The sequence below is a fragment of the Ranitomeya imitator genome, chromosome 2, assembly GCF_032444005.1.
Source record: "Ranitomeya imitator isolate aRanImi1 chromosome 2, aRanImi1.pri, whole genome shotgun sequence".
NCBI classification, from domain to species: domain Eukaryota; kingdom Metazoa; phylum Chordata; class Amphibia; order Anura; family Dendrobatidae; genus Ranitomeya; species Ranitomeya imitator.
In genome coordinates, this window is record NC_091283.1 from 390,887,576 (window position 1) to 391,004,447 (window position 116,872).

The 116,872-nt window shown below is 44.2% G+C and overlaps 1 protein-coding gene across 1 annotated transcript; it reads left to right on the plus strand.

Moving 5' to 3' along the window:
• The first annotated feature begins 33,642 nt into the window (after nucleotides 1-33,642).
• Nucleotides 33,643-85,275, plus strand: LOC138666990 (zinc finger protein 665-like). Its single transcript, XM_069755199.1, has 11 exons — nucleotides 33,643-33,735; nucleotides 36,856-37,005; nucleotides 37,135-37,314; nucleotides 37,398-37,521; nucleotides 37,605-37,699; nucleotides 49,987-50,136; nucleotides 50,271-50,450; nucleotides 50,532-50,655; nucleotides 50,739-50,836; nucleotides 52,694-52,784; nucleotides 80,929-85,275. The coding sequence occupies exons 2-11, from the start codon at nucleotides 36,928-36,930 to the stop codon at nucleotides 82,530-82,532; spliced, it is 2,724 nt and encodes a 907-aa protein (XP_069611300.1). The 5' UTR covers nucleotides 33,643-33,735; nucleotides 36,856-36,927; the 3' UTR covers nucleotides 82,533-85,275.
• Nucleotides 85,276-116,872: the final 31,597 nt, after the last annotated feature.

Consider the following 116,872-nt stretch of genomic DNA (forward strand, 5'->3'; position numbering starts at 1 on the left):
CTGTCCAGTGAATCGTAACAGTCTTGAAGTTGTATGTATTCAAAATTAATACGTATCTTATGAGGACAATCACCTAGGATAGTAGAAAGGGATAAGGGCGTGCAAAATGGAGCTACTTGGTGTATACGTAAAGACCTCTTTTTGGAGCCGGCTAGGAATGAATTTGCAAAGCGTCAGGTGGAAACTTGGAGTGACCAGTTACAGGCATTCATGGGCCCCTCTGATCAACCAAAACACCTCACACCCTTTGTGTACATATAGTTTTCAGTGTCTGATTGACGCTCTATGATACTAAAATAATATTCAGCGCCACAATGTTCCAATTACATGGAAAAGAGGATGCTGTCACCAAGCAAATATCTTATGCAACTCAGACCCAAAGTATTGACTGCGGAACAAATCCAGGATCATTGCCTGGGCTGATGCTAGATATCGACGACTGCAATCAGATAAACTTTTGGACAGGATATAATATTATGAACCGCAGGGGTCAGTATTGGGACCTGTTCTCTTCAACATATTCATTAATGATCTGGTAGAAGGTTTACACAGTAAAATATCGATATTTGCAGATGATACAAAACTATGTAAAGCAGTTAATACAAGAGAAGATAGTATTCTGCTACAGATGGATCTGGATAAGTTGGAAACTTGGGCTGAAAGGTGGCAGATGAGGTTTAACAATGATAAATGTAAGGTTATACACATGGGAAGAGGGAATCAATATCACCCTTACACACTGAACGGGAAACCACTGGGTAAATCTGACAGGGAGAAGGACTTGGGGATCCTAGTTAATGATAAACTTACCTGGAGCAGCCAGTGCCAGGCAGCAGCTGCCAAGGCAAACAGGATCATGGGGTGCATTAAAAGAGGTCTGGATACACATGATGAGAGCATTATACTGCCTCTGTACAAATCCCTAGTTAGACCGCACATGGAGTACTGTGTCCAGTTTTGGGCACCGGTGCTCAGGAAGGATATAATGGAACTAGAGAGAGTACAAAGGAGGGCAACAAAATTAATAAAGGGGATGGGAGAACTACAATACCCAGATAGATTAGCGAAATTAGGATTATTTAGTCTAGAAAAAAGACGACTGAGGGGCGATCTAATAACCATGTATAAGTATATAAGGGGACAATACAAATATCTCGCTGAGGATCTGTTTATACCAAGGAAGGTGACGGGCACAAGGGGGCATTCTTTACGTCTGGAGGAGAGGTTTTTCCACCAACATAGAAGAGGATTCTTTACTGTTAGGGCAGTGAGAATCTGGAATTGCTTGCCTGAGGAGGTGGTGATGGCGAACTCAGTCGAGGGGTTCAAGAGAGGCCTGGATGTCTTCCTGGAGCAGAACAATATTGTATCATACAATTATTAGGTTCTGTAGAAGGACGTAGATCTGGGTATTTATTATGATGGAATATAGGCTGAACTGGATGGACAAATGTCTTTTTTCGGCCTTACTAACTATGTTACTATGTTACTATGCTGGACTCTTGAATGACTTGATTGCCAAAGAAAATGACTAATGTTGAATTTTAACCCAAAAAGAGGAAGGCATATACGCTTGGATGAATTCCAGCAGGTATACAGTAGCAGCCTAGTTAGAATTGTCATCTTAAGAACATTGACTCTGCCAAACTTGGAGATTTGGTTCCAAGAGTCAAAATCCAACTCCATCCGGGAGAAAAACAATTGAAAGTTGAAAGAGAATAGCCTCGAGATCGGAGGGAGCATCAGTGCGCAGATAGTTTATATTGTTACTTGAGGGTCACTTAAATGAGAATTTGGACTTCAGAGTGCTCTCTAATTGTTGGTGCAGAAAGATATTTATTGCTTCAGATTTGTCAATGTTTATCTTGACATGTGACTGTCAAATATCGCAGCCAGGGAGGCCACCCATGCTGTTACCTTTGGAGCAAATGGCTCTCTGCTGCCCCCATTGCCCAGGCAATTATGCGATTTACTGATGACTGACGGAGGAGGCTGCATGCTGTTTCCACTAATAGGCTGGTTATCGGGAAACTAACAGTGAGCGAATAGTGTGTGTATATACACTTCAAATTCCCACTTGTGGGATGTGTATATACCCCCAGTATGGTTACAGCTAGCTCCACGATAACCCCAGACTACTCGCTGCCACCACCAGTCATGTTTTATACAGGCTGACTATAAGCCTTGTTTTGGTTCTGGTAGCTTATGGCTTAGGGGTGCGAGTTACAGAACAAAAGGAACAGAAGTATTAAATTGTACACTTGTCAAAAATATAAAGGGAACACTAAAATTCCACATCCTAGAGATCACTAAATGAAATATTCCAGTTGTAAATCTTTATTCATTACATAGTGGAATGTGTTGAGAACAATAAAATCTAAAAATGATCAACAAAAATCACAACTAATATCCCACGGAGGTCTGGAGTTGGAATGATGCTCAAAATCAAAGTGTAAAATGAAGGTACAGGCTGATCTAACTTCAGTGGAAATGCCTCAAGACAAGGAAATGATGCACAGTCCCGTCATGTAGCGCGGTGAGTAGTCACGTAGCTGTGCTCTGCTTGTGAGCAGCGCATGACGTCCCTGCCATGTGCTGCTTACAAGCATAAAGTTGCTGGCAACAGAGCAGGACGCTGCGAGGGAGCGCCGCGAAGGTAAGTGTAATGGTTTTTTTTAAGTTTTCTGATGGGGCCATGCATACCAGGATGGAGATGGGGCCATATCAGGACTGGGGTTGGGGACCAATCATACCAAGATACTAATATTAGAGAGAAATATTCATTACCCTCCACGCCCATGGGCGTGAAATGCCGTGAATTTTAATTTCTCTTTAGCAGCAGGCACAGGAGTTAGCTGCAGCCACAGTCTCCAACTTCCTTTGACCCGCTACACCACTGATGCCGCTCTCCCACCTCCCCACCACAGCCAGAGCCGGTACATCTGGACTATAAGACACCCCCCCCTCCCCCCCATTTTCCTAATTTTTGGAGGAAAAAAGTGTCTTGCAGTCCGATAAATATGGTATATTACAAGGTCTTGTCCTACTGCAAAAGAGAGAAAGGACGTGGGGTAGAGGAGGGTTGAAAACATTTTTGGCGTCCAAAAACCGAATCATGAGGAGAGTTTTATATAAGTGTGCATAATTAATGATGTCTTAAATGTTTACCATTAAGGGTAAGTTCACACAGGGCGTTTTTGCTGTGTTTTTTATGCTAATGTTCAGCTGCTTTTTACAATACCAGCAAAGCCTATGAGATTTCAAAAATCTCATGCACACACATTGGCTTTTTGTGTGATCAGTATTTTGTGCTTTGCTGCGGTTTTTGGACACAGAGCATATGTCACTTCTTTCAGCAATTTTGCTCCGTTTTTTCACCCATTGACTTGAATGGGTGTTGAAAAAAACGCAGCAAAAAACGCAGGTATCATTATTTGCTGCGTTTTTGCTGCTGAAAATCCAAGGACATTAGCATGGACAAAGAGTAAAAAAAAATGCATTAAAAAAACACAACAAATACACAACAAAAAACGCACCTAAACCTGCGTTTTTGACACGGCTTTTTTCTGCCAAAATGATCAGGTTTTGCTGCAGAAAAAAAGCAGCAAAAACGCCCAGTGTGAACTTACCCTTAATTGTGGTGGCTGTATCGATATAATTATGTAATTTTCTATGTCAGGTGAGCATACTGTATCTAGTAGTAAAGACTAGTGATGAGTGAGTATACTCGTTGCTCGTGTTTTCCCGAGCACGCTCGGGTGGTCTCCAAGTATTTGTTAGTGCTCGGAGATTTAGTTTTCATCGCGGCAGCTGAATGATTTACAGCTACTAGCCAGGCTGAGTGCATGTGGGGGTTGCTGGGGAATCCCCACATGCAATCAAGCAGGCTAGTAGCTGTAAATTATTCAGCTGCCGAGATGAAAATAAATCTCCGAGCAGTCATAAATACTCAGAGGTCACCCGAGCGTGCTAGGGAAAACCCAAGCAACGAGTACAGTCGCTCATCACTAGTAAAGACTCAAGGAACAGCAAGGGCCATACTGTTTTGATAACAAATGGCACTCTAAGGGAACACAACACTGGTGCATGGTCGGACCGGGGAACGTTTCCAATGCTAGTATGTGAAAGCCAGGGCAGGGCACTGTGCTGAAGAAAAATAACATAGTAACATAGTTAGTAAGGCCGAAAAAAGACATTTGTCCATCCAGTTCAGCCTATATTCCATCATAATAAATCCCCAGATCTACGTCCTTCTACACAACCTAATAATTGTATGATACAATATTGTTCTGCTCCAGGAAGACATCCAGGCCTCTCTTGAACCCCTCGACTGAGTTCGCCATCACCACCTCCTCAGGCAAGCAATTCCAGATTCTCACTGCCCTAACAGTAAAGAATCCTCTTCTATGTTGGTGGAAAAACCTTCTCTCCTCCAGACGCAAAGAATGCCCCCTTGTGCCCGTCACCTTCCTTGGTATAAACAGATCCTCAGCGAGATATTTGTATTGTCCCCTCATATACTTATACATGGTTATTAGATCGCCCCTCAGTCGTCTTTTTTCTAGACTAAATAATCCTAATTTCGCTAATCTATCTGGGTATTGTAGTTCTCCCATCCCCTTTATTAATTTTGTTGCCCTCCTTTGTACTCTCTCTAGTTCCATTATATCCTTCCTGAGCACCGGTGCCCAAAACTGGACACAGTACTCCATGTGCGGTCTAACTAGGGATTTGTACAGAGGCAGTATAATGCTCTCATCATGTGTATCCAGACCTCTTTTAATGCACCCCATGATCCTGTTTGCCTTGGCAGCTGCTGCCTGGCACTGGCTGCTCCAGGTAAGTTTATCATTAACTAGGATCCCCAAGTCCTTCTCCCTGTCAGATTTACCCAGTGGTTTCCCGTTCAGTGTGTAATGGTGATATTGATTCCGTCTTCCCATGTGTATAACCTTACATTTATCATTGTTAAACCTCATCTGCCACCTTTCAGCCCAAGTTTCCAACTTATCCAGATCCATCTGTAGCAGAATACTATCTTCTCTTGTATTAACTGCTTTACATAGTTTTGCATCATCTGCAAATATCGATATTTTACTGTGTAAACCTTCTACCAGATCATTAATGAATATGTTGAAGAGAACAGGTCCCAATACCGACCCCTGCGGTACCCCACTGGTCACAGTGACCCAGCTAGAGACTATACCATTTATAACCACCCTCTGCTTTCTATCACTAAGCCAGTTACTAACCCATTTACACACATTTTCCCCCAGACCCAGCATTCTCATTTTGTGTACCAACCTCTTGTGCGGCACGGTATCAAACGCTTTGGAAAAATCGAGATATACCACATCCAATGACTCACCGTGGTCCAGCCTATAGCTTACCTCTTCATAAAAACTGATTAGATTGGTTTGACAGGAGCGATTTCTCATAAACCCATGCTGATATGGAGTTACACAGTTATTCTCATTGAGATAATCCAGAATAACATCCCTCAGAAACCCTTCAAATATTTTACCAACAATAGAGGTTAGACTTACTGGCCTATAATTTCCAGGTTCACTTTTAGAGCCCTTTTTGAATATTGGCACCACATTTGCTATGCGCCAGTCCTGCGGAACAGACCCTGTCGCTATAGAGTCCCTAAAAATAAGAAATAATGGTTCATCTATTACATTACTTAGTTCTCTTAGTACTCGTGGGTGTATGCCATCCGGACCCGGAGATTTATCTATTTTAATCTTATTTAGCCGGTTTCGCACCTCTTCTTGGGTTAGATTGGTGACCCTTAATATAGGGTTTTCATTGTTTCTTGGGATTTCACCTAGCATTTCATTTTCCACCGTGAATACCGTGGAGAAGAAGGTGTTTAATATGTTAGCTTTTTCCTCGTCATCTACAACCATTCTTTCCTCACTATTTTTTAAGGGGCCTACATTTTCAGTTTTTATTCTTTTACTATTGATATAGTTGAAGAACAGTTTGGGATTAGTTTTACTCTCCTTAGCAATGTGCTTCTCTGTTTCCTTTTTGGCAGCTTTAATTAGTTTTTTAGATAAAGTATTTTTCTCCCTATAGTTTTTTAGAGCTTCAATTGTGCCATCCTGCTTTAGTAGTGGAAATGCTTTCTTTTTACTGTTAATTGCCTGTCTTACTTCTTTGTTTAGCCACATTGGGTTTTTCCTATTTCTAGTCCTTTTATTCCCACAAGGTATAAACCGCTTACACTGCCTATTTAGGATGTTCTTAAACATTTCCCATTTATTATCTGTATTCTTATTTCTGAGGATATTGTCCCAGTCTACCAGATTAAGGGCATCTCTAAGCTGGTCAAACTTTGCTTTCCTAAAGTTCAGTGTTTTTGTGACTCCCTGACAAGTCCCCCTAGTGAAAGACAGGTGAAACTGTACAATATTGTGGTCGCTATTTCCTAGATGCCCGACCACCTGCAGATTTGTTATTCTGTCAGGTCTATTAGATAGTATTAGGTCTAAAAGTGTTGCTCCTCTGGTTGGATTCTGCACCAATTGTGAAAGATAATTTTTCTTGGTTATTAGCAGAAACCTGTTGCCTTTATGGGTTTCTGTTTCCCAGTTAATATCCGGGTAGTTAAAGTCCCCCATAACCAGGACCTCATTATGGGTTGCAGCTTCATCTATCTGCTTTAGAAGTAGACTTTCCATGGTTTCTGTTATATTTGGGGGTTTGTAACAGACCCCAATGAGAATTTTGTTACCATTTTTCCCTCCATGAATTTCGACCCATATGGACTCGACATCCTCATTTCCTTCACTAATATCCTCCCTTAAAGTGGACTTTAGACAAGACTTTACATAGAGACAAACCCCTCCTCCTCTCCGATTTTTACGATCCTTTCTAAACAGACTGTAACCCTGTAAGTTAACTGCCCAGTCATAGCTTTCATCTAACCATGTCTCGGTTATTCCCACTATGTCAAAGTTGCCTGTAGATATTTCTGCTTCTAGTTCTTCCATCTTGTTTGTCAGGCTTCTGGCGTTTGCGAGCATGCAGTTTAGAGGATTTTGTTTTGTTCTAATCTCCTCGCTGTGGATTGTTTTAGAAATGTTCTTACCTCCCTTCTGAGTATGTTTTCCTGGGTCTTCTTTGTTCAAGTCTAATGTTTTTCTTCCCGTTAGGAAGAAATATAGAATATATATGGACAGTTAGGTCCATATATATTTGGACAGACAACATTTTTCTAATTTTGGATATAGACATTACCACAATGAATTTTAAACTAAACAATTCAGATGCAGTTGAAGTTCAGACTTTCAGCTTTCATTTGAGGGTATCCACATTAAAATTGGTTGAAGGGTTTAGGAGTTTCAGCTCCTTAACATGTGCAACCCTGTTTTTAAAGGGACCAAAAGTAATTGGACAGTTTAAATAATTGTAAATAAAATGTTCATTTCTAGTACTTGGTTGAAAACCCTTTGTTGGCAATGACTGCCTGAAGTCTTGAACTCATGGACATCACCAGACGCTGTGTTTCCTCCTTTTTGATGCTCTGCCAGGCTTTCACTGCAGTGGTTTTCAGTTGCTGTTTGCTTGTGGGCCTTTCTGTCTGAAGTTTAGTCTTTAATAAGTCAAATGCATGCTCAATTGGGTTCAGATCAGGTAGCTGACTTCACCATTCAAGAATATTCCACTTCTTTGCTTTAATAAACTCCTGGGTTGCTTTGGCTTTATGTTTTGGGTCATTGTCCATCTGTAGTATGAAACGACGACCAATCAGTTTGGCTGCATTTGGCTGGATCTGAGCACACAGTATGGCTCTGAATACCTCAGAATTCATTTGGCTGCTTCTGTCCTGTGTCCCATCATCAATAAATACTAGTGACCAAGTGTCACTGGCAGCCATGCATGCCCAAGCCACCGCCGTGTTTTACAGATGATGTGGTATGCTTTGGATCATGAGCCGTACCACGCCTTCGCCATACTTTTCTCTTTCCATCATTCTGGTAGAGGTTGATCTTGGTTTCATCTGTCCAAATGTTCTTCCAGAACTGTGTTGGCCTTTTTAGATGTTTTTTAGCAAAGTCCAGTCTAGCCTTTTTATTCTTGATGCTTATGAGTGGCTTGCACCATGCAGTTAACCCTCTGTATTTACTTTCATGCAGTCCTCTCTTCATGGTAGATTTGGATATTGATACGCCGACCTCCTGGAGAGTGTTGTTCACTTGGTTGGCTGTTGTGAAGGGGTTTCTCTTCACCATAGAGATTATTCTGCGATCATCCACCATTGTTGTCTTACGTGGGTGCCCAGGTCTTTATGCATTGATGAGTTCACCAGTGCTTTCTTTCTTTCTCAGGATGGACCAAACTGTAGATTTTGCCACTCCGAATATTGTAGCAATTTCTTGGATGGGTTTTTTCTGTTTTCGCAGCTTAAGGATGGCTTGTTTCCCCTGCATGGAGAGCACCTTTGTCTGCATGTTTATTTCACAGCAAAACCTTCCAAATGCAAGCACCACACCTCAAATCAACTCCAGGCCTTTTATCTTCTTAATTAAGAATGACATAATGAAGGGATTGCCCACACCTGTCCATGAAATAGCCTTGGAGTCAATTGTCCAATTACTTTTGGTCTCTTTAAAAACAGGGTGGCACATGTTAAGGAGCTGAAACTCCTAAACCCTTCATCCAATTTTAATGTGGATACCCTCAAATGAAAGCTGAAAGTCTGAACTTCAACTGCATCTGAATTGTTTTGTTTAAAATTCATTGTGGTAATGTCTATAACCAAAATTAGAAAAATGTTGTCTCTGTCCAAATATATATGGACCTAACTGTATATAATCCAGTCTGCTATACAAGTCCTGAGGGTTAGAATAGAAACTGTATTTCTTATCTGAGGGATGTTGGAGTCTCCAAGTGTCATACAGTTGTACTTGCAACAGCGCTTTTTTATTTATTTATTTTTCTTTCATTCTATGACAATAAGGAAGATGGGCTCTACCCTAGGAGTTGTCTGCCAAGTCGAGACTGGCATGTAAGTTACCACAGTGCAGTGCCATCCCTTTTGCCAATGGAAGGACGGTATCAATCGGCTTCGAAATAAAATTATCCTGGTCCTGATTACGGGCATACTCGTTGATTATTGTAAATATCTGGCCATCAATACATGGCGAAAGAATAATATATCTTGCCTCAGAATCTATTATGCAGGCAATAATTTGGTTTGTCAAGGATTTATGGATTGTTTGTGTTGATTGTTGGTGAGTGATTGGATTTGAATTGTGTTTCCTTTTCCTGGAAGCAAATAATGTGTTCCTTGTGTCTATGAAAATGATGGAAGATCTTTGCACGTTTTTCAGGTGTATAGAGTATTTTTGTGGTGAAAGAAGGAATGATAATTCCACCATTTATATTTGATCAGGAATTCTTTGCATAGGATTCAGATAAGAAGCAACCAGGCTACTCAGTCCCCTTGATCAAAGAAAGATTAAAAGTTAGAAAAGACATAAACTAAGTAGAGAAAATGGAAAACAAAAGCGGAGGGAGGGCCTCTGCAAAAGGAATTAGAGAAGGAGAATCTCATTTAAGCAGCTTGTGTGCCCATAATGGTCACAAAGGAGACTCCCAACTTACTTGGGGGAGAGTAAGGGTTGTCAGATACATTGGAAATTAGATATGCCGTAATAATAACATCAACCGGTATCCTAGTAGATGCATAATAGTATAGAAAACAATAAGCGGCCAGAACCTCGGTCAACAGTGGAGATTCTCCGTTCCTGAAATTAATAGAACTGGCCATGTTGGCACCAACTTAGTAAGATAGATAGATATAATATATAGTTGAATGGGAACGAGACATGCAACTGCCATAACTGAATAGAGGCCATTGCTTAGAATTAGAAAGTCAGAGGTGTGAGCACCGGCAATGAAAAGCATCCCCTAATATTGGAGTATTCCTGTTGTGGCTTGGATGTGGAGTCAGATTCCCTTTGAATCTTGGGGTAGGGTCACCTTTTGTTATCCTGATGGCCTTCCCCATGGTGGGAAGCTGCGGAGTGGGTTACAGGGTTTCTCTGGAGAATGGGAGGCTTCCTGGAAGATCCTTTGGGTAGGTATTTCTTTCAGAAACACTTTTAGGTCAGCTAGAGATGCAGAGCTGTTTTTGTCCAAAAGTGAGGACGTGACGGGTCGGTGACCACCAAGACAAATTTGGACCTGTAAAGCTGAGTGGCACTGAATCACAGGCTTGTGTAGGCCTCCCTGCCCCTGCACATATGGTACCGGTTAGAATGGGTTCAAAGTTGAAATAGTAAATGTACTGTGTGAAGAATTTTCGAGATATAATTTCGTGTTAATCATTTGTATCCTATATGGCATGGGATTAAAAAAAACCCCTTCGGTGAAGCTGTAACCGACCATGTAGCAGCAGTAGGTGGGGCCAAGTGTTCAAAGGCAGCTCAGAACAAATAACTTGCTTGCCATGAGGATATCATGAGGTTTAAACTCCCTTGTTGAGTTGGCGATGATTTTATAAGGAGAATAAGAGCTTATCGTATGTCACAAACCGGTTACATTTTCGTGATATCTTGGCCGGACGAAACTTCTTCCAGGGTCTTGATCTGTTCTAGCCCCCAGGGGGATAGATATACATAGAACAGTTACTAGAAACCAGATAACAAAGCTGTGTTTGGTCTTAGGGCCGGGCCCCAGCTACCCATTATCAGATGACGACAGAACCGCCGCTCTAGGACTGTCCAGAAAGGAATTCTTTTTTTTTTTTTTTGGGGATTTAGCTACAAACCTCCTGGGGAGGGATTTTTGGTTCAGTTCAGAGGGGAGTGACCCAAAGGTGATTAAAGCTAGTGTAAGGCCATGTGGTCTCTCTCTCTAATACATGCGGTCCACTTCGAAAGGGTCGTCATGTCTAGTAACGTGCTGTGGAGGTCCTAGAACCTACTTGGTAGCCCATGGTCCATCTGCTTATCTGTTTTACTTCACCTGTATTGCATATTTAACCATGGTATATGTATAACCATCTAGTGTGTCCTAAAGGCAATTAAATATATAATTTAACCTTGGGCTACGCTTTCATTTCGATCCACGAATCCACATGTTTGTTTCTTGGTTTGATCTTCCATGCTACCAGGGCTAGTTTTTGCCTGATGTAACTCTGTTAAAGGATGAGGCATATATGGAAGAAGGAACTGGTGGCAGGCCTACTGGGCTGACCAGGTGCTGTTTCATTTATGCTAGTGAAAGGGACCTCTGAGCCTGTCAGAATAGTGGGCACATAACTGTTGTTGCATGATTTGAGGCAGTTAGCCTCAACACATGTTGGTATTCCCTAACAAACTGGTGTGGAGACATGGGGGGATGTCAGTGGGTGTTCTGGTCCGCTAGCCGAAACCGAATGAACCAGGGATCATCCCACCAAATGCCCAATCTCCTTTCCCCGTGGGCGTAATACTACTCAAACAAAACAGGGTGAGGGTAAAACAGTGTGGCAATACTTTATTGAACCACAAAACAGGCAATAATGCACAGAACAGTCACAGCAAAATACCCAAGATTGTGCACATTAGTCTCACCCTTCCATTGACATGTCAGGAAAAGGACATCTGTGACTTCAGAGCTTCAAAGGCCGACTACCCCACCTGTGGCATGCACAGCGAGAGGAGGTAATGACAAGCTTAGGAAGATAACAGTCCTTTGAGGTACAAGGCTAATTGACCGCAGGGTCTCAACCTGGTTTCTCAGATCATCTTCATGGAGCCAGGCGACCAGCGGGTCCAAATCCTAACTACTCCAAATGTATACATGGGGGCTCAGGTGACCAGTTTGTCCAAATCTTGACTACTCCAAACGTATCCATGGATTCGCGATGGTCAATGGAGTAGAGCTGTATTCTTCCAGCTGGTGCCATGGTCACCTTTGACATCCTGTAGAATGACAAAACTATGTACCTCGTGATAGAGCCATGATATCTTGGCTGCTGTCCTGTAGAGGCTCTGGTTCTTTTTGGATGTCTGGATGTCTTTGCTTAATTTTTGTCTCATGTTATATAATATCTTTTATAGTTAACTGTCCTTCATCCAGTATTTACAGGTAAAGGAGATGAATGGTGATAAGACCAACTCACATTGTTTGTTTGATTATTTATAGTTTATTCTTCAGTGTTTGTGAGTCAACAAATTTCATGACCTGGTACAATGAGTAATCAAAAGATCAGCAAACTTCATTGCTTAGTGACCCTACATTACTGTTATCATCCGGTGACTTTGGAGCTGCATGAGAACTTTCACTGGAGATGGTGGCCCCTGTACTGACCGCAATCCTGAACTTAACACCGCTACTAGAAATAGCCCTGGAGTGTACCTAACACACCTAGACACCTCGTCACAGCCGGAGGACTAATTACCCCTAAAGATGGAAAGAGGAATGCTATCTTGCCTCAGAGAAAATCCCCAAAGGATAGACAGCCCCCCACAAATATTGGCGGTGAGTCGGAGAGGAAAAAACATACACAGGCAGAAAACAGAATTTAGCACAGGAGGCCACACTAGCTAGATAGGATAGGACAGAGTTCTGTGCGGTCAGTATAAAACCCTTCAAAACATCCACAGCAGAAATACAAAAACTTCCTACATCTAACTAAAAGATGTAGGAGCGTCAATCTGCAACTCCAGTGAATCCTACAATCAGCAGGAATAAAACTGAAACAAGCACACAGCAGTGTGCCACAGATACAAAGAACCAAACACTTATCTTTGCTGAATTTGGCAGCAGGCAGGAGAAGCCAGAAAGTGATCCATACTTCACAAGAAACATTGACAACTGGCAAGTGCTAAAGGATCCAGCACACCTAAATATCCCAGTCCGAATTGTAATTATCAGATACACCTGACCAGGACTGAGACTCAGAGACAACTGCATTCCCATCTTCAACCACCGAAGGGAACCCAAGAGCAGAATTCACAACACATTACTGTTTTTCAAAGATAGCAGACAATAAACTGTAGGAGTTGATATTAGAGGTAAATATTCATCCTACAAAAAGAGTCAATACTTCAAATACCAGCTTATGATTCTGAGCCTATTGAATTTTCATCTGGCATAATTAAGATAAAATGCTGTCATCCTGTCCGCCCAACGGGTTGTACGAAGGACAAATTCCTCTGTTGGTATAGTCATGACGATATTCGCATTAGTCATATTTTGAAGGGACCTGATGTTCATCCCTTCTCAGAACTTCAAAATAGTATTCCTGAAAAACTCTCTTGGCTAGAATACGAGCAGCTGAAATAGTTTATAAATCTTTGGAAGAAGAGGGGATGGCACTCCTTACCAGTGTTACCAACACCATTTGAGAACCTATTCCTTCAGAGCTCACCCCCTCCCATTTGATTTCCATTGTATGTCGACTATTAAGCCATTCACTCTGTTCAATGGATCCTGGATTTGAGCATGCATGAGAAACCGAACTGGATACTACCTTTTTGGAGAATATATAGAAAGCATTTTTGTTTACGTACAAGATGCCGGGGGCCAGGTACATTCAGGAGAGGAATTACAAGATCTTGACAAGATGGTATCGAGTCCCAACAAAACTAGATGTGATCTTCCCTTCGGTGCCGGATGTGTGTTGATGTTGTGGAACAGAGAGGGGTACGATGTTGCACGTTTGGTGGGATTGTGACCAAATCAGACCTTTTTGGGATGGGATATTTAACGCATATTGTAAGATCTCATGGGAAAGAACCACTCCCCCCAGATTGCCCTCTTATCTATGCTCCCAGGCTCTATAGGTACACAGAGACGTAGTCTTTTGAGATTCTGCACAGACACAATAACTGTTGTGAGATGGCCGCCGGACGAGTCCTGGAGGGGAGATTTGTGTCATCGCGGCTATTAGCTGCGGTGATGGGAACTTTGAAGTATGCTTCAGCACATATAGTGCTGAGAGAGTTGTTTGGGCCGCTCCAGGGCCGAGTTTTACGAGCGGTCATAAGAGTTGGGTAGGAGTGATCGCTCACATATCCCCACCCCAGGGGCGTGGTTTGGATAATAAAATGGAGGCCAACTGCCTCATTCAGTGTCTGTGGCTGGAGGTGTGGAGACCTCCATGCGTGTGTGTGCGCTAAAGACACTGACCAGAACGGGCGGACCTGCATTATTATATGGACTGTGCATTTTGTTCCTGTTTGCTTTTCACTTTGTGCCAGAAAAGGCTGTTCATTTGTTTTGAGTATCCAGAGCGGTTTATGCAACTTTATTAAACTTGCTTGGCCATTTCCACAATACCGCATCATGTGCCTGCCTCAACCGCAACAAAGTCAGTACAGATTCCTACGCTGTGCTCCTCCAGTTATCTGTGTGTGGATTTTGTATCGACGCACCAGAACTGAAACACAATTGTAGAATGATGGAACAACAAGCTGATTTCTCCATGTTCCACCATTATATACAACTGTATCTATGGCGTGAGGATGCAGATACCATTGGAATTGAGACAGTCATTCACACTGGGCTCAGGCTCCACATTGGCCACATGGTTGGCCGACATTGGCCGTACACCACTGGATGAGATCAGATAAGAAACAAAGAGTTGTCTTGACAGTTGTCCTGATCATTTACAGTAGCGTGTCATCAGGACATTTGGATCAGAGAAGCGTAGGATAAATCATTCAAACTTGTTACCAATCATTGCTAGAAATGTGATTATAAAACTGTTTTTAATAAGAAGAGAATGTCCAGCTTCACTGAATCCGTAAAAAAGAGTTTTCTTTATTCATAAACTTTAAGCATAGAGGATACAGACTTCAGCATGTACCATATGGGTAAGAATCTCAACGCGTTTCTGGAGACTAAGCTCCCTTAATCATTACCATGATTAAGGGAGCTTAGTCTCCAGAAACGCGTTGAGACTAAGCTCCCTTAATGATTACCATGATTAAGGGAGCTTAGTCTCCAGAAACGCGTTGAGATTCTTACCCATATGGTACGTGCTGAAGTCTGTATCCTCTATGCTTAAAGTCTGTGAATAAAGAAAACTCTTTTACAGATTCAGTGAAGCTGGACATTCTCTTCTTGTTTTGGACTTTATACGCCTGGACTCAGCGGGTCCGTGCTCCTGAAGTTTGGTTTATGCATCACGGGTGAGATGGCTTATATTTCTTCTTTCCATGTTTTTAATTATATTCATTTATTCTTTAACTGTTGAAATCTTATTTTTAACCTATGGAATTGCGGGAGAGCTGAGATTTGTATAAATAGTGAATTAAAAATTGCACTGTATGGTTGAGAGGTGGTGATTCAGATTGTACAGTAAATTAGATTTTTCTTAGTCCTGTGTTATGATCCGGTGACCTTGGAGCCGCATGAATCTTTCTCAGGAGTAGGTGGTAACTGTACTGACCGCAAATCCTGATCTAACACCGCAACTAGAAGTAGCCGTGGGGTGTGCCTAACAAACCCTAGACACCTCGACACAGCCGGAGGACTAAATACCCCTATAGATGGAAATAGGAATTCTACCTTGCCTCAGAGCAGAACCCCAAAGGATAGGCAGCCCCCCACGAATATTGACTGTGAGTAGGAGAGGAAAGACACACGCAGGCAGAAAACAGGATTTAGCAAAAGAGGCCACTCTAGCTAAATAGGAATGGATAGGACAGAATACTAAGCGGTCAGTATTAAAACCCTTCCAAAAATATCCACAGCAGATAATACAAAAAATTCCTCTATCTAACTAAAGACGTGGAACGTATATCTGCAACTCCTGAGAATCCAACTAGACTGAGTAAATACAGACACAATCAAAGCTGGACAAGAAAAAACAAATGAATAGCACTGAATTATCAAGCGCCACAGAAACAAAACCAGACACTTATCTTTGCTGATCTGGCAGCAAGGAGGAGGAACCAGACAGGAGTCCAACACCTCCCAATAACCATGGACAACTGGCAAGGACTAAAGAATCCTGCACACCTAAATACCCCAGTCAGAACTGCAATCAGCAGATACACCTGACCAGGACTGCAACCCAGGGACAACTGCATTACCACCTACAACCACCGGAGGGAGCCCAAAAGCAGAATTCACAACAGTCCTGCTATCGGCATAATAAAGGAGACATTTCACCCTGTGAGCTGATGTTACAAGTGCTAATATTAATTGACACCCGAGCATTATATAAGATGTCTAAGCCCTATTCTGTTTGTGCATTTTAATTGTCATTACCAAGCTAAGAATATTAAATGGCGGGAGCCTGTAACGTAGCTATCGGGATGGAATAATGTGTGGTTGTCACATGCCCCGTGGTCAAGGGAGGCCTACAACAGGGCGCCCACCCGGAGCTACGCTACTCTAAACTATATCGGCATGCACAGAAACCAATATACTTATGCCGTGGCTGCACAGTATGCAGCTCCCTTTTCCCTGTACTTGGAGGTAGGAGAGCTCTCGTCAACTTCCCGGCCCCATGCTCAGTAGAGTGATGAAGTGGACACACTGCTGATCTCATTGCTCTGCTGCTGTGATCACTGAGCCACAGTGAGGGCAAGGATGCATTGTGCTTTTGTGAGAGGGAGTAATGTAGGGGGTGAGTAGACCATATGGAGAAGTGTTGGGACAGTATGTAGAGGAGAGAGCATGGGGGACAATATGGAGGAGTGGAGGGACCATTTGGAGAAGTGGAGGACATGGATAAGTGTGGGGGACCATTTGGAGAAATGGGAGCTTGGGGCGGATAAAAGGGAGAAGTGGGTGTTCAATATGAAGAAATGGGGAGACAGTTTAGATAGTGTAGAGAACAATATGGGGGAACAGAATAGAGAATTTGGAACATCTGAGGCCTTACGGAGAAGTGGAAGTGTGGGGGGTTGTATGAAGAAGTGGGGGCACTGTATGGAGATGAGGAAGCATGGGGGGACCATATTGAGAAGTGGGGACATTATGGAGAAGTGGGAGTGTGGGGGGACTGTATGGAGAAATGGAACCATAGGTGGACTGAATGGAGAATTGGGTGTACAATATAAAGAAGTGGGGGGACAGTATGGAAAGGTGCGAGCGTAGAGGACAATATAGAGAAGTGGGAGAACAGGATGGTGCATAGGGAGCAATATCGAGAAATGGAGATACAGAACCAAGAATTGGGAGCATGTGGGGACCCTGCTGCCGAAGTGGGAAAGGTAAGCTCCTTGTAGAGCCAAAAGTCATAAGGACTTTTATTGTATATGAGGGATGTTAATCTGTTTGCAGTATTTAGAGAAGGAAAAATGTGGTTCTATCACTGTATTCATCTGGTGATGGTAGTTTTGGCACTGCATTCATTTACTAAGGCCGGGGTCACACTTGCGAGTGCAATGCGAGAAACTTGCATGAGTCTCTCGCCTCAATACCTGGCAATGCCGCCGGCACGCGGGACCAGAGTGTGCAGCTGCATGTATTTCTGGTCCAAGCCGCCGGTGGCAGGACCGGGTATTGAGGTGTGAGCTTCTCGCATTGCACTTGCAAGTGTGACCCCGGCCTAATAGCGATTCTTGTGATGCATTCATCTACTGACTGTGGTTCTCTCGCAGCATTCATATACTGACGGTTGTGTGTACAGGGGAGCAGTGGCCCCACCATACTGTGTATAGGGAAGCTGTGGGGACATCATACTCTGTATAAGGGAGCTGTGGGTCCACCATGCTGAATATAAAGGAGCTGTATATTGGGGGGCCCAGTGGACACTAGTAAATGTTAAGTGGGCACTTAAGAAGCATTGTTATATGAGTACTGAGAGTATTGTAACTAAAGGGGGAAAATGTGGACACTTTTCTAGGGCGTTTGCACAGTGCATTAATATTTTCAAGAGCGCAAATTTAAAAGCTAGAGGGCTGAAGTGAGGCAGTATTATTTTGTAAAGGGCACAGTGGTGATGTATTATGTGGGGGAGTAACAGTAGCTCATATTTATTCCTTGCTACTCTGTTTTTGCATATTCATTAGGGATGAACGAAAGCACTCTGATACTCGGTTATAACTATATATACACTGCTCAAAAAAATAAAGGGAACACTAAAATCCCACATCCTAGATATCACTGAATGAAATATTTCAGTTGTATATCTTTATTCATTATATAGTGTAATGCATTGAGAACAGTAAAACCTAAAAATGATCAATGTAATATCCCACGGAGATCTGGAGTTGGAATGATGCTCAAAATTAAAGTGGAAAATGAAGTTACAGGCTGATCTAACTTCAGTGGAAATGCCTCAAGACAAGGAAATGATTTTCAGTAGTGTGAGTGGCCTCCAAGTGCCTGTATGACCTCCCTACAATGCCTGGGCATGCTCCTGATGAGGTAGCGGATGGTCTCCTGAGGGATCTCCTCCCAGACCTGGACAAAAGCATCCACCAACTCCTGGTCAGTCTGTGGTGCAACGTGATGTTGGTGGATGGTGCGAGACATGATGTCGCAGATGTGTTCTATCGGATTCAGGTCTGGGGAACAGGCGGGTCAGTCCATAACTTCAATTCCTTCATCTTGAAGGAACTGTTGACACACTCCAGCCACATGAGCTCTGGCATTGTCCTGCATTAGGAGGAACCCAGGGCCAACCGCACCAGCATATGGTCTCACAAAGGGTCTAAGGATCTCATCTCGGTACCTAATTGCAGTCAGGCTACCTCTGGCACATGGAGCACATGGAGGGCTGTGCGGCCCTCCAAAGAAATGCTACCCCACACCATTACTGACCCACTGTCAAACTGGTCATGCTGAAGGATGTTGCAGGCAGCAGATCACTCTCCACGGCGTCTCAAGACTCTGTCACATCTGTCACATGTGCTCAGTGTGAACCTGCTTTCATCTGTGAAGAGCACAGGGCGTGAGTGGCGAATTTGCCAATCCTGGTGATCTGTGGCAAATGCCAAGCATCCTGCATGGTGTTGGGTTGTGAGCACAACCCCCATCTGTGGATGTCGGGCACTCTGACCATCCTCATGGAGTCGTTTCTAACTGTGCAGACACATGCACATTTGTGGCCTGCTGAAGGTCATTTTGCAGGGCTCTGCTGGCAGTGCTCCTTCTGTTCCTCTTTGCAGAAAGGGTGAGGTAGTGGTCCTGCTGCTGGGTTGTTGCCCTCTTACGGCCCCTCCACATCTCCTGGTGTACTGGCCTGTGTCCTGGTAGCACCTCCAGCCCCTGGACACTACGCTGACACACATTGCCACAGCTCGCATTCATGTGCCATCCTGGATGAGCTGCACTACCTGAGCCACTTGTGTGGGTTGTAGAGTCCGTCTCATGCTACCACCAGTGTGAAAGGACAACCAAAATTCAAAAGTGACCAAAACATCCGCCAGAAAGCACTGGTACTGAGATGTGGTCTGTGTGTATATATATGTATATGTGTATATATATATATATATATATGTGTATGTATATGTATATATATATATATATATATATATATATATATATATATATATATATATATATATATATATGTGTGTATGTATATATATATATATGTATACACAGGATTTGGCAGGCCGGGTGCGACCAATTAGCGAAGCGTGGTTCAAATTCCGCACCAATTCGCGGCCGGACTGCTCCTGTCGCTGATTTGTCACTCCCAGCCAGCAGAGAACAATCAGTGAAGCCAGGGCCGGCTCCAGGTTTTTGAGGGCCCCGGGCGAAAGAGTCTCAGTGGGCCCCCTCTTTAACACATACCACGATTCATGATGCACAGATACTGCAGAGAAATTTACCACAGCCAAGTAGCATATAACAGCCCACGTAGCATATAGCACAGGCCACGTAGTATATAACAGCCCACGTAGCATATAGCACAGCCACGTAGCCTATAGCACAGCCATGTAGTATATAGCACAGCCCACACAGTGTATAACAGCCCATGTAGTATAAAGCACAGCCCACGTAGTATATAACAGCCCATGTAGTATATAACACAGCCATGTAGTATATAGCACAGCCACGTAGTATATTGCCCAGCCATGTATATTGCACAGCTACGTAGTATATAGCACAGCCCACGTAGTATATAACACAGCTACGTAGTATATAACACAGCTACGTAGTATATAACACAGCTACGTAGTATATAGCACAGCCCATGCAGTGTATAACAGCCCACGTAGTATATAGCACAGCCCACGCAGTGTATAACACAGTCCACTCAGTATATAGCACAGCCCACATAGTATATAACAGGCCACGTAGCATATAACAGCCCATGTAGTATAAAACACAGCCCATGTAGTATAAAACACAGCCCACGTAGTATATAACACAGGCCATTCTTGTGAATTCAGCTTTTGGGCTCCCTCCGGTGGTTGTAGAGGGTAATGCAGTTGTGCCTGGACTGCAGGATTGGACAGGTGTATCTACTAATTGCAAAACTGACTGGGGTATATAGCTTTGCAGGACTCTTTAGTCCCTGCCAGTTGTCCATTGTTTTTGGAGGATTCACTTCCTTGCTGGTCTCTCCAGTTTGCTGTGCTTTTCTCCTAAGATAAGTCCTGGCTTTGTTTTTGCTGTCCACCTGCTGTGGACCTTGTAGTTCTGTGCATATTCATGTTTTTGTCTTGTCCAGCTTTGTCTGTGAAGGATTTTTTGCAGCCAAGCTGTGTCTCTGGAGATGCAGATATACCCTCCATGTCTTTAGTCAGATGTGGCGATCTGTATTTTCTGTGGTGGATATTTTCTAGTGTTTTAATACTGACCGCATAGTACTCTGTTCTATTCTTTCTTTTTAGCTAGTATGGCCTCCTATGCTAAAATCTGATTTCATATCTGCATATGTTATTTCCCTCTCCTCTCACCGTCAATATTTGTGGGGGGCTATCTATCCTTTGGGGATTTTCTCTGAGGCAAGATAGGTTTCCTGTTTCTGTCTTTAGGGGAAGTTAGTTCTGAGGCTGTGTCGAGGGGTCTAGGGAGTGTTAGGTACCCCCCACGGCTGCTTCTAGTTGCGCTGCTAGGTTCAGGGTTTGCGGTCAGTACAGGGACCACCTTCTCCAGAGTCCGTCTCATGCTGCTCCTAGGCCACCAGATCATAACAGGCCATGTAGTATATAGCACAGCCATGTATATTGCACAGCTACGTAGTATAAAGCACAGCCCACGTAGTATATAACACAGCCACGTAGTATATAGCACAGCTCACATAGTATATAACACAGCCACGTAATATATAACAGCCCACGTAGTATATAGCACAGCCACATAGTATATTGCCCAGCCATGTATATTGCACAGCTACGTAATATATAGTACAGCCCACGTAGTATATAACACAGCCACGTAGTATATAGCACAGCTCACGCAGTATAGAACAGTCCACGTAGTATATAACACAGCCACGTATTATATAGCACAGCCCATGTAGTATATAGCACAGCTCATGCAGTATATAACAGCCACGTAATATATTGCACAGCTACGTAGTATATAGCACAGCCCACATAATATATAGCACAGAGACGCAGTATATAACACAGCCATGTAGTATATAGCACAGCTGTTATGATCCGGTGACCTTGGAGCAACATGAAAACTTTCACTGGAGTACGTGGTAACTATACTGACCGCAAATCCTGATCTTAACACCGCAACTAGAAGTAGCCGTGGAGTGTACCTAACAAACCCTAGACACAGCCGGAGGACTAAATACCCCTAAAGATGGAAATAGGAATTCTACCTTGCCTCAGAGCAGAACCCCAAAGGATAGGCAGCCCCCCACAAATATTGGCTGTGAGTCGGAGAGGAAAGACACACACAGGCAGAAAACAGGATTTAGCACAAGAGGCCACTCTAGCTAAAATAGGACAGGATAGGACAGAGTACTGTGCGGTCAGTATTAAAACCCTTTCAAAAATATCCACAGCAGATTATACAAAATTCCTCCATCTAACTAAAGATGTGGAACGTATATCTGCAACTCCAGAGAATCCTACACTCAGAGCAGGAATACAATCAAAAAACAAGCACACAGTATGTGTGCCATAGAAAAAGAAACAGACACTTATCTTTGCTGAATTGGCAGCTAAGCAGGAGAAGCCAGACAGAGGTCCAACACCTTCCAAGAAACATTGACAACTGGCAAGGACTAATGAGTCATGCAAACCTAAATACCCAAGTCTGAATTGCAATCAGCAGATACACCTGTCCAGGACTGCAGCCCAGGGACAACTACATTACCACCTACAACCACCGGAGGGAGCCCAAAAGCAGAATTCACAACACACAGCCACGTAGTATATTGCCCAGCCATGTATATTGCACAGCTATGTAGTATATAACAGCCACGTAGTATATAGCACAGCTCACGCAGTATATAACACAGCCACGTAGTACATTGTCCAGCCACGTAATATATTGCACAGGTATGTAGTATATAGCACAGCTCACGTAGTATATAGCACAGCTCACGCAGTGTGTAACAGCCACGTAGTATATTGCCCAGCCACGTAATCTTTTGCACAGCCCACGTAGTATATAGCACAGAGACGCAGTATATAACAGCCCACGCAGTATATAACACAGCCCATGTAGTATATAACACAGCCTACATTGCTATATACTATCTGGACACCATATCCCTGTTAAAAATAAATAAATAAAGAAGAATTAAAATAAAAAATAGTTATACTCACCTTCTGGCGGCCCCCGGATCCAGGAGAGGCGTTTAGCGATGCTCCTCGCGACGCTCCGGTCCCAAGAATGCATTGCGGTCTCGCGAGATGATGACGTAGCGGTCTCGCGAGACTACTACGTCATCATCTCGTGAGACCGCAATGCATGGCCCGGAGCATCGCGAGGAGCGGGAAAGGCGCTGGAAGGTGAGTATATAATGATTTTTTAATTTTTTTTATTACTTTTAACATTAGATCTTTTTACTAGGCATTGGCAGCATCAATAGTAAAAAGTTGGTCACACAGGGTTAATAGCAGCGTTAACGGACTGCATTACACCGCGGCATAACGCGGTGTAATGCAGCCATTAACCCTGTGTCAGCGCTGAATGGAGGGGGCACTGACAGAGAGTAGGAAGGGGTGAATTCGCGGCCGGACAATGCCTGTCACTGATTGGCAGGCCGCGACCAATCAACGATGCGGGATTTCAGATGCGGGACAGACAAACAGACGGAAGTGCCCCTTAGACGATTATATATACAGAATGTATATATGTATGTATGTATATATATATATGTATATGTATATATATATGTATATGTATATATATATATATATATATATATATATATATATATATATATATATATACATAATCTACAGTACAGACCAAGAGTTTGGACACACCTCATTTAAAGATTTTTCTGTATTTTCAGGACTATGAAAATTGTACATTCACAATGAAAGCATCAAAACTATGAATTAACACATGTGGAATTATATACTTAACAAAAGAGTGTGAAACAACTGAAAATATGTCTTATATTCTAGGTTCTTCAAAGTAGCCACCTTTTGCTTCGATGACTGTTTTGCACACTCTTGGCATTCTCTTGATGAGCTTCAAGAGGTAATCACCGGAAATGGTTTTCACTTCACAGGTGTGCCTTGTCAGGTTTAATAAGTGGGATTTCTTGCCTTATAAATGGGGTTGGGCCATCAGTTGTTTTGAGCAGAAGTCTGGTGGATACACAGCTGATAGTCCTACTGAATAGACTGTTAGAATTTGTATTATGCCAAGAAAAAAACAGCTATGTAAAGAAAAATGAGTGGCCATCATTACTTTAAGAATTGAAGGTCAGTCAGTCCGAAAAATTGGGAAAACCAGACAAGAATTGTACACTGACAGACACTGGCTGTGTGTTATTTTTTTGCCTCCGATGCACCATATCTATTTAATTTGAACCAATAATGGCAGATTGGAGATCATTTGTGTCTCTGTAATAAACGGACAGGCTAGAAGTCATAGCCGAGCATTTGGGGTACTGCTTACCCAAGCCTTTCTCTGCAGCCCAAGAGGGTCCCTTCTTTGAACCAACACTTCTGGTACTCATGGTACTGTCAGCTTCCTCTTCACTGCTTTGAGTCACAGCCATCCCTGGTTTCAAAGGACTGGAGGCACAATCCAAAGCAACTTTTAACAAAACGGATTTATTCTCCTTAGAACACAGCACATTGTGTTCACAATATAGACAGCGCATTTCTCTATCTTTCCCTTCTCTCCTCTTTGTGTCACTAAGTGTTTCCGCAGGACGAGGTGCCCGGTAGAACGTCACTACGTTGTAGCCTTCTTCTCCCTGTTTCGTACCAGACTTCTGATGTACTACTTCCAGAGTTCTCTACCATGTAAATGGTTGACCTGCCCATGCACTTTTACGGTGTCTCTCTCTCTATCTTCTTATATCATCTTCCTCAGTCTCTTCTCTTCCGCAGCTCATACTGTGCTTTCTTCCTTACCTTCTACTTAAAGTTTTCCCTTGGACGTTTGGTCATAATCTTGAACGTTATGGGGAAGTTAAGCAGCTCGGGCCATAGGCCACCCAAGCACACAGGGGTCTAGCCACTACTACCTATCACTAGAAAATATTCCTGCCTTATTCCCCAACTATCCCCACCTACAATTAACTCTTATATGTCCTACAGCTAAACCTACTATACAGTGAGCTCAGTGCCCCATCTAGTGACCCTTTCCCAAACTGCACTGTCCCTATTAATTCCTAGTATAACATATAGTACATAGACAATATGACATAATGGAATACACGACAACACATAACAACGGCATAAAATATAGAAATAAATATATACATACAAGTACAACAATATAGGTGTTTAAAGGGGTAAAATAGTCAACCCCTTACATCTCAACCCACATTAGCTCTTTTTGGAAGGGGCTATCATGACACTATTATACATTTCCTCTGATTGTTCCACTCCTGGCATTGGCTTCTAAATACTGAGGTAAAATACTGACCAAATACTGAAGGTGTGGCCATGGCTTAAAACCCGCAAACAAATTAGATAACTGTCAGATCTATATACCGTATATACTTGTTCATAAGCCGAGTTTTACAGCACTTTTTTTGTGCTGAAAACACCCCCTCGGCTTATACATGAGTCTTTGTCCCAGAAAGAGAGAGGGAGAACAGGTCACAGAGGCAGGAGCTGGCGGCTGTGGCTAAAGCCTGTGCAGCTGCTGGCTTCCAGCACACATTATACTCACCTACCTGAACGCCTTTGCTGGCACTGCATCTTGTTCCTTACGGCACAAGCAGCTCTTCCGGCTGAGCGATCACATGGCCCTGCTCATTAAGGTAATGACTACACGCCTCTCCGCCCCCCCCAAAAAAAAAAAAAAAAAAAAAAAATTACCATAAAGTATTGATTTTGTCCCCCTAAAAAATGCACACAAATTGGGTACAAGCTATATGTACAAGAGACCTCTTTATTGTACCCACAAATTTACACTATTATATATAAGAATGTGTTCAACATTAATTTGGCAACATTATTGGAAGTTAATTCTTGCTACTATTCCCTTCAAAGCTTCTCTCGCTCCCTTTTGTCTTATACAAGGCTGTGGACCGTCTCTGAAGGGGGATGACTACTGGACGCTTCACAACTTCCATCTTTCACTTATAGAAGTCTGGATCTTCTTTGTTTAGCCTCCAGCAGTCGTCCTCCATCATGTTCACCATCTTTCTCTTATAGAAGGCTGCCGATCTTCTCTGTGAAGCCCCCAGCAGTTGTTCCCCATCATGTTCACCTTCCATCTTTCTCTAATAGAAGGCTGTGGATCTCCTCTGTGAAGCCCCCTGCAGTTGTCCCCCATCATGTTTACCTTCCATCTTTCTCTAATAGAAGGCTGCCGATCTTCTCTGTGAAGCCTCCAGCAGTTGTCCCCCATCATGTTCACCTTCCATCTTTCTCTAATAGAAGGCTGCCGATCTTCTCTGTGAAGCCTCCAGCAGTCGTCCCCATCATGTTCACCTTCCATCTTTCTCTTATAGAAGGCTGCCGATCTTCTCTGTGAAGCCCCCAGCAGTTGTCCCCCATCATTCAAGAAAAGAGGAGGGGGGAGAGGGAAGGTTAGGAGCTTGACACGCCGAGACATGCATCTGTAAGCCGTTGCAAATGAATATAGCTGGTGGGTGCTGTACCTGCTGGTGATTTCAGCTGAAGTAGAAGAAAGGAAAAGGGAATATCCAGCACGTCCATCCAGTGTAAGTAAAATATCCAAAATTTATTGAAGCATTTTAAAAAACAATATTAAAAAGAGAGAGTCTCCCTCTCTCTTTTTTAATATTGTTTTTTAAAATGCTTCAATAAATTTTGGATATTTTACTTACACTGGATGGACGTGCTGGATATTCCCTTTTCCTTTCTTCTTGTCCCCCATCATGTTCAACTTCCATCTTTCTCTAATAGAAGGCTGCCGATCTTCTCTGTGAAGCCCCCAGCAGTTGTCCCCCATCATGGTCACCTTCCATCTTTCTCTAATAGAAGGCTGCGGATCTCCTCTGTGAAGCCTCCAGCAGTTGTTCCCCATCATTTTTACGTTCCATCTCCTAAATATCCTCATGAAATCTTTCTCCTTGCTCCAAATGGGAATTTTAAAAAATGTAATGTGGTGGCAAGAGAACTCTTGTGGGATAAAGTAAACTTTTGGAAACTATGTTCTTGAGTCCAGGTTGCAAAGATGTTCTCGTTGTTCAAACTTTTTTTTGGCTCCAGTAATGAGTCCTATCCCGGCTGTCAAATTCACACAAAAAGCATGGGTACTTCTTTTATCCTCGTTGATACCCAAGGAGCAAAGAGAGAACTTACAAATCAACACAAATTGGTCATCCTTTATCCTCTTGGTTAAAGTAAATTTGTTACTAGGTTTTTCTCGTTTAAGCTGCAGCCACCACCGTAAGCCCATATATACCTTATTCCATAAGGCTGTGTGCTAGTCCCCAGGCCGATCTGTATAATTTCAGAAATGGCATTTATTATCACTGGAGTGGCAGTTTGGTCTGATCTTGGCACAACGCCTCCTTGTTAAATATTAATTATTACCGTAATTGAATTATTCTCAATTCTGTACTGAGCACATTGCTTCTTACTGACACTATCAAAAGCTATTTCTGTGTATGTAGCTCAGAATATAAGTTAACTCCATACACAGAGAACACGTGGTCTGTAGGAAACGTATATAAACGTCTCTTAGGAGGGTGTGGGGCCTTTTGTCACGTGGGACTGTCACCCCTGCCTTCACCGTCATTCTCCATGGACGTCGGACAAAGAAGCAACAGCTGTTAGCCATGCCATAATTCTACTCCATGCCATGATGACTTCAGACTTCACACAGACAGACGGTTTTACCATTCAGGACCTTGGGAAAGATGAGTAACAAGACAAACGCTGATTTTTACACATGGACAATCTGTTCATAACTATTTCATCTACTTTTATGTTATTGCTGCAATGTGGTTTTCCTATGGACAATTCAATAAACCACTATATTTTTCATGAGAATACCGTGACATTTTTCTTTTAAGAGTAAGCACCTGGTGAATAGTCCTGATTAAATATATGTGCGGAGTAACCTTTTTTAACACTCCTATCTTGTGAATGGCGTCCTCATCTGCTTCATTTGGATAACGCGTCCTATGTCATACACACATTCTCCTCCATTGTGCTCCTGCACAGGTGCACTTCTCTCTGCACTGTTGAGGGCAGAGCAAAGTATTGTAATGTGCGGGGAAAGCTTGCATTATCCCAAGATCTATTTTAAAAAATGTATTTTGTTTGTGGAAAAACCATTGAAAGCAGATTGTGCCTCCTTCTGTGACCTAATCCATGTGATTTCTCCTCTTACTCCTGCACACCATGAGCGCAATATAAATTCAAAGTCTTCATATTTCAAAAGTGCTCCATTGATTGTGGGATACAGGTCTAAAAAATGATGCGTGACATCTTAGTGTACTACTACATATAGACCTGATTCTAATGGCAGTAACTATGATCAAAATGTTTTATGTAATGTTACACTTTTTTGTTACGTTTTGTATTTTAAAAATGTCAGTAATTTATACATATAGATGTTTATTATATGTAACTAAAATCACAGGTTAATTCTGGTACAAATGTTTTTTTTTTTTGCCTTTGTTAATGTTTTGTCATTTATAGTTATGTTAATTAAACAGTTTGAGAGAAGCTTGTTGTGGCATTAATGACAGGTATCCGGCTGCTTGATCTCTATCAAGGCCTAAACATTGTTGTTTCTTGATAAATCTTTTTTTAAAAATCCAGAAGTATTTGCACAAATATCCACAATAATAGATCTGCAATAATGTTACATAGTTACATAGTTACATAGTTATTAAGGTTGAAGGAAGACTATATGTCCATCTAGTTCAACCCATAGCCTAACCTAACATGCCCTAACATGTTGATCCAGAGGAAGGCAAAAAAAACCCATGTGGCAAAGAGTAAGCTCCACATTGGGGAAAAAAATTCCTTCCCGACTCCACATACGGCAATCAGACTAGTTCCCTGGATCAACGCCCTATCAAGGAATCTAGTGTATATACCCTGTAACATTATACTTTTCCAGAAAGGTATCCAGTCCCCTCTTAAATTTAAGTAATGAATCACTCATTACAACATCATACGGCAGAGAGTTCCATAGTCTCACTGCTCTTACAGTAAAGAATCCACGTCTGTTATTATGCTTAAACCTTTTTTCCTCCAACCGCAGAGGATGCCCCCTTGTCCCTGTTTCAGGTCTATGATTAAAAAGATCATCAGAAAGGTCTTTGTACTGTCCCCTCATATATTTATACATTAAAATAAGATCACCCCTTAGTCTTCGCTTTTCTAAACTAAATAGCCCCAAGTGTAATAACCTATCTTGGTATTGCAGACCCCCCAGTCCTCTAACAACCTTGGTCGCTCTTCTCTGCACCCGCTCCAGTTCAGCTATGTCTTTCTTAAACACCGGAGACCAGAACTGTGCACAGTATTCTAAGTGTGGTCGAACTAGTGACTTGTATAGAGGTAAAATTATGTTCTCCTCATGAGCATCTATGCCTCTTTTAATGCATCCCATTATTTTATTTGCCTTTGCAGCCGCTGCCTGACACTGGCCACTGAATTTAAGTTTGTCATCCACCCATACACCCAGGTCTTTTTCATTGACGGTTTTGCCCAGAGTTTTAGAATTAAGCACATAATTATACATCTTATTACTTCTACCCAAGTGCATGACCTTACATTTATCCCCATTAAAGCTCATTTGCCATTTATCAGCCCAAGCTTCTAGTTTACATAAATCATCCTGTAATATAAAATTGTCCTCCTCTGTATTGATTACCCTGCAGAGTTTAGTATCATCTGCAAATATTGAAATTCTACTCTGAATGCCCCCTACAAGGTCATTAATAAATATGTTAAAAAGTAGAGGGCCCAATACTGACGATGTGGATCGTTTTCCTCCTACAGACTATTTTATTAGGTCACAGCAGTGTTTCTATGGTAATCTTGGTGCATCACAACCTTCTATAGTTGTTTTGCGTTCCAAGTGGCCTGTAGAAATAAAGTTTTAGTGGTTATTGTGACGGGGTGTGTGACAAAACAGGAAGGGAAGGGACACCACCCATTTCTTCTGATACATGTTGGCACCAATGACACTGCAAGGAAGGACCTACCGACAATCTGCAAGGACTTTGAAGAGTTGGGGAAGAAAGTAAAGGAACTGGATGCACAGGTAGTTTTTTCTTCTATCCTTCCAGTAGACGGGCATGGCACCAGGAGATGGAACAGGATCCTTGATGCGAACAACTGGCTAAGACGATGGTGCAGACAACAAGGATTCGGATTCCTGGACCACGGCGTGAATTACTTGTAAGATGGACTCCTCGCCAGAGACGGACTACACCTCAACAAACCTGGGAAACACACATTCGACAGAAGACTCGCTACACTCATCAGGAGGGCGTTAAACTAGAAGAAGAGGGGACGGGAAGAAAAACCTTAGACTCGAACAAAGAAGACCCAGGAAAACATACTCAGAAGGGAGGTAAGAACATTTCTAAAACAATCCACAGCGAGGAGATTGGAACAAAACAAAATCCTCTAAACTGCATGCTTGCAAACGCCAGAAGCCTGACAAACAAGATGGAAGAACTAGAAGCAGAAATATCTACAGGTAACTTTGACATAGTGGGAATAACCGAGACATGGTTAGATGAAAGCTATGACTGGGCAGTTAACTTACAGGGTTACTGTCTGTTTAGAAAGGATCGTAAAAATCGGAGAGGAGGAGGGGTTTGTCTCTATGTAAAGTCTTGTCTAAAGTCCACTTTAAGGGAGGATATTAGTGAAGGAAATGAGGATGTCGAGTCCATATGGGTCGAAATTCATGGAGGGAAAAATGGTAACAAAATTCTCATTGGGGTCTGTTATAAACCCCCAAATATAACAGAAATCATGGAAAGTCTACTTCTAAAGCAGATAGATGAAGCTGCAACCCATAATGAGGTCCTGGTTATGGGGGACTTTAACTACCCGGATATTAACTGGGAAACAGAAACCTGTGAAACCCATAAAGGCAACAAGTTTCTGCTAATAACCAAGAAAAATTATCTTTCACAATTAGTGCAGAATCCAACCAGAGGAGCAGCACTTTTAGACCTAATACTATCTAATAGACCTGACAGAATAACAAATCTGCAGGTGGTCGGGCATCTAGGAAATGGCGACCACAATATTGTACAGTTTCAACTGTCTTTCACTAGGGGGACTTGTCAGGGAGTCACAAAAACACTAAACTTTAGGAAGGCAAAGTTTGACCAGCTTAGAGATGCCCTTAATCTGGTAGACTGGGACAATATCCTCAGAAATAAGAATACAGATAATAAATGGAAAATGTTTAAGAACATCCTAAATAGGCACTGTAAGAGGTTTATACCTTGTGGGAATAAAAGGACTAGAAATAGGAAAAACCCAATGTGGCTAAACAAAGAAGTAAGACAGGCAATTAACAGTAAAAAGAAAGCATTTGCACTACTAAAGCAGGATGGCACAATTGAAGCTCTAAAAAACTATAGGGAGAAAAATACTTTATCTAAAAAACTAATTAAAGCTGCCAAAAAGGAAACAGAGAAGCACATTGCTAAGGAGAGTAAAACTAATCCCAAACTGTTCTTCAACTATATCAATAGTAAAAGAATAAAAACTGAAAATGTAGGCCCCTTAAAAAATAGTGAGGAAAGAATGGTTGTAGATGACGAGGAAAAAGCTAACATATTAAACACCTTCTTCTCCACGGTATTCACGGTGGAAAATGAAATGCTAGGTGAAATCCCAAGAAACAATGAAAACCCTATATTAAGGGTCACCAATCTAACCCAAGAAGAGGTGCGAAACCGGCTAAATAAGATTAAAATAGATAAATCTCCGGGTCCGGATGGCATACACCCACGAGTACTAAGAGAACTAAGTAATGTAATAGATAAACCATTATTTCTTATTTTTAGGGACTCTATAGCGACGGGGTCTGTTCCGCAGGACTGGCGCATAGCAAATGTGGTGCCAATATTCAAAAAGGGCTCTAAAAGTGAACCTGGAAATTATAGGCCAGTAAGTCTAACCTCTATTGTTGGTAAAATATTTGAAGGGTTTCTGAGGGATGTTATTCTGGATTATCTCAATGAGAATAACTGTTTAACTCCATATCAGCATGGGTTTATGAGAAATCGCTCCTGTCAAACCAATCTAATCAGTTTTTATGAAGAGGTAAGCTATAGGCTGGACCACGGTGAGTCATTGGACGTGGTATATCTCGATTTTTCCAAAGCGTTTGATACCGTGCCACACGAGGTTGGTACACAAAATGAGAATGCTTGGTCTGGGGGAAAATGTGTATAAATGGGTTAGTAACTGGCTTAGTGATAGAAAGCAGAGGGTGGTTATAAATGGTATAGTCTCTAACTGGGTCGCTGTGACCAGTGGGGTACCGCAGGGGTCGGTATTGGGACCTGTTCTCTTCAACATTCATTAATGATCTGGTAGAAGGTTTACACAGTAAAATATCGATATTTGCAGATGATACAAAACTATGTAAAGCAGTTAATACAAGAGAAGATAGTATTCTGCTACAGATGGATCTGGATAAGTTGGAAACTTGGGCTGAAAGGTGGCAGATGAGGTTTAACAATGATAAATGTAAGGTTATACACATGGGAAGAAGGAATCAATATCACCATTACACACTGAACGGGAAACCACTGGGTAAATCTGACAGGGAGAAGGACTTGGGGATCCTAGTTAATGATAAACTTACCTGGAGCAGCCAGTGCCAGGCAGCAGCTGCCAAGGCAAACAGGATCATGGGGGTGCATTAAAAGAGCTCTGGATACACATGATGACAGCATTATACTGCCTCTATACAAATCCCTAGCTAGATCGCACATGGAGTACTGTGTCCAGTTTTGGGCACCGGTGCTCAGGAAGGATATAATGGAACTAGAGAGAGTACAAAGGAGGGCAACAAAATTAATAAAGGGGATGGGAGAACTACAATACCCAGATAGATTAGCGAAATTAGGATTATTTAGTCTAGAAAAAAAGACGACTGAGGGGCGATCTAATAACCATGTATAAGTATATAAGGGGACAATACAAATATCTCGCTGAGGATCTGTTTATACCAAGGAAGGTGACGGGCACAAGGGGGCATTCTTTGCGTCTGGAAGAGAGAAGATTTTTCCACCAACATAGAAGAGGATTCTTTACTGTTAGGGCAGTGAGAATCTGGAATTGCTTGCCTGAGGAGGTGGTGATGGCGAACTCAGTCGAGGGGTTCAAGAGAGGCCTGGATGTCTTCCTGGAGCAGAACAATATTGTATCATACAATTATTTGGTTCTGTAGAAGGACGTAGATCTGGGGATTTATTATGATGGAATATAGGCTGAACTGGATGGACAAATGTCTTTTTTCGGCATTACTATGTCACTATGTTACCAGGCTGATGATCAATCCAACGAGATTTATTTGAACAGGGAAAATGGAACAGCAAAAATGAAGGTAATTCTGGAGAGTGTGCAATGAGTCCACAACAGGAGAAACAAGTCCGTTAATCCGATGCCAGTGAAAATATAGAAATAGTCCTTGGACGAGTTCAATGGATCCAGCAGATGAGGGACACAACACAATCCCACCTGGCAGCTTCTATCAATCTAGAAGGCTCACTACTGAATCAGCTACAATGGAGTTGCTAAAATGAGGTCCTCAAAAAATCCACTCCGATCCAATGTTATAAACTATGAGGACTCTGTTGCTGCGCTCTGTTCTGTTTCTCCCTGCGAAGCTCCGCTCACTCTTTGAAAAACTCGATTCCAGTAACCTCAGCACCAAAATGTACAGATTGGAGGCTACAAGGAGGTCCTCCAAAAATCCACTCCGATCTAGACAGCTCAATGGTGAATCAGCTACAATGGAGTTGGTGGATTGAGGACCACAAAATATTCACTGCCATCTAGTCACTTCAGGAGCGAGCTGTCTAGAGTGGAGCTGATAAAATGAAAAGTCAACTCCAAACTAGACACAACCTCTATTCTGGAACCCTGTAGAGCTCTGCTTCCAGGACCTGTGATGATGTCACAGTCATGTGATCAGTCACATGGGGGAGGAGCAGAATGGGCAATTGTGGGAAGTGAATGTTTTTTTTTTTGTATAGGAAGCAGCCACATGTAAGAGCTGGACAAGAAGTCTGCACTGGTGAGCGGTAATGGGGGAGCAGGGACTGTGTGATAGAGGGGACAGGACTCAGTCCTGGGGGGCACCGGGACTCTGCACATTAGGGTACAGCCGGCTCCACATGTAAGAGCTGAAGGGAGAAGTCTGCACTGGTGAGCGGTAATGGAGGAGCAGGGACTGTGTGATAGAGGGGACAGGACTCAGTCCTGGGGGGCACCGGGACTCTGCACATTAGGGTACAGCCGGCTCCACATGTAAGAGCTGGAGGGAGAAGTCTGCACTGGTGAGCGGTAATGGGGGGCAGGGACTGTGTGATAGAGGGGACAGGACTCAGTCCTGGGGGGCACCGGGACTCTGCACATTAGGGTACAGCCGGCTCCACATGTAAGAGCTGAAGGGAGAAGTCTGCACTGGTGAGTGGTAATGGGGGAGCAGGGACTGTGTGATAGAGGGGACAGGACTCAGTCCTGGGGGGCACCGGGACTCTGCACATTAGGGTACAGCCGGCCCCACATGTAAGAGCTGAAGGGAGAAGTCTGCACTGGTGAGCGGTAATGGGGGAGCAGGGACTGTGTGATAGAGGGGACAGGACTCAGTCCTGGGGGGCACCGGGACTCTGCACATTAGGGTACAGCCGGCTCCACATGTAAGAGCTGAAGGGAGAAGTCTGCACTGGTGAGTGGTAATGGGGGAGCAGGGACTGTGTGATAGAGGGGACATGACTCAGTCCTGGGGGGCACCGGGACTCTGCACATTAGGGTACAGCCGGCTCCACATGTAAGAGCTGAAGGGAGAAGTCTGCACTGGTGAGCGGTAATGGGGGGCAGGGACTGTGTGATAGAGGGGACAGGACTCAGTCCTGGGGGGCACCGGGACTCTGCACATTAGGGTACAGCCTGCTCCACATGTAAGAGCTGAATGGAGAAGTCTGCACTGGTGAGCGGTAATGGGGGAGCAGGGACTGTGTGATAGAGGGGACAGGACTCAGTCCTGGGGGGCACCGGGACTCTGCACATTAGGGTACAGCCGGCTCCACATGTAAGAGCTGGAGGGAGAAGTGTGCATTTTGAAATGCTGTAGTTGATGACCAGGGCTCGTGGGTGGATAGAGAGGTCCTTTTATTTTCTCTCTAGTGTTTGGGGGATGAACAGTTGAAGGCTTCCATGGTATTCTGTGGAGATACTCGGTGACACTGGTGGTGGTGGTGCTGTCACATCCTCTTTTTTTTTGCATTGAGCACGGATTAGCCTAGTAAAAAAATTTACCATGCTAAACAGAGATAATTCAGCTAGTAAAGGAGATCACTGTCATTGAAAAACATTCAGCGAACGGGAATCATGATTGCACTGATAGGCATCTCTCTGCAGAACCCAGATCGTAATTCGGCTCGACCTTTTATCAGCAGTTACAATCCCCCCCCCCCCTTTATGATCTCAGCCCTTCAGGATATTATGACATTCCCAAGTTATGAGACATCTTCCCTCCACACGGTTGCAGAAGTTCTAGATCGCTGCCATGTTTTTCATTAAAATTTTACCTTCCACCAGAGACCAAGCATGACATGGATGTTGTCAGTTATGTGGTCACTATTGATTTTGGGGCTTAAAAGCATATGTTACAGCAGGGGTGGGGAACCTTTTTACTGCCAAGGGCCATTTGGAATTATATAATAGCGTTGGGGGACCGTATAAAATTATTAACTTAAATATTAGCTAATTATGTTTACTCAAACATTTAAATAACTCCCACCTAATGTGATGGCTGGAATAATAACTCCCATTGTGCAGTTTTACAAAAGCCACAGACAAAAAAAAAAAGTAACCGTGCAATCGCACCGTCAATGTTATCTACAAGTGACCCTGCAACGTGACCAAAATATAAATCTTATACAGTGGGGGAAAAAGTCTTTAGTCAGCCACCAATTGTGCAAGTTCTCCCACTTAAAACGATGACAGGCCTGTAATTGACATCAGGGCCGGTATGGCCATCGGTAAGTTCTGGCAAATGCCAGAAGTGCCGGTGGCTGTCGTGGGCCACTCGCCAGCGCCGACTCCCCCCCTCGATTCTCACACACACACCACCCACCCCACCCCCCGCTGCCGCCGACTCACCCCCCCACCAGCGCCGCCGCATTCAACTATACCGGCGTCTATGACACCGGTACAGTTGAATGCAATGATGGAGGAGAGAGCGTCTGCTGACGCTCCCTCTCCCATCATTCCCCGCTCTGCCTCTGACACTGCGGGTGCGCGATGACGTCATATCATCGCACACCTGCTGTGTGACCGGGCAGATTGCAGCTGCTGAGACCGGAGCCAGGAGCAGCGCTGGGCACTAGGAGAGGTGAGTGTTTTGTTTTTTTTAAATATATCACTGAGTGATAACTGGATTGTGGGGCTATTGGGGGGGCTGTATTACATTCTATGGCGGCTGGCTGCAATACATTCTATGGGGCTGGCTGCGTTACATTCTATGGGGGTGTGCTGTATTACATTATATGGGGGCTGTGCTGCATTACATTCTATGGGGGCTGTGCTGCATTACATTCTATGGGGGTCTGGCTGCATTACATTCTATGGGGGTCTGGCTGCATTACATTCTATGGGGGCTGTGCTGTATTACATTATATGGGGGCTGTGCTGCATTACATTCTATGGGGGCTGTGCTGCATTACATTCTATGGGGGTCTGGCTGCATTACATTCTATGGGGGCTGTGCTATATTACATTATATGGGGGCTGTGCTGCATTGCATTCTATGGAGGCTGGCTGCATTACATTCTATGGGGTGCTGTATTATATTCTATGGGGGGCTGCATTATGCTTTCTGAGGGGGTTCTGCTGTCCTGATCTCTGTGAATGTTCTCTGCGCTTTATAACTTTGTGTCTTGTTCTCATGGAATAGTTAATAAAGACTCACTTAATTTAGATTTTCCTTTTAGATTTGTTTTGTGTTTTTGATGCTGGATTGGAGATATTATGTGATAAATCTCTGTATGTGACTATAATGGGACTATGTGTTATACCGGGGGCAGGGCGGGGCCATGACTGGATGTAGTGATCATGTGAAGCCTGTAACAGCTCCGGAGGTTTTTTACATGGGATCTTTATGATGTTACATCGTCATCTTCTCCCCATTCAGGTCCCTACAATATCGGATCCTCTCAGTGGAGATCTTCTATATAAGAGAATTCTCCTGAGTGACCCTACAAGGATGGATAGGGACAGGGACAAGATGGCGGAGAGGATATTACACCTCACCCTAGAGATCCTCTTCCGGCTTACTGGAGAGGTGAGAGATTGTGATGACGTCACATTACATCATTCTTATCTATGGGAATAACAGATGGACAGAACTGGAGAGGTGAGGACTCTGGAAATGTCTGTAGTGAGATTTATTAATGTGTCTCTCCATAACCAGGATTACACAGTAGTGAAGAAGACCTCTAGTGAGCGCTGTCAGGACCCTGTGTCTGAGGGATGGGGAAGACCCCTCAGCCCGATCACGGGGCCTCCACCTCACCCCCTGAGACATGTGGACATCAATGACCAGAAGATCCTAGAACTCACCTACAAGATGATTGAGCTGCTGACTGGAGAGGTGACACTGCTGGGAATGCTGGGACATTATTTCAGTAACGCTATGGAGGGATCGGGGGATGACGGTATCATTGTGTGTGTCAGGTTCCTATAAGGTGTCAGGATGTCACCGTCTATTTCTCCATGGAGGAGTGGGAGTATTTAGAAGGACACAAAGATCTGTACAAGGACGTCATGATGGAGGTTCCCCAGCCCCTCACATCACCAGGTAATAGACAGGACTAAATACACATGGCCTATAATTATCTGTATGTAAAGAATGAATTCAGTCCCTGTATGTGTTTCCTCCAGTTCTATCCAGTAAGAGGACAACACCAGAGAGATGTCCACGTCCTCTTCTACTGGACTGTAAACAAGAAGATCCCAATGTTCCTCAAGATTATCAGGTAGATGGAGAGAAGGTGTCATGAGATCTTCCATATGAGCTGTAAACAGCTGTGAAAGTCTAAAGCTCAGTCTTGTTTTATCCACCAGTATAAGGAAAAAAATCAGACGTTTAACTCAGACGAGGATTGCATCACAATGGTCGAACTGGCTGGTGGCCCTCCCAACCTGAGCATGACAGCATGTATTTCTATGAAACTGTCATGCTTGGATTACACACCTAATATCATGCACTAGCACAATCTCACTCCACAGAGCCCCACATTGAAAACATGCACATATATATATATACTATACTCTATTATATACACAGTAAACCACCTAGAAACATCTCCCAAGTCTCTTCCCAACTGCAGGGCTGACCCTCTGTAACTCTCCCCTGCCCAGCTGCAGGGCTGACCCTCTGTAACACTCCCCTGCCCAATGTGAAAGTTGTTATATTAAAAGGAAACTTCAATTCAGAAAAACATCTCAGGGTCTGGGAACAAAAATGTATGTGATCCCCTCCACATAGGACCAAATCTGCCAGGAGAATTTATGACTTGCTAAATAATTTGAGTAATCTGCTCCAGAGACAGGGAGACTAGGGGTGTCTGATCTTACATGGATATGGGAACAATAAAACTTTAAAACGTTCACACTAGTTATCTAATTAACCACTTAATCACTGCCAGTATGCATTAAAACGGCCGCTAAGGGCTCTTATTCCCTCATTGCTGTTTTAAAATGGCAATTGGGAATAAAAGTATAGTGCCAAACCTGAACACAATCACAGCTGGATTTTCCTGTCCTTAAACACGTGATTACCGTTATTAAATGAATAATGGCGATCATGCAACAAAAAGTGCCAGCTAGTAAAGTAATTTCTCTCTGTTATGACATGCTGTACATGTCAGAAGAGAGACAAATGATGTCCCCCAAGCCCTTCCCTGGTGCCTCCTGCTCTGTCCCATTCCCCCCCCCCCCCCCATCTCTCCTCCTCCCTCCTATCATATTGATCAAAAGACAATAATTTGTATATAAAGTCAGAATGATTTATTTTTATTTTATAATTTTTCTTTAATTCTTTGCAGTTAAGTTTAGGGTTGGGCTTAAGGTTGCGGATGGCCTTTGGGTTAGTGTTGGGCTTACGATTAAGTTTGGGCTTAGTGTTCTGTTTGGTTTGAGGTTAGAGTTTTTTTCACAAGTTGAAAAAAAAAAAAGATGATTTGACAACTAGTGATGAGCGCAAGTGCTACTCAAGTTTGCATTGGGTGCTCAAGTATGCACTGAGTATCGTCGGTGCTCGACAGACATGCGCGAGTCTCGGCCCTGCATGTTTTGCGGCTGTTAGCCAAAAATCATGTAGGATTGCCATCCATACAAGAGTAACCCTTTTCATTTTTTTTGGTTGTCTAACAGTCACAAAACACGCAGGGCAGTGATTTGAGCATGTCACTCGTGCACCCGATGCAAACTCAAGTAGTGAGCACTTGCATTCAACACTAATGATGACATATTCAGAATGATGACCTAATGTTACAAAATTCTGTGTAGTACCTATTGGCTCAAAATGCTCATTATACCTCTTTATATATCTTTACTGTATCATTATACCTCTGGATTAGTGATGAGCGAATATACTTTTTGCTCGGATTTTTCCGAGCACGCTCGGGTGTCTCCAAGTATTTGTGACTGCTCGGAAATTTAGTTTTCGTTGACACAGCTGCATGATTTACGGCTGCTAGCCAGCCTGAGTACATGTCGGGGTTGCTAGGGAATCCCCACATGTGATCAAGCTGGCTAGCAGCCGTAAATCATGCAGCTGAGGTAAAGAAAACTAAATTTCAGAGCAGTCACAAATACTCGGAGACCGCCCAAGCAACGAATATATTTGCTAATCACTACTCTTGATACAATCATTGAGGGGTGTAGTTTCTAAAATGGGATCAATTGAAGGGGGTTTTCTGCTGTTTGGGCACCTTAGATGTCCTGCGAATGTGACATGGTACCCACCATCTATTTTAGCCAATTTGTGTTCCAAAATTTTAATATTACTCTTTCCATTCTGAGCCATGCTGTTTGTTAAAAAATAACTTGGCATTAATAAGTTGACAATAAGTTGGTGCTGCAGGTGTTCCACAGACCAGATGAGGAGGTGGTGGAGGAAGCAGAGTAGGAGTTGGAGGCACCATGGGCAGAGAAATGTCCAGCAATCCTCAGTGGTGGTAGGACGTGTTACAATGCCTTCTCCATCAGACCCAGCCACTACTACATTTACCCAGTGGGCATTTAGGGAGATATGTCAATGGCTGTGCTTTACTGGTCCACGTATCGGTGGTTATGTGGTACGTGCCACTGATCTGGGAACCACGTACTGTCAGACGGCAACCACCATTAGTTTTTTAAAACTGTCCATCTCCAAAGGCCGAAAAAGCAGCATCAAATCCAGAGATTTTGAATTGCTGTAGTTGATGACGAGGGCTCATGGGTGGATAGAGAGGTCTTTTCATTTTCTCTCTAGTGTTTGGGGGACGAACAGCTGAAGGCCTCCATGGGATTCTGTGGAGATACTCGGTGACACTGCTGGTGGTGGTGCTGTCACATCCTCTTTTTTTGCAGGGAGCAAGGATTAGCCTAGTAAAGAAATTTACTATGCTAAACACAGACATAATTCAGCTAGTGAAGGAGATCACTTTGATTGAAAAACATCCAGCGAATGAGAAACAGGATTGCACTGATGGGCATCTCTCTGCAGAACCCAGATCGTAATTTGGCTTGACCTTTTAACAGCAGCTGAGTTACAATCCCCCTCCCCCTTGATGATCTCATGTGGGCCGGGTTGTGGGCTGTTCTCTGCCCTTCAGGATTTTATGAAATTCCCAAGTTATGAGACATCTTCCTTCCACATGGTCGCAGAAGTTCTAGATCGCTGCCATGTTTTTCATTAAAATTTTACCTTTCACCAGAGACCAAGCATGACATGGCTGTTGTCAGTGATGTGGTCACTGTTGATCTTGGGGCTTATAAGCATATGTTACAGCAGGGGTGGGGAACCTTTTTTCTACCAACGGCCATTTGAAATTTTATAATAGCGTTGGGGGGCCCGTATAAAATTATTTACTTAAACATTAGCCAACTATATTTACTCAAACATTTAAATAACTCCCACCTAATGTGATGGCTGGAATAATAACTCCCATTGTGCAGTTTTGCAAAAGCCACAGACAAAAAAAAAAAAAGTAACTGTGCAATGGCACCGTCAATGTTATCTACAAGTGACCTTACAACGTGACCAAAATATAAATCATATATTAGACAGTGGGGGGAAAAAAGTATTTAGTCAGCCACCAATTGTGCAAGTTCTCCCACTTAAAAAGATGAGAGAGGTCTGTAATTGACATCATAGGTAGACCACAACTATGAGAGTCAAAATTGAGCAAACAAATCCAGAAAATCACCTTGTTTGATTTGGCAAGATTCATTTTGCAAATAATGGTGGAAAATAAGTATTTGGTCATTAAAAAAGTTAATCTCAATATTTTGTTATATATCCTTTGTTGGCAGTAAAAGAGGTCAAACGTTTTTTTCTAAGTCTTTACAAGGTTGGCACACACTGTTGGTGGTATGTAGACCCATTCCTCCATGCAGATCTTCTCTAGAGCAGTGATGTATTGGGCCTGTCGCTGGGTAACACGGACTTTCAGCTCCCTCCAAAGGTTTTTTGTAGGGTTGAGATCTCGAGACCTGGCTAGGCCACTCCAGGACCTTCATATGCTTCTTATGAAGCCACTCCTTCGTTGCCCTGGCGGTGTGCTTAGGATCATTATTATGCTGAAAGACCCATACACGTTTCATTTTCAATGCCCTTGTTGGTGGAAAACCCGAGCAACGAATATATTTGCTCATCACTACTCTGGATACAATCATTGAGGGGTGTAGTTTCTAAAATAGGATCAATTGAAGGAATTTTTGCTATATTCGGTCTTTTAGCGCAAATATCAACCTTTTATATATCTAATATATAAAGCTGAATGTGTGTATGTATTTCCGGGATTGGCATCTGCACCGTCGCAGCTACAGCCACAAAATTTTGCACAGTCACACGTCTGGACCCCGAGAGCATCATAGGCTGTGTTGTGAGGCGAAATTTTGACCCCGCGCGTTCCAATTCACCAAACAATTTTGCCCCTATCTACATAATGGGGAAAAAGTGAAAGGAAAAGTGTTGGAGGCAAATTGACAGCTGCCAGATGTGAACAAGGGGGACTTAAAGAGTGAGAGCGATGGCGCCAAACAGTATATACCGTACAGATGCTAAGGTGGGGCCCCGACATGGGATACTCACCACAAACGGGGATATGAACACACACACAAAAGGCGCCACAAACTACCACGTGCTTGAACACATACACCAACCTCGCCACATAAAAGTCGAAACACAAAAGTCGCCGCTCAAAACTCGCCATGCGCAAAACTCGCCACATGCAAAACTCGCCACACGTGCAAAACTTGCACACGCAGAAAAATTGCCACATGCACAAAAGTTGCAACACATGCAAAAGTTGCCTCACACAAAACTTGCACATACTCAAAACGCCCCACACATAAAACTCGCCACGCGCAAAACTCGCCATGCGCAAAACTTGCTGCACACAACTTGCTACACTAACCTATCACATGCAACTCGACATACAAAAAGTTGCTAAACGCATGTCGCCACACAAAACTCATCTCACAAAAGTCGCTACATGCATGTCACCACATGCAACTCAACACACACAACTGGACACATGAAGCTTGCCCTAAAACACACAAGTCTGGTATTATCCTTCAAAAATAAAAATCTGATTTATAAGCAGAAAAACTACAAGAGCAACAAATGTACCATATAGGAAATACGGCAGCTGTCAGTCACATGACCTGTCTATTATGTGTATGTGTGAGCTAATATATACTGCCAGGGGGGAGGGCTTCCTGTTGGCTGCGGATTTATCAGGCTGCCAATTTAGCTTACAAATACTGAGGTAAAAATACTGACGAAATAACATGTGAACGCGGTCTAATACAGGAGGAGATGACACACAGGTATATACTATATACAGGAGAGATGACACACAGGTATATACTATATACAGGAGGAGATGACACACAGGTATATACTATATACAGGTGGAGATGACACACAGGTATATACTATATACAGGAGCAGATGCCACATAGGTATATACTATATACAGGAGCAGATGACACACAGGTATATACTATATACAGGAGGAAATGACTTACAGGTATATACTATATACAGGAGGAGATGACACCTATATATACTATATACAGGAGGAGATGACATACAGGTATATACTATATACAGGAGAAGATGACACACAGGTATATACTATATACAGGGGAGATGACACACAGGTATATACTATATACAGGAGGAGATGACATACAGGTACATACTATATACAGGAGGACATGACACACAAGTATATACAGTGGAGATGACACACAGGTATATACTATATACAAGAGGAGATGGTAAACAGGAATATACTATACTGGAGGAGATGACACACAGGTATATACTATATACAGGAGGAGATGACTTACAGGTACATACTATATACAGGAGGAGATGACACACGTATATACTATATACAGGAGGAGATGACACATAGGTATATAGAGGAGGAGATGACATACAGCAGGTATATACTATATACAGGAGATGACATCCAGGTATATAGTATACACAGAAGAGATGGCATAAAAGTATATAATATATACAGGAGGAGATGACACATGGGTATATACAATATACAGGAGGAGATGACATACAGCAGGTATATACTAATTACAGGGGAGATGACATACAGGTATATACTATATACAAGAGAAGACATACAGGTGTATACTATATATGGGAGATGACAAACATGTATATACTGAGGTGAAAATGAGGGGTGTGAGGTGAAAAAGAAAAGGTGTGAGTGCAAAATGAGAGGAGTGAGGGAATATAGTGGAGTGATTGGAAAATGACAGATGTGAGGTCGAAATGACAAGTGTTAGGGGGGAATGAGAGGAGTGAGGGGGAAAATAAGGAGTGAGGGGGAAAATGAGAGGTGTAAGGGAGAAAATGAGAGGCATGATGGGAAAATAGGAGACGTGAGGTGCTATAACTAACCACAGATATTTACAGGCAACGCCGGGCTCTTCAGCTAGTATCTACCTAAAACTGGACAAAAAAAAAGAGCGTTTTTATTTGCAGCAAAGACCCGAGACCCAGTGCCGCTCCTTGGACTATATATTTTATATATTATATATACTTTTTATATTTACTTTTCTACAACTGAATTGTGAAGCGCTGCAGAATATGTTGCCGCTATATAAATAAAGATTATTATTCATTATTTACGTATTATAACTAATATTTTAATGGTTTACAAAGTTACAAAAAAAATATAAACCTAAATGTATAGGATCACCTCATGCTGCACAATATCAGCTGCAGAGTCCTTACACCAGATATGTGCTGCTGCTTCTACCACACCCCATCCCTCCAGATGGCAGCAGCACCCATGTGGTCAGCACCAGAGAGCACAACACTACAAGTCCCAGCACAACAAGCTGCCAAGGCATGCTGGGAGTTGTAGTTGTAATGCAGAAGCACTGCCTCCCCAGTACAGGATTTACCCCGTCACAGGCCCTGCTGTCTCCAGGCTGCAAGCACTGCTCCCTTTTTCTTCTCCCGTCCCAGTCTCTCCGATACGAGGTGCTCAGTGTTTACCAGCCGTCCTCTACAGCGGCCCCACCCCTTACCTCTTTTCTTTCACTTTAAGCAATCCTATTGGTCGCCAAAAAGTCTAAACTGAAAATCAATTGGTCATTTCTATTTTCAGTCACGGATTCTGCGTACTCAAAGCGTGTGCACGGCGGCTCTATGCCAATGAGAAGCTCCGCTGACAGCAAAATGGGTGATTCAGGCGGGAGAGCAATAACAAGAATGTCAGCCAATTAGAACGCGGACATTATAAAACACCCCAGGCGTCCTCTTAAGTCTCTGAAGAATTAAAGGGCCCACAGCCAAAAAAAGGGCAAAGTGGCTGCGGGCCGCACCAGATGACGTTCCCCACCCCTGTGTTACAGTTATAAAAAAAAAAAATGCATACCCTTCCCCTATTAACACTAAATTTGAAAATGTATGTGCCATCACTATTGGATCCATACAAGTTTCTATAATCATAACTCCCCACCGATGCTTCAGCATTTGCCAAAGATGTTTTGATGAAAGGAATGTGCACCAGGGAAGAACAATAGATATCTCTAAAGGGTGTTAAATATTTGCTTCTCTTCCTGTCAAAAAACCTTTACTACTTTTTTATCTATGTGTAAACATCAGTACTCTCTAAAAGACCTTTTCCTGTCTTAATTATTCGTTCAATCTATAACTCTTTGTCCCTGCACAATAAACATCCACCTTTTTCACCGCAGGGGTCCTGTGCCCTAAAAGGAGCTGCATGCATTTTAATTAAGATTGTCACCTCTCTCCCATCTAATACATCTCAGTCTTAAGGTACCGTCACACTAAGCGACGCTGCAGCGATACCGACAACGATCCGGATCGCTGCAGCGTCGCTGTTTGGTCGCTGGAGAGCTGTCACACAGACCGCTCTCCAGCGACCAACGATCCCGAGGTCCCCGGTTACCAGGGTAAACATCGGGTTACTAAGCGCAGGGCCGCGCTTAGTAACCCGATGTTTACCCTGGTTACCATCGTTAAAGTAAAAAAAACAACCACTACATACTTACCTACAGCTGTCTGTCCCCGGCGCTGTGCTTCTCTGCTCTGGCTGTGAGTGCCGGGCAGCCGGAAAGCAGAGCGGTGACATCACCGCTCTGCTTTCTGGCCGCTGTGCTCACAGCCAGAGCAGAGAAGCACAGCGCCAGGGACAGACAGCTGTAGGTAAGTATGTAATGGTTGGTTTTTTTACTTTAACGATGGTATCCAGGGTAAACATCGGGTTACTAAGCGCGGCCCTGCGCTTAGTAACCTGATGTTTACCCTGGTTACCAGCGAAGACATCGCTGAATCAGGGTCACACACGCCGATTCAGCGATGTCAGCGGGAGATCCAGCGACGAAACAAAGTTCTGGGCTTTCTTCCCTGACCAGCGATATCACATCAGGGGCCTGATCGCTGCTGCCTATCACACTGGACGATATCGCTAGCCAGGACGCTGCAACGTCACGGATCGCTAGCGATATTGTCTAGTATGACGGTACTTTTACTCATTTTCCATATGTTAATACTAGCTGTTTCCAGCCAGCTAACGCTCGGCACGCTCATTGCTGGTGATTAAACTAAAGTAAATAATGACAACATTCAATAGCGCTTACGCAGGTGGTAAATTAACTTAAAATGAAGTTAATAACAATAATAATCATTTAAAATCTGAATAATACTAATAATACATTTTATTCAGTGTAAAATAAAAAACAAACTGGATTCAGTAAGATACGCGTTTTTTATTCATTCCCGCATCTAAACAAATTTCATAACGAAACATAAATTAAGTTAAAATTTCTCTATAAACACAATTAAATATATAGTCATTTTCAAAGATCTTTCCTTGACTTCTACCAGGTACAATTTAAGATGTTGGGACAGGATTATGTGTGGTAATCGGGTGGGGGGCGGGGTTATGTGTGGTAATGGGGTGGGGGCCGGATTATGCGTGGTAATGGGGTGGGGGCGGGATTATGTGTGGTAATGGGGTGGGGGCGGGATTATGTGTGGTGATGGGGTGGGGGGCTGGATTATGTGTGGTGATGTGTTGGGCGGGATTGTGTGGTGATGTGGTGGGGGGTGGGATTGTGTGTGGTGATGTGGTGGGGGCGGGATTGTGTGTGGTGATGTGGTGGGAGGCGGAGCTACTGTGCAGGGGGCGGGATTAGCGAGTGATCACGATGTCTCATATATATATATATATATATATATATATATATATATATATATATATATATATATATATATATATATATATATATATATATATATATATATATATATGTGTGTGTGTGTAATTTAACTACTAAAAGATTTGTGGTTTGTAAGCCCTTTTTTGCTACTGCCATTCTAAGTGACAATGGAGGAGGGAGGGGTGTGAATAACCCCTCTCTAGTGTGCCTTAAAGATTTGAATATTTTCTATGACAAACATTATTTATCCTATTTATGTTGGCAATTAAAAGGTGTCATAACTACAAAATTATTATTTTGTTTTTCCCACTGAGAGCAATCTTTTTTTGTATTACTTTTTACATACAGACCACACTGATGTCAGTTTGTCTGTATGTTATTGCTGATCTCTCTATATTTATTCCTTTATTAATTCTATCTCTCTTTGTGTGGTGTTTTCAATATCTTCCTTCTCCTCCCTTTTTTTCCCTTTTGTTTCCAGTCTCACTCTACTACATGTACTGGAAATAAAGGGGGCAGTAGTGCAAAATGGTGTGTAAATAGTAAGAAAGTAGTAATAAATGGGTTAAATGAATTAATAGCACCAAAGTTGAGCATGTAACAAAAAATAATAGATGGCTCTGGAACAATTGATATATAAAGAATAGTGATGAGCGAGTATACAGTATACTCGTTGCTCGGGTTTTCCCAAGCATGCTCGGGTGGTCTCCGAGTATTTTAGTGTTCGGAGAATTAGTTTACATCGCAGCTGAATGATTTACAGCTACTTGACAGCTTAATTACATGTAGGGATTCCCTAGTAACCAGGCAACCCCCACATGTACTCAGGCTGGCTAGTAGCTGTAAATCGTTCAGCTGCGGCGATGAAAACTAAATCTCCTAACACTAACAAATACTCGGAGACCACCCAAGCAACGAGTATACTCGCTCATCACAAATAAAGAACTGTGAGATAGCGCTCACCGCATGTGTTGGGGACATTCACTTGGCAGCGGGATACACTCAGACAGGCACGGTTTTTCATTTAGATAGCCAATCCGGTTTATTTTGTGCAGCATAAACCGGGACATGCACAGTTCTTTATATATATTTCATATACAGCTTCAACTCACAGACACTAAAGATGCTGGACTTCTCACTTCATCCAGTTACCATGGGTGACCGTAGACCGAACAGTTCCTCAATGTCCGTGGAACACAGTAAGCACCAAGGTCTTTTCCACTGGCAGATACGTCTGTGCCGTTATGATAGCCCCCCTTCCCGGGTGTTACCTTTCTGGAGCTCCTGCTCCACACGATGAACTCCTGTTAGTCCTCTCTCCTCCAGGGAAACTGCTGAACTGGGATTACCAACTTGCTTGGCAGGCACACATCAGTCAATCCAGATCCTCAGGTATGCTGTAGCTCCCCCAATGCAGTGCCATCACGGACTCTGCACACACGGCCCCTCTGTGCGCTATTCAGGACATCCGTCTCCACCTGGGACCGTCCAAGACACAGCCCCCCAGGTCCAAGGCCTCCCTATGTGCTCATCAGGGATCCAGTCCTACTCCCAGAACCTCACAACACAGAGGCCTTCCAGGACCTCTGCCTCACCAGGTGCTCTTCACTGATCCGGTCCACACTCTGGACCTCCCAACACCCAGGCCTTTCCTCTCACAGGACCTTCCAGCCCAGAACCATTCAGTTCCATGCACAGGAACCATGTGACCCTCACTCTGGTCACATTCCATACTTGTAACCACTCCCATAGATGAGTGGTGTGTGTGTGTGTGGCTAGTTCAACCCACCCAGCTCACAGAACTAGCCCTGCCAGCCTCCCTCTAAAACAACACAATTACTTGTAGGATTGCAGGTCCCAGAACAACATTACTTCAGGCTGACAGCGCAGAGTATCTTCCTGTGCGACACACATACCGGCCATTCACAATAATGCCGGACCTTGTCTCCTCACCATAGTTATGCCTGCGACTGCCATGCATTCCTATGGCCTCAATACACCTCCATGCGTATTCTGGGAAGACCATGCAGAGCCCCCTACCTGTAACAGGGGTCACTGCATCACAGAGCCTTTAAGAATTGTGTACAGCCAAGAAAAGGTACAAAAGTACTATATATGATTGAATAGAAATAGTTCATGAAAGACAAGTCTTTTAACCCCTTCACCCCCGGAGCTTTTGTTCGGTTTTGCGTTTTCGTTTTTCGCTCCCATTCTTTCCAGACCCATAACTTTTTTTTATTTTTCAGTCAATTTGGCCATTTGAGGGCTTATTTTTGGGGGGACGAGTTGTATTTTTGAATGACATCATTGGTTTTGCCATGTCTTGTACCAAAAAGGGGGGAATAATTCCAAGTGTGGTGAAATTGGAAAAAAAGTGCAATCCTACACTTGTTTTTTGTTTGGCTTTTTTGTTAGGTTCACTAAATGCTAAAACTGACCTGCCATTATGATTTGCCAGGTCATTACGAGTTCATAGACACCAAACATGTTTAGGTTCTTTCTTATCTAAGTGGTGGAAACAAATTCCAACGTTTGCTAACAAGACAAAAAAAATTGCGCCATTTTTCGAGACCCATAGCGTCTCCATTTGTCGTGATCTCAGGTTAGGTGAGGGCTTATTTTTTACACGCCGAGCTGATGTTTGTAATTATACCATTTTTGTGCAGATATGATCTTTTGATCACCCATTATTGCATGTTAATGTGATGTCGCGGCAACTAAAAAAAAAAAAAATGTAAATCTGGCGTTTTGATTTTTTTTCTCGCTACGCTGTTTAGCGATCAGGTTAATCCTTTTTTATATTGATAGATCGGGCGATTCTGTTACATTGGCCGCTCTATGTGTGCGCACTTCTATACTTCATTTTTTATTCATTAGTATAATTTCTGCCCTGACACTAATCCCCTTCTTGGTTTTCTCGATTTATGCAGCGCCTTTCTGGGACAATCACATTTACTGTGATTACAATTTTCTGTAGTTTATATTAATGTTCTATTATTATCTGTTACTGACGTCCCCGGTTCTGCCGTCCCGATCTCTGTGGATGTTCCCTGCGCTTTATAACTTTGTGTCTTGTTCTCATGGAATAGTTAATAAAGATTCAGATAATTTAGATTTTCCTTTTAGATTTGTTCTGTGTTTTGATGCTGGATTGGAGATATTATGTGACAAATCTCTGTATGTGACTATAATGGAACTGTGTGTTATACCTGGGGCAGGACGGGGCCATGACTGGATGTAGTGATCATGTGACGCCGGTAACAGGTCCGGAGATTTCTTACATGGGATCTTTATGATGTCACATCGCCATCTTCTCCCCATTCAGGCCCCTACAATATCGGATCCTCTCAGCGGAGATCTTCTATATAAGAGAATTCTCCTGAGTGACCCTACAAGGATGGATAGGGACAGGGACAAGATGGCGGAGAGGATATTACACCTCATCCTAGAGATCCTCTTCCGGCTTACTGGAGAGGTGAGAGATTCTGATGACGTCACATTACATCATTGTTATCTATGGGAATAACAGATGGACAGAACTGGAGAGGTGAGGACTCTGGAAATGTCTGTAGTGAGGTTTATTAATGTCTCTCCATTCTCCATAACCAGGATTACACAGTAATGAAGAAGACCTCTAGTGAGCGCTGTCAGGACCCTGTGTCTGAGGGATGGGGAAGACCCCTGAGCCCAATCACAGGGCCTCCACCTCACCCCCTGATACATGAGGACATCAATGACCAGAAGATCCTAGAACTCACCTACAAGATGATTGAGCTGCTGACTGGAGAGGTGACACTGCTGGGAATGCTGAGACATTATACAGCAACTATATGAAGGGATCAGGGTTGACTGTATCATTGTATGTGTCAGGTTCCTATAAGGTGTCATTATTTCACCGTCTATTTCTCCATGGAGGAGTGGGAGTATTTAGAAGGACACAAAGATCTGTACGAGGACGTCATGATGGAGGTTCCCCAGCCCCTCACATCACCAGGTAATAGACACGACTAAATACACACGGCCTATAATTATCTGTATGTAAAGAATGAATTCAGTCCCTGTATGTGTTTCCTCCAGTTCTGTCCAGTGAGAGGACAACACCAGAGAGATGTCCCCGTCCTCTTCTTCAACAGGACTGTAAGCAAGAAGATCCCAATGTTCCTCAGGATCATCAGGTAGATGGAGAGAAGGTGTCATGAGATCTTCTATATGAGCTGTAAACAGCTGTGAAAGTCTTAAGTTCAGTCTTGTTTTATCCACCAGTATAAGGAAAAAATCAGACGTTTAATTCAGATGGGGATTGCATCACAATGGTCGAACTGGCTGGTGGCCCTCCCAACCTGAGCATGACAGCATGTATTTCTATGAAACTGTCATGCTTGGAGTACACACCTAATGTTATGCAATAGCACAATCTCACTCTACAGAGCCCCACATTGGAAACATATATATATATATATATATATATATATATATATATATATATATATATATACACTATATTATATACACAGTAAACTACCTAGAAACATCTCCCAATTCTCTTCCCAACTGCAGGGCTGACCCTCTGTAATTCTCCCATACTCAGCTGCAGGGCTGACCCTCTGTAACTCTCCCTTGCCCAGCTGTAGGGCTGACCCTCTGTAACTCCCCTGCCCAGCTGCAGGGCTGACCCTCTGTAACTCTCCCCTGCCCAGCTGCAGGGCTGACCCTCTGTAACCCTCCCCTGCATAGCATCAGGGCTGACCCTCTGTAACTCCCCTGCCCAGCTGCAGGGCTGACCCTCTGTAACTCCCCTGCCCTGCTGCAGGGCTGACCCTCTGTAACCCTCCCCTGCATAGCATCAGGGCTGACCCTCTGTAACTCTCCTGCCCAGCTGCAGGGCTGACCCTCTGTAACTCTCCCCTGCCCAGCTGCAGGGCTGACCCTCTGTAACCCTCCCCTGCATAGCATCAGGGCTGACCCTCTGTAACTCCCCTGCCCAGCTGCAGGGCTGACCCTCTGTAACTCTCCCATACTCAGCTGCAGGGCTGACCCTCTGTAACCCTCCCCTGCATAGCATCAGGGCTGACCCTCTGTAACTCTCCTGCCCAGCTTCAGGGCTGACCCTCTGTAACTCTCCCCTACCCAGCTGCCTACAGTCCATATCTATCACAAAAAAGTGACTACAATAAATTATAGCACTAGCCATATAGATACAGTACTTTTTATCAGGGTCCTGTAAGGCTACGTTCACATTTGCGTTGTTGGGCGCAGCGTCATCGACGCATACCGACGCATGCGTCATGCTCCCCTATCTTTAACATGGGAGGCGCATGGACATGCGCCGGTATGCGTTGTATTGCATTTTACGACGCATGCGTCATATTGATGCACAGACAGGGCGCAGAGGATGCTACTTGTAGCGTTTTCCCTGCGCCGAAATTCCTAAGTACGATCTTATGACAATGCATGCGTCGCAAAACGCTGCGCTGTGTACATGCGTTGTTGGTTGCGTTGCCGACACTGCGCCCAACAACGCAAATGTGAACGTAGCCTAAGAAAGGTATATTTGTGATTCTGCAGGATATATTATGTCATACATCAATTTTCTTCAGAAGGTGCCAGGATCTTCCATTCCTTTACACCAGGAATATAACAGTGAGTTTTCCTTGTTTTCTGCCTTCACAGTCCGCAGATCTTAACCCTATAAAGCATCTCTGAGACAAGGTAGAATTGGTTGCTCAGATAATCTTGGCACCTTCATCTAATTTGCGGCAACTGCAAGAACCTATCCTTTTGGCATGGGCCAGTATTCTTGGGGAACAATCTCAGCACCTAGTGGAATCTGTGACGTGATTAATATCTGAGGTTGTGAAGGGCAGATAAGATCCTACGTGTTACTATATGGGTGTCTCTAGTAATGTGGCCATTCAGTGTATGTTTTATATCTGGTGGAGATGACAGGATAAAGCTGATCATAGACATTAGATGTTGTCTGGATCTTCTCAAACATCTTCATCTGTCTGTGACTTTTACAATATTTCCTTCAGGGTGAAGATCTGCCCCATATTAATACTACAGAGACATATGTGATGGGTGATGAGCGGTGTAAGGAGGAGATTCCCACAGATAACCGCACAGGTGAGTAGTGACCACTAAATGCAGAGAAGTCACAGGTTCTAATCAGTCACTGGCATGTAGAGTATTTGTTCAGAGTTTTTTTTTCCTGTGTATCTTGAAACGTTTGATGTTAATATGGAGGCGTATTCACTATGGGGAATACCGTAATCTTTTTTTTTTTTTATAATTTGCTAAGAGCTATCACACAGGTAGTTGCTCCCTACCTGCCTTTTGTGCCTGCTGCCGATCTCTAGAACACAGAGCTGTCAAATGCCGCTCTTACTGGTGATTCGGTTATTCTTCCACTCTGCTCTGTTGACAGGGCATGACTGCCGATTTCATGCTCATTTATAGTTTAACCCCTTAACGACCGCCGATACGCCATTTAACGGCGGTAGTTAAAGGTACTTAAACCACAGCGCTGTGTAAAAAGTGCATAGTGCCCCCCAGAGTCGGATTTTCTCTGGGGTCTCGGTTGCCGGGGCTAGCTGAGACCCCAGAGAACAAGATTCGGGTCAGTTTTTACCGACCCCCGGGTACCAATTAACCGTTTACCAGCGACCGCAAAAAAAAAACCCCAAAACTCGATTTGCCATTTTATTTCTCTGATGTGATCGCACATCAGAGGACAGAGTAATGGGGTCCCGATTCCCCCCCCCCCCCTATAGTTACCCGTGTCTCCCGGTGCTCCTCATGCTTCCCCATGGGCACCGTCATCTTCTTCCAGCAAGAAAATGGCACCCGGCAGGTCTTGGGGTCTCGGCTGCCGGGGGTAGCCGAGACCCCAAAGAACATGATCGGGGTTGTTTTTTTCCGACCCCTGTTTTGCGATCTCCAGTTTTGCGATGTGTCACATCAGAGGACCGAGAAATAGGGGGATCGGGGACCCTGTCTGTTATGGACCTGGTGGTTAGGACTGCTATGGACCTAGTGGTTAGGAGCACCCGGAACGACCTGATAGTTAAAATAATACAGGACAAGCTCTGGGAAGTGGGAACTCTACTGACCGCAACCCCTAAACCTATCACACACACTAGAAATAGCCATGGATTGCTCCTAACGCTCCCTATGCAAATCGTCACAGCCTCATATGTTGTGAATTCTGTTGTCGAGCTCCCTCCTGTGGTCATGAATGGTACTTCGCCTGATTCTGTCCATGGACTTTCTCTGGTGGCTGTGGGTGTTTCTGAGTTTCCTTCCACAGGTGACGAGCTTAATTCGTTAGCTGGCTACTCTATTTAACTCCACTTGGATCATTGCTAGATGCCAGCTGTCAATGTTGTACTATGGTCTTGTTCGCTCCTGGATCGTTCTGGTTACCTGTTTACTCCAGCAGAAGCTAAGTTCCTCTTGCTATTTTCTTGTTTTGTATTTTTTCTGTCCAGCTTGCTTTTGTGAATATTACCTTGCTTGCTGGAAGCTCTGTGACGCAGAGGGAGCACCTCCGTGCCATTAGTCGGTGCGGAGGGTCTTTTTGCGCCCTCTGCGTGGTTGTTTGTAGGTTTTTGTGCTGGCCGCAAAGCTATCTTTCCTATCCTCGGTCTATTCAGTAAGTCGGGCCTCACTTTGCTAAAATCTATTTCATCTCTGTGTTTGTATTTTCATCTTTACTCACAGTCATTATATGTGGGGGGCTGCCTTTTCCTTTGGGGAATTTCTCTGAGGCAAGGTAGGCTTATTTTTCTATCTTCAGGGCTAGCTAGTTTCTCAGGCTGTGCCCGAGGCGCCTAGGTCTGGTCAGGAGCGCTCCACGGCTACCTCTAGTGTGGTGTGATAGGATTAGGGATTGAGGTCAGCAGAGTTCCCACGTCTCAGAGCTCGTCCTATGTTATTAGTAACTTTAAGGTCACTTTGTGTGCTCTTAACCACCAGGTCCATTGTGTTTCTGAATCACCAGTTCATAACAGTACTGGAGGCCCAAAGTACTAATGCTTCTCAATAGAGGGAAAAGAGAAGTTCTGAGACCATTTTTTTTTCTCTGCACTGTGTTTTGTATTTCTTTTCCCCTAGACATTTGGGTGGTTCAGGACACAGGTGTAGTGATGGACATTAAAGGTCTGTTTTCTTGTGTGGATCATCTCACTGCAAGAGTACAAAATATTCAAGACATTGTGGTTCAGAAATCCATGTTAGAACCTAGAATTCCTATTCCTGACTTATTTTCTGGAGATAGAGCTAAGTTTCTGAATTTCAAAAATAATTGTAAACTGTTTCTGGCTTTGAAACCCCGCTCCTCTGGTGACCCAGTTCAACAAGTTAAGATCATTATTTCTTTATTACGTGGCGACCCTCAAGACTGGGCATTTTCCCTTGCGCCAGGAGATCCGGCATTATGCGATATTGATGCGTTTTTTCTGGCGCTCGGATTGCTGTATGATGAACCTAATTCAGTGGATCAGGCAGAGAAAAATTTGCTGGCTCTGTGTCAGGGTCAGGATGAGGTAGAGATATATTGTCAGAAGTTTAGGAAGTGGTCTGTGCTCACTCAATGGAATGAATGTGCGCTGGCAGCAATTTTCAGAAAGGGTCTCTCAGAAGCCCTTAAGGATGTCATAGTGGGATTTCCTATGCCTGCTGGTCTGAATGAGTCTATGTCTTTGGCCATTCAGATCGATCGACGCTTACGTGAGCGTAAAAATGTGCACCATTTGGCGGTATTATCTGAGCATAAACCTGAGCCTATGCAATGTGATAGGACTTTGACCAGAGCTGAACGGCAAGAACACAGACGTCGGAATGGGCTGTGTTTTTATTGTGGCGATTCCACTCATGCTATCTCCGATTGTCCTAAGCGCACTAAGCGGTTCGCTAGGTCTGCCACCATTGGTACGGTACAGTCGAAATTTCTTTTGTCCGTTACTTTGATCTGCTCTTTGTCATCCTATTCTGTCATGGCATTTGTGGATTCAGGCGCTGCCCTGAATTTGATGGACTTGGACTTTGCTAGGCGCTGTGGGTTTTTCTTGGAGCCCTTGCAGTATCCTATTCCATTGAGAGGAATTGATGCTACACCTTTGGCCAAGAATAAGCCTCAGTACTGGACCCAACTGACCATGTGCATGGCTCCTGCGCATCAGGAGGATATTCGCTTTTTGGTGTTGCATAATCTGCATGATGTGGTCGTGTTGGGGTTGCCATGGCTACAGGTCCATAACCCAGTATTGGATTGGAAATCTATGTTTGTGTCCAGCTGGGGTTGTCAGGGGGTACATGGTGATGTTCCAGTTCTGTCTATTTCATCATCCACCCCTTCTGAGGTCCCAGAGTTCTTGTCGGATTACCGGGATGTATTTGATGAGCCCAAGTCCAGTGCCCTACCTCCGCATAGGGATTGCGATTGTGCTATTGATTTGATTCCTGGTAATAAGTTTCCTAAGGGTCGACTGTTTAATTTGTCTGTGCCTGAGCACGCCGCTATGCGGAGTTACGTAAAGGAATCCTTGGAGAAGGGTCATATTCGCCCGTCGTCGTCGCCATTGGGAGCAGTGTTCTTTTTTGTGGCCAAGAAGGATGGTTCGTTGAGACCTTGTATTGATTACCGCCTTCTAAATAAAATCACAGTCAAATTTCAGTACCCCTTGCCGCTGCTGTCTGATTTGTTTGCTTGGATTAAGTGGGCTAGTTGGTTTACCAAGATAGATCTTCGTGGTGCGTATAATCTTGTGCGTATTAAACAGGGTGATGAATGGAAAACAGCATTTATTACGCCCGAGGGCCATTTTGAGTACCTGGTTATGCCATTCGGGCTTTCCAATGCTCCATCAGTGTTTCAGTCCTTTATGCATGACATCTTCCGAGAGTACCTGGATAAATTCCTGATTGTATACTTGGATGATATTTTGGTCTTCTCGGATGATTGGGAGTCTCACGTGAAGCAGGTTAGAATGGTGTTCCAGGTCCTGCGTGCGAATTCTTTGTTTGTGAAGGGGTCAAAGTGTCTCTTTGGTGTTCAGAAGGTTTCATTTTTGGGTTTCATTTTTTCCCCTTCTACTATCGAGATGGACCCTGTTAAAGTTCAGGCCATTTATGATTAGACTCAGCCAACATCTCTGAAGAGTCTGCAAAAGTTCCTGGGCTTTGCTAATTTTTATCGTCGCTTAATCAATAATTTTTCTAGTATTGCTAAACCGTTGACTGATTTGACCAAGAAGGGTGCTGATGTGGTCAATTGGTCTTCTGCTGCTGTAGAAGCTTTTCAGGAGTTGAAGCATCATTTTTCTTCTGCCCCTGTGTTGTGCCAGCCAGATGTTTCGCTCCCGTTCCAGGTCGAGGTTGATGCTTCTGAGATTGGAGCAGGGGCTGTTTTGTCGCAGAGAAGTTCTGATGGCTCGGTGATGAAACCATGTGCCTTCTTTTCCAGGAAGTTTTCGCCTGCTGAGCGTAATTATGATGTTGGCAATCGAGAGTTGTTGGCCATGAAGTGGGCATTCGAGGAGTGGCGTCATTGGCTTGAAGGAGCTAAGCATCGCGTGGTGGTCTTGACTGATCACAAGAACTTGACTTATCTCGAGTCTGCCAAACGGTTGAGTCCTAGACAGGCTCGTTGGTCGCTGTTTTTCTCCCGTTTTGACTTTGTGGTTTCGTACCTTCCGGGATCTAAGAATGTGAAGGCGGATGCCCTGTCTAGGAGTTTTGTGCCCGACTCTCCGGGTTTGCCTGAGCCGGCGGGTATTCTCAAAGAGGGGGTAATTTTGTCTGCCATCTCCCCTGATTTGCGTCGGGTGCTGCAAAAATTTCAGGCTAATAGACCTGACCGTTGCCCAGCGGAGAAACTGTTTGTCCCTGATAAATGAACAAGTAGAGTTATCTCTGAGGTTCATTGTTCGGTGTTGGCTGGTCATCCTGGAATCTTTGGTACCAGAGATTTGGTGGCTAGATCCTTTTGGTGGCCGTCTCTGTCGCGGGATGTGCGTTCGTTTGTGCAGTCCTGTGGGATTTGTGCTCGGGCTAAGCCCTGCTGTTCTCGTGCCAGTGGGTTACTTTTGCCCTTGCCAGTCCCGAAGAGGCCCTGGACACATATCTCTATGGATTTTATTTCGGATCTCCCCGTCTCTCAAAAGATGTCGGTCATTTGGGTGGTTTGTGATCGCTTCTCTAAGATGGTCCATTTGGTACCCTTGTCTAAATTGCCTTCCTCCTCTGATTTGGTGCCATTGTTTTTCCAGCATGTGGTTCGTTTACATGGCATTCCGGAGAACATCGTTTCTGACAGAGGTTCCCAGTTTGTTTCGAGGTTTTGGCGAGCCTTTTGTGCTAGGATGGGCATTGATTTGTCTTTTTCCTCGGCTTTCCATCCTCAGACAAATGGCCAAACTGAACGAACCAATCAGACCTTGGAAACATATCTGAGATGTTTTGTTTCTGCTTATCAGGATGATTGGGTGTCCTTTTTGCCTTTGGCTGAGTTCGCCCTTAATAATCGGGCCAGCTCGGCTACTTTGGTTTCGCCGTTTTTCTGCAATTCTGGTTTCCATCCTCGTTTCTCTTCAGGGCAGGTTGAGTCTTCGGACTGTCCTGGTGTGGATACTGTGGTGGATAGGTTGCAGCAGATTTGGACTCATGTAGTGGACAATTTGACATTGTCCCAGGAGAAGGCTCAACGTTTCGCTAACCGTAGGCGCTGTGTGGGTCCCCGACTTCGTGTTGGGGATTTGGTTTGGTTGTCGTCTCATTATATTCCTATGAAAGTTTCCTCTCCTAAGTTTAAGCCTCGTTTCATTGGTCCGTATAGGATTTCTGAGGTTCTTAATCCTGTGTCTTTTCGTTTGACCCTTCCAGCTTCTTTTTCCATCCATAATGTATTCCATAGGTCATTGTTGCGGAGATACGTGGCACCTGTGGTTCCATCCGTTGATCCTCCTGCCCCGGTTTTGGTTGAGGGGGAGTTGGAGTATATAGTGGAGAAGATTTTGGATTCTCGTATTTCGAGACGGAAACTCCAGTACCTGGTTAAGTGGAAGGGTTATGGTCCGGAAGATAATTCCTGGGTCTTTGCCTCTGATGTTCATGCTGCCGATCTGGTTCGTGCCTTTCATTTGGCTCATCCTGGTCGGCCTGGGGGCTCTGGTGAGGGTTCGGTGACCCCTCCTCAAGGGGGGGTACTGTTGTGAATTCTGTGGTCGAGCTCCCTCCTGTGGTCATGAGTGGTACTTCGGCTGGTTCTGTCTATGAGCTTCCTCTGGTGGATGTGAGTGGGGCTGCGGCTTCTGAGTTTCCTACCTCAGGTGACGAGGTTAAGTCGTTAGGTGCTGCTCTATTTAACTCCACCTAGTTCTTTGTTCCTTGCCTCCAGTCAATGTTCCAGTATTGGTCTTGCTCTCTCCTGGATCGTCTTGTGGCCTGTCTGCCCTGCATAAGCTAAGTTCTGCTTGTGTTACTTTTGTTTGCTATTTTTTCTGTCCAGCTTGCTATATTGGTTTTTCTTGCTTGCTGGAAGCTCTGGGACGCAGAGGGAGCACCTCCGTGCCGTTAGTCGGTACGGAGGGTCATTTTGCGCCCTCTGCGTGGTTGTTTGTAGGTTTTTGTGCTGACCGCAAAGCTATCTTTACTATCCTCGGTCTATTCAGTAAGTCGGGCCTCACTTTGCTAAAACCTATTTCATCTCTGTGTTTGTATTTTCATCTTTACTCACAGTCATTATATGTGGGGGGCTGCCTTTTCCTTTGGGGAATTTCTCTGAGGCAAGGTAGGCTTATTTTTCTATCTTCAGGGCTAGCTAGTTTCTCAGGCTGTGCCCGAGGCGCCTAGGTCTGGTCAGGAGCGCTCCACGGCTACCTCTAGTGTGGTGTGATAGGATTAGGGATTGCGGTCAGCAGAGTTCCCACGTCTCAGAGCTCGTCCTATGTTATTAGTAACTTTAAGGTCACTTTGTGTGCTCTTAACCACCAGGTCCATTGTGTTTCTGAATCACCAGTTCATAACAGCTAGCAGCAGGCCAGGACCTCCAAGGCGTGGAGAGCCAGTTCATGCCACGTGTCCAGCTTGGGTACCCAATAATTAAAAGGCACAGAGGAATCACGGATGACGTTTGTACGATCTGCCAGGTACTCCCTCAGCATCTTCCCAAACATTGCACTTCTTGTGACAGAACCCCTTGCCTCTGTGCCGGCACGATGGGAGGGTCTGAGAAAACTATCCCAGAACTTTGCCATTGTTCCCCAGCCTGAGCTGGATTGTACTTCCGACTCTCTCGCTTGGACTCCTTGGTTGTACAACAAACTCTGACATCTGCTGCCAGCGTTCTCACATGGGAATTTTCTAAGTAATGTCCGACATGGAGGATGGTACATATGTCTGACATCCATGCCCACTCCTGAGGTCTAATGTGTGGCGTCTGAACTGAATATTGACGGCCTTGCTGATGTTGGTAGTCAACAACTGCCCTCTTCTGCTCACAAATCTTTTCCAACATATGCATATAGAGTTCAAGCACGTGGGGATATCACACACCAGTCGGTGAGCCGGAAGCTGCAAACGCTGCTGAAGCACGGCAAGGGCGGCTGAAGCTGTAGCTGACTTTCTAAAATGGGCAGACTGACAGTGTACTTTCACTAGCAGATCCGGCAGCTCCGGGTAGCTTTTCAGAAAACGTTGAACCACGAGGTTAAGCACATGGGCCAAGCAAGGTACATGTCTGAGCTCACCTTGGCTCTGAGCCACCACCAGGTTCCGGCCATTGTCACACACGACCATGCCTGGTTGTAGCTTCAGCGGTGTAATACAAATATCTGACTGCTCTTTCAGCACTGTCCACAACTCTTCTGCATTGTGCGGTTTGTGACCTATGCAGATTAGCTTCAGCACAGTCTGTTGCCCTTGGCTGAGGCAGTGATGCAGTGCTTCCAGCTTCTGACTGATGTGTTGATTTCAGAGATGGAGGCTGAAGAGGAAGAGGTGCAGGAGCTGTACACTCTAGGGGGCAACCGTGATTGACTTGGGGCCCGCAATCCTCAGCATTGGGAGGATGTGTTCCATCCCAAGGTCCGACTGGGTCCCGGCTTCCACTATGTTAACCCAGTGTGCCGTCAGTGAGATGTACTGTCCCTGGCCACAAGCACTTGTCCACGTGTGCGTGGTTAGGTGGACTTTCCCAGTGACAGCATTGTTGAGGGCACAGGTAATGTTGTGGGACACATGCTGGTGTAATACCAGTATGGCACATCAGGAGAAATATGGTGACTGGGGACCGAGTACCTTGGGATGGCCACCACCATCAGGTTGCGGAAAATTTTCATCTCAACGAGCCTAAAAGGCCTAAAAGTGGAAGAGAAATGTTAGAATTTAGGACTTTGGCCTGTGGGGCGTTGGCTGGGTATTTCCGCTTGCGTTCCAGTGACTGGGGTACAGACAACTGAAGGCTGCTGGGACAAAGACGTGGATGGGTTTGGTGATGGTGCTGCTTGACTGTGGGCAAGAACAGGTGCAGGAGTAGAGGCATTTTTACATGCATGGTGGACGGGAGTTGGCTTCTACGCAAAACAGTGGAAGAAGTAGTGGTGTCAACTGCAGACAGTGTTCCTGGAGCCTGGGGTTCGTCCCACAAAATCGGGTGCTTTGCTGCCATGTGCCTGATCATGCTGGTGGTCGTCAGGCTGGTAGTTTTGCTACCCCTGCTGATGCGGGCATGGTAGGTGCTGCAAATGGCCTGTTTGGGGTTATCGGCAGAGTCTTTAAAAAATACCAGACTTGGGAAGATCTAACAGTTGGAATAGCAACTTCCCTCATGTTGGTGTTACAGTGAACGGATGCACGCCTTCTGTCTGTGGCCAACACACTGCTTCTTCCCTCCTGTTGGGGTGATATGCCTTCTTCCCCATGTGTGCTGCTGTCATCGCTCTGCATGTTCTCCTGCCAGGTTGGGTCAGTCACTATGTCATCCTCCACCTCGTCTTCCACATCCGCACCCTGCTCCTCCTCCTGACTTTCTGGCAATTGTCTCATCATCGTCCACCTCTTATGACACTTTCCCACCATCACCTTCGTGTGACCGTGGCTGGTCAAAGCTTTGGGCATCGCTACATGCGGTCTCATCTGGCCCAATTTCAAGTTGACCGGCCGAGAGTCCGGAATCTTGAAAGGGAAAACTGAACAGCTCTTCGGAGTGTCCCAGTGTGGGATCAGTTGTCTCGGGGCACTCGGCATGGTGGGAGGAAGGAGGATCAGGGTGAGGAATATCCGGGCCTCACTCACGGCTACTCAGACTTGACCGTGTGGAAGACGTGGTGGTGGTGGCTAAATGACTGGAAGCATTATCCGCTATCCAACCAACAACCATTTCACACTGTTCTGGCTTCAATAGTGGTGTGCTGCGGTCCTCTAGAAACTGGGACAGGAAGGTCGAGCGAGAAGATGTGGGTCTTTGTTGTGGTCCACTTTCAGCTTGGCCACGTCCTTTTCCTCTGCATGCACCATCAGCATCACGTCCACTTCCCTCCGTCCCTTGCCATTTTAAATGGACTACTGCACTATTTCAAAAGCTCAACACAAATGTATTAATTTGGAGCTAAATTATATCTGATCAGTACGCCTGCAAAGCTACGATTTTTCAAACACAGAAATGCCAGGCCTCAGCCTGACATAACAGACTGTATTAAAAATTTTTTTTGCTTTTGGTGAATTTAAAACAAACAAACAAAAAAAAAAGTAGCACAAGGCTAGCACACAGATCTATGCTACGTATGCCTGCGGAATTTTTTTTTTCAAACGCAGATACACCAGGCCTCAGCCTGACATAGCAGACTGTATTAAATATGCTTTTGGTTTTTGGTGAATTTAAAAAAACAAATAAAAAAAAAATAGAATGAGTAGAACAAGGCTATCACACTGAACTATGCCACGTATGCCTGCGAAACTACGATTTTTCAAACACTGATACACCAGGCCTCAGCCTGACATAACAGACTGTATTAATTTGTTTTTTGCTTTTCGGTGAATTTAAAAAAACAAATAAAAAAAAAAGAGAGTAGAACGAGGCTAGCACACAGAATTATGCTACGTATGCCTGCGAAAATACGATTTTTCAAACACAGATATACCAGGACTCAGCTTGACAGACTGTATAAATTTTTTTGTTTTTTTGGTGAATTTAAGAAATAAAAATTGAACAAGGCTAGCACACAGAACTGTGCTACGTATGCCTGTGGAAATACGATTTTTCAAACACAGATACACCAGGACTCGGCCTGACAGACTGTATAAATTTTGGGGGGTTTTGGTAAATTTAAGAAAAAAAAATTTGAACAAGGCTAGCACACAGAACTATGCTACGTATGCCTGCAGAAATACGATTTTTCAAACACAGATACACCCGAACTCAGCCTGACAGACTGTATAAATTACGGTAAATAACAATGAAGGTCACCGCGCTACCCTATATAGAATAGGATATGTGAAGGATCAAAGAATGCCATGTAAACCTAGAGGCTAAGGTATAGAAAGTGCGGCAATTAATGCGTGACCAGTCTGCAATAAATAATCTGCTTATCAGTCACTGTCAGGCGCTGACAATCTCGATTATGTGACAGAAAAACGTGGTACAACCTGTCCCGAAGAGAGGAAAACACTTACTGGTGTAGCGTAGTTGCGATGCCGCTGCTGTGTCTTAGTTGCGTCATACCATGCTGGCAGGGAGGACAATAAACTGGTTCCTTCGTGAGTGCAGTCCAAAGGTTGAGGGTTCAAGCGGCGATGCAGAGTGAGTAAAAGTCTGGTGAGCGTCCTGGACACTCAAGACCAACAGCCCTGACGAAGAAGGTCCGGTGACCTTCGAAACGCGTTGGCAAATTGGCCCTGTTCATTATCCGTCCCCTGCTCCACGCTTTCAACTCTAGGTGACGTCACCCAGACCACGCCCCCCTCACACCCCGCTACAGTCTAGTGGCGCCTTTGGCCGAGGCACAAAGCCTGGCTTTCCTGGCATATGCAGAGGTATCAGTCCCACCAGGGAGGACGCTCCCCAGACGTCTACTCACCCTGCATCGCCGCTTGAACCCTCAACCTTTGGACTGCACTCACGAAGGAACCAGTTTATTGTCCTCCCTGCCAGCATGGTATGACGCAACTAAGACATAGGTCCGGCATCGCAACTACACTACACCAGTAAGTGTTTTCCTCTCTTCGGGACAGGTTGTACCACGTTTTTCTGGCACATGATCGAGATTGTCAGCGTCTGGCAGTGACTGATAAGCAGATTATTTATTGCAGACTGGTCACGCATTAATTGCCGCACTTTCTATACCGTAGCCGCTAGGTTTACATAGAAACGGCCTTCTTTGATCCTTCACATATCCTATTCTATATAGGGTAGCGCGGTGACCTTAATTGTTATTTTGTTTGCCTCTCCTAGCACTGACAGACTGAGCGCAGCAGCTGTCTAGGCACCTGCAGCTGTACCTATATCACATTCTACTTTTTCCTTTTTTGGGGGAGCGCCGGTGTGCTTCATAGCGTTTAGACTGTATAAATTATTTTTTGGTTTTTGGTGAATTTAAGAAAAAAAAATTGAACAAGGCTAGCACACAGAACTATGCTATGTATGCCTGCGGAAATACGATTTTTCAAACACAGAAACACCAGCCCTTAGCCTGACATAACAGACTGTATTACATTTTTCTTTGCTTTTTGGTGAAATAAAAAAAGAGTAGAACAAGGCTAGCACACTGAACTATGCTACGTATGCCTGCAAAACTATGATTTTTAAACAGAGACACCAGGCCTCAGTCTGACATAACAGACTGTATACATTTTGGGGGGGTTTCTGATGAATTAGAAAAAAAGAAAAAAAAAATTGCAGCTAGGTATGTAGTAAATAAGCAGAAGCAGACAGGTATGGATCTTTGGGAGGGATGCAGTGGGATCTATGTACGCACATACAGTGCCTGCAGGCCTTTCACTGATGTGGATATGTGCACATAGACTCCTCTGCCTACCTAGCTCTGCAATCTCTAGACCCCCGAATTAGACCTAAAAAGGACTGCTGGTTTCTCAGGTGTTGTGGACTGGACAGTTGCAGACCAACACTAACTATTAGGCCGGGGTCACACTAGACCGTAATACGGCTGAGTGCAATGAGATAAAAAATCGCATTGCACTCGGACCAATGTTAGCATATGGTGCCGCTCCCAGCAGCCGACTTTTTGTCGGCCGTTTTCCTTGGTCCGAGACACTCGCAGCATGCTGCGATTGTCACGGACCGAGGAAAACTCTCGGCTCACTCGCACCCATATAAGCCTATGGGTGCGAGTGAGACAGTGCACACCACTCGGATGTTATCCGAGTGATGTGCGCTATAAGCGGTCCCCAGCAATGGAGGAGATGGAGAAAATCATTTCTCCGCCTCCTCCGCAGCTGTGCTCCGATCCTCCCTGTGCGAGAGAATCGGAGCACAGACGCATGACACTCGGCTCCTGCTCTGCTGCGAGCAGGAACCGAGTGTCATTAGCATATTGCATCGGATGCAATACGCCAGTGTGACCCCGGCCTTACAAGGATGATTCTGACCCTATCTCAGCTGCAGCTCTCCCTACACTAGTTAACTCCGTAGCAGAATGCGGTGAGCAGGGCGTCGCCAAGTCTCTTATAGACCTAGTGACCCTGTGCGTCAGCCAATCACTGTAATACCACAACAAGGATGGTTGCAGCATTACAGTGCATGGTTGACAATCCCTGCACTGACATTGGTGCTCTAAAGAGCACCAGAATTGCAGAGTGGAGACCCGAGCACCAGCCGTAAAATGCCGGAAATACACCTAGCATAGTGATAATCGGGCGAGTACAGAGTAGTGGCGAGCACATTCGTTCATCACTTGTGAGCACCTTAAACCATCCAATCCACTGTGCTCGTATTGTAGAATGCAGCAGTTTGAACTCAGCGCAGGTGAGCTGCGTGCAAAGTCTAAAACGCTGCTATTCCGGCATGTACCCCAACTGGCAGAACTCAATGTGCACCTCAATACCTGGCAGCAGTGACGAACATGTGGTTATTCTAGTTCATATCGGTGGGCTCCCACAATGACATTTTATTTTTTCATTTATTTAAAAAATGTTATGTGCTTCCTCATAATTATCATAACCAGCAGATGGAAAGCTGAGGGCTGATGTTAATATTCTGGAAAGGAGCCAATAGCCATAAATGTTCCCAGCTTTTTAATATCCGCTCACAGCTGTGTGCTTGGCCTTTTCTGGCTAGTTTACAGGGGGGGCCAGAAAAACATTGACGTAGGGTTCCCCTAAAAAATTGTAAGCAGTAAAGGCTAAACAGACAGCTGCAAGCTGATATTGACAGCCTAGGAAAGGGCCATGGTTAATGGCATCATCCAAGGCTAAAAACATTAGTACTCAGCCGTTCCAGAAATGGCACATCAATAAGATGCTCCAAATCTGGAGCTTAGCCTCGCTCTTCCTACTTGCTCTGATGCGGCAGCAAGTGGGGTGATAGATGGGGGGTTTTATGTCAGCCTTGTTTTGGCAGCTGACTTGAAGCCCAGGGATTAGTAATGGTGAGGCGTCTATAAGACGTCCACATTACTGACCACATATTCAAGCTGTAAATAAAAAATATCCAGAATAAAGTCCTTTATTTTAAATAAATGACCACACGGTTTAACACATTTATTTGAACATGAAAAACACATTATACTCACCATAACACCTAATCCCCGATGCCCTTGTCCCCTGTAACAAAAACAACCATATACTCACTTGTCCGAAGTGAAGAGATTATCAATGATGCACCATGACGATCCTGATGACATTAAGAGCAAGAGAAAGATGTGACTGTTCTCAAAGACAGCAGGCTCACACGGACACATGAGTTTTTTGATCCTGCAGTGTAGCGCTTATTTGCGGTGAGGAAGTTCATCGGAGTTCATCATTTGATGAACCCCGATGAACTCGCTGACGGTGCTGCTGCTTGAGAAGTTTCTCACACAGAGGTAATGTCGTAAGTGAGATCACCGGGGCTCATCAGCTGATGAACGCTGGTGAACTTTCTCATTGCAGCTCACTGCTGCAAACTGCAGGAGTAATTACAATTTGTTTTTTATTTATTTTTTTTACAGTAGAAAAGGGCTTTAGGGATTCTGTGAAGGTGAGTGTACTGTGTTTTTTTAATTTCATTATGTTTTTTAACTTTTTTTTCATTTCTTTGAGCACAAGCACCGGGTGGTAACAGCGAGGTCAGGGGCTGCAGATGAGTGTAGTTCATCAGAAACAGCAGGTGAAGGCTGATGGGAGTAGTAGTCTTTATTCAGCTGATGCCTGTGACCAACTGTGTAAGCTTTATACCACGGGTTACAGTCACAACTTCGAGGTCACGCTGACATCTGACCACGCAGCAATCAGAGCCGGATGGCCGCGTGGGAAACGCCATAGGAAGTCAGTAAACATGCAAGAAAAAAATCAGCAGATCTGCAAACATTTTATACATGCATTTTTGCTGCTTATTTGACTCAATTGAAGTCAGTGAGTGAAAAATGAGGCATAAAACGCACAAAGAATTGACATTATGAGGATTTAATCTCTTCCCAACATGCTCCGTACATATAATGCTCTTTGGATGCTGCAGTATATTTGTGGTGGCATGATTGCACGGACTCACGCTGAGCACCACTGCGATCGTGTGCTGGTGTCAGCTGTATGAGAGCTGACACCCCGCGGCAATGCCCACAATCGGTACTAGCACCAATTTCAGGCATTTAACCCCCTGTTGCCACTGTCAGTAGTGACAGTGGCATAGAGGAACATTCCCTGCGTGTTTCCATCAGGACGTGATGCAATTGCGTTGTCCTGATGGTCTCCATGGATAACCCCGTCCCCAAAATGGCCACGGGGTTCTGGAGGGAAGGTGACTTGTGAGCACCTGCTGGGAGCAGGAGCTGGAATGTCTCCTTCCCTGCCTGACAGATCCTGATCTCATCTGATGCTCTGCAGGGTAGACTGTCATATCAGCGATCTGATGTAATATAGTAATTTCCCATACTGGGACAACGTAAAAAAAAAAAAAAAAATTAGGAAATGTAAAACTATTTTTGAAAAAAATCCCTAAATAAAGAAAAAAAATTTTTTTCCAATACATATTATGTAAATAGAAAAATAATAAAAGTAATAACTTGCTCTATAAAACTGTCCCACTAGTTAACCCCTTCAGTGAATACCGTCAAAAATAAAAAACGAGACAAAAAAACAATGCTTTAACAACATACCGCAATAACAATTTACATTTTTTTTTCACAAATAAACGCAAGTCATATCAAGGAAATTGTACCACTATCATAAAGTACAATATGTCATGAGGAAACCTTCTCAGAATCAGTGGGATGCATTGAAGCTTTCCAGAGTTATGACCACATAAAATGACAGTGTTCAGAATTGGAAAAATTAAGCTAGTCAGGAAGGTGAAAACAGGCTTTGGTGTATAGGGGTTAAAAGCAGCACAAATCCTGACAGGAAAAATACTGATCATGTTCACAGCACACTTCATGATTCTCATTGACTTAGCTGGTATAAGGACTCCCTAGCGTTTTTGGGCCATTTCCGTGCGGAAAAACCTCCACAAAAAACACACCAAAAATGCACCATGTGCACACAGCTTTAGGGCTCATACTTGCGAGAAAAACGGACAAGTGCAATCTGATAAAAAATCGGACCAATGTTATTCAATGGGTGACATCTCATCTGCAATTGTTTTTTCTCAGCTGAAATCAGACTGAGAAAAAAATCGCAGCATGCTGCGACTTGCTGCATATCTCGGACGAGACTCGCCAATGGAAGTCAATGGATGCGAGAAAAAATACACAGGACTCGCACCACGCGCCGCTACTGTAAAAATCACACTGACAGGTTATAGTAGAAAAGATAGGATATATACACATAGAATACATATATACAGTGTATAATTATATATATACTGTGTGTGTGTGTGTATATATATATATATATATATATATATATATATATATATATGTGTGTATATCTGTATGTATGTGTATATATGATATATACCGTATATACTCGAGTATATACTCGAATATAAGCCGAGATTTTTAGCCCAAATTTTTGGGCTGAAAGTGCCCCTCTCGGCTTATACTCGAGTCAAGGTGGGTGGCAGGGTCGGCGGGTGAGGGCGCTGAGGCATACTTACCTAGTCCCAGCTCCCATAGGGGTGGAGCCGCCTATTCATTTCTCTAATCAGCGGTAACGGTGACCGCTGATAGAGGAAGAAGCTGCGGCACCGAAGAAAGCTGTCCGGGGGAAGGAGCCGGACGCTGGGACCAGGTAAGTATCGTATATTCACCTGTCCGCGTTCCAGCTGCCGGGCGCCGCTCCATCTTCCCGGCGTCTGCGCTCTGACTGTTCAGGTCAGAGGGCACGAGGACGCATATAGTGTGCGCGGCGCCCTCTGCCTGATCAGTCAAAGCGGAGACGCCGGAACGAGACGCCGGGAGCTGCAAGCAAGAGAGGTGAGTGTGTGTTTTTTTTTTTTTTACTGCAGCAGCGGCGGCAATGGCAGAGCTTTCTATGGGGAAATATGAACGGTGCAGAGCACTATATGGCACAGCTATAGGGCAATAATGAACGGTGCAGAGCACCATATGGGGCACAGCTATAGGGCAATAATGAACGGTGCAGAGCACCATATGGGGCACAGCTATAGGGCAATAATGAACGGTGCAGAGCACCATATGGGGCACAGCTATGGGGCAATAATGAATGGTGCAGAGCACCATATGGGGCACGGCTATGGGGCAATAATGAACGGTGCAGAGCACTATATGGCACAGCTATAGGGCAATAATGAACGGTGCAGAGCACCATATGGGGCACAGCTATAGGGCAATAATGAACGGTGCAGAGCACCATATGGGGCACAGCTATAGGGCAATAATGAACGGTGCAGAGCACCATATGGGGCACAGCTATAGGGCAATAATGAACGGTGCAGAGCACCATATGGGGCACAGCTATAGGGCAATAATGAACGGTGCAGAGCACCATATGGGGCACAGCTATGGGGCAATAATGAACGGTGCAGAGCACCATATGGGGCACAGCTATGGGGCAATAATGAACGGTGCAGAGCACCATATGGGGCACAGCTATAGGGCATTAATGAACGGTGCAGAGCACCATATGGGGCACAGCTATAAGGCAATAATGAACGGTGCAGAGCACCATATGGGGCACAGCTATAGGGCAATAATGAACGGTGCAGAGCACCGTATGGGGCACAGCTATAGGGCAATAATGAACGGTGCAGAGCACCGTATGGGGCACAGCTATAGGGCAATAATGAACGGTGCAGAGCACCGTATGGGGCACAGCTATAGGGCAATAATGAACGGTGCAGAGCACCGTATGGGGCACAGCTATAGGGCAATAATGAACGGTGCAGAGCACCGTATGGGGCACAGCTGTAGGGCAATAATGAACGGCGCAGAGCACCGTATGGGGCACAGCTGTAGGGCAATAATGAACGGCGCAGAGCACCGTATGGGGCACAGCTATAGGGCAATAATGAACGGCGCAGAGCACCGTATGGGGCACAGCTATAGGGCAATAATGAACGGTGCAGAGCACCGTATGGGGCACAGCTATAGGGCAATAATGAACGGTGCAGAGCACTATATGGCACAGCTATAGGGCAATAATGAACGGTGCAGAGCACTATATGGCACAGCTATAGGGCAATAATGAACGGTGCAGAGCACTGTATGGGGCACAGCTATAGGGCAATAATTAACGGTGCAGAGCACCGTATGGGGCACAGCTATAGGGCAATAATGAACGGTGCAGAGCACCGTATGGGGCACAGCTATAGGGCAATAATGAACGGTGCAGAGCACTATATGGCACAGCTATAGGGCAATAATGAACGGTGCAGAGCACTATATGGCACAGCTATAGGGCAATAATGAACGGTGCAGAGCACTGTATGGGGCACAGCTATAGGGCAATAATGAACGGTGCAGAGCACCGTATGGGGCACAGCTATAGGGCAATAATGAACGGTGCAGAGCACCGTATGGGGCACAGCTATAGGGCAATAATGAACGGTGCAGAGCACCGTATGGGGCACAGCTATAGGGCAATAATGAACGGTGCAGAGCACCGTATGGGGCACAGCTATAGGGCAATAATGAACGGTGCAGAGCACTATATGGCACAGCTATAGGGCTATAATGAACGGTGCAGAGCACCATATGGGGCACAGCTATAGGGCAATAATGAACGGTGCAGAGCACTGTATGGGGCACAGCTATAGGGCAATAATGAACGGTGCAGAGCACCGTATGGGGCACAGCTATAGGGCAATAATGAACGGTGCAGAGCACCGTATGGGGCACAGCTATAGGGCAATAATGAACGGTGCAGAGCACTATATGGCACAGCTATAGGGCAATAATGAACGGTGCAGAGCACTGTATGGGGCACAGCTATAGGGCAATAATGAACGGTGCAGAGCACCGTATGGGGCACAGCTATAGGGCAATAATGAACGGTGCAGAGCACCATATGGGGCACAGCTATAGGGCAATAATGAACGGTGCAGAGCACCATATGGGGCACAGCTATAGGGCAATAATGAACGGTGCAGAGCACTATATGGGGCATAGCTATGGGGAAATATGAACGGTGCAGAGCACTATATGGCAGAGCTATGGGGAAATATGAACGGTGCAGAGCACTATATGGCAGAGCTGTGGGGAAATATGAACGGTGCAGAGCACTATATGGCACAGCTATGGGGCAATAATGAACGGTGCAGAGCACTATATGGCACAGCTATGGGGAAATAATGAACGGTGCAGAGCACTATATGGCACAGCTATGGGGCAATAATGATCTATTTTTATTCTTGAAATTCACCGGCTATTGCTGCATTTCCACCCTAGGCTTATACTCGAGTCAATAAGTTTTCCCAGTTTTTTGTGGCAAAATTAGGGGGGTCGGCTTATACTCGAGTCGGCTTATACTCGAGTATATACGGTGTGTGTATATATATATATATATATATATATATATATATATATATATATATATATATATATATATATATATATATATATATATATATATATATATATATATATATATATATATATATAAAAACAGGAAAAAGAAGGCAGCACTCCCAAAGTTTTCAAGTGAAAAAAGATGAAGATTTAATCGACCCACATCACTGTGCGACGTTTCGGCTCGCTGAGCCTTGAAAAAGGCTCAGCGAGCCGAAACGTCGCACAGTGATGTGGGTCGATTAAATCTTCATCTTTTTTCACTTGAAAACTTTGGGAGTGCTGCCTTCTTTTTCCTGTTTAGTATTCAATTTGGATGAATGTTTGGACCATTCTATCCAGGGGGCTAGGCACCCGCACCTGGTGAGCATTGTGCTGTTCCATTTTTTCTATTTATATATATATATATATATATATATATATATATATATATATATATATATATATGCATACATACATACAGATATATAGATATACATACATATATATATATATATATATATATATATATATATATATATATATATATACACATATACTAGCTATTGATACCGTTCTATGCCCGGGTGGCGAGCATTTATATTGGTATATGGTCTCCATCCTGGTATATGTTGCCTCCATCCTGCGCCCTAATCTTGTCATGTGCTGCTACCATCTTGCGCCCCCATCCTGTCATGTGCTGCCCCCATCCTGTTTTGTGTGCCTCCATCTTGTGATGTGCTAGTGTCTTCCTGTCACGTGCTCCGATCCTGTACCCCAATCCTGTGATGTGGTGGTCCCATCCTGTACCCCAATCCTGTCATGTCATCCTACGCCCCAGTTCTGTCATATGCTGCTACCATCCTGCGGCCCCATTCTGACATGTGCTGCACCCATCCTGCGCCTCCATTCTGTCATTTGCTGCTCCCATCCTGCGCCCCCATCCTGTCATGTGCTGCTCCCATCCTGCGCCCCCGTTCTGTCATGTGCTGCTTCCATCCTGCACCCCCGTTCTGTCATGTGCTGCTGCCATCCTGCACACCCATTCTGTCATGTGCTGCCCTATTCTGTCATGTGCTGCTCTATTCTGTCATGTGCTGTTCCCATCCTGCACCACAGTTCTGTAATGTGCTGCTCCTATCCTGCGCCACCGTTCTGTAATTTGCTGCTCCCAACCATATGCCCCATACGCTGCTCCATAAAGGTTGATGGCCCCCATAAGATGCTGCATAGTATATGCCTCATATGCTGCTCCATAAAGGTTTATGGCCCCCATAAGATACTCCATAGTATATGCCCCGTATGCTGCACCATAAAGGTTTATGGCCCCCATAAGATGCTTCATAGTATATGCCCCGTATACTGCTCCATAAATGTTAATGGCCCCCATAAGATGCTCCATAGTATTATATGCCCCATATGCTACTGCGATATATATAAAAAAAAAATAACATACTCACCTATCGTCGCTGGGTGACACCGGTGCGCTGTGGGGGTCAGGTGCCGGAGTCGCCGCTAGCTCAGGCCCCCGGCACTTGCTATAGTCACCTGGCCCTGATCCAGTGCTGCGTGCTGCTCCATCTTCCGGGTCCTCTGGCTGTGACTGTTCAGACAGAGGGCGGCGCGCATTAAGCGCGTCATCGCGCCCTCTGAACTGAATGTCACAGGCAGAGGACCCGGAAGAAGGAGCGGCACGCAGCACTGGAACGGGACAGGTGAATATAGCATACTAACCCTCCTGGTACGTCCCTGCTTCTCCGTTGGAGATCGCGGTGTGCGTTCAGTGCTTACGCATACTGCGATCTCCTGGGCTGCGTCACTCTGTGGGGTCCAGACTGCGCCGGCGCTTGCGCAGTCTATAAAGGCTTCGGACAGAGTGACGCTTCCAGCGTTATATTATATTAAAATATATATGTACACTGTGTGTATGTATATACAGTATATGTGTGTAAAATATATATATATATATATATATACATATACTGTGTGTGTATGTGTATATATATGTGTGTATATATATACAGTGTATGTATATATATATATATATATATATATATATATACACATATATACTGCTCAAAAAAATAAAGGGAACACTTAAACAACAGAATATAACTCCAAGTAAATCATACTTCTGTGAAATCAAACTGTCCACTTAGGAAGCAACACTGTTTGACAATCAATTTCACATGCTGTTGTGCAAATGGAATAGACAACAGATGGAAATTATTGGCAATTATCAAGACACAATGAATAAAGGAGTGGTTCTGCAGGTGGGAACCACAGACCACTTCTCAGTACCAATGCTTTCTAGCTGATGTTTTGGTCACTTTTGAATGTTTGTTGTGCTTTCATGCTCATGGTAGCATGAAATGGACTCTACAACCCACAGAAGTGGCTCAGGTAGTGCAGCTCATCCAGGATGGCACATCAATGCGAGTTGTGGCAAGAAGGTTTGCTGTCTGTCAGTGTAGTGTCCTGAGGCTGGAGGCACTACGAGGAGACAGGCCAGTACACCAGGAGACGTGGAGTGGGCCGTAGGAGGGCAACAACCCGGCAGCAGGACCACTACCTCAGCCTTTGTGTAAGGAGGAACAGGAGGAGCACTGCAAAAGCCCTGGAAAATGACCTCCAGCAGGCCACAAATGTGCATGTGTCTGCACAAATGGTTAGACCATTCTCATGGAGTCGGATTGTGAGTGCCCGACATCCACAGATGGGGGTTGTGCTCACAGCCCAATACCGTCCAGGACGATTGGCATTTGCCACTGAACACCAGGATTGGTAAATTCGCCACTGGTGCCCTGTGCTCTTCACAGATGAAAGCAGGTTCACACTGAGCACATTTGACAGACGTGACAGTGTCTGGAGACGCCGCGGAGAGCGATCTGCTGCCTGCAACATCCTTCAGCATGACCGATTTGGCAGTGGATCAGTAATAGTGTGGGGTGGCATTTCTTTGCTCGCCAGAGGTAGCCTGAGTGTCATTAGGTACCGAGATGAGATCCTCAGACCCCTTGTGAGACCATATGCTGGTGCAGTTGGCCCTGGGTTCCTCCTAATGCAGAGCCATGCCAGACCTCATGTGGCAGGAGTGTGTCACCAGTTACTGCAAGATGAAGGCATTGAAGCTATGGACTGGCCCGCCTCTTCCCCAGACCTGAATCATATTGAACACATCTGGGACATCATGTCTTGCACTATCCACCAATGTCGCGTTGCACCACAAACTAGCCAGGAATTGGCGGATACTTTAGTCCAGGTCTGGGATGAGATCACTCAGGAGACCATCCGCATCCTCATCAGGAGCATGCCCAGGCATTGTAGGAAGGTCATACAGGCACATGGAGGCAACACACATACAACTGTACATCATTTCCTTGTCTTGAGGCATTTCCACTGAAGTTGGATCAGCCTGTAATTTGCTTTTCCACTTTGATTTTGAGTATCATTCCAAATCCAGACCTCCAAGGGAAATTAGTTTTGATTTACACTGATCATTTTTATGTTTTATTGCTCTCAACACATTCCACTATGTAATGAATAAGGATTTGCAACTGAAATATTTCATTCAGTGATATCTAGGATGTGGTATTTTAGTGTTCCCTTTATTTTTTTGAGCAGTGTGTGTATATATATATATATTGCGAGGCAGTGACCCGTTACGGCTAGGGTTTGCTGTTTGTTCTCCCCAGGATGCACACAAAGGCATGGTGAGGCCATGAGGGGGTGTTGTAGTCACAGGTGTAGCTGTGATTACAATTGTTAAAAGCCCTGTAGTATAGAGAGGTTTTTAGAGTTGAGTTTGAGGAGTCTCAGGTGTGTCAGAGCCAGAGTTAGGCCTGGCAACCCACAGCATACACAGTGGTGCTGCTGTCCACTATGGATGGTCACGGATGTGGACAGGTCTTGTGCCCGGAGGTATACTGTCCTGTGCCCGAAGGAAGGACAGGCGCGTGTCACAAGTGTAGACAGGAGGATGTCAATGTCTGTGTACGGCTGTGAGTAGAGACTGTTATACAGCGGTGCAGGACACCCACGGGAACTAGCAAGTGTAGTGACTGCAATCTAAAGGAAGCTGTGTACTATGAACTGGTGTGAATTGAACACTGATAATATGTACTGAAGTTATATTCTTGGAACCTTTTCTGGTTGAAGATAACACATTAAAAAGACTTTTATGTTTGAACTTTGCGGGTCACTGCCTCTTTACTGCTACCGGTGCACTACAAAATATATATACTGTATAAAATATATATATATATATATATATATATATATATATATATATATATATATATATATATAATTTACCAGACCAATGCCCTAACCTCACAACTTCCCTCTCCAAAATTACTGAAGGGGACATTGCTCATCTTCTCTCCAAATCACACCTCACCACTTGTGCGCTTGACCCCATCCCACCTCCTCCCCAACCTCACCACCACACTAATCCCATCCCTAACCCATCTCTTCAACCTATCTCTAACTTCTGGTACCTTCCCCTCTGCTTTCAAGCATACCACAATCACACCTATCCTCAAAAAGCCATCCCTTGACCCAAGCGCTATGTCTAGCTATCGCCCCATATCTTTGCTCCCATTTGCTTCCAAACTCCTTTAGCAGCACGTCCATGCTGAACTTTCCTCTCACTTTGCATCTAATTCCCTCTTCGACAACCTACAATCTGGCTTCCGTCCCCACCATTCCACTGAGACTGCCCTGACCAAACTTACTAACTACTTACTTACAGCCAAAGCTAACAGACAATTCTCTATATTCCTCCTTCTAGACCTGTCCTCTGCCTTTGACACAGTTGACCACTGCTTCCTACTACAGATCCTCTCTTCCTTTGGTGTCAAAGACCTTGCCCTGTCTTGGATCTCCTACCTTACCAACCGCACATTTAGCGTTTCCTACTCCCATACCTCTGCATCTAGCTCTCTCTCTGTTGGTGTCCCTCAATGCTCTGTCCTAGGGCCCTTACTCTTCTCAATCTATACACTCGGCCTAGGACAACTCATAAGGTCCTATGGCTTCCAGTACCATCTATATGCTGATGACACTCAGATCTACCTCTCTGTACCAGATGTCACCTCTCTGCTCTCCAGAATCCCAGGGTGTCTATCAGCCATATCGTCCTTCTTCTCCTCTATCTCCCTCAAGCTCAATGTGGACAAATCTGAACTAATTATCTTTCCTCCATCTCGCACATCTTCACTACCTGATCTATATATCAAAATAAATTAAATCACACTTTCCTCTGTCCCCAAAATCCGCTGCCTCGGAGTAACCCTTGACTCTGCCCTGTCCTTCAAACCGCACATCCAAGCTCTTGCCACCTCCTGTTGCCTCGAGCCCTATAATATTTCCAGAATCCGTCCTTTCCTCAACCCTCACTCTACCAAAATGCTTGTGCATGCCCTAATCATCTCCCGCCTCGACTACTGCAACATCCTCTCCTGTGGCATACCTTCTAACACTCTTGCACCCCTCCAGTCTGTCCCTAACTCTGCTGCCCAACTAAATAATCTCTCTCCTCGCTACGCTACACTCCTGCTTCCCCTCTTTGCAAATCCCTTCACTGGCTCCCAATTTCCCAGCGTATCCAGTTTAAACTACTAACACTGATCTACAAAGCCATCCATAACCTTTCTTCTCTGTATATTTCCAAACTAATCTCTCAATATCTTCCCTCACCTAATCTCCGGTCCTCCCAAGACCTCCTTCTCTCCTCCACGCTTATTCGCTCCTCACCCAATCGCCTCCAAGACTTCTCCTGACTATACCCCATCCTCTGGAATTCTGTGCCCCAACACGTCCGGTTATCCACCACATTTGGATCCTTCAAAAGAAACCTGAAAACCCACCTCTTCAAAGAAGGTTACAACCTGTAATGACCACACGGCCACCTCAACACCATCGGAGCTAATGCAACCCTCAACCTACTGTCTCCTTCCACATAATCCTGTAGAATGTAAGCCCGCAAGGGCAGGGTCCTCTCCCCTCTGTACCAGTCTGTCATTGTTAGTTTGTTTACTGTAAGTAATATTTGTATTTTGATGTAACCCCGTCTCATGTACAGCACCATGGAATTAATGGTGCTATATAAGTAAATAAATATATATACTGTATGTATGTGTATATATATGTGTATGTGTTTTGAAGAATATTTGGTTTTAAAAGGAGGTGTACAGTTGTGTATTGCAATGCAATTTCAACATGAGCTTTTACATACAGAGAACTGCGGTATGTAAAAGCTTATGCTAAAATCACATTGCAATCGCAATGTACTCGGATGTAAATCGGATGTTAGGTGTGAAAATCGCATTATACTCGCATAGCACTTGTCCATTTTTTCGGTCCGGAAATCGGACCTTTTTTTTCTCACATATGGGTATGAGCCGTTAGTGTCAACATCTGATGTAGTTTAATGTCAAATTTATGCAGAAATATGAAACATTTTTGAAGGATTCACAAAGTTTAACCCCTTTCTGTCCTCGGACAAAATAGTACGTCCGAGGGCAGAACCCCTGCTTTGATGCGGGCTCCACCAGTGAGCCCACATCAAAGCCCGGACATGTCAGCTGTTTTAAACAGCGGGCAGAATCGTGATCTGCTCACGCCTACTAACTAGTTAAATGCTGCTGTCAAACTCTGACAGTGGCATTTAACTAGCGCTTCCGGCCATTGAGCTGGAAATGCACACATCGTCGACCCCCATCACGTGATCAGGGGTGAGCGATGCATCAGCATGACTAACAGGAGTCTCCTTGACCTCTATGGTTGATGATGCCAGATTGCTGTGAGCACCACCCTGTGGTCGGCGCTCATAGCTATGCTGTAATTCAGCTACATAGGAGGGATCTGAGCATCGCTCCTATGTAGCAGAGCCGATCAGGCTATGCCAGCTTCTAGCCTCCCATGGAGGCTATTGAAGCATAGCAAAAGTAAAAGAAAAAAAAATGTTTTATATTTTTATTTTTTTCATATTTTTTTAAAAAGTTCAAATCACCCCCCTTTCACCCCATTCAAAATAAAACAATTAAAAAAATCAAACATACACATATTTGTTATCGCCGCATTCAGAATCGGCCGATCTATCAATAAAAAAAAAAAAAGGATTAACCTGATCGCTAAACAGCGTAGCGAGAAAAAAAATTCAAAACACCAGATTTACTTTTTTTTGGTCGCCACGACATTGCATTAAAATGCAATAACGGGTGATCAAAAAAACGTATCTGCTCCAAAATGCTATCATTAAAAACGCCAGCTCAGTACGCAAAAAATAAGCCCTCACCCAACCCAAGATCACGAAAAATGGAGATGCCATGGGTATCGGAAAATTGCTCAATTTGTTTAAAACAAAGTTTGTTTGTTTTTTTTTTACCACTTATAGAAAAAATAACCTAGACACGTTTGGTTCTATGAACTCGTAATGACCTGGAGAATCATAATGGCTGGTCAGTTTTAGCATTTAATGAACCTAGCAAAAAAGCCAAACAAAAAACCAGTGTGGGATTGCACTCTTTTTTCAATTTCACTGCACTTGGAATTTTTTTCCCTTTTCTAGTAAACGACATGGTAAAACCAATGATGTCATTCAAAAGTACAACTTGTCCCGCACAAAATAAGCCCTCATATGGCCATATTGACGGAAAAATAAAAAGTTATGGCTCGGGGAAGAAGGGGATCAAAAAACAAAAACACAAAATCGAAAAAAGCTTGTGGTTAAGGGGTTAAAGCACCAATGTAAGGTTGTGATCTACAAAAGAACCAGGGACAGACAACTATGTTTCCATAGGACACTGCTGCAAATCCTTTTTCAGATCCCCTGGTGCTCCCATATTTAGCCATTGTTTCTGTTGGCTTGCATGACATATATAAGAATATGAAGGACTTTTTTTCCTTTCTTGTATTTACTGTTTAATTATGTCAGTAAAAATATATAAAATATATAAAAATCTTACTTTTTCTCCAAAGACATGACTTGTGAACATGACCAATCTGCTCCGATGTGCTTTGCTCGGTGCTATAGTGCTGTGCTTGTACCAGTCGGAGAATATATGAGAAGGAATCTCCTAATAAAACTGATTACAGATCCCTTTTATGAGTTTCCAGAGCGAATATACTCATTACTCGAGATTTCTCGAGCATGCTCGGGGGTCCTCTGAGTATTTTTTAGTGCTCGGAGATTTAGTTTTTATTGCCGCAGATGAATGATTTACATCTGTTAGCCAGCATAAGTACATGTGGGGGTGGCCTGGTTGCTAGGGAATCCCCACATGTACTTATGCTGGCTAACAGATGTAAATCATTCAGCTGCGGAAATAAAAAATAAATCTCCGAGCACTAAAAAATACTCAGAGGACCCCCGAGCATGCTTGAGAAATCTCGAGTAATGAGTATATTCGCTCATCACTAGTAAGGACATTACCTGGTGACCTAACACTTTAATCTCAGTCGCTCTTTATTGTCTATTGTCCGGGTTCACATTTGCATATCTGTACGCAGCATTAGATCCGCATGCGTAATGCGTACATATTTTTAACATAGTCTACGCAGGGACATGCGTTTTGCACGTTTTCGCATGTGGATGTGTACGCATGCGTCGTTTCGCGGTATGCGGCGGTGTCCGAAGAATGCAACGTTGTATTTTTTGAGGCGTCAATTATGCGCAGCCATGCACATGCAGATGATTGCGGATTGAGTGCGTTAAAAAACACGCATTACTGTCTATGGGAACGCATTGGTACGCAAGGACATGCGTTTGATGTGCTTGCGTACTTTGGACTGTGCATGTCCAGGAACTGTTTTGAGACACGCCCATTGATAACACAATCCTGGAGATATCGAACGCATGCACATAAACAACCTAAATGCAGGCAAAAATGCATACAAATGCATGCACACGCAGCGTTTTTTTGCCGTCATTAGTAAGCTGATGAGGATAAAAAACGTTGCGTAAACATGATTTTGCATGCGTTTTGGCATGCGTTTGCGCATGCAGATGTTTCTGATGCACACATATACGCAAATGTGAACTTAGCCTTAGTCTGTCAATAATTGTATTGTATTACAGTTTGCACACAAATGCTACAAAGTATACAATATAATTACAATGTAATGTAGTATACTGACTGACAAATAATGAAATCATTTTTGATTCTTCGCAGATGACTGTACCAGGAGCTCAGAGGGATGTCTGATATTCTCAAATATTTCAGCAGATAATCTTGGTATCATATCAGATACTTGTGAAGAACATGTCATTATACCAAACGCACCTCCAGATCTCAACAGAAAAAATCTTTCATCTAATCCTTTTCAGCAAGTCCTTTTTTCTGCTTCATCAAAGACAGATATGCAAAGCAAAAGTCACAAAAGGACTGTTGAACATGAAAAAGCTGACATAGGGGAGAAGCCATTTTCATGTTCAGATTGTGGGAAATGTTTTACAGTGAAATCAACTCTTGTTAGACATCAAAGAATTCACACAGGGGTGAAGCCATTTTCATGTTCAGATTGTGGGAAATGTTTTATTCAGAAAGCACAACTTGTTGCACATCTGAAATATCACACAGGGGAGAAGCCATTTTCATGTTCAGATTGTGGGAAATGTTTTACAGAGAAATCAACTCTTGTTAGACATCAAAGAATTCACACAGGGGCAAAGCCATTTTCATGTTCAGATTGTGGGAAATGTTTTATTCAGAAAGCACATCTTGTTGCACATTTGCAAAATCACACAGGTGAGAAACCATTTTCATGTTCAGATTGTGGGAAATGTTTTAATCAGAAAGCATATCTTGTTATACATCAGAGAATTCACACAGGAGAGAAGCCATTATCTTGTTCAGAATGCGGCAAATGTTTTACAGAGAAATCAAGTCTTGTTATACATCAAAGAATTCACACAGGGGAGAAGCCATTTTCATGTTCAGATTGTGGTAAATGTTTTACAGATAAATCAAGTCTTGTTAGACATCAAAGAATTCACACAGGGGAGAAGCCGTTTTCATGTTCAGAATGTGGGAAATGTTTTAATCGGAAAGCACATCTTGTTGCACATTTGCAAAATCACACAGGGGAGAAGCCATTTTCATGTTCAGAATGTGGGAAATGTTATAGTGAGAAATCCTTACTTGTTAAACATCAGAGAATTCACACAGGAGAGAAGCCATTTTCATGTTCAGAATGTGGGAAATGTTTTACATTGAAACCAACTCTTGATATACATCAGAGAATTCACAAAGAGGAGAAGCAATTTTCATGTTCAGAATGTGGGAAACTGTTTACATTGAAACCAACTCTTGTTAGACATCAGAGAATTCACACTGGAGAGAAGCCATTTTCATGTACAGAATGTGGGAAATGTTTTGCAGGGAAATCAACTCTTGTTACACATCAGAGAATTCACACAGGGGAGAAGCCATTTTCATGTTCAGAATGTGGGAAATGTTTTAATCGGAAAGAACATCTTGTTGCACATTTGCAAAATCACACAGGGGAGAAACCATTTTCATGTTCAGATTGTGGGAAATATTTTACTCGGAAAGCACATCTTGTTACACATTTGCAAAATCACACAGGGGAGAAGCCATTTTCATGTTCAGATTGTGGGAAATGTTTTACAGAGAAATCAACTCTTGTTAGACATCAAAGAATTCACACAGGGGTGAAGCCATTTTCATGTTCAGATTGTGGGAAATGTTTTATTCAGAAAGCACATCTTGTTGCACATCTGAAAAAACACACAGGGGAGAAGCCATTTTCATGATCAGATTGTGGGAAATATTTTAATCAGAAAGCACATCTTGTTATACATCAGAGAATTCACACAGGAGTGAAGCCATTTTCTTGTTCAGAATGTGGGAAATATTATCGTACTAAATCAAAACTTGCTAAACCTCAGAAAATTCACACAGGTGAGAAGCCATTTTCATGTTCAGAATGTGGGAAATATTTTACAACGAAATCATGTCTTGTCAGACATCAGAAAATACACACACGGGAGAAGCCATTTTCTTGTTCAGAATGTGGGAAATGTTTTAATCGGAAAACATCTTGTTACACATCTGAAAACTCATACAGGAAAGTAGCAATTTTCCTTTTTTTTTCAAATTGAAAGTTTTTTTTTATTTTGTAACAGCATAATATAACAATGAACTGAAAATCAAAGCCTTAAAGAGGAAGAGCAGAAAAATATAGTTAGTAATGTAAAGACTTAATTACGGTATATAAAGAATCAAAGCATATGAATAAAGAGATAATTACGCTGCAAATATCATGAAATCGATGTAGAATATGCATAATCAAGAATCTCCAAGGATGGAAAGTAAGGAGAAGAATAAGAAATATCAAGGGGATCAATGGGTATTCATCACTTTATAGAGTAGATTGGAATACAATTGGTGTAAGCATATCGATTGACTCTGCCTAAAGAAAAAACAAATTAAATAAACTGGATTGTAAGTTGGTGTACATTCATATTGACTTCATTTGACACATGGTAAGGACTGTCTGTTAGGGTCACTTTGTAATGGTGAGATGGCTTGTAAGTCTTTTTTTTTTTACGTAAACAATGTTAACTAAGTATCCAGTGTTATATTTACATGCACTGTTGCCATTTATTTACTTACTACAAGTTATTTGCTCATTTTGCTTTTATTTTAGGGCTTGTCTGTTTAATGGCCAATGTGAGCATGCACCTCCACGTTGCATGTATACCAACTTACACTCCAGTTCGTTTCTTGCGGTTTTACATTTAGCCTTACTGAAGCCCCCCACATTGATAGTTTTATACCCCCAGGGTGTATTTTCCTATACATAGTAAGGACCCTTAGTCCTACATCATAATATGATGACCTACCACAGTGTCCATCACACACCTTAGGATGCTCCCAATACAGTATGAGGCTAGTACACACAACAGAACTGAGAAACAATTGTTGAATGATGTAGCAACAATCTGATGTATCCATGTTCCATCACTACTCCCCTAGAGCAGAGGTCCCCAACTCCAGTCCTCAAGGCCCACCAACAGGTCATGTTTTCAGGATTTCCTTAGCATTGCACAGGTGATGCAATTATTACCTGGGCAAGAGTAAGGAAATCCTGAAAACATGACATGTTGGTGGGCTTTGAGGACTGGAGTTGGGGACCCCTGCCCTAGAGGAATACCTATGGTAGTGAAGTGTCCAATATGGGGTCACTTGTGAGAGTTTCTGCTGTTCTGGCACCTCAGGGGCTCAGCTAATGGAGCCCACAATCTATTCAAGCAAAATCTGCATTCTTAAAGCCAAGTAGCGCTTCTTCCCATCGAATCCCTGCTGTGTGGTCAAGCAGCACTGTGCAAACACATATGAGCTACTGCCACATTCGGGAAAAATTGCATAACAAATTGCAGGATCCAATTTCTCCCATTACCCCTCGTGTAAATTATAATTTTTCTTTCTCACATCTAAAATTTATAAAGTTTTGTCAATCACCTGTAGGTTAAAAATGCTTAACATACCCCTAAATGAATTCCTTGAGGGATTTAGTTTCCAAAATTGGGTCACTTGTTTGGGGGTTTCTGATTTTTTTCATATCTCAGGGGCTTTACTGATGCGACATGGCATTTTCAATATATTCAAGACGAATAACGCTCTTTTCTTTCCAATCCCTGACACGAGCCCAACCGAAAGTGTTTGACCACATATGTTGTATCATTGCGTTCAAGAGATATTGCATAACAAATTATGGTGTCTTTTCTCTTATCCACTGTGAAAATCATAAATTTGAGGCTAAAGCATGTTAAATATGCTTTTTTCGTATATTTATTTAATCAGGACTCTTTACCAGGTGCGATATCATAAAAAAAAGGAAGTGGTTTATTGGATTGTCGATCAAAAAGCATCATCACAGCAAAACATAAAAATAGATGAAATAGTTACAAATTGTCCATTTTTCCATATTAAAGTTTGTTCCTCATCTTTCCTGACATTCTGAATGGTAAATGGCATCTGTCTCTGTCATGGAGTATGGTAGAAGTCTTCAGAAGCACATGGCTACCAGCTGTTCATTCCTTCTGTGTGAAGTCTGAAGTCCATAGAGAGTGAAAGAGGAGGCCCAAAGGACAGCCTCCAAGTGACAGCCCCAAGGTAATCATGGCCCCTAAGAGCCATGATTATATATGTCCAATAGAGTACGTGTTCTCTCTTTATGGTGTTAACTTTTACTCTGAGCTAAATATACAGAAATAGCTTTTTGTAATGTCAGCAAAACCTTCCAAGAGGCTCCGTACAGAATTGAGTATAATAATTCAATAATTTAATTAATATTTAACAATTCCCCCTTTTGAGGGTGACAGACATTGATTTGAACCCTCAAAGTAGATATATTGATAATAAGATATTCTTTCTTCTTTGGTAAAATAATTTAATGTCCATTATAATAATATTAACTCAATAGCATAATGATATGTAAATTCATGTTATGGTAAGCCGTGACCAATAAAATATATAATTATACTTCCCTATACATAATTGAAGCATCTCAGGTCCGATCATCATCATCTGATGTCATCTGGTCTTCTGTTATGAACTGGTGGTTTAGGAGCAACATGGGACGAGCTCTGAAGGAGGTGGTATCTGTACTGACCGCAAACCCTGAACCTAGCAGCGCAACTAGAAATAGCCGTGGGGGGTACCTGACACTCCCTAGACCCCTCGGCACAGCCTAAGATCTAACTTCCCCTAAAGATAGAAACAGGAAACCTATCTTGCCTCAGAGAAAATCCCCAAAGGAAAGATAACCCCCCACAAATATTGACGGTGAGAGGAGATACGCAGAAATGAAATCAGATTTTAGCATAGGAGGCCATACTAGCTAGATAGATAGGACGGGACAGGATGCTGTGCGGTCAGTATAAAAACTACAAAAAATCCACACAGAGTTTACAAAAATCACACCTGACTAAAGGTGTGGAGGGTAAATCTGCTTCCCAGAGCTTCCAGCTAACAGAATAAATCCATACTGACAAGCTGGACAAAACATAGAATGCACAGAACAATTAAGTCCACAACATGTGGACAGAAAAGAGCAAAGCCAAGACTTATCTTTGCTGAACTGATCAGGATAACAGGGAAATCCAAGCAGAGATGTGAATCCAACCAGGAACAATTGACAAGTGGCACTGGCTGAAGGGAAGGGCCAGGCATAAAAGCCGAGCAGAAAGACAATCAGTGGAAGCAGCTGCAGACTGCTAAATCCAAGGAGCAGCCATACCACTTAAAACCACCGGAGGGAGCCCAAGAGCAGAACTCACAAAAGTGCCACTTACAACCACCGGAGGGAGCCCAAGAGCGGAATTCACAACAGTACCCCCCTTGAGGAGGGGTCACTGAACCCTCACCAGAGCCCCCAGGCCGATCAGGACGAGCCAAGTGAAAAGCACGAACCAAATCGGCGGCATGGACATCGGAGGCAACAACCCAAGAATTATCCTCCTGGCCATAACCCTTCCATTTGACAAGATACTGAAGCCTCCGCCTTGAAAAACGAGAATCCAAAATTTTCTCCACCTCATATTCCAACTCTCCCTCAACCAACACCAGGGCAGGAGGATCAACCGAGGGAACAACGGGCACCACATATCTCCGCAACAAAGATCTATGGAAAACATTATGAATGGCAAAAGAGGCAGGAAGAGCCAAACAAAAAGACAACGGATTGATAATTTCAGAAATCTTATAAGGACCAATAAACCGAGGCTTAAACTTAGGAGAAGAAACCTTCATCGGAACATGACGAGAAGACAACCAAACCAAATCCCCCACACGAAGCCGGGGACCAACACACCGATGGCGGTTATCAAAACGCTGAGCCTTTTCCTGAGACAACGTCAAATTGTCTACCACATGAGTCCAAATCTGCTGCATCCTGTCCACCACAGAATCCACACCAGGACAATCAGAAGGCTCAACCTGCCCTGAAGAAAAACGAGGATGAAAACCAAAATTACAAAAGAAAGGTGAAACCAAAGTAGCCGAACTAGCCCTATTATTAAGGGCAAACTCGGCCAACGGCAAGAAAGCCACCCAATCATCCTGATCAGCAGACACAAAGCATCTCAAATAGGTTTCCAAAGTCTGATTAGTTCGCTCAGTTTGGCCATTTGTCTGAGGATGAAACGCCGAAGAAAAAGACAAATCGATGCCCATCCTAGCACAAAAGGCCCGCTAAAACCTAGAGACAAACTGAGAACCTCTGTCAGACACAATATTCTCCGGAATGCCATGCAAACTGTTATGATCTGGTGATTATGGAGCGACATGAGACTAGCTCTGAGCAGGTGGTATCTATACTGACCGCAGACCCTAAGCTCAACACACAACTAGAAGCAGCCGTGGATTGCTCCTAACGCTCCCTATGCAACTCGTCACAACCTAAGAGCTAACTACCCCTAAAGATAGAAGCAGGAAAACTATCTTGCCTCAGAGAAAATCCCCAAAGGAAAGACAGCCCCCCACATGTAATGACTGTGAGAGGAGACGGAAATGACATACGTAGTATGAAACAAGATTGAGCACAGGAGGCCACTTCTAGCTAGAAAGGAAAGTACAGAAAAGAGCTCTGTGCGGTCAGTAGAAAAAAAACTAGAAAAAGTCCACCGCAGAGAAATGCAAAAATCTCCACACCTAACTAAAGGTGTGGAGGGCAAACTCTGCTGCCCAGAGCTTCCAGTTTAGCTAAATAGATCCATACTGATAAACTGGACAAATGAGAAAAAACAAGACAGTACAAAACAACAAGTCCACAATAAGTGAACTACAAAGGACATGGAAGGACTTAGCTTAGCAGAACTTGGTCAGAGTTTCAGGAAAATCCAAAGAGCAATGACTCCAGGCAGAGACAATTGACAACTGGCATTGATTGAGGGCTAAGGCCAGACTAATATAGCCGAGCCCAAAAGACAATCAAAGGAAACAGCTGAGAAGCTAAATCCAAGAAGCAGCAATACCACTAAAGACCACAGGAGGAGCCCAAGAGCAGAACTCACAAAAATACTACTTACAACCAAGAACGGAATTCACAACAGTACCCCCCCCCCTTGAGGAGGGGTCACCGAACCCTCACCAGAGCCCCCAGGCCGATCAGGACGAGCCAAATGAAAGGCACGAACCAACTCGGCGGCATGAACATCGGAGGCAACAACCCAAGAATTATCTTCCTGGCCATAACCCTTCCTCTTGACAAGATACTGAAGCTTCCGACTTGAAAAACGAGAATCCAAAATTTTCTCAACCACATATTCTAACTCCCCCTCAACCAACACCGGGGCAGGAGGATCAACAGATGAAACAACGGGCTTCACATATCTCCGCAACAAAGATCTATGGAAAACATTGTGGATGGAAAAAGAAGCTGGAAGGGCCAAACGAAAAGACACAGGATTGATAATCTCAGAAATCTTATAAGGACCAATAAACCGAGGCTTAAACTTAGGGGAAGAAACCTTCATAGGAACATGACGAGAGGATAACCAGACCAAATCTCCCACACGAAGCCGAGGACCAACACACCGACGGCGGTTAGCAAAACGCTGAGCCCTTTCCTGGGACAATGTCAAATTGTCCACCACATGAGCCCAAATCCGCTGCAACCTGTCCACCACAGAATCCACACCAGGACAAGCAGAAGGCTCAACCTGCCCTGAAGAAAAACGAGGATGGAAACCAAAATTACAAAAGAAAGGCGAAACCAAAGTAGCCGAACTGGCCCGATTATTAAGGGCAAACTCGGCCAACGGCAAAAAAGTCACCCAATCATCCTGATCAGAAGACACAAAGCATCTCAAATAGGTTTCCAAGGTTTGATTAGTTCACTCAGTTTGGCCATTTGTCTGAGAATGGAACGCCGAAGAAAAAGACAAATCAATACCCATCCTAGCACAAAAGGCCCGCCAAAACCTGGAAACAAACTGGGAACCTCTATCAGACACAATATTCTCCGGAATGCCATGCAAACGAACCACATGTTGAAAAAACAATGGAACCAAATCAGAGGAGGAAGGCAATTTAGGCAAAGGTACCAAATGGACCATTTTAGAGAACCGGTCACAAACCACCCAGATAACAGACATCCTCTGGGACACAGGAAGATTTGAAATAAAATCCATGGAAATATGCGTCCAAGGCCTCTCCGGAATGGGCAAAGGTGTAAGCAACCCACTAGCACGGGAACAGCAAGGCTTAGCCCGGGCACAGGTCCCACAGGACTGCACAAAAGCACGCACATCCCGCGACAAGGAAGGCCACCAAAAGGACCTAGCAACCAAATTTCTGGTACCAAAAATTCCAGGATGACCGGCCAACACAGAACAATGGACCTCAGAAATTACCTTACTTGTCCATCTATCAGGAACAAACAGCTTCCCCACAGGACAGTGGTCAGGCTTATCAGCCTGAAACTCCTGAAGCGCCCGCCGTAAAACAGGGGAGATGGCAGATAAAATCACCCCTTCCCTAAGAATGCCAACCGGCTCAAAGACTCCAGGGGAATCAGGCAAAAAAATCCTAGAGAGGGCATCCGCCTTAACATTCTTAGATCCCGGAAGATACGAGACCACAAAATCAAAACGGGAGAAAAACAGAGACCACCGAGCCTGTCTAGGGTTCAGCCGCTTGGCCGACTCAAGGTAAATCAGATTCTTATGATCGGTCAAGACCACAATGCGGTACTTGGCTCCCTCAAGCCAATGACGCCACTCCTCAAATGCCCACTTCATAGCCAACAACTCCCGATTGCCGACATCATAATTGCGTTCCGCAGGCGAAAACTTCCGAGAAAAGAAGGCACATGGCTTCATCAAGGAACCATCAGAATTCCTCTGTGACAAAACGGCCCCTGCCCCAATCTCAGAAGCGTCAACTTCAACCTGAAAAGGAAAAGACATCCGGCTGACGCAAGACAGGGGCAGAAGTAAATCGGCGTTTAAGTTCCTGAAAAGCCTCGACAGCCTCAGAGGACCAGTTAGTCACATCAGCACCTTTCTTAGTCAAATCGGTCAGGGGTTTAACCACACTAGAGAAGTTAGCAATGAAACGGCGATAAAAGTTAGCAAAGCCCAAAAATTTCTGAAGGCTCTTCACAGATGTAGGTTGAATCCAGTCATGAATGGCTTGGACCTTAACAGGATCCATTTCTATAGACGAAGGGGAAAAAATAAACCCCAAAAAAGAAACCTTCTGTACTCCAAATAGGCACTTAGACCCCTTCACAAATAGAGCATTATCACGAAGGATCTGGAATACCATCCTGACCTGCTTCACATGAGACTCCCAATCATTAGAAAAAAATCAACATATCATCCAAATACACAATCAAGAATTTGTCAAGATAATTGCGGAAAATATCATGCATAAAGGACTGAAACACAGAAGGAGCATTAGAAATCCCGAAAGGCATCACTAGGTATTCAAAATGGCCTTCGGGCGTATTAAATGCAGTTTTCCATTCGTCACCCTTTTTAATACGAACAAGATTATATGCCCCTCGAAGGTCAATCTTGGTAAACCAACTAGCCCCCTTAATCCTAGCAAATAAATCAGAGAGCAAAGGCAAAGGATATTGGAATTTGACCGTGATCTTATTAAGAAGGCAATAATCAATACAGGGTCTTAAGGAGCCTCCTTCTTGGCAACAAAAAAGAATCCCGCTCCCAAAGGTGACGAAGACGGCCGAATATGCCCCTTCTCTAAAGACTCCTTGACATAGCTCCGCATGGCGGCATGCTCTGGCACAGACAGATTGAAAAGTCAGCCCTTAGGGTACTTACAGCCAGGAATCAAGTCGATAGCACAATCACAGTCCCTATGTGGAGGAAGGGAACTGGACTTGGGCTCATCGAATACATCCTGGAAATCTGACAAAAACTCAGGGACCTCAGAAGAGGGGGAAGAGGAAATTGACATTAAAGGAACGTCACTATGTACCCCTTGACAACCCCAACTAGTCACAGACATTGATTTCCAATCCAGCACTGGATTGTGTACTTGTAACCATGGAAAACCCAGTACAACATCATCATGTAAATTATGCAACACCAGAAAACGGCAATCTTCCTGATGTGCAGGAGCCATGCACATAGTCAGCGGAGTCCAATACTGAGGTTTATTCTTGGCCAATGGTGTAGCATCAATACCCCTCAAGGGTATGGGACTCTGCAAAGGCTGCAAAGAAAAACCACAGCGCCTAGCGAATTCTAAGTCCATTAAGTTCAGAGCAGCGCCTGAATCCACAAATGCCATGACAGAAAAAGATGACAATGAGCAAATCAGGGTCACAGACAGAAGAAATTTAGGGTGCACAGTACTAATGGTAACAGATCTGGCGACCCTCTTAATACGCTTAGGGCAATCAGAAATAGCATGAGCCGAATCACCACAGTAAAAACACAACCCATTCTGATGTCTGTATCCCCTCTGTTCCGCTCTAGTCAAGATCCTATCACATTGCATGGACTCAGAACTCTGCCCAGAGGACACTGCCATATGGTGCACCACCCTGCGTTCACGCAGGCGCCGATCAATCTGAATGGCTAGAGACATAGATTCGCTCAAACCAATAGGCATGGGAAACCCCACCATAACATCTTTAAGGGCTTCAGAAAGACCCTTCCTGAAAATGGCTGCCAGAGCGTCCTCATTCCATCCAGTGAGCACAGACCATTTTCTAAATTTCTGGCAGTATAACTCTGCTTCTTCCTGACCCTGACACAGGGCCAACAGTGTTTTCTCAGCATGCTCTACAGAGTTAGGTTCGTCATACAATACGAGCGATTGAAAAAATGCATCTGTATTAAGCAATGCCGGATTCCCTGACTCAAGAGAGAATGCCCAGTCCTGAGGATTGCCACGTAGCAGAGAAATAACAATTTTTACTTGTTGAGTGGGATCACCAGAGGAACGAGGTTTCAGAGAAAAAAACAATTTGCAATTATTTTTAAAGTTCAGAAACTTAGATCTATCCCCGTAAAACAAATCCGGAGTAGGAATTCTAGGCTCTAAGGCTGGAGTCTGAGCAACTAAATCTTGAATATTCTGTACTCTTGCAGCAAGCTGATCCACACGAGAAAATAACCCTTGAATATCCATGCCTGCATCCAAATCCAGAATCACCCAGAGATTAAGAGGAAGAAAAAAAGACAAAACAAACCAAAGAAAAAAAAATGGCTCAGAACTCCTTTTCTTTTCCTTCTTTTGAGAGGCATTCAGTTCAATTTTGGCCAGATGTACTGTTATGATCTGGTGATTATGGAGCGACATGAGACTAGCTCTGAGCAGTCGGTATCTATACTGACCGCAGACCCTAAGCTCAACACACAACTAGAAGCAGCCGTGGATTGCTCCTAACGCTCCCTATGCAACTCGTCACAGCCTAAGAGCTAACTACCCCTAAAGATAGAAGCAGGAAAACTATCTTGCCTCAGAGAAAATCCCCAAAGGAAAGACAGCCCCCCACATGTAATGACTGTGAGAGGAGAAGGAAATGACATACGTAGTATGAAACAAGATTGAGCACAGGAGGCCGCTTCTAGCTAGAAAGGAAAGTACAGAAAAGAGCTCTGTGCGGTCAGTAGAAAAAAAACTAGAAAAAGTCCACCGCAGAGAAATGCAAAAATCTCCACACCTAACTAAAGGTGTGGAGGGCAAACTCTGCTGCCCAGAGCTTCCAGTTTAGCTAAATAGATCCATACTGATAAACTGGACAAATGAGAAAAAACAAGACAGTACAAAACAACAAGTCCACAATAAGTGAACTACAAAGGACATGGAAGGACTTAGCTTAGCAGAACTTGGTCAGAGTGTCAGGAAAATCCAACGAGCAATGACTCCAGGCAGAGACAATTGACAACTGGCATTGATTGAGGGCTAAGGCCAGACTAATATAGCCGAGCTGAAAAAAAAAATCAAAGGAAACAGCTGAGAAGCTAAATCCAAGAAGCAGCAATACCACTAAAGACCACAGGAGGAGCCCAAGAGCAGAACTCACAAAAATACTACTTACAACCAAGAACGGAATTCACAACAGCAAACGAACCACATGCTGAAAAAACAATGGAACCAAATAGAAGGAGGAAGGCAACTTAGGCAAAGGTACCAGATGGACCATTTTAGAGAAGCGGTCACAAACCACCCAGATAACAGACATCTTCTGGGAAACAGGAAGATCCGAAATAAAATCCATGGAAATATGCGTCCAGGGCCTCTCAGGGACCGGCAAAGGCAAAAGCAACCCACTAGCGTGGGAACAGCAAGGCTTGGCCCGGGCGCAAGTCCCACAGGACTGCACAAAAGCGCGCACATCCCGCGACAAGGAAGGCCACCAAAAGGACCTAGCAACCAAATCTCTGGTACCAAAAATCCCAGGATGACCAGCCAACACTGAACAATGAAAGTCAGAAATTACCCTACTTGTCCATCTATCAGGAACAAACAGCTTTCCCACTGGACAGCGGTCAGGCTTATCAGCCTGAAATTCCTGAAGCACCCGCCGCAAATCAGGGGAGATGGCAGAAAGAATCACCCCTTCCTTAAGAATGCCAACCAGCTCAAGGACTCCAGGAGAATCAGGCAAAAAACTCCTAGAGAGGGCATCAGCCTTAACATTCTTAGATCCCGGAAGATACGAGACCACAAAATCAAAACGGGAGAAAAACAGGGACCATCGAGCCTGTCTAGGGTTCAGCCGCTTGGCCGACTCGAGGTAAATCAGATTCTTATGATCAGTCAAGACCACAATGCGGTGCTTGGCTCCCTCAAGCCAATGTCGCCACTCCTCAAATGCCCACTTCATAGCCAACAACTCCCGATTGCCGACGTCATAATTGTGCTCCGCAGGCGAAATCTTTCTGGAAAAAAAAGCACACGGTTTCATCAAAGAACCATCAGAATTCCTCTGAGACAAAACGGCCCCAGCCCCAATCTCAGAAGCGTCAACCTCAACCTGAAAAGGAAGAGAAACATCCGGCTGACGCAACACAGGGGCAGAAGTAAATCGGCGTTTAAGCTCCCGAAAGGCCTCAACAGCCGCAGAGGACCAATTCGTCACATCAGCGCCTTTCTTCGTCAAATCAGTAAGGGGCTTAACCACACTGGAAAAGTTGGCAATGAAACGGCGATAGAAATTAGCAAAGCCCAAAAATTTCTGAAATTTTTCCAGTCATGAATGGCTTGGACCTTAACAGGATCCATTTCCATAGGCGAGGGAGAAAAAATAAAACCCAAAAAAGAGACCTTCTGAACTCCGAATAGGCACTTAGACCCCTTCACAAATAAAGCATTATCACGAAGGATCTGGAATACCATCCTGACCTGCTTCACATGAGACTCCCAATCATCGGAAAAAATCAAAATATCATCCAAATATACAACCATGAATTTATCAAGATAATTACGGAAAATATCATGCATGAAAGATTGGAACACAGATGGAGCATTAGAGAGCCCGAATGGCATCACAAGGTATTCAAAATGGCCTTCGGGCGTATTAAATGCAGTTTTCCATTCGTCACCCTGTTTAATACGAACAAGATTATATGCCCCTCGAAGGTCAATCTTAAGGTACCTTCACACTCAGCGACGCTGCAGCGATACCGACAACGATCCGGATCGCTGCAGCGTCGCTGTTTGGTCGCTGGAGAGCTGTCACACAGACAGCTCTCCAGCGACCAACGATCCCGAGGTCCCTAGTAACCAGGGTAAACATCGGGTTACTAAGCGCAGGGCAGCGCTTAGTAACCCGATGTTTACCCTGGTTACCAGCGTAAAAGTAAAAAAAAAAAAAAAACACTACATACTTACCTACCGCTGTCTGTCCCCGGCGCTGTGCTTCTCTGCACTCCTCCTGCACTGACTGCACAGCGGCCGGAAAGCAGAGCGGTGACATCACCGCTCTGCTTTCCGGCTGACCAACGCTCACAGCCAGTGCAGGAGGAGTGCAGAGAAGCACAGCGCCGGGGACAGACAGCGGTAGGTAAGTATGTAGTGTTTGTTTTTTTACTTTTACGCTGGTAACCAGGGTAAACATCGGGTTACTAAGCGCGGCCCTGCGCTTAGTAACCCGATGTTTACCCTGGTTACAAGTGAAGATATCGCTGGATCGGTGTCACACACGCCGATCCAGCGATGTCTGCAGGGAGTCCAGCGACGAAATAAAGTTCTGGACTTTCCTCAGCGACCAACGATCTCCCAGCAGGGGCCTGATCGTTGGTCGCTGTCACACATAACGATTTCATTAACGATATCGTTGCTACGTCACAAAAAGCAACGATATCGTTAACGATATCGTTATGTGTGAAGGTACCTTTAGTAAACCAACTAGCCCCCTTAATCCGAGCAAACAAATCAGAAAGCAAAGGCAAGGGGTATTGGAATTTGACAGTGATCTTATTAAGAAGACGATAATCTATACAGGGTCTCAAGGAGCCATCCTTCTTAGCAACAAAAAAGAAACCCGCTCCCAATGGTGACGAAGACGGCCGAATATGCCCCTTCTCCAAAGACTCCTTAACATAACTCCGCATGGCGGCATGCTCTGGCACAGACAGATTGAAAAGTCGGCCCTTAGGGAACTTGCAGCCAGGAATCAAGTCAATAGCACAATCACAGTCCCTGTGCGGTGGAAGGGAACTGGACCTGGGCTCATCAAATACATCCTGGAAATCCGACAAAAACTCAGGGACCTCAGAAGAGGGGGAAGAGGAAATTGACATCAAAGGAACGTCACTATGTACCCCTTGACAACCCCAACTAGTCACAGACATAGTTTTCCAATCCAGCACCGGATTATGTTCCTGTAACCATGGAAAACCCAGTACAACAACATCATGCAGGTAATGCAACACCAGAAAACGGCAATCTTCCTGATGTGCTGGAGCCATGTACATGGTCATCTGCGTCCAGTACTGAGGTTTATCCTTGGCCAATGGTGTAGCATCAATGCCCCTCAAAGGAATAGGGCTCTGCAAAGGCTGCAAGGAAAAACCACAGCGCCTGGCGAATTCTAAGTCCATTAAGTTCAGGGCAGCGCCTGAATCCACAAATGCCATGACAGAAAAGGACGACAATGAGCAAATCAGGGTCACAGAAAAGAGAAATTTAGGCTGTACAGTACTGATGGTAACAGACCTAGTGACCCTCTTAGTACGCTTAGGGCAATCAGAAATAACATGAGCAGAATCACCACAGTAAAAACACAGCTTATTCTGACGTCTGAATTCCTGCCGTTCTGTTCTAGTCAAAATCCTATCACATTGCATAGGCTCAGGACTCTGCTCAGAGGACACTGCCATATGGTGCACAGCTTTGTGCTCGCGCAGACGCCGATCAATCTGAATTGCTAGAGACATAGATTCGCTCAAACCAGCAGGCGTAGGGAAGCCCACCATAACATCTTTAAGGGCTTCAGAAAGACCTTTTCTGAAAATTGCAGCCAGAGCATCCTCATTCCATTTAGTGAGCACAGACCATTTTCTAAATTTCTGGCAGTATAATTCTGCCGCTTCCTGACCTTGACACAGGGCCAACAGGGTTTTTTCTGCATGATCCACAGAATTAGGTTCGTCATACAATAATCCGAGCGCTTGAAAAAATGTGTCTACATTCAGCAATGCCGGATCCCCTGATTCAAGGGAAAATGCCCAGTCCTGAGGGTCACCACACAGCAAGGATATGATGATTTTAACTTGCTGAATGGGATCACCAGAAGAACGGGGTTTCAAAGCAAAAAACAATTTGCAGTTATTTTTAAAGTTCAAAAACTTGGATCTGTCCCCAAAAAACAAATCAGGAGTAGGAATTTTAGGCTCTAAAGCCGGAGTCTGGACAACATAATCTTGGATACTCTGTACTCTTGCAGCAAGTTGATCCACACGAGAAAACAAACCCTGAACATCCATGTCAGCGCCAAAATCCTGAACCACCCAGAGATAAAGAGGAAAAAAAAGACAAAACAGAGCACAGAAAAAAAATGGCTCAGATTTTTTTTTTCTCCTTCTTTTGAGATGCATTTAATTCATTTTGAACCACTTGTACTGTTATGAACTCGTGGTTTAGGAGCAACATGGGACGAGCTCTGAAGGAGGTGGTATCTGTACTGACCACAAACCCTGAACCTAGCAGCGCAACTAGAAATAGCCGTGGGGGGTACCCCTCGGCACAGCCTAAGATCTAACTTCCCCTAAAGATAGAAACAGGAAACCTATCTTGCCTCAGAGAAAATCCCCAAAGGAAAGATAGCCCCCCACAAATATTGACTGTGAGAGGAGAGGGAAATAACATACGCAGAAATGAAATCAGATTTTAGCATAGGAGGCCATACTAGCTAGATAGATAGGACAGGACAGGATGCTGTGCGGTCAGTATAAAAACTACAAAACATCCACACAGAGTTTACAAAAATCTCCACACCTGACTAAAGGTGTGGAGGGTAAATCTGCTTCCCAGAGCTTCCAGCTAACAGAATAAATCCATACTGACAAGCTGGACAAAACATAGAATGCACAGAACAATTAAGTCCACAACATGTGGACAGAAAAGAGCAAAGCCAGGACTTATCTTTGCTGAACTGATCAGGATAACAGAAATCCAAGCAGAGATGTGAATCCAACCAGGACCAATTGACAAGTGGCACTGGCTGAAGGGAAGGGTCAGGCATAAAAGCCGAGCAGAAAGACAATCAGTGGAAGCAGCTGCAGACTGCTAAATCCAAGGAGCAGCCATACCACTTAAAACCACCGGAGGGAGCCCAAGAGCAGAACTCACAAAAGTGCCACTTACAACCACCGGAGGGAGCCCAAGAGCGGAATTCACAACAGTCTTCATCTTGATGTATTCTGTCTTCTTGGTTCTTTTAAAACAATCTTTATTATAATTCTTTTGAAATGTTTGATAGCATATAGATATTTTAGAGACCGTGTGTCATGTGTCAATCAAAGTCCATAAATTCAAATGTTGATAAGAAAACAAAGTCTGTAGATGAAATGTAGCTTTAATATTTGTGCAGTGTCCCCTTTAAAGACCAGGACTTACATTGGCTCGTCTTGGATATTTCTGGAATCCTTCCATATCATTCGTATTGGTCTTGGAACAGGTATGATCTTTGATCAGCACAGCAAGGGTTAAATTGATTCTTCCTTTCTAAACATAGCACCATAACCAGTTCTTTGTCCTAATACACAGGACGCATGTCAGGGTTGTAGCTTCCTGACAATTACCGTATTGTTCACCAACTTTCATGGAAGCTTTATAGGTGATGGGAAATCCCTGGAACGTGATAAAAAACGTGATAACAGTTCATTTTAGCATCATAGGAGCATCGTCCTCTCCAATTGTGGTTGTCAGTTTAGATACTGCAATCATGGTTGTCAGTGATGGATACTGCAGTTGTAGTTGTCAGTGGTGACATGAATTTCAATTTACAGTCTATTGTTACGCAGAAATCATAGCATTGTTACTATTAGGGCTAGCGGAACGCACCGAGTAGAAGTAGATATTTATTATAAATGGTGCGTTCGCTGCCCGGGGTCCACCGTGCAGGAAGAACCTGCCGCTAGTAAGACGGACTATATGGCGGTACTAAAAGTATACACGCACGGGTTAACTTCACCCTGCGTGAAGGAAGCGATCCTGTTGAGTCACAGGACCGCGGTACCGCACATAGAGCGCGTACAAGAAGTCAGCGAACACAACCCCAACACAGGATTGAAGTCCGATTAGACCACTTGCTGGCACAACACCGCAACTGGGTGTGTAAGGAAACTATTAAAATAGTATATAAAGGCACGAGAGTGCATGCAGTGCCGCACTGACGAACGCCACTAACCACCCAGGCTTGGGTAAGGAAAGCGCAGAGGAAGCGCACGGCGCCATACAGGCGGTCACAGCAACTAGACGCTGTTATGTGTGTAACGTGCTGTTGGATAAGTCGGGCGCTAGATAGCAAACATACACCTTCCGCGAACAGTCATCCAATAGGGAGGGTATTTTAAAGAGCGACTTTCACACACAACACACACACATATATCAAGACAATACTAGCGCATGGCCGTGCGGTCATGCGCAGTTTATATAGTTGCAGCACAGGAAGCTGCTACTGAAGTTTTGCCCTTTCAGGACCTTCCTGCAGGACCAATGGAATGTGCTGCAGTACCTGAGCATGTGACCCTCGATCTCCAACGGGAGATCTTGCCCTGGGCATGCTCAGTGTGTACAAATAAGGACTTAGCCCCAGAGAAGCCCGCTCGCCGCAGATCAGTGCAGGGTACAACAGGAGAGCCAGAAAAGGCAACAGTAACCCTTTGCACAGAATCAGTCCCAGCAAGACGCTGGGAGCAACGCCTCCGCTGAGCAGGCCCCACTGCGGCCGGTACAGAATGGGAGACCGCAGCAGACAGGGATCTAGATTCCCCCTGTGCAGCAGAGGAAACTCGACTCCTAACATTACCCCCCTCCCAGGGCCCCCCCCCTTGGGCCTCGCCACGCTCGAAGGCAGCAATGAGCTGCGGTGCCCGAATGTGCTCAGCAGGCTCTCAGGACCATAACCCTTCCAGTCCACCCAAAAAATTTTTTTGCCACGTACCACCTTGCACCCCAAAATAGCATTCACCTCATAATCGTCCGAAGACGAACCCGATGTCCCAGCAGATGACTCGGAAAACCGGGACATGTACACGGGTTTCAGGAGGGACACATGAAAGGTGTCGGTGATACCCAGTCGTGGCGGAAGAGACAAGCGATAAACCACAGGATTAACCTGTTCAAGCACTTTGAAGGGACCCAAGTAGCGAGGAGCAAACTTAGTGGACTCAAGTCGCAGCCTGGTGTTACGGGCGGAGAGCCACACCAAGTCGCCAGGAGCAAAGGTTGGAGCGGGGCGCCGATGAGCATCGGCGGAGGACCTCATTCTCTCCTTAGAGGCCCGAATGGCATCCTGAGTGCGGTCCCAAATGTCCCGTGCCTCCACTGCCCAGTCTGCCACCCTGGAGTCAGCAGAGGACACGGGCATAGGCAAAGGAACCCGCGGATGCTGGCCGTAATTAAGGAGGAAAGGAGTCTGACCGGTGGAGTCGGCTACAGCGTTATTAAGGGCGAACTCTGCCCATGGTAATAAAGGTGCCCAGTCATCCTGCCTGGCAGAAACAAAATGTCGTAGATATGTGACCAGAGTCTGATTGGCCCTCTCTACCAACCCATTCGTCTCGGGATGATATGCGGAAGAGAGATTTAACTCAATGCTGAGAAGACGACAAAGCTCTCTCCAGAACCGAGACGCAAACTGGGGACCCCGGTCACTGACAATTTTGTCTGGCATGCCATGTAGGCGGAAGATGTGTCTTATGAACAACGCTGCCAAGGCCCGTGCAGAAGGTAACCGTGGGAGCGGCACCAAATGCTCCATTTTCGAGAAATGATCGGTAATAACCCAAATGACGGTACAGCCGCGAGACTTGGGCAAACCCACTACAAAGTCCATCCCGACCATCTCCCAGGGCCTGTCTGCCACCGGCAAGGGATAGAGTAACCCAGACGGCCGTTGTCGAGGAGACTTATTTTTGGCGCATGAGACACACGCCAGAACGTAATCTCTGACATCTCGGAGCATATGCGGCCACCAGTACGTCCTCGCCAGCAGCTCAGATGTCCTTTTTGTCCCAAAGTGTCCACCCACCCTGGAGGAATGAGCCCAAGAGAGAACCTCCGGTCGCAAATTTATGGGCACAAAAGTCTTGCCCGGAGGCACAGACTCAAGCAACACCGGAGCCACGGTTCTCAAGCTCTCAGAAGGAACAATAAGCCGAGGCTCTCCTTCCTCCTCCTCAGATGACACAACAGAGCGAGAAAGAGCATCAGCTCGAATGTTCTTCTCCCCAGCGAGATAATGGAGGGTGAAGTGGAATCGGGAGAAGAATAAGGACCATCTGGCCTGGCGAGAATTTAGCCGCTGGGCTGTTTGCAAATATAGCAAATTTTTGTGGTCTGTAAAAACTTGAAAGGGAAAACGAGCCCCCTCCAAGAGATGTCTCCACTCTGAGAAAGCCAATTTCATCGCTAGCAACTCCCTGTCCCCGATGGAATAATTCCTCTCCGCTGGTGTGAAGGTCTTGGAGAAGAAGAAGCACGGATGCTTCCGACCTTGAGCATCCTTTTGGAAGAGGACTGCTCCAGCACCAACGGAAGAGGCATCCACCTCCATTATAAACGGCTTGTCGACATCGGGACGATGTAGGATGGGAGCGCTAGCAAAATGAGACTTAGTAGAAGAAAAGGCCCTGGAGACCTCTTCAGACCACACTTTGGGATTTGCTCCCTTCTTGGTGAGGGCTACCAAGGGAGCTACCAAAGTTGAGAAATGGGGAATGAACTGGCAGTAATAATTAATGAACCCCATAAAGCGCTGCACCGCTTTAAGTGAATGGGGTTCTTGCCAGTCCATCACAGCCTGTAGTTTGGCAGGATCCATAGCCAATCCCTGGGCAGAGATGATATAGCCCAGGAAAGGTAAAGACTCCTGCTCAAACACACACTTCTCCAACTTTGCGTAAAGAGAGTTTGCCCGTAAGAGGTCGAAGACTCTGCCAACATCTCTCCGGTGGGAGTCAATATCTGGAGAAAAGATGAGAATATCATCCAGATAGACTACGACCGAGGTGGAAAGCATATCCCGGAAGATGTCGTTGACAAAGTCTTGGAAAACGGCTGGGGCATTACAGAGCCCGAAGGGCATCACCAGATACTCATAGTGCCCATCTCTGGTGTTAAACGCCGTCTTCCATTCGTCCCTCTCACGGATGCAAATCAGGTTATAAGCTCCCCGCAGGTCTAACTTGGTAAATACCTTAGCTCCCCGTAGCCTATCAAAAAGCTCAGAAATCAGGGGCAGCGGGTACTTATTCTTAACGGTGATGGCGTTAAGACCCCTGTAGTCTATGCACGGACGCAACTCTCCATTCTTCTTCTGTACGAAGAAGAACCCTGCCCCTGCTGGTGACACTGACTTCCTAATAAACCCTCTTGCCAAATTCTCCTGGATGTATTGGGACATAGCCTCCGTTTCCGGGAGAGAGAGCGGATAGACACGTCCCCGAGGAGGTTCTGCTCCAGGCAAGAGATCTATAGGACAGTCATAGGGATGGTGAGGCGGAAGGGTCTCCGCGGCCTTTTTGGAGAAGACGTCTGCATAGGACCAATAGTATTTGGGGAGAGTAGAGAGATCTGCGGGTATCTCAGTGGTGGAAACCTGAACGCACTCTTTCACACATCTGCCCTTGCAGGATTCACTCCAACCCAATATCCTCCCAGAGGTCCACTCAATATGTGGGGAGTGGAAACGGAGCCAGGGTATTCCCAGCAGAATCTCATCCATTCCCTCGGGAAGGACAAGAAGGGAAATAATCTCCTGGTGGGATGGGGACATGGCTAACGTGAAAGGGACAGTCTGATGTGTGATCTGTAATGGAAGTGTCGACCCATTCACCACTCTAACGGTGACTGGTTTGGCAAGCATAACCAGAGGTATTGCGTGGCGCAGAGCAAAAGCAGAAGACATAAAATTTCCCTCTGCTCCTGAATCCACACAAAGCTCTACTGTAAGAGTGGATGTGCCTAACAGGATTGTCCCTTTAAAGGACAATTTGGAGGAAAATGCCGCTGTGTCCAGTGAACCTCCTCCAATGGTCACTAGACGCGATCGTTTTCCCGACCGCCGTGGACATTTATTAGCGTAATGTCCCGGTTGCTGGCAATTTTTACACACCACAGGTACTCGAGCGGTCTGAGACCTAGGTCCCGCTCGAGAAACCTCCATGGCCTCAAGGGAGTCGGACGCCATAACAGGAGATTCTAGCGGTTTGGCAAAGGTGGGAGCCAGCCGAAACCTCTGCCTACACTGGGTCCGCTCCAACCTCCGCTTGTTAAAACGGAGATCGATGCGGGTAGCTATAGTAATAAGCTCCTCCAGTGTGGCGGGAATCTCCCTGGTGGCCAAGGCGTCCTTTACATGATCTGCCAGTCCTTTCCAGAACACCGGAATAAGGACTTTATCCGGCCATTCCAGCTCAGAAGCTAGAGTCCGGAATAGGATGGCGAACTGGCTGACCATGGACGAAGCCTGAGTAATTGCCAACAATTGGAGCGCGGTATCGTGGGTGACACGGGGTCCCAAAAAGACCTGCCTCAGAGCGTCCAGGAAGATAGGAGCACTCTATACCACACGATCACCACGTTCCCAAAGCGGCGTTGCCCACTCCAACGCCCTGCCCGACAAAAGAGATGAAATGAATCCCACTTTCGCCCGTTCCGTAGGAAACGTGCAGCCAGCAGCTCGAGATGTATGGAGCACTGGCTCACGAATCCCCTACATAGCTTACTGTCACCAGCAAACTTGTCTGGAAGCGGGAGACGGGATAAGGTCGGAGCAGGGGTGGCAGCGGACAAACTGGCTGCAGCTGCACTTGCAGCCTGAACAGCGACAGCAGTAACGTCCACAGCTGAGGTTGCACACTCTAGAGCCGCCAACCTACCCTCCAACTGCTGGATGTACCGCTGTAGACGCTGACCGTCCGCCATTTACTAGCCAGACCCTGGCGCTAGTATTATGTTAGGGCTAGCGGAACGCACCGAGTAGAAATAGATATTTATTATAAATGGTGCGTTCGCTGCCCGGGGTCCACCGTGCAGGAAGAACCTGCCGCTAGTAAGACGGACTATATGGCGGTACTAAAAGTATACACGCACGGGTTAACTTCACCCTGCATGAAGGAAGCGATCCTTTTGAGTCACAGGACCGCGGTACCGCACATAGAGCGCGAACAAGAAGTCAGCGAACACAACCCCAACACAGGATTGAAGTCCGATTAGACCACTTGCTGGCACAACACCGCAACTGGGTGTGTAAGGAAACTATTAAAATAGTATATAAAGGCACGAGAGTGCATGCAGTGCCGCACTGACGAACGCCACTAACCACCCAGGCTTGGGTAAGGAAAGCGCAGAGGAAGCGCACGGCGCCGTACAGGCGGTCACAGCAACTAGACGCTGTTATGTGTGTAACGTGCTGTTGGATAAGTCGGGCGCTAGATAGCAAACATACACCTTCCGCGAACAGTCATCCAATAGGGAGGGTATTTTAAAGAGCAACTTTCACACACAACGCACACACATATATCAAGACAATACTAGCGCATGGCCGTGCGGTCATGCGCAGTTTATATAGTTGCAGCACAGGAAGCTGCTACTGAAGTTTTGCCCTTTCAGGACCTTCCTGGAGGACCAATGGAATGTGCTGCAGTACCTGAGCATGTGACCCTCGATCTCCAACGGAGATCTTGCCCTGGGCATGCTCAGTGTGTGCAAATAAGGACTTAGTCCCAGAGAAGCCCGCTCGCCGCAGATCAGTGCAGGGTACAACAGGAGAGCCAGAAAAGGCAACAGTAACCCTTTGCACAGAATCAGTCCCAGCAAGACGCTGGGAGCGACGCCTCCGCTGAGCAGACCCCACTGCGGCCGATGCAGAATGGGAGACCGCAGCAGACACGGATCGAGATTCCCCCTATGCAGCAGAGGAAACTCGACTCCTAAGAGTTACTTTGTGGAACTTTTGGATAGCGGCTTTTTCTTGCAACTTTTAAGAATCAATTGAATTTAGGAATATGAAAACTATTAACATCAAGTATTTTGATTGAAGTCTTCATTCCCTATTCTATACCAAATCTGGTAATTTTCCTAACTTATAATATCACAGCGTACCATAGCAATCAATAATATTCATATAATTATTATCAGAACAGTAATATGGAATTTATATTTGGAAAAAATAATAATAATTGATAATACATTATTAACCTTAATCCCATATGACATACTATCCCGTCCAGGTGACCTGGGACTTAATTCCCAGTGACGGGATAGTACGTCATATGCGATCGGCCGTGCTCACGGGGGGAGCGCGGCCGATCGCGGCCGGGTGTCAGCTGCCTATCGCAGCTGACATCCGGCACTATGTGCCAGGAGCGGTCACGGACCGCTCCCGGCACATTAACCCCCGGCACACCGCGATCAAAGATGATCGCGGTGTGCCGGCGGTGCAGGGAAGCATCGCGCAGGGTGGGGGCTCCCTGCGGGCTTCCCTGAGACGATCGGTACACGGTGATGTACTCACCGTGTACCGAGCGTCTTCTCCCTGCAGTCCCCGGATCCAAAATGGCCGCAGGGCTGCATCCGGGTCCTGCAGGGAGCACTTCCGGGTCAGGATCAGGCTGCAGCTGCAGCTCTAATCCTGCCCGGCTGTATGTCAGATCACCGATCTAACAGAGTGCTGTGCACACTGTCAGATCGGTGATCTGTGATGTCCCCCCCTGGGACAAAGTGAAAAAGTAAAAAAAAAAAATTTCCACACGTGTAAAAAAAAAAAAAAAAAAATTCCTAAATAAAGAAGAAAAAAAAAAATATTATTCCCATAAATACATTTCTTTATCTAAAAAAAAACCAAAAAAACAATAAAAGTACACATATTTAGTATCGCCGCGTCCGTAACGACCCGACCTATAAAACTGGCCCACTAGTTAACCCCTTCAGTGAACACCGTAAGAAAAGGAAAAAAACGAGCCAAAAAACAACGCTTTATTATCATAACGCTGAACAAAAAGTGGAATAACACGCGATCAAAAAGACGGATATAAATAACCATGGTACCTCTGAAAACGTCATCTTGTCCCGCAAAAAACGAGCCACCATATAGCATCATAACCAAAAAAATAAAAAAGTTATAGTCCTCAGAATAAAGCGATGCCAAAATAATTATTTTTTCTATAAAATAGTTTTTATCGTATAAAAGCGCCAAAACATAAAAAAAATGATATAAATGAGGTGTCGCTGTAATCGTACTGACCCAAAGAATAAAACTGCTTCATCAATTTTACCAAACGCGGAACGGTATAAACGCCTCCCCCAAAAGAAATTCATGAATAGCTGGTTTTTGGTCATTCTGCCTCACAAAAAATCGGAATAAAAAGCGATCAAAAACTGTCACGTGTCCGAAAATGTAACCGATAAAAACGTCAACTCGTCCCGCAAAAAACAAGACCTCACATGACTCTGTGGACCAAAATATGGAAAAATTATAGGCCTCAAAATGTGGAGACGCAAAAACTTTTTTGCTATAAAAAGCGTCTTTTAGTGTGTGACGGCTGCCAATCATAAAAATCCGATATAAAAAACGCTATAAAAGTAAATCAAACCCCCCTTCATCACCCCCTTAGTTAGGCTAGGTTCACATTGCGTTAATGGGTTAACGCTAACGGACAGCGTTGCACGGCGAAAATGTCACAATTAACGCCGTGCAACGGGTCCGTTAGCACAACCATTGACAGCAATGTGATTTTCGGGTGTAGTGCATCGCTAAAGCGTGCCATTTTCGGCTCGCGCTAGCAAGGTGCCGTTCTTTTGTGGCGCGCCTCGGACGCTGCTTGCAGCGTCCGCGGCGCGCCCGAGGTCCGATCCCCGATCTTCCAGAGCGGGGACGTTAACGCGACCACTAAACACGACACCTAAAAAGACATTGCGTTAGCGCAATCCGCTAGCGCTAAACGGATTTCCCTAACGCAATGTGAACCTAGCCTTAGGGAAAAATAATAAAATTAAAAAAAAATGTATTTATTTCCATTTTCCCATTAGGGCTACAGTTAGGGCTAGGGCTAGGGTTAGGGCTAGGGTTAGGGCTATGGTTAGGGTTTGGATTACATTTACGGTTGGGATTAGGGTTGGGATTAGAATTAGGGGTGTGTCAGGGTTAGGTGTGTGGTTAGGGTTACAGTTGGGATTAGGGTTAGGGGTGCGTCTGGATTAGGGTTTCATTTATAATTGGGGGGTTTCCACTGTTTAGGCACATCAGGGGCTCTCCAAACGCGACATGGCGTCCGATCTCAATTCCAGCCAATTCTGCATTGAAAAAGTAAAACAGTGCTCCTTCACTTCCGAGCTCTCCCGTGCGCCCAAACAGGGGTTTACCCCAACATATGGGGTATCATCGTACTCGAGACAAATTGGACAACAACTTTTTGGGTCCAAGTTCTCTTGTTATCCTTGGGAAAATAAAAATTTGGGGGGCTAAATATCATTTTTGTGGGAAAAAAAAGGATTTTTTATTTTCACGGCTCTGCGTTGTAAACTGTAGTGAAACACTTGGGGGTTCAAAGTTTTCACAACACATCTAGATAAGTTCCGTGGGAGGTCTAGTTTCCAATATGAGGTCACTTGTGGGGGGTTTGTACTGTTTGGGTACATCAGGGGCTCTGCAAACGCAATGTGACACCTGCAAGACCATTCCATCTAAGTCTGCATTCCAAATGGCGCTCCTTCCCTTCCGAGCTCTGCCATGCGCCCAAACAGTGGTTCCCCCCACATATGGGGTATCAGCGTACTCAGGACAAATTGGACAACAACTTTTGGGGTCCAATTTATTCTGTTACCCTTGTAAAAATACAAAGCTGGGGGCTAAAAAAATCATTTTTGTGAAAAAAAAAGAATTTTTATTTTCACGGCTCTGCGTTATAAACTGTAGTGAAACACTTAGGGGTTCAAAGTTCTCACAACACATCTAGATAAGTTCCTTGGGAGGTCTAGTTTCTAATATGGGGTCACTTGTGGGGGGTTTGTACTGTTTGGGTACATCAGGGGCTCTGCAAATGCAACGTGACTCCTGCAGACCAATCCATCTAAGTCTGCATTCCAAATGGCGCTCCTTCCCTTCCGAGCTCTGCCATGAGCCCAAACAGTGGTTCCCCCCCACATATTGGGTATCAGCGTACTCAGGACAAATTGGACAACAACTTTTGGGGTCCAATTTATTCTGTTACCCTTGTAAAAATACAAAGCTGGGGGCTAAAAAATCATTTTTGTGAAAAAAAAAAACAATTTTTATTTTCACGGCTCTGCGTTATAAACTGTAGTGAAACACTTGGGGGTTCAAAGCTCTCAAAACACATCTAGATAAGTTCCTTAGGGGGTCTAGTTTCCAAAATGGTGTCACTTGTGGGGGGTTTTAATGTTTAGGCACATCAGGGGCTCTCCAAACCAACATGGCGTCCCATCTTAATTCCAGTCAATTTTGCATTGAAAAGTCAAATGGCGCTCCTTCCCTTCCGAGCTCTGCTATGCGCCCAAAAAGTGGTTTACCCCCACATATGGGGTATCGTCGCACTCAGGACAAATTGCACAACAACTTTTGTGGTCTAATTTCTTCTCTTACCCTTGGGAAAATAAAAAATTGGGGGCGAAAAGATCATTTTTGTGAAAAAAATAAGATTTTTTATTTTTACGGCTCTGCATTATAAACTTCTGTGAAGCACTTGTTGGGTCAAAGTGCTCACCACACATCTAGATAAGTTCCTTAAGGGGTCTACTTTCCAAAATGGTGTCACTTGTAGGGATTTCAATGTTTAGGCACATCAGGGGCTCTCCAAACGCAACATGGCGTCCCATCTCAATTCCTGTCAATTTTGCATTGAAAAGTCAAATGGCGCTCCTTTCCTTCCGAGCTCTGCCATGCGCCCAAACAGTGGTTTACCCCCACATATGGGGTATCAGCGTACTCAGTACAGATTGTACAACAACGTTTTGCATCCATTTTATCCTGTTACCCTTGGTAAAATAAAACAAATTGGAGCTGAAATAAATTTTATGTGAAAAAAAGTTAAATATTCATTTTTATTTAAACATTCCAAAAATTCCTGTGAAACCCCTGAAGGGTTAATAAACTTCTTGAATGTGGTTTTGAGCACCTTGAGGGGTGCAGTTTTTAGAATGGTGTCACACTTGGGTATTTTCTATCATATAGACCCCTCAAAATGACATCAAATGAGATGTGGTCCCTAAAAAAAAATAGTGTTGTAAAAATGAGAAATTGCTGGTCAACTTTTAACCCTTATAACTCCCTAACAAAAAAAAATTTTGGTTCCAAAATTGTGCTGATGTAAAGTAGACATGTGGGAAATGTTACTTATTAAGTATTTTGCATGACATATCTCTGTGATTTAAGGGCATAAAAATTTAAAGTTGGAAAATTGCGAAATTTTCTAAATTTTCACCAAATTTCCGTTTTTTTCACAAATAAACGCAAGTTATATCGAATAAATGTTACCACTAACATGAAGTACAATATGTCACGAGAAAACAATGTCAGAATCGCCAAGATCCGTTGAAGCGTTCCAGAGTTATAACCTCATAAAGGGACAGTGGTTAGAATTGTAAAAATTGGCCCGGTCATTAACGTGCAAACCACCCTCGGGGCTTAAGGGGTTAACCATATTCTTCATGAGATAGAACATTTTTATGTCATAGGTGTAATTACCTTTAGATGCCAGTGTGATTTTTTATTTAACAAGTGTTTCCGGCATTATTACTAAAATGTTTTTCATAAACTATATCTAAAAGGGCTCCTTTTCACTTGTGAAAAATACGTGCCAGTCTCGCATGTTAAAACCAAGCTCTGGCGCCGGCATTTGGGAGCCAAGCGTGCAGCTCCATGTGTTGCTATGCAGCCGCATGATATCTTTTCCCTGAGGAAGCCGCTACTCAGGCGGCGATACGCGTGGGAGCCTATCCCACATTCTGCTTCCCCACTTCACAAGATCTTTCTCTATGGCTTTGGACTGTGGGTATGACAGGGTTTTTTGTTTTGTTTTTTTCCCATGGGATTGAGGTTTTGGGCTCTTGCATTGTCTAGTTCCCCCTCTCCCTCCCCCTCCCGCAGGTCCTATGCGTACTATTACTGAGACATTTCATATATTAACATCTCTTATGCTTTTTTAATTTTTTTTCTACTGTCTCATTCATCACCATTTTTGTTGTACGCCTTTTTTCATCAGTTAAATTTTTTCTTTTTGCCATATGACTAAAGTTTCTATATTATTGAAGTATCCTGCACGCATATTATGTGCCTTATTATAGAGATGTATGGTATTGCAATATTAACATCTTCACACCCATTTCATGGAGTGGTCATTTTTCCTTGTATTATTTTCGCTTGTGCAGTCAGATTCTTGTGATAACCTTATTGTGGGAAGCACATGTTTTGTGGGCTGTCATTTTCCTCATTCTAGGATATGATATATATATATATATATATATATATATATGCATGTTGTATTGCATGTTTGCATTTTTTAAGTGTTTTTAATGATTTTTGTGTTGTTGTTTTGTATGTGTACTTATGCGCAGTCTTGATTTTTTTGCCAATTTAATAAAAACTATTTTTGATACTGGATTATATATGGAGGTGTTCCTGTCTATGTGGGCATGATCTTTTTCTTGCTCTTTCCCTATGCAGCCGCACGCTCTGCTCTGGAGTGCCGGCGCCAGAGCTTGGTTTTAACCTGCGAGACTCGCACATATTTCTCGCAAGTGAGAAGGAGCCCTTAGACTAATAATATGTAAGAATGTATAGCCATGAACCAAAATAAGAATATATATGAAGGAATTAAAGAATTGTTGTATTTAACTCAAAATTGAAACATTTTTCTTATAATGAAACCATATGATCACTATTTAATGAAGCAATATTCTTGTAATAGACCTTACTTTATTAAATATTGATGTTTTTCTTCTTGAGATAAAGAATAAAAATGAAGTAAGAATAAAAATAAAATATGTGTTGATGACAAATGCAGAGTAGAATAAAATGACTTTTATAATACTTAATGCTATTATACCCAATAGTACCTTATTAATATTTCTTCCTTACTAAAATGTGTGAAGAAGTATTGATGAAATGTGATGATGTAATCCAGATCAAAAAATACATTGCGCCCTTAATACCAAAAAATATTATTTTATGAAAAAATTCATTTGTAAAAACCAAAATTAAAAATAATTATTTTATAACTCATATCAGCTTTATGCCATATATTTGTCTGAAGATGTGTACCCTATCCATCTATGTAACCATTAAAAAAAACACTGAATACCATAAAATTATCATTTGGAAAAAATGTTCTAGATGTAGATTTTCTTGATAAACCATATTGATGTGTGATTGCACTTATCCACTATAAACTACATCAAGAAATAATTCTAAAGAAATATAGAAATCTATGTTGAGTAAATAATATTTCATTATATACAGTGCCTTGCGAAAGAATTCAGCCCCTGGAACTTCCCAACCTTTTCCCACATATCATGATTCAAACATAAATATACCAAATGTAAATTTTTGGTGAAGAATCAACAACAAGTGGAACACAATTGTGAAGCTGAACAAAATGTATAGGTTATTTTAAATTTTTGTGGAAATTCAAAAATCGAAAAATGGGGCGTGCAATATTATTCGGCCTTTGTTGCGCCACCTTTTGCTGCGATTACAGCTGCAAGTCGCTTAGGGTATGTCTCTATCAATTTTGTACATCGAGAGACTGAAATTCCTGCCCGTTCTTCCTTGGCAAACAGCTCGAGCTCAGTGAGGTTTGATGGAGATCATTTGTGAACAGAAGTTTTCAGCTCTTTCCACAGATTCTCGATTGGATTGAGATCTGGACTCTGACTTGGCCATTCTAACACCTGGATAAGTTTGTGAACCATTCCATTGTAGATTTTGCTTTATGTTTGAGATCATTGTCTTGTTGGAAGACAAATCCTCCGTCCCAGTCTCAGGTCTTTTGCAGACTCCAACAGGTTTTCTTTAAGAACGGTCCTGTATTTGGCTCCATCCATCTTCCTATCAATTTTAACCATCTTCCCTGTCCCTGCTGAAGAAAAGCAGGCCCAAACCATGATGCTGCCACCACCATGTTTGACAATGGGGATGGTGTTGTAACAACTCTGCTGGCATCACGGCATGGCCTCACATCTCTCACACAATCTTACCCACTGCTCCAGGCCATGATGTGGTTTCTGTTTCATGCCAGCTCCATGTTCTGTGTCTCTGCTCTGTGCATGCTTCATGGCTATGTGTATAGGGGGCCGGCGCCTGAACTCTCTGGTTCTTATAGGAATCAGGTGCATCTGTCTAATCAGTTCCTGACCAATTACCAAGAGGCCTCCAGTATATAGTGCACCTCCACCCTGTGGTCTGGGCCTGTGCAATGTGTTTGCTCAGTTAGTGTTTAGCTTCTGAGTTTGCCAGGTCCTGCTCTGAGTTACCTGTTCCTTCATATTTCATATCTGTTCCTGCACCTCCAGTGTGAACAGGTCCCTACCTGTTTCTCCAAACTATATATCTGTACCTGCACCTCCAGTGTGAACAGGTCCCTACCTGTTCCTCCAAACTATATATCTGTACCTGCACCTCCAGTGTGAACAGGTCCCTACCTGTTCCTCCAAACTACATATCTGTTCCTGCACCTCCAGTGTGAACAGGTCCCTACCTGTTCCTCCAAACTACATATCTGTACCTGCACCTCCAGTGTGAACAGGCCCCTACCTGTTCCTTCATATACCACATCAACCAATCCTGTGTTCCTGCCGTTCCTGCCCTGCCTTCCAGTCCTGCCGTTCCTGCCCTGCCTTCCAGTCCTGTGTTCTCTGCAGTGCCTCCCAATCCTGTGTTCCTGCCAGTCCTGCCGTTCCTTCCCTGCCTTCCAGTCCTGTGTTCCTGCTGTCCTAGCCAGTCCTGTGTTCTCTGCCGTGTCTCTGCCAGCCTACTCGTCTGAGTTCCAGCCGTGCTCTTCTGCCAGTCCTGCCTAATGCTCGCACCAATCCTGGTGTTCCTGTCTCCCAAGTGGGATCAGCAACCACAGCCAGACACCACCCTGTAGTAGCACCTGGCAGCTGCCTGCTGCACAAGCCTGACCTCACCATCAGAGGTTCCAGTGAAAACCCAGGCAGCTGTCATAGTCACGCCCCTTCCAGGGTAGTCTGGTTTGTGGCACAGTGGGGCCACAAACCTCCCGAGCTCACGCCCACCAGTCAGGGCGTGAGCGTGACAGGTGTGTTCAGGGTGATGAGCTGTGTTGCCTTTACGCCAAACATATCGTTTGGCATTGTTGCCAAAAAGTTCGATTGTGGTTTCATTTGACGAGAGCACCTTCTTCCACATGTTTGGGGTGTCTCCCAGGTGGTTTGTTGCAAACTGTAAATGACACTCTTTATGAATATCTTTGAGAAATGGCTTTCTTCTTTCCACTCTTCCATAAAGGCCAGATTTGTACAGTATACAATCCTAAAGCGGACTTAAATTATTTTAGCCGTAAGAAGAGACCCATATATATCTTTTAAAAGTCTTTAATTAATCCATACCACATAAAATAAATAACAAGGCCAAATGACATCCTGACAGAGTGAAAAAAACACAACATGAAGAGCAAACTCACCAAAACTTGTCAAATGACAAATGCACTCGCAGGGTGCAGCAGGCCCCTGATAATAAATGCTAAAGCAGCACAGGTGCAAGCTACTGATGAGAGCAACTACCCACTTGCCCAAACATTAGAGGGGTTGGCTGCCTCATGGAAAAAATGCACACAGGTAAGGCTTGTTCCTTGTGTTGCATGTATCTATACAGTGCTGGACAGCCCGCCTGCTAATACCATACCTCACAACTTTTGAAGCTGGGAAAGAGGGACAAATTTTAGGCCACGCCTCTGGCCACACCCATTCACTAGCCACACCCATATTCACATCCCAACCACACCCATTTAGCACTGCTGATCACACTGTTCGTAAAGAATAATTATAAACAAAAAAACATGGCCACACAGTGCTCCATACAGTATAATGGCCACACAGTGCTCCATACTGTATAATAGCCACACATGATGCTCCATACTGTATAATGGCCACACATGATGCTCCATACTGTATAATGGCCTCACATGATGCTCCATACTGTATAATGGCCATACATGATGCTCCATACAGTATAATGACCCCACATGATGCTCCATACTGTATAATGGCCATACATGATGCTCCATACTGTATAATGGCCATACATGATGCTCCATACTGTATAATGGCCACACATGATACTTCATACTGTATAATAGCCACACATGATGCTCCATACTGTATAATGGCCACACATGATGCTCCATACTGTATAATGGCCTCACATGATGCTCCATACTGTATAATGGCCATACCTGATGCTCCATACAGTATAATGACCCCACATGATGCTCCATACTGTATAATGGCCATACATGATGCTCCATACTGTATAATGGCCACACATGATGCTTCATACTGTATAATGGCCACACATGATGCTCCATACTGTATAATGGCCACACATGATGCACCATACTGTATAATGGCCTCACATGATGCTCCATACTGTATAATGGCCATACATGATGCTCCATATAGTATAATGACCCCACATGATGCTCCATACTGTATAATGGCCATACATGATGCTCCATACTGTATAATGGGCTCACATGATGCTCCATACTGTATAATAGCCACACATGATGCTCCATACTGTATAATGGCCACACATGATGCTCCATAATGTATAATGGCCTCACATGATGCTCCATACTGTATAATGGCCATACATGATGCTCCATACTGTATAATGGCCACACATGATGCTTCATACTGTATAATGGCCACACATGATGCTCCATACTGCATAATGACCGCACATGATGCTCCATACTGTATATTGGCCGCACATGATGCTCCATACTGTATAATGGCCACACATGATGCCCCATACTGTATAATGGCCACACAGTGCTCCATACTGTATAATGGCCACACATGATGCTCCATACAGTATAATGGCCACACAGTGCTCCATACTGTATAATGGCCACACATGATGCTCCATACTGTATAATGGCCACACATGATGCCCCATACTGTATAATTGCTGCACATGATGCTCCATACTGTATAATAACCACACATGATGCTCCATACTGTATAATGGCCACACATGATGCCCCATACTGTATAATGGCCACACAGTGCTCCATACTGTATAATAGCCGCACATGATGCTCCATACAGTATAATGGCCACACAGTGCTCCATACTGTATAATGGCCACATATGATGCTCCATACTGTATAATGGCCACACATGATGCTCCATACTGCATAATGGCCACACATGATGCCCCATACTGTATAATTGCCGCACATGATGCTCCATACTGTATAATGGCCACACAGTGCTCCATACTGTAAAATGGCCACACATGATGCTCAATACTGTATAATGACCGCATATGATGCTCCACACTGTATAATGACCGTACATGATGCTCCATACTGTATAATGACCGCACATGATGCTCCATACTGTATAGTGACCCCACATGATGCTTCACACTGTATAATGACCGCACATGATGCTCCATACTGTATAATGACCGCATATGATGCTCCATACTGTTTAATGACCGCACATGATGCTCCATACTGTATAATAACCCCACATGATGCTCCATACTGTATAATGACCCCACATGATGCTCCATACTGTATAATGACCGCACATGATGCTCCATACTGTATATTGGCTGCACATGATGCTTCATACTGTATAATGACCGCACATGATGCTCCATACTGTATAATGACCGCACATGATGCTCCATACTGTATAATGGCCGCACATGATGCTCTATACTGTATAATAGCCGCACATGATGCTCCATACTGTATAATGACCACACAGTGCTCCATACTGTATAATGACCGCATATGATGCTCCATACTGTATAATGGCCGCACATGATGCTCTATACTGTATAATAGCCGCACATGATGCTCCATACTGTATAATGACCGTACATGATGCTCCATACTGTATAATAGCCACACAGTGCTCCATACTGTATAATGGCCGCACATGATGCTCCATAATATATAATAGCCACACATGATGTTTCATACTGTATAATGACTGCACATGATGCTCCATACTGTATAATGACCGTACATGATGCTCCATACTGTATAATGACCGTACATGATGCTCCATACTGTATAATGACCGCACATGATGCTCCATACTGTATAATGGCCGCACATGATGCTCCATACTGTATAACAGCCACACATGATGCTCCATACTGTATAATGACCGCACATGATGCTCCATACTGTATAATGACCGCACATGATGCTCCATACTGTACAATAGCCGCACTTGATGCTCCATACTGTATAATGACCGCACATGATGCTCCATACTGTATAACAGCCACACATGATGCTCCATACTGTATAATGACTGCACATGATGCTCCATACTGTATAATGACCGCACATGATGCTCCATAATGTATAATGGCCGCACATGATGCTCCATACTGTATATTGGCTGCACATGATGCTCCATACTGTATAATGACCGTACATGATGCTCCATATACTGTATAATGACCGTACATGATGCTTCATACTGTATAATGACCGCACATGATGCTCCATTCTGTATAATGACCACACACGATGCTCCATATTGTATATTGGCCGCACATGATGCTCCATACTGTATAATGACTGCACATGATGCTCCATACTGTATAATGGCCACACATGATGCTCCATACTGTATAATGACCACACATGATGCTCCATACTGTATAATGACCACACATGATGCTCCATACTGTATAATGACCACACATGATGCTCCATACTGTATAATGACCGCACATGATGCTCCATACTGTATAATGACCCCACATGATGCTCCATACTGTATAATGACCGCACATGATGCTCCATACTGTATATTGGCTGCACATGATGCTTCATACTGTATAATGACCGCACATGATGCTCCATACTGTATAATGACCGCACATGATGCTCCATACTGTATAATGGCCGCACATGATGCTCTATACTGTATAATAGCCGCACATGATGCTCCATACTGTATAATGACCACACAGTGCTCCATACTGTATAATGACCGCATATGATGCTCCATACTGTATAATGGCCGCACATGATGCTCTATACTGTATAATAGCCGCACATGATGCTCCATACTGTATAATGACCGTACATGATGCTCCATACTGTATAATAGCCACACAGTGCTCCATACTGTATAATGGCCGCACATGATGCTCCATAATATATAATAGCCACACATGATGTTTCATACTGTA

Bases quoted from the DNA above. Each gene is read 5' to 3' on its own strand.
- LOC138666990 (XM_069755199.1), top strand. From the start codon at position 36,928: ATGGATAGGGACAGGGACAAGATGGCGGAGAGGATATTACACCTCACC. The intron at 37,315-37,397 runs GTGACACTGCTG...TGTGTGTGTCAG, and splicing joins TTGAGCTGCTGACTGGAGAG to GTTCCTATAAGGTGTCAGGA. The intron at 50,837-52,693 runs GTAGATGGAGAG...TATTTCCTTCAG, and splicing joins ATGTTCCTCAGGATCATCAG to GGTGAAGATCTGCCCCATAT.